This window comes from Haliotis cracherodii, unplaced genomic scaffold, assembly GCF_022045235.1.
Source record: "Haliotis cracherodii isolate W230 unplaced genomic scaffold, xgHalCrac1.p SCAF_14, whole genome shotgun sequence".
Lineage (NCBI taxonomy): Eukaryota > Metazoa > Mollusca > Gastropoda > Lepetellida > Haliotidae > Haliotis > Haliotis cracherodii.
Genome location: NW_027266269.1, coordinates 5,415,055 through 5,559,233, shown reverse-complemented (window position 1 = coordinate 5,559,233; position 144,179 = coordinate 5,415,055). Strand labels below are relative to the sequence as shown.

General features: G+C 41.2%; 9 protein-coding genes across 10 annotated transcripts in view; 8 read left to right on the top strand and 1 right to left on the bottom strand.

Moving 5' to 3' along the window:
* The window catches only part of LOC139461382 (uncharacterized), a 1,224-nt gene extending 567 nt beyond the window's left edge, over window positions 1-657 (bottom strand). Inside the window, exon 1 of the mRNA XM_071242987.1 lies at window positions 1-657. This exon is cut by the window's left edge and continues 567 nt beyond it. Coding sequence (XP_071099088.1) covers window positions 1-657 — 657 coding nt within the window.
* A 91,354-nt stretch (window positions 658-92,011) lies between these two features.
* Window positions 92,012-98,659, top strand: LOC139460474 (BTB and MATH domain-containing protein 36-like). The gene is made up of 2 exons (XM_071241955.1): window positions 92,012-92,118; window positions 98,040-98,659. The coding sequence occupies exons 1-2, from the start codon at window positions 92,084-92,086 to the stop codon at window positions 98,650-98,652; spliced, it is 648 nt and encodes a 215-aa protein (XP_071098056.1). The 5' UTR covers window positions 92,012-92,083; the 3' UTR covers window positions 98,653-98,659.
* A 2,956-nt stretch (window positions 98,660-101,615) lies between these two features.
* On the top strand, window positions 101,616-102,566 carry LOC139461381 (BTB and MATH domain-containing protein 36-like). Its single transcript, XM_071242986.1, has 2 exons — window positions 101,616-101,697; window positions 101,993-102,566. The coding sequence occupies exons 1-2, from the start codon at window positions 101,669-101,671 to the stop codon at window positions 102,564-102,566; spliced, it is 603 nt and encodes a 200-aa protein (XP_071099087.1). The 5' UTR covers window positions 101,616-101,668.
* Window positions 102,567-104,641: 2,075 nt separating this feature from the next.
* LOC139460472 (BTB and MATH domain-containing protein 36-like) lies at window positions 104,642-112,367 on the top strand. Of its 2 annotated transcripts, none has more exons than XM_071241953.1 (2): window positions 104,642-104,761; window positions 111,313-112,367. In XM_071241953.1, the coding sequence occupies exons 1-2, from the start codon at window positions 104,727-104,729 to the stop codon at window positions 111,884-111,886; spliced, it is 609 nt and encodes a 202-aa protein (XP_071098054.1). In that variant the 5' UTR covers window positions 104,642-104,726; the 3' UTR covers window positions 111,887-112,367. The 2 variants fall into 2 exon arrangements, with proteins under 2 accessions (XP_071098054.1, XP_071098055.1); XM_071241954.1 differs by lacking the exon at window positions 104,642-104,761 and adding an exon at window positions 109,898-109,970.
* A 1,437-nt stretch (window positions 112,368-113,804) lies between these two features.
* On the top strand, window positions 113,805-115,877 carry LOC139461380 (BTB and MATH domain-containing protein 36-like). Its single transcript, XM_071242985.1, has 2 exons — window positions 113,805-113,867; window positions 115,313-115,877. Exons 1-2 carry the CDS (start codon window positions 113,833-113,835, stop codon window positions 115,875-115,877), a joined length of 600 nt encoding a protein of 199 aa, XP_071099086.1. The 5' UTR covers window positions 113,805-113,832.
* A 6,588-nt stretch (window positions 115,878-122,465) lies between these two features.
* On the top strand, window positions 122,466-123,740 carry LOC139461378 (BTB and MATH domain-containing protein 36-like). Its single transcript, XM_071242984.1, has 2 exons — window positions 122,466-122,494; window positions 123,170-123,740. Exons 1-2 carry the CDS (start codon window positions 122,466-122,468, stop codon window positions 123,738-123,740), a joined length of 600 nt encoding a protein of 199 aa, XP_071099085.1.
* A 1,878-nt stretch (window positions 123,741-125,618) lies between these two features.
* LOC139461377 (BTB and MATH domain-containing protein 36-like) lies at window positions 125,619-128,983 on the top strand. The gene is made up of 2 exons (XM_071242983.1): window positions 125,619-125,655; window positions 128,410-128,983. The coding sequence occupies exons 1-2, from the start codon at window positions 125,621-125,623 to the stop codon at window positions 128,981-128,983; spliced, it is 609 nt and encodes a 202-aa protein (XP_071099084.1). The 5' UTR covers window positions 125,619-125,620.
* A 1,999-nt stretch (window positions 128,984-130,982) lies between these two features.
* Window positions 130,983-134,421, top strand: LOC139461376 (BTB and MATH domain-containing protein 36-like). Its single transcript, XM_071242982.1, has 2 exons — window positions 130,983-131,093; window positions 133,848-134,421. Exons 1-2 carry the CDS (start codon window positions 131,059-131,061, stop codon window positions 134,419-134,421), a joined length of 609 nt encoding a protein of 202 aa, XP_071099083.1. The 5' UTR covers window positions 130,983-131,058.
* Window positions 134,422-137,985: 3,564 nt separating this feature from the next.
* Window positions 137,986-140,618, top strand: LOC139461375 (BTB and MATH domain-containing protein 38-like). Its single transcript, XM_071242981.1, has 2 exons — window positions 137,986-138,107; window positions 139,991-140,618. The coding sequence occupies exons 1-2, from the start codon at window positions 138,040-138,042 to the stop codon at window positions 140,616-140,618; spliced, it is 696 nt and encodes a 231-aa protein (XP_071099082.1). The 5' UTR covers window positions 137,986-138,039.
* The last annotated feature ends 3,561 nt before the right edge of the window (window positions 140,619-144,179 follow it).

The following is a 144,179-nucleotide window of genomic DNA, read 5'->3' as shown; positions in this document are numbered from 1 at the left end:
CTCATGGTTGGCACTGCAACGATGACATACCACAGAGTTACGACAGGATTTGGAGCCATGACCGAAACGTTGAAACTTGTAGCATCGGAGCGGATTGGGGACATACACATCCACTCCGATGTGGAAGTAACCTGCTTTAATTGACTGGGGAAGGGTTGTACGGGCAAACGTCATGAGATACGTATTTGTATTGGTGATGACACCGTCCTTCTTGAAAGTTAAACGTTTAACTGCAGTAACAGCCTGGTCTGCCAACTCCGTAGCGATTTCGTCTTCAGACATGTCGGACAGACAACGAGCCCTGTCACGAACAATGCCTCGACAAGAATTTAATGTTCTGTGCACAGACACAGCAACCTCAATATTTGCAAATGTAGAGATAGATAAAAGGTTGAGAGATTGCTGTCTCCGAGCACACTCCACCAGAAGCGAACAACTACGGAGACGGGTGACGTTCTTGACCTCACCGCAAATCCCGGACACAGCCTTAGAAACAGCAAAAGGATTCAATTTTATGGGTAAGTTATCAGCAGCCTCAATCACCAGGAATTTAGCCCATGAATCAATATTTGGAGAAAGATTCCCCGTTGAAATTTCAATTTCCTCCAGACGTCTCTTGTTTTCATTACGAGATGAACCAGATTGTGGGAGAGCCATGTTGAAAAGAAAATGATTCAGCACCCCTGTTCCCCACCCGCCATCGAGTGTCAACAAGGACAGTGATATATTGCACCGGATATCCAGGATGCAAACACCAGGGATACAGGGATGTTATACTCCAGCGAATATGACTTGTACAGCTATATTTATCTACCAGATGTAGTGCCAGGCAGGTTCAGTCCATGACAAGAAACTGGAGACATACAGAATACAGAGGTCAACATCACCAGATTGGCCCATGAGCCACCGCCTTCTGGCGTAAGACTCTAGGCAATTAATTCCATCAAAAATGTTAATACATACAAAGTATGCATGGCCAAGACCAAAATATACAGTATAATACAAGACAGTAGTGCATATACAATATTACGCACAGGGCCTGGCATGACCAGCCGATTGATAAGACCGGGCCCATCTTACCACCCGTCTAGGCGAAGTAAGGGTCGAAGTAGTGTGTTGGGCAAAGGAACACAGTTCCAGGAACCAGTGCCCTCAACTCCCGTCCTCCGCCGACACAGGGACGCAACCCACGGCAAACAGGTTGCCCATTTTAGTCGCCTCATACGACCAGCAATGGGAGGCTGTGGAAATATTCTGCCCCGGTTCCACACGGGGGAAGAGCTATTAGCGCTACCCAGCACTCACCACGAGGAGGTTGCTCTTCACGAGTGCCGACAATGCTATGAACAAGCGGGCCTCCGACTTGCAGCACCAAGGATACTCGGATGATATACTCAAGCAGAAAAATCGAAAAATCAATTTATCCACCAGATTGGCCCATGAGCCACCGCCTTCTGGGCATAGGACTCTAGGCAAAATTCATACTTTAAATACAGATATTTGAAATACAAACATGTGAAATGGAATTGAGTCATCAGTTATAATAATCAGGGCCAAACCTCAAGTAAAATAGAATTCTCAAATTAATGTGTGCAAATACAATCATTAATGCACAGGGCTCGGCATGACCAGCCGATTGATAGTGTCGAAGTGGTGTATTAGGCAAAGGAACGCTATTCCTGGAACCAGTGCCCTCAACCACCAGACTCCCGTCCTCCGCCGACACAGGGACGCAACCCACGGCAAACAGGTTGCCCATTTTAGTCGCCTCATACGACCAGCAATGGGAGGCTGTGGAAATATTCTACCCCGGTTCCACACGGGGGAAGAGCTATTAGCGCTACCCAGCACTCACCACGAGGAGATTGCTCTCCACGAGTGCTAGACGCTTTAGTAGATACTGGGGCAGATCTTAGTATAATCGACAAAGAAGTGTTTGATTCGATACACAAGATGAGAATATCAGCTTACCAAACTGACCCCATTTCATTGGTACCGATGATAGGAGTTTCGGGGAAAAATTTAAACGTGGTAGCCAAAGCTAAGATTGAAATAGTCTTGGGTATGTCAAAATTTAACTTGAATGTACAAGTTATTTAAGGTTTAAGAAAAAAGACGATTCTGGGAAATGATTTTCTGACAGGCTTTGAAGCCATGATAGATTTTAATAGAAAGACTCTAGCAATACAAGGAGAAATAGTACTGCTGGAACCCGCCGAGAAGCACGCTCCCAGAAATCAAGAGTACTTAGTTAAAGCTACCAGAACCACCCACATAGCACCTAAGTCAGTGACCCTAATACTCTGTAACATAGGGACAAGAACCGGTCCCAATTGTTTGTTGGTATCCCCCTTAGATAACTCAACTCTCTTCATGAACCAACCAGGACTTATGGCAAGTTCGGTAAATTACTCTAGAGAAGGGGTAATACAAATAGAAGTGATAAATGAGATGCGAAGAGCTTATAGGGTTAAGAAAGGTCAAGTGACGACAATAGCCGAAGGGATATCAGAAGGCAGTGTAAGGACATTAGAAGAACAAATACGGAGAGGGGTGACTACTAGTGTAAGAACGGCAGAAGTAAATCACTTGAGTGGGACATCTACGACAGGCAAAATTGGACACAGGGGATCAGCCCCCCTTTAGGCAAAAACCCTACCGGGTACCTATCAACCAAAGACCAGAACTAGAACAGAAAATTAACGATCTGTTAGATGCAGGTATTATCAGGCCGTCTACGAGCGAATATGCTTCTCCAGTAGTGCTAGTACAACAGCCGCACAAACCACTGAGAGTATGTATAGACATGAGAATGTTGAACCGTCAGTTAAGGCAAAACAGCTACACTCTTCCGCACATGGAAGATGTAATATCAGATTTGGGCGAGGCAAAGTATATTACACTGTGCTAGATTTAAAAAGTGGTTATTTCCAAATAGTACTAGAAGAAGAATCCAAGGGTAAGACCGCGTTCACAACCAGGTATGGACTATATGAGTTTAACAGATTACCTTTCGGCATATCTACAGCACCGTCTATATTTCAAAATTTGATGGACAAAATCATGGCTGGAGCCTTGAACAAATATGTGAAAGTCTTCATTAACGACATTTTGATATATTCAAGGACGTTTGAGGAACATCTTAAACACCTAGAAGACGTGTTTGCTAGACTGAAAGAAGCAGGGTTGAAATTGAAAACCTCAAAATGTGAGTTACTTTAGAAAGAAATTAAATATCTGGGGCATCACATTTCCACGGATGGTATAAAGCCAGATCCCGGAAAGGTAGAAGTACAGCTAAACAACCAAACAATCAAATTTCAAAAACAAACCAAATTCTTAGGACTTATCTTCGATAAACATCTCACCTGGGATGCTCACATCCAAAACCAAACAACTAAATGCAGTAAAGACCTAAACACCCTAAGATGCCTCACTGGCTCAAACTGGGGAGCCTCCAAAGATACCCTCCTCTCACTCTACATATCACTAATTAGATCAAAACTAGACTACGGCTGCGCCATATACAACACCCTAAACAACTCTCTATCTAAAAAACTTGACTCAATACAATATCAGGCTCTCAAACTAATTACACGCACCCAACATGGCACCTCCTACACTTCACTCCAGGCCTTAACAGGAGAAATGCCACTAAGTCTACGCAGGGAACAGCTAAGCTTAAATTTCTGGGCCGCATCCCAATCAAACCCTCTCATCCAAAACCTAATAAACCAAAATATCAGCCCCAAAAACCAAGCTCTAGCTCGTAAACACCCCTTACTTACCCCAATATCTCAAAGAATAACAAACTACCTAAATGAACACCAAATTAAAAATCTTAAACAAAACTGCAAACAATCAAATATCTTCACCCCTAAACTTAAAATACCCAAAATAGACACAACACTAGCTAGCCAAATAAATAAACAAACCGACCCAAACATAGCTAAAACCACCACACTAGCATACATACACGAAAATTGGCCAAATTGGTGTCACATTTACACGGACGGATCTTCAGATCCGACCTCCAAACACACAGGTTTCGGAGTCCATACCACACAACCAACTAAAACTACACAATCCTTCCGACTCCCAAACAACCAATCAATATTCACGGCAGAACTAATGGGCATGGCCTCAGCCCTCCATAGTCAAGAATCCAAAAACCACAATAAAATCCTAATACTTACCGACTCCCTAAGTGGACTGCAAGCCCTCAAAAACAAAAATACCAAAAACCGACCTAAATTAATAAATCTAATACTTAAAAGCTCCAACGACCTAACTAACGCAGGCAAACAAATAACTTTCTTGTGGATACCCGCCCACGTAGGAATATACGGTAATGAAAACGCCGATAAGGCAGCTAAACTATCCCTCAAAATCCCAGAAATAAGCTTAAACTTACCCATCTCAAAATCAGAAATTAAAAGTGTAAATAAGCAAAAAATCACCAAAAAATGGCATAACCTATATCTAAACTCAAATAGCCAAATCAAAAAAGTACTCAGCAAACCACTAACCAAACCAAAAATTCACCATCCATCAAAAAAAATCGACAGAGTAATCACTACACTCCAAACAGGACACACCAACCTAAATAACCACCTAAAAAAAATAAAAAAACATACTACAGGTAACTGCCCACACTGCAAACAACTAGAAACCCCAGAACACGCACTCATCTACTGCACACACTACCTAACACATCGAACCGCATTACAAACCACCCTCAATCTAAACCAGGCTCTCACTCTAGAAGCAATACTAAACCCACAAAATAAACTAGAAAACTTCAAGGCCTTAGGCGTATTCTTAATCAAAACGGAACTAATAAAACGCATCTAAAAACATTATAATCCACCAAATCAAAATTACATAAACACACAAAAATCCACCATACCCAGCTCCCTTAGTTCTCCTCCCTTACCCCATCGGCATCTATTCCAAATCTCAAAATTCCCAAATTCTATATAAGCAACCCCTAAAGCCCCTTCTTGGGTTGCACACACCACTTTCGCCCCTTTCGGAAACACATTAAATGGCCTGGCCGGGCCCGTGTGCGAAATACGCATCAGTCGGAAAGCGCACGTTAAATCTACAAAGTAAGTAAGTAAGTAAGTAAGGTAGAAGTGATTCAAAGGTTGGAACGGCCACAGACGGTGAAACAAATCAGGTCATTCATAGGATGTTTATCATTTTACCGAAAATTTATACCAAACTTTTCGGAGTTAGCTCAACCACTGACGGCCATGACAACGAAACACGCTAAATTTGATTGGACAGAACAAGCGGATACAGCGTTTGAGGAGTTAAAACATAAACTAACAGTAGCTCCCATATTAGCCTACGAGGACCCCACCAGACCATACAAACTGTACACCGATGCATCATTACATGCTGTAGGGGGAATATTAACGCAGGAATTCGAAGAAGGTGAAAAAGTGATACAGTACATATCACATCAGCTTAGCCCGGGACAGCAAAAATGGCCATGCATAGAGAGAGAAGGATACGCAATAATCTATTGTGATTAAACTAAGACATTTCTTGGTGGGGGCAAAGTTTACTATTTTTACGGATCACAAACCGTTGAGGTCATTGTTTACGTCAGAAATGAAAAACCCTCGTATACAGAGATTGGACATTATTCTAGACGAGATGAATTGTGAGATAAAACACTGCTGATGCAGTAGATAAACAAATATATGTGATGGATACGGACAAACCCGACTATGACAGACTTGATTTAGTAGGAACGAAGGATTCTAGCGACGGGGAAGAAGGTAGATCTGAGATAGATGGTAAGTTAGGAATCTCTTATCCTAAGCAGTTGCAGAAAAATGACCCAAGTTTGAGGGAATTGAGGAATAAGATAAGGAGGTGGGTGTTGGATAAGACTACAGAGGACTATGTTTTATTGGAAGGAGTCCTATACCATATAGGCCGACCAATAAAGAACGACAAGAGTCCTACGTTACAGTTGGCAATACCTAGTGAAATGTCTCAAACTATCTTGAACGGTATGCATAACAATGTGTACAGTGGTCACACGGGCATAGACAAGACATATGACAAGATACGAAGTAGGTATTTCTGGTCAACCATGTACAAGAATGTAGTTAATTACGTGGGCAAATGTGATAAGTGCAACGCTAAAAAGCTACGTAGGCAGAAGGTTTTTATGCAAGACATGCCACAACCGGAATATCCCAACCAGATTATTGGCATTGACACCTGGAGATTTTCCGCTGAGTGACAATGGGAACTGGTATATGCTTACTATTATAGATCATTTTAGTGGGTGGCCAGAAGTTATACCTGTTCCGGATAAGAAAGCAGAGACGGTAGCCAGAGTATTGTTGGAAGAAATAATACCAAGACATGCTTGCCCTAAAAGAATTATTTCGGACAGGGGAACTGAATTTTGTAATGAAGTAATTAGCCATCTTACGGGTCAATTAAATATACATCACATAAGAACTTCAGCTTACCATGCAGCATCAAACGGGAAAACCGAAAGGTTTCATAGGTTTCTAAAAGACACCATGAGTAAGTATGTAAATAGAAGGCAGACCGATTGGGATAGATACATCGCCCCAATATTTACGGCATATCGTACATCTGTGAATGAGAGCTCAAAGTTTACAGTGAGTGAGTGAGTTATGATTTTACATCGCATCGGCAATATTGCAGCCATATCGCGATGAGAACAAGTTTATTATTATAAAAATACCTGTCGACAAAGGACAGTAAAACAGTAAGGTAATTATCACAGTGTAGACATAAAACTTACCTGAGCAATATTAAAACAAAGAAGTCTTCAGTGTATTAGTTATTAGAAAGTAAAACCAGGCTATAGACCACTGGTAACCAAAGCTAAACCACCTAACTGGGGATCATGGGGACTTACAGTACTTTTGCTTCCTGCATGATTCCCAGCAGGATTTATGTCATCACTTTGGTCACGTGTGGTTGTATGAAATATTAACCAATATTAAAAATCAAAACACAATCAAGGAATTAAAACACTAGTTGATATTAATTACTTCAATATAGATGGAATTATGTGCCACAGTCAGGGGGACAATAATTTTACACTACTTTAACCCCCTGAGTGGCACCCCCTTCATACATTTCAGTTGACAAGAATATCCAACTATTCTAAAACAATTCAAAATTTATCAAATAATAGTATTTCTTTTAAAAATCCGAGTATTAAATGAGCACTGGTATTATAAAAAAGATCCTTTAAAGACGTTGAATGATAATAATTGTCCCTTATGAGAGAAAAATCAACACAGTCAAGCAAAACATGCTTGACTGTGATTCTCTCATCACAAGGGACACAAAATGGAGGATCCTCACCTTTTAAAAGATACTCGTGTGTACATCGACTGTGTCCAATACGACATCGTTGCAAAACAACTTCGTCATGTCTCGAATGGCAACCCAAGTAGGTATACCCTATTGTTGGTTTTATAGCATAAAGTTTGTTTATACCTACTTGGGTGTTCCACTTCTTTTGCATTAGATCTTTGATGTAGGATCTAATTATTGGCTTGTAATCACTGTAAGGTAAAAGAAGTGGTGTTACTGATTTGTTGAGTGCTGCCTTTGCAGCAGTATCAGCCATAGTGTTACCAGCAATTCCAACATGACTGGGCAGCCAGCAAAATACGATGTCGTATTGGGCAGTGGCGAGGGTATTATTCAATTCTAAAATATTAAGAATCAGCGGATGATCTGAAGAACAATTATGTATGGCCTGAAGGCATGACAAGGAATCAGAAAAGATGATGAACTGTTGAGATGATTGGTTTTGAATGTATTCCAATGCTATAAGAATAGCATTGGCCTCAGCTGTAAAAATAGAGCTAGTACCAGGAATTCTCGAAGACACTCTTTTAGATCCAATGACAGTGGCACTTGAAACTTTGCCACCATCCTTTGAACCATCGGTAAAAATAGAGCGATGAGAATCATATTTGGACCTTAATTGGGCATATTCTTGTTGATATACCAATGGGTTGGTGTCAGATTTCTTTAGGGTAGTTAGAGTGAGGTCTACCTCTGGTTTAACTAGTTGGCAAGGAGGTGTAGACAGTAGCCGGGAAGGTGAGATAATAGAAAGATCAATATTAGCTGCTGTAATATGTGGCTGAATTCTGAACCCCAGAGGAGGAGTGAGTGAGTGAGTTAAATTTTACATCGCATCGGCAATATTTCAGCCATATAGCGATGTGAACTAGGTTGAACAAGTTAGGCATTTATATTATATATTAAAGCTGTCATCGAAGGACAGTAGAACAACTAGCATATCACAGTTTATAAGTAAAACTAGTTTAGAACAATTAAAAGAATAACCTATTATTCAACAATACAGTATAAAAAACGGGCTAGAGATCGCCAGCAACCAAAGTTAGGCCACCTAACTGGGGCCCGTGGGGACTTACAATACTTCTGCTACCTGCACGGCTCCCCAGCAGGATTTACACCATCCCTTCAGCAGCTGGCGATGGTACGCAATTAAGCCATAATTAAAACAAAACAAATATACTACGTTTAAAAACAGTGGTATGAATAAACGTACTTTCAGGACGTGGTCTTACATATCCTCTCAGGGGGACAATAATTTTACACTACTTCAACCCCCTTTGAGGATACAGCCACGAACCATCTATGTTACTCATTAAACACTACCAATATTATAAAAATCAACTATGTACACAATCAAAATTTATCAATAAGTTCTATTTCTTTTAAAAATCCAACAATTAAATGACAACTGATACTATTAAAAAGATCCTTAAGAGATGAAGATTTGAAATAGTTATCCCTTGTGATGGCAAAATCAATACAGTCAAGCAGGACATGCTTGACCGTGATTCTTTCATCACAAGGGATGCAAAACGGAGGATCCTCACCTTTCAATAGATACTCATGTGTATATCTTGAATGGCCAATACGACATCGTCGCATAATGACCTCTTCAAACCTGGACTGACAACCCAAGTAGGTATAACCGATATTTGGTTTTATTGCATGTAATTTATTTATACCCACTTGGGTGTCCCACTTCTTCTGCATTAGATTTCTGATGTAAGAACGGATAACAGGTTTATAGTCACTGTAGGGAAGAAGAAGTGGTGTCACAGATTTGTTGAGTGCTGCTTTAGCTGCAGCATCAGCCATTGTGTTGCCTTTTATGCCCACATGACTGGGCAACCAACAAAAGACGATGTCGTATTGGCCAGTTGAAAGATCATTATAAAGTTCTAAAATGTTTAAAATAATTGGATGATTAGAGGAGACTTTTTTCAGTGCCTGAAGGCAAGACAAAGAATCAGAAAAGATGATAAATTGTTTATATGCAGACTGTCGTTGAATGTATTTTAAGGCTGTAAGAAGAGCATTGGCCTCAGCAGTGAAAATAGAGCTAGTGTCTGGTATTCTAGATGAGAGTGAGTGAGTGAGTTAAATTTTACATCGCATCGGCAATATTTCAGCCATATAGCGATGTGAACTAGGTTGAACAAGTTTGGCATTTATATTATATATTAAAGCTGTCATCGAAGGACAGTAGAACAACTAGCATATCACAGTTTATAAGTAAAACTAGTTTAGAACAATTAAAAGAATAACCTATTATTCAACAATACAGTATAAAAAACGGGCTAGAGATCGCCAGCAACCAAAGTTAGGCCACCTAACTGGGGCCCGTGGGGACTTACAATACTTCTGCTACCTGCACGGCTCCCCAGCAGGATTTACACCATCCCTTCAGCAGCTGGCGATGGTACGCAATTAAGCCATAATTAAAACAAAACAAATATACTACGTTTAAAAACAGTGGTATGAATAAACGTACTTTCAGGACGTGGTCTTACATATCCTCTCAGGGGGACAATAATTTTACACTACTTCAACCCCCTTTGAGGATACAGCCACGAACCATCTATGTTACTCATTAAACACTACCAATATTATAAAAATCAACTATGTACACAATCAAAATTTATCAATAAGTTCTATTTCTTTTAAAAATCCAACAATTAAATGACAACTGATACTATTAAAAAGATCCTTAAGAGATGAAGATTTGAAATAGTTATCCCTTGTGATGGCAAAATCAATACAGTCAAGCAGGACATGCTTGACCGTGATTCTTTCATCACAAGGGATGCAAAACGGAGGATCCTCACCTTTCAATAGATACTCATGTGTATATCTTGAATGGCCAATACGACATCGTCGCATAATGACCTCTTCAAACCTGGACTGACAACCCAAGTAGGTATAACAGATATTTGGTTTTATTGCATGTAATTTATTTATACCCACTTGGGTGTCCCACTTCTTCTGCATTAGATTTCTGATGTAAGAACGGATAACAGGTTTATAGTCACTGTAGGGAAGAAGAAGTGGTGTCACAGATTTGTTGAGTGCTGCTTTAGCTGCAGCATCAGCCATTGTGTTGCCTTTTATGCCCACATGACTGGGCAACCAACAAAAGACGATGTCGTATTGGCCAGTTGAAAGATCATTATAAAGTTCTAAAATGTTTAAAATAATTGGATGATTAGAGGAGACTTTTTTCAGTGCCTGAAGGCAAGACAAAGAATCAGAAAAGATGATAAATTGTTTATATGCAGACTGTCGTTGAATGTATTTTAAGGCTGTAAGAAGAGCATTGGCCTCAGCAGTGAAAATAGAGCTAGTGTCTGGTATTCTAGATGAGATATGTTTTGATCCAACGACAGTGGCACATGCCACCTTGCCACCATCCTTGGATCCATCAGTAAAGATTGAACGGTGGGTGTCATATTTATTTCTTAGTTGTACATATTCCTGTTGATAGATAAGTTGATTGGTGTCAGATTTAATAAAACGGGTTAGAGAAACATCTACTTCTGGCCTCACCAACTGCCAGGGAGGAGTAGACAAGAGACGATATGGTGAGATAATATCAAGATCTATATTTGCAGCAATAATATGTGATTTCATCCGAATTCCAAGTGGTGGAATCAGCTTTGTTTTTTTCTGAAACAGCTCTTCATATAGGGGTTGAAAAACGGAGTCATAAGCAGGATTAGAAGGATTAGAGTGTAATTTAGTGATATATTGAAGAGACAATTTAACACGGCGTTGTTTCAAAGGGAGTTCATCAGCCTCGACATAGAGGCTGTCAACAGGAGAAGTTCTAAAAGCACCAAGACACAGTCTGAGTCCTTGGTGGTGGATTGAATCTAGCTTTTTTAAATTGCTCTTGCAAGCTCCAGCATATACAATGGAGCCATAATCTAATTTAGAACGAATCAATGATCTATAAAGGTGAAGGAGGGTTGTCTGATCCCCTCCCCACTTAGAATGCGAGACGACTTTTAACAGATCTAGGGCCTTCAGGCATTTAGTCTTTAAATATTTAATATGTGGCAAAAACGTCAAATGGTGGTCAAAAATTAATCCCAAAAATTTGGCTTCTTTAACAACCTTAATTGGAGTGCCATCTAAAGTGAGTTCTGGATCTTTATGGAGTTTATATTTCCGACAGAAATGAATACAATTTGTTTTGGTCTGTGAAAACTTAAATCCATTCTCAAGACACCATTTATTAATTTTATTAAGACACAACTGTAACTGTCTTTCAATGGTATGCATATTTTGACCACGACATGAAATATTAAAATCATCCACAAACAATGACCCATCTATTGAGTCAGTTAATACTTTAGATAAACTATTTATTTTGATGCTAAACAAAGTGACAGACAAAATACTGCCCTGTGGAACCCCCTGATCCTGATTATAATGATCAGACAGGGTTGATCCAACACGAACTTGAAATTGTCTGTCAGTTAAAAACTGTGATACAAATTGAGGCAAGCGGCCCCTTAAACCAAAGTCATGTAAATCTTTTAAAATACCATGCTTCCAAGTGGTATCATAAGCTTTTTCAAGATCGAAAAAGATAGATACAGCATGCTGTTTATTTACAAAAGCATTTTTAACAAATGATTCTAAACGAACCAAATGGTCAATTGTACTTCGGTTTTTACGGAAACCACATTGGATGTTACTAATCAGATTATTGGTTTCTAAAAACCAAACTAATCGATTATTTACCATGCGCTCCATGGTTTTACAAACACAGCTAGTTAATGAAATAGGTCGATAATTTGACGGATCGGTATGATCCCTGCCAGGTTTTGGTATGGGTACAACTATCGCATTTCTCCATGAAGGAGGAAAATGTCCAGTTGTCCAAATATGATCAAAAATATTCAGTAGCGTTGTAAGACAAGAATCAGGCAAGTGTTTTAAGAGCTGATAATGAATATCATCAGCACCAGTCGCAGTATCATGAGCTTGCGCTAAAGCAGTGTGTAGTTCATTTAGTGAAAAAACTTCATTATAATCTTCGCCGTTGTCAGAATTAAAATTAACGTTTTTCTTCTCTTGTTGTTGTTGATATTTCTGAAACTTTGGATTATAATTTGACGAAGAAGAATGTTTAGCTAAAGTTTCGCCCAATTTATTGGCAATATCTGATTTGTCCGTCAATAAATTATTGTCATCTTTAAGATGACGAATGCAAGATTTAGAACCCTTGCCTTTGATTCTTTGGATCATGTTCCATACCTTTGACATAGGCGTGCGTGAATTTATTTTAGAAACATAGTTCTTCCAAGACTGACGTTTATTGTGTTTAAATGTTCGTCGAGCCTTGGCAGAATTAATTTTCACAGTGTTTAAATTATGTACAGTAGGATGGCGTCGAAAGTATTTCTCTGCCTTCTTCCTACGCTTCCTAGCTTGTTTGCATTCGTCATTAAACCATGGTTTCCGAATATGTGAGTTCATAGAGGACTTAGGAATAGATTCATCAGCTATGTTCTTCAGTATGTCAGAGAATGATTGAATTGGATCAGTGACATCCATGAAAAGGTTTGGTTTCAAGTTGTCAGTACACATAGTCTGAAATAATGGCCAATTGGCTTTTGAAAAATTCCATCGTGTTGAAGGTGGAGCATCTGTGGGATTTACAGCTGTAATTACCGTCGGAAAATGATCACTGCCACAGAGGTCATCATGGACCGACCATTCAAATTCATTATATATGTTAGAATCTGTGATTGACAGATCTAATGCAGAATACATACCAGTTGCAGGATGTAAATATGTGTTCGAGCCGTCGTTGAATATGCATAGATTATTATTAGAAATAAGATCTTCAAGGATTTTCCCTTTAGTGTTAGTATTTGAACTGCCCCATAGAGGGTTATGACCATTAAGGTCACCCATGATGATACAGGGCTTAGGAAGCTGGTCAAATAAATCCTGAAGATCGGACAGCTGAAGATTCGAAGATGGAGAAATGTATAATGAACAGAGTGTGAAGGTTACGTGTAAGGTAAGACGGACAGCAATAGCTTGAAGATTGCAGTTAAGAGGTACAGGGCTGTGGATAATGCCCTGTCTCACCAAAATTGAAGCACCGCCAGTGGCCTTATCGCCTGGTGGGGAAAAAGAATGATAAGAGTTGTACTGACGCATTTCAAATTTATCAGTATGCTTGAGATAGGTCTCTTGCAAACTAAATGCTGATGGTTTGTAATCTTGTGCTAATAACTGTACTTCATTATAATTATTCCTAAGTCCTCTGCAATTCCACTGAACTAAATTAGGAAATTGGCTCATGGAGGTTCTATGGGGGATCTTTCACGTGCACGTGAGGAAGATGGACACCCGTGTCTGTGTTCTGAAGATGGAGTCACCTCCATCTCCAGAGGGTCAAAGGAGTTATGAATTTCAACCGTCACAGGTACCTCTAAACGAGAGGGGCTCTTTGATGATTGTTTCCGAGCTAGGCGTTTACGTTGTTTTTTTGACATTTCGACATGTACGTCAACATCATCAACGGCTTTAGCAACCTCAGGTTGTGACTGATTCACAGTCTGAGAGGAAGATGTTGCCAAAGTGAGTGAGTGGATGTCAGAATCAGGCTGCATAGTAACTGTTTGTACTGGTTTTTCAGATTTAGTCCAAGTCAAGTCAGTTTGGCATGATATAGAAACTGTTTTTGGTTTGTTGGTTATAGCAGCTGAATACGTCAGAGTAGGAGATGTCTTTGTTGGAGTCTGGCTGAGAATTTTCTTTTTAGCTTCGAGGAAAGAAATATTTGATTCATATTTGAGTTTGAGGATTTTTGTTTGCATCTGCCACTCAGGGCAGGATTTTGAGGAAGACAGATGGTCACCATTGCAATTGGCACATTTTGGATCTAATCTGCAATCAGTGTCCTGATGATCCTCACTACAGCGAGGACAACGGTGAGTGTATCTACAAGATTTGGAACCGTGTCCAAACTTTTGACATGTGTAACATCGGAGTGGAGAGGGGATATACACCTCCACTCCGATATTAAAATACCCAGCCTTAATGGACTGCGGAACAGACGTGCAAGCAAATGTCAAGAGATAAGTGTTGGTGTGGTGGATAATACCATCTATTTTTTTTGTGAATCGTTTGACAGATGTTACTCTTTGGTCCTCTAGCTCAGCTTGAATCTCCTGCTCAGACATGTCGGACAGGCAACGAGCTCTGTCTCGAACAATGCCCCTACATGAGTTTAATGTCCTGTGAGCGGACACAACAACATCAACATTGGCAAAGTTAGTCACAGACAACAGATTTAAAGATTGTTGCCTCCGGTCGCACTCCACAAGGAGGGAGCCAGTCCGAAGACGAGTAACGTTTTTGACTTCCCCACAAATACCAGATACAGCTTTGGAAACCGCAAATGGATTTAGTTTGATTGGTTCATGATCGGAAGACTCAATCACCAGGAATCGAGACCAGGAATCTATATTTTGTGATGTTGTTGGTACATTTTCAATTGAACTGTCACGTTCAAGACGTCTTTTTTTTTCGTTTCGAATCGAACCAGAAAGTTGTAGTGCCATGATGATAGTAATAGTTTTCAGCACCCCTGCTCCCCACCCACCATGGAGTGCCACAACGAGCGATGTTGTATTGCACCGGATCTCCAACATGCAAACATCAGGGATACAGAGGTGGTATACTCCAGTAAGAACAACATGAATAGCTGAATATGTTAACCAAATAAAATGCCAGGCTGGTCCGGCCCACGACAAGAAATTGGAAACATACAGAACTCAGAGGTCGGTAGTACCAGATTGGCCCATGAGCCACCGCCTTCTGGCATGGGACTCTAGGCAGATGTATATAATAGAAATTCCTTTCAGAATGTGCATACCCAACACATCAAGAAATCAAAATATTTCAAAATGTATATGTTTCATACACAGGGCATGGCGTGACCAGCCGATTGATAGAATCGGGCCCATTCTACCACCCGTCTAGGCGAAGTAAGGGTCAAAGTGGTGTGTTGGGCGAAAGGAACACCGGTTCCTGGTTCCTGGTTCCAATGCCCTCAACCACCAGAATCCCGTCCTCCGCCGACACAGGGGCGCAACCCACGGCAAACAGGTTGCCCATTTTAGTCGCCTCATACGACCAGCAATGGGGGGCTGTGGAAATATTCTGCCCCGGTTCCACACGGGGGAAGAGCTATTAGCGTTACCCAGCACTCACCACGAGGAGGTTGCTCTTCACGAGTGCCCCCCAGAGGAGGAACAAGTGTTGGTTTGGAGTGAAATAATTTGGCATACATGGGATTAAACACACACTCATATGCTGGATTCGAAGGGTTTGAGTACAATTTAGTCACATATTGTAACGAAAGTTTGATTCGACGTTGTTTTAGAGATGGCTCATCTGCCTCTACATATAGGCTATCGACTGGTGAAGTTCGAAAGGCTCCAAGACAAAGTCTCAGGCCTTGATGATGTACTGAATCTAATAATTTTAAGTTGCTTTTACAGGCCCCACCATAAATGATAGAGCCATAATCGAGTTTGGAACGGATGAGAGAACGATATAAATGAAGGAGTGTTGTCCGATCCCCTCCCCATTTTGAATGAGAAACAACTTTCAACAAGTCAATTGCCTTCAGACATTTAGTCTTCAGATATTTGATATGTGGTAAAAATGTTAGATGATTATCAAATATAATACCCAAGAACTTGGCTTCCTTAACAACTTTAATAGGAAAACCAGCCAAAAATAGTTCAGGGTCTTTATGCGGCTTATATTTGCGGCAAAAATGGATACAGTTTGTTTTGACTTTGGAGAACTTAAACCCATTCTCTAGACACCATTTCTGTATTTTATTGAGGCATAGTTGTAGCTGTCGCTCAATAGTGTGCATATTTGTACCACGACAAGATATATTAAAATCATCTACGAAAAGTGATCCATCCACTGCATCACTTAAAACCTTGGAAAGACTATTGATTTTAATACTAAATAGAGTAACTGACAAAATACTTCCTTGTGGGACACCCTGCTCCTGATTATAATGGTCAGACAGGGTTGAACCCACTCGGACTTGAAATTGCCTGCCGTCTAAAAACTGTGATATAAAATGTGGTAAGCGGCCTCTCAGACCAAACTCGTGTAAATCTTTTAAAATGCCATGCTTCCAAGTAGTGTCGTAAGCTTTCTCAAGATCGAAAAATACTGACACTGCATGTTGTTTGTGGACAATAGCATTTTTTACAAACGATTCCAATCGTACTAAATGATCAATAGTACTACGATTTTTGCGGAAACCACACTGAATATTTGTTAGTAGATTATTGGTTTCTAAGAACCAGACTAATCTATTATTTACAATTCGCTCCATGGTTTTACAGACACAACTGGTTAAAGATATAGGACGGTAATTTGCAGGATCTGTATGATCCCGACCAGGCTTTGGTATAGGGACTACAATGGCAATATGCCACGAAGGAGGAAAATTCCCCGACGTCCAAATTTGGTCAAAGATAGCCAATAGTGTTTCTAGACATGATATAGGCAAATGTTTCAGGAGCTGATAGTGAATATTATCAGCACCAGCCGCTGTATCGTGAGCTTGCCCTAGGGCTGTATGTAGCTCATGGAAGGAAAACACTTCATTATAGTCTTCCCCGTTATCAGAGTGAAAATTAACATTTTTCTTTTCCTGTTGTTTCTGATATTTTATGAATTCAGGGGCATAATTAGACGATGACGAATGTTTTGCCAATGTTTCACCAAGTTTATTTGCAATGGCTGATTTACCAGTTAATAACTGATCACCTTCCTTAAGATGGTGAACAGTAGACGTTGATCCTTTGCCTTTAATTTTTTGTATCATGTTCCATACTTTGGATATAGTAGTACGGGAATTTATTTTGGAGACGTAGTTCCTCCAAGAACGACGCTTATTTTGTTTATAAGCCCGCCTGGCTTTTGCATTTGTAATTTTTACTTGATCTAAATTATGAACTGTGGGATGTCGGCGGAAGTACTTTTCCGCTTTCTTCCTACACTTTCGTGCCTGTTTACATTCGTAGGTAAACCACGGTTTGCGAATATGAGGATTTGCAGAGGACTTAGGAATTGTTTGATCAGCTATTTCATTGAGCTGATCTGAAAACAATTGAATGGGATCTTCAACATTTTGAAAATGATGAGGGATTAATTTTGCAGTACACAATGTTTCATACAATGACCAATTGGCCTTTGTAAAATTCCACCTGGATGTGGAGGTTTCAGGATTTGGATGTACAGCTTTTAGAATGGTGGGAAAGTGATCGCTTCCGCAGAGGTCATCATGGACCAACCATTCAAACTCATTAAATAGTTCTGAATCTGTGAGAGACAGATCAAGTGCTGAGTATGTTCCAGTGGCAGGATGTAGATAGGTGTTCGAATCATCATTACAGATACACAAATTATTATCAGAAATGAATTCCTCAAGTATTTTCCCCTTATTGTTTGTGGTAACACTTCCCCACAGGGGATTGTGCCCATTCAGATCACCCACGATGATACATGGCTTGGGAAGCTGATCATACAGATTTTGAAGATCAGATAGTTGAAGCAAAGTAGATGGAGGAATATACAAGGAACATAGCGTAAAGACAACGTTCAAAGTTAAACGAACAGCAACAGCTTGAAGATTTGAATTGAGAGCAACAGGGCTGTGAATCACGCCCTGTCTAACCAAGATAGACGACCCCCCAGTTGCTTTGTCACCTGGGGGGGAATATGAATGATGACAGTTATACTGTCTGATATCAAATTGATCTGTACTTTTAAGGTACGTCTCCTGAAGACATAAAGCAGACGGTTTAAAATCCTGTATCAACAATTGAATGTCATTAAAATTGTTTCTAAGTCCTCTGCAATTCCATTGTATCATATTGGACAATTGTGTCATGGAGGCTCAATTGGAGATCTCACACGCGAACGTGAGGACGAATTACTCCTACTGTCCTGTACAGACAGAGTTACCTCCATGTCAAGAGGCTCAAAGGAGTTGTGAAGAGATAGTTCTGGGGGCGAGGCTGCCGGAGATGATTGTTTTCTATTTAATTTCTTTTTTTTCTTTTTGTCAAGTGAGCTGTCAAGTGGTTCAGTGCTTTTGTTCTTTTCTTGGACAACTGTGTCAGGCTGACTAACAGTCAGAGTATCAGTCTGAGTGTCAGACTGAGTAGAAGTCTGGGTTGCGGAACTGGTCTGATTATCAGAAGTTGGTGGACTGATTCCAGCGGTATTAAGGGGCTGATCAGAATGGACCCATGACAGATCCGTTTGGCATGTGATTGATGCAGTGGCAGTAGATATAGTTGCAGAACGTGTAACTGCGGCAGAGTAAGTAAGATGTGATGGAGTAGTGGATTGTTTAGTGAACAGTTTTCTTGCATCTGCAAAAGAAATGTTATTTTCATATTTCATTTTATTGATTTTTGATTCAAGCTGCCAAACAGGACACGACTTAGAAGAAGACAAATGTTGGCCACCACAGTTAGCACAAACAATGTCCTCCTCACAGTCGTTACCCTCATGGCTGCCAGCACAACGATGACATTTGACAGGTTTAGCACATGATTTAGAACCATGGCCAAAAGTTTGACATTTAAAACATCGGAGTGGATTTGGGATATACATATCCACTCCGATATTAACATAACCAGCTTTGATTGATTGCGGTAAGGAAGAACGCGCAAAAGTGAACAGGTAAGTATGCGTATTGGTGACAACTCCATCGTTGATTCTGGTGAAACGTTGGACAAACGTAACACCTTGATCCTCCAGTTCAGACACAATTTCTTGTTCTGACATATCAGACAGGCATCGAGCTCTGTCCCGAACAATTCCCCGACACGAGTTCAGTGTTCTGTGCACGGACACAGCAACATCAATATTGGCAAACTGAGTAATTGATAAAAGGTTCAGAGATTGCTGTCTCCGTGCACACTCCACAAGTAAGGAGCCAGACCGAAGACGGGTTACATTTTTTACTACACCACAAATTCCGGAAACAGCTTTTGAAATAGCAAAAGGGTTTAGTTTTAACGGTTGATGATCAGCAGCCTCGATTACCAAGAAGCGAGCCCAAGAATCATTGTTTTGAAACACATTTTCAGTTAAACTGTCATTTTCGAGTCTTCTCTTTTTTCACGATTTGAGCCAGGGTTTTGTTGCGCCATAATGACAGGAATTTATTCGGCACCCCTGTTCCCCACCCGCCATCGAGTGTCAAAAAGGACGATGCCGAAGAGGAAGCCAGTCTACAACACCAGGGTTACAGAGGTGGTATACTCCAGTAAATACAACACGAAAAGCTACATTTATCTACCAAAAGAAATGCCCAGCTGGTTCGGCCCGTGACAAGAACATTGGAGACATAAAGAATTCGGAGGTTGACATCACCAGATTGGCCCATGAGCCACCGCCTTCTGGCATAGGACTCTAGGCAATAATTACATTGGCATAGTTATGAACATATTTGATCATCATAAATTATTTGACATCATGTTTCTAAATTGACACATATCCATGCACAGGGCATGGCGTGACCAGCCGATTGATAGAATCGGGCCAATTCTACCACCCGTCTAGGCGAAGTAAGGGTCGAAGTGGTGTGTTGGGCAAAAGGAACACCGGTTCCTGGCTCCAATGCCCTCAACCACCAGAATTCCGTCCTCCGCCGACACAGGGGCGCAACCCACGGCAAACAGGTTGCCCACTTTGATCGCCTCTTACGACCAGCAATGGGGTGCTGTGGAAATATTCTACCCCGGTTCCACACGGGGGAAGAGCGATTAGCGTTACCCAGCACTCACCACGAGGAGGTTGCTCTTCACGAGTGCCTCAAAGTTTACACCATACTTCTTGATGTATGGGAGAGACCGGTTATTACCAATGGACACACTGTTAGAACCCAAGCTTAAATACATGGGGGAGGATTATGTTCCCACTATGTTGCAACGACTGAATACAGCCTTTTCAGAAGTAAAGCAGAATATGGGAGAAAGTAGAGCTAAGAACAAAATCCAGTTTGCAAAAAGGGCTAAGAAATGCGAGTTTAAGTTGGTGATGCAGTATACTACTATGACCCAACCACCTTGTTGGGAGTGTCAGCAAAACTAACCTCAAAGTGGAAACCGTACTACAGGATAGTCGAACAGATTTCACCAGTGAATTTTAGAATAAGACACCAGATGACAGGGAAGACAAAATTAGTACACGCAGAAAATATAAGGGAGGCACATCCCGAAAATACTTGGGATGAGGAAAGGGAACAATACCAACCGATACTGAATAAGGTTAAGGTAGGGAAGGCTAGGAAGGAATTACCGGTGAAACTACGAACACAACCCATTAGGAGCGCAAGGTTAAATGTACCTAACACCGGAGGTAGCGGGGACCATACAAAGGGGGGTACAGAACCGCAAGGTTACAGCTCGGGGGAAGAGAGTATGGATACTGACCCCGAGGCAGATTACGACCAACCGGCAGGTGCGAACGATGCACTTGTACGAGGTCAAGGACCTCTTGACCCGAACGAGGCTGACGCTGAGGAAACAAGGGCCATGAATAATGACGGACTTAGTCTAGACAGTGACAGTTGGTACGACACAGAAGACGAGTTACCACTCGTGCATTGGTCAGCCGTTTCCCCTACTGAGGAGACTATAGAACTGGATAGTCCAATGTCATGTAGGGAAGGTCTGAAAAGGAGGGTGGTCTTATCCCCTCAGGTAAGCAAACAGGAAAAAAGGGCCAGAATGGAGCAGAATTATTCAGACAGTGAAACCGAAATAGAGTTCGACGATTCGGAGGACGTTTCAGAAACGGAGAACTCTGGACTAACCAGTAAAGTGATGAGACTGATAGGCCTATGGTAAAGGTCCCAGATGGCAAACTCTCGACTTAATTCAGTAAGTTGAATTGTCGGGGTAGGTACCTGATTTACTTGAACGCAAGTAATCACGGTTCAGGGCGAAGTCAGGAATGTACTGTCACGCCAAGATAAGTAAAACTACTAGTTATGTCTCTGCATACAAGTATAGTATGGCGGGATTAAGTGGGAACTATATATGTATCAGTATATATGAAATGTATTACAGATGTGCTTGCATATATATATACATCGTTATGAATGAATACAAAATTGTTAAAATTGTATGTTACAGATGGTTCTAGGGTATCTCTCAGTGTTAAGCTTTATAGGGATAATTGTATTAATGCAGTCTGTGCAACCAGGGAAAGCCCTTAGCGGGAGTAAAATTTGTACACTTGAACGATGTGTACGCTTCTTATAGTACCTGGCTAATATCTTTCACAGTGGATCTTAGACCCTATGACCGACAATTGAATAAGATTAACGACAATATTCATATTTTTTGGAATACGGTGAATGCATTAGAAATACCAACGAGTAAATACGAGGACGTGACTCAATACATACATCACAGCATTCGGGCTTTGCTACAAAAAGAGAGCCAACAGATATTGGACAAATATAACAAGTTTAGAGTTTTGTATGGAAAACTACAAACTGTTACACGAACGCAGGGCAAACGAAAAAGACAGAAGAGAGCGCTACTGAAAGTAGGCGGATTCCTGTCCCAACTATTCGGTACAGCGAGTCAGGACGAGATGGATAGAGTTAGGCAGAGCATAAATTCTTTAAGAAATAGCCAGGAAAAGGTTATTCATGTATTAGAACGTAGCCTGACTATATTAAACGTCACGAATACAGACATTCAAGTAAACCGAGCAAGTATAAATAGGCTGGGAAATCTCACTGTTACTATGTCTACCAAAATTTATGAACTATACGACAAAATTAGTCTGGGAATGAGGCCGGTGATATCCTATACGGAAACAGTAGGTCAAATTCACGCAATGTTTCATTTGTTAAACAATGCAATTGACTCCCTGGGCGCGACTTTACAAGATATGTTTAATCAAGTGTTAAGATGTACAGATTTCTAGGACATTGAGGACATTGATCCCTGAACATGCCCTACGTAAGGCCTTGTATACCCTGAAACGGAGGTTACCACCTACGCTAAGACTACCTTACGTGGTAAGCAAGGCTACCTTAAAATTGTATTATAAAAACTTCCATACTACGCTTTTACCTGATCGAAATTCTTTCCATGTAATAGTGGCGATACCACTGCTACAAAAGGCACTCGTGAAGAGCAACCTCCTCGTGGTGAGTGCTGGGTAACGCTAATCGCTCTTCCCCCGTGTGGAACCGGGGCAGAATATTTCCACAGCCTCCCATTGCTGGTCGTATGAGGCGACTAAAATGGGCAACCTGTTTGCCGTGGGTTGCGTCCCTGTGTCGGCGGAGGACGGGAGTCTGGTAGTTGAGGGCACTGGTTCCTGGCACTGTGTTCCTTTGCCCAACACACTACTTCGACCCTTACTTCGCCTAGACGGGTGGTAAGATAGGCCCGGTCTTATCAATCGGCTGGTCATGCCAGGCCCTGTGCGTAATATTGTATATGCACATCTGTGTTGTCTTTTAATGTATATTTTGGCCTTGGCCGTCCATAACTTGTGTGTATTCTCAATTTTGGATTGAATAATTTGCCTAGAGTCTTACGCCAGAAGGCGGTGACTCGTGGGCCAATCTGGTACTTTCGACCTCTGAGTTCTGTATGTCTTCAATTTCTTGTCATGGGGTGAGTGAGTGAGTGAGTTAATATTTAAAGTCACATCGGCAATATTGCAGCCATATCGTGACTATCAAGGTTTTATGTTTATAAATGCAATTATACTTATATAAAAACCTGCCAACGAAGGACAGTAAAAAGTACTAGACTTATCACAGAAAAAGATGTTAAAGTTAGTATGGGATCATAAAAAAGAATAACACTTATACTTAATAATAACATGATAAAAAAGGGCTATAGATCGCCAACCCCTGAAGGGAGATCACCATACTGGGGACCATGGGGACTTACGGTACCTTAGCTACCTGCATGGGACCCAGCAGGATTTACAGCATCCCTTCAAGTGGTGGCGATTATTGGCAGAGTTAGCCTAACATCTTAAAATGACACATATTCTACGATTAAAAACACGGTAGTTCTAAATTTACCTTGAAAGAAGTGGAACTTATGTACCCTCTCAGGAGGACAATAATTTTACAGTACTTTAACCCCCCTCGAGGATACAGCCACTAACATTCTCAGTTGCTAATTTATTCTACCGATCATAAAATATTTATATTTCACAAAACACAATCAAAATTTTGCACACAACTCTATTTCTTTTAAAAAACCAATGATTAAACGAGAATCGATACTGCTAAAAAGATCCTTAAGAGATGACGAATTGAAATATTTATCCCTTGTGATGGAAAAATCAATGCAATCAATCAGGACATGCTTGACCGTGATTCTTTCATCACAAGGGATACAAAACGGAGGATCCTCACCTTTTAGTAAATATTCATGAGTATATCTGCTGTGGCCAATACGACATCGTCGCATAATGACCTCTTCAAATCTGGACTGACAACCCAAGTAGGTGTAACCGATATTTGGTTTGATTGCAGGTAATTTATTGATACCTACTTGGGTGTCCCACTTCTTCTGCATTAGATTCCGGATGTAAGATCTAATCATGGGTTTATAATCGGTGTACGGGATCAGAAGTGGTGTCACAGATTTGTTGAGTGCTGCTTTTGCAGCAGCATCGGCCATTGAGTTGCCAACTATTCCAACATGGCTGGGCAACCAACAGAAGACAATGTCGTATTGGCCAGTAGCAAGTTCATTATGTAATTCAATGATGTCAAGTAAAACAGGATGCTTACACGAATTATGTTTGATAGCCTGAAGACAGGACAGAGAGTCTGAAAAAATAATGAATTGCATATGTTTAGATCGTTGAATATATTCAAGAGCTGTTAAAATAGCTTTTGATTCTGCTGTAAATATTGAAGAATTACCTGGCAATCTGGTTGATATAGTTTTGGTTCCAACGATGGTGGCGCTGGCGACAGCGCCACCATCCTTGGATCCATCTGTAAAGATTGATTTGTAAGTATTGTAAGAAGCTCGTAATTGATTATATTCTTGTTGGTACTGAAGTTGATTTGTGTCTGCTTTCTTTAGTTTGGACAGTGACAGGTCCACATGTGGCTGCACCAATTGCCAAGGAGGAGAAGACAGGAGTCGGAAAGGGGATATAGTTTTGAGATCAATATCAGCAGCAGAAAGGAAAGGTTTAATTCTTATTCCCAGAGGGGGAATAAGAGATGATTTCTTATGGTACAGTTCCTCATAAAGGGGATGAAAAACGCAGTTGTAGGCAGGGTTGGACTCATTAGAATATAACTTTGTAATATACTGTAAAGATAGTTTAATGCGGCGGTTTTTAAGTGATGGCTCATCGGCCTCAATATACAAGCTGTTAATTGGAGAAGTACGGAAAGATCCAAGGCAGAGTCTTAGACCTTGATGATGAATAGCATCTAATAGTTTTAGATTGCTTTTGCAGGCTCCACCATAGATGATGGAGCCATAATCCAGCTTAGAACGGATGAGTGAACGATATAAGTGAAGAAGGGTTGACTGGTCCCCTCCCCACTTGGAATTGGAGATAACTTTTAATAGATCTAACGCCTTTAGGCATTTTGCTTTTAGATATTTAATGTGTGGTAGAAAAGTAAGATGGTGATCAAAAATTATCCCTAAGAATTTCGCTTCCTTTACAACTTTAATTGGAGTGCCTGCTGGATGTAAGACTGGATCATTATGTGGTTTATATTTCCGACAGAAATGAATGCAATTTGTTTTTGATTTAGAAAATTTAAAGCCATTACGTTCAGACCAATCATTGATTTTATTAAGACAAAGCTGCAACTGTCTCTCTATCGTGTGCATGTTTTTTCCTCGACAGGATACATTAAAATCATCAACAAACAATGACCCATCAACAGAGTCATTTAAAACCTTAGATAAACTATTTATTTTTATACTAAACAAAGTTACGGATAAAATGCTACCCTGTGGGACACCCTGATCTTGATCATAAACATCAGACAAGGTGGATCCTACACGTACCTGGAAACTTCTATCAGTTAAAAACTGTGATATGAAATTAGGCAAACGGCCTCTCAATCCCATGTCATGAAGGTCTTTTAAAATGCCGTGTTTCCAGGTTGTATCATAGGCTTTTTCTAAATCGAAAAATATTGATACAGTGTGTTGTTTATTGATGATAGCATTTTTAACAAATGTCTCCAATCGAACCAAATGGTCAATAGTACTTCTATTTTTTCGAAAACCACATTGAATATTTGTAATAAGATTATTTGTTTCTAAGTACCAAATTAATCTGTTATTGACCAGTCTTTTCATGGTCTTACACAGACAGCTCGTAAGAGATATTGGCCTATAGTTAGAAGGATCCGTATGATCCCGGCCAGGTTTAGGTATGGGAATGACGACAGCATTCCGCCAAGATGAAGGGAAGTTACCCGTTGTCCAGATATTGTCAAATATATTTAATAGTGTTTCTAAACACGAATCGGGCAAATGTTTGAGAAGTTGATAATGAACATTATCAGGCCCTGTAGCCGTATCATGAGCTTGGTCCAAAGCAGTATGCATTTCATGAAGGGAAAAGATTTCATTGTAATCCTCCCCGTTATTAGAATTAAAATTTATATTAGTTTTTTCCTGGCGTTCTTTAACTTTCTGAAATGTTGGGAGTATAATTAAATGAAGAGGAATGTTTAGCTAAAGTTTCACCTAATTTGTTTGCTATATCAGATTTATTTGTAAGTAAGTGAGTACCCTCCTTAAGATGTTTGACAGTTGCTTTAGAGCCTTTTCCTTTAATTTTATTCACCATATTCCAAACCTTCGACATAGGGGTTCGTGAATTAATTTTTGAAACATAATTCTGCCAAGACTGCCGTTTGTTTTGCTTAAAAGTACGACGAGCTTTAGCATTTGATATTTTAAATTGATTTAAATTGTGGACTGTGGGATGGTGGCGGAAATATTTCTCTGCCTTCTTTCGAGCTTTTCTAGCATGTTTACAAGTTGTGGTAAACCATGGTTTACGGATATGTGGAGTTGTAGAAGACTTCGGAATACAACCATCAGCAATCTCGATTAATTGATCTGAAAACACTTGAATAGGATCAGCGGCACAGTTCAATAATTCAGGCTTAAGGTTATCTCTACATAATGATTCAAAGATAGACCAGTTTGCCTTCGTGAAATTCCATCTAGATGAAGGCGGAACATCTGATGGATTGACAGTTGAAAGAATAGTGGGAAAATGGTCACTGCCACAGAGGTCATCATGGACCGACCATTCAAATTCATTTAGTAAGTTTGAGTCAGTAAGGGATAAATCGAGTGAAGAATATGTTCCAGTTCCAGGATGGAGATAAGTATGTGAATCATCATTAAATATACATAAATCATTAGTGGAGATGAAATCCTCAAGTATTCTCCCCTTAGCATTTGTGTTATTACCACCCCAAAGAGGATTGTGGCCATTCAAGTCACCTGTGATTATACAGGGCTTGGGGGGCTGATCATAGAGTGCCTGAAGATCTGACTGCTGAAGAGAGGAGGAAGGAGGAATGTAAAGAGAACATAAAGTGAAGGCAAAATGTAAGGTTAGCCTGACTGCAATGGCCTGTAGAGGTGTATCAAGTGTGACAGGGCTGTGAAAAACATCCTGCCTCACAACTATTGAAGATCCTCCAGTGGCCCTCTCACCCGGAGGTGAGAAATGATGGTATGAACTGTACTGTCTTAAGTCAAATGAATCTGTGGTTTTGAGATAAGTTTCTTGTAAACATAAAGCTGATGGTCTAAAATCTTGAATTAAAAGCTGTAAGTCATTAAAATTATGCCGAAGTCCTCTACAATTCCACTGTAATATATTTGAAGAACTCATGGAGGTTCAATGGGAGATCTTGGAGAATTTCCATTCCGCTCGACAAGCGGCGGAGTGACTTCCATCTGCAGAGGATCAAAGGAATTATGAACCTCAACAGGGGTTGTCAAAGATGAGTGAGTGAGTGAGTTAATATTTAACGTCACATGTCAAAGATGATGACAGCTCAACACGTTTGAGTGCCCTCGATTCTTTTTTTCTCAATAACTTTTTTTCTTTATTGGTTAATTTTACTGAAGTTTTCTTTGCTTCATGCTGTGGCTCAATTTGCGGTAGTTCGGAATCAGACTCAGGCAGAGGATGGGAGTGTACTTCAGTCTGTGTTTCAGAGGTAGAGGTGGTCATGTCAGGAATAGAAAAGAGAAGTGTCTGCTTGTCATTTACCCAGCATATTGCTGTCTGACATGAAGTGTCTACCTTATGGTTAGAGAAGGAAGCTGCAGCAGAATAGGTTTTTGTGGAAGTTGTTGAGCAACAAGTTTCTTTGCAGCAGTAAAAGAGATTCCATTTGTGTATTTGATTTTATTTATCTTTGTTTCTCTATCAAATGCTGGACATTCTTTGGATGAAGACTGATGCTCACCGTTGCAATTTGCACACTTGATTGCATTTGTGCAATCAGTGCTGTCATGTCTGGCACTGCAACGGGAGCAGACTTTAGACTTAGTGCAGTTTTTTGCTCCATGTCCAAATTGTTGGCAGTTGAAGCAACGGAGAGGAGTCGGCACATAAATATCTACTCCAAGGTTGAAGTAACCAGCTTTGATTGAATTTGGGATTTTAGAGAGAGCAAATGTGAAAAGATAAGTGTTAAGTGCAATTATTGTGTCATTATCTTTTCTGGTAAAGCGTTTAACAGAAGTGACCCCTTGGGATTTAAGTTCTGCCACAATTTCCTCCTCTGTCATGTCAGACAGGCATTTGGCACGGTCTCGGACAATGCCTCTGCATGAATTCAGAGATCTGTGCTCAGAGACAATGATTTCAGTAGTCGCAAAATGGTGTGCATTGAGCAGATTGATGGATTGTTGTTGTCTAGTACACTCCACGAGCAAAGTGAGTGAGTTAATATTTAAAGTCACATCGGCAATATTTCAGCCATATAGTGACTATAACAAATTAGACAATATATCAATTTAGAATATAAACCTGTCGACAAAGGACAGTAAAAGTACTAGATTATCACAGATGTAGGTTTAAAACTAGTAAATGATCATAAAACTTCACAATTCATATAATTCAATACATTACAATACAACGTAAAAGTGGGCTATAGATCACCAGCAACCAAAAGGTAGGTCACCATACCGGGGACCATGGGGACTTACAGTACCTTTGCTACCTGCAAGGACCCCGGCAGGATTTACACCATCCCTTCAGTTACTGGTGATTATGGACAAGTTTAGCCAAAATTAAAACTAACAAATATTCTACGATTAAAAACCTGGTATATATAAATTACTTTGAATGAAGAGGGTTTACGCACCCTCTCAGGGGGACAATAATTTTACGCTACTTCAACCCCCATCAAGGGTACAACCACTAACAATCTCAGTTAAGAACTATATACTACCAATTTATGAAATATATAACTGTAGACATCAAAATTTATTAATTAATTCAATTTCCTTTAAAAATCCAAGAATTAAATGAGAGCTTAGGTTAAAAAGATCCTTGAGTGATGAAACTTTGAAATAGTTATCCCTTGTGATGGAAAAATCAACACAGTCAAGCAGGACATGCTTGACTGTGATTCTTTCATCACAAGGGATGCAGAATGGAGGATCTTCACCTTTTAAAATATACTCCTGAGTGTAACGTGAGTGACCAATACGACACCGTCTTAAAATGACCTCTTCAAATCTGGACTGACAGCCCAAGTAGGTGTAACCAATATTAGGTTTAATTTCATGTAATTTATTGATACCTACCTGGGCGTCCCACTTCTGCTGCATTAAATCTCGGATGTAAGATCTAATCATGGGTTTGAAATCAGTGTACGGGATCAGAAGTGGTGTCACAGATTTGTTGAGTGCTGCTTTTGCATCAGCATCAGCCATTGTGTTACCAGTGATACCAACATGGCTTGGTAACCAACAAAAGACGATGTCATATTGGCCAGTCGCAAGATCATTAAATAACTCAAGGATGTTGATTAAAAGTGGATGTTTGCATGATATATTTTTAATCGCCTGAAGGCACGATAGAGAATCTGAAAAAATAATGAATTGTTTATGTTTAGATTGGCTTTTGATATATTGTAGTGCGGTAAAAATGGCGTTTGCTTCTGCTGTAAAGATAGAACTGTTATCTGGTAATCGCGAAGATATTGTCATGGATCCAATGACAGTGGCACTAGCAACAGCACCACCATCCTTGGAACCATCAGTAAATATAGATTTATAAGTGTTATAAGTTGTTCTTAATTGATTGTATTCTTGTTGATAAATTAATGGGTTAGTATCTGATTTCTTTAAGTTGGTTAATGTGAGGTCAACCTCTGGCCTTACCATTTCCCAAGGAGGTGATGAAAACAGTTGAAAGGGAGCAATATCATGCAATTTAATATTAGAAGCAAACATGGCAGACTGGATTCTTATTCCGAGTGGTGGAACGAGAGATGATTTTTTATTGTAAAGATCTTGGTAGAGAGGATTAAAGACGCAATTAAAAGCTGGATTTGACTGATTTGAATATAATTTAGTGACGTATTGTAAAGATAATTTCAGACGGCGATGTTTAAGAGAAGGTTCATCCGCTTCTACATACAGACTGTGAATTGGAGACGTTCAAAAAGCTCCAAGGCAAAGCCTCAGGCCCTGATGATGGATAGTATCTAGTTTTTTTAAGTTACTTTCGCAGGCTCCACCATAGACGATGGAGCCGTAATCAAGTTTTGAACGGATCAGGGACCTGTACAAGTGCAATAGTGTTGTCTGATCCCCTCCCCACTTTGAATTAGAAACGACTTTCAACAAATCAAGTGCCTTCAGGCATTTAGCTTTAAGGTATTTAATGTGTGGTAAAAAAGTTAAATGGCTATCGAAAATAAGTCCCAAGAACTTGGCCTCCTTCACAACTTTGATAGGGGTGCCATTTAGAAATAGTTCAGGGTCCTTATGCGGTTTATATTTTCTGCAGAAATGTATACAATTAGTTTTTGATTTGGAAAATTTAAACCCGTTTTCTAGACACCACTTGTTAATTTTATTTAGACATAATTGTAATTGCCTTTCAATTGTGTGCATATTTTTACCACGACAAGATAGATTAAAATCATCCACAAAAAGTGATCCATCAACTGAATCATTTAAAACTTTTGAAAAACTGTTAATTTTGATACTGAATAAAGTGACAGACAAAATACTGCCTTGTGGGACACCCTGATCGTGATTATAATGATCAGACAGGGTTGTACCCACTCGGACTTGAAATTGCCTGTCTGTTAAAAACTGGGATATAAAATGAGGCAAACGGCCTCTTAATCCAAATTCATGAAGATCTTTTAAAATACCATGTTTCCATGTTGTATCGTAAGCTTTTTCTAAATCGAAAAAGATCGATACAGCATGTTGTCTATTTACAATGGAATTTTTAACGAATGATTCTAAACGCACTAAGTGATCGATAGTACTTCTGTTCTTCCGGAAACCACATTGTATATTGGTAAGAAGATTATTCGTTTCCAAGTACCACACTAATCGATTATTTACCATGCGTTCCATAGTTTTACAAACGCAGCTAGTGAGAGATATAGGTCGGTAATTTGATGGATCAGAATGATCCCGCCCAGGTTTGGGAATGGGGATAACAATGGCATTATGCCATGAAGCTGGAAACATTCCAGATGTCCAAATATCATCGAATATATTTAACATAGTTTCAAGGCATGATTCGGGCAAATGTTTCAGCAGCTGATAATAAATATTATCAGCGCCTGCTGCTGTATCATGAGCTTGCCCTAAGGCAGTATATAGCTCATGTAGTGAAAATACCTCATTATAATCTTCACCATTATCAGATGTAAAATTAACTTTTTTCTTTTCCTGTTGGAGCTGATATTTTTGAAATTCAGGAGCGTAATTAGATGAAGAAGAATGATGAGATAAAGTTTCCCCAATGCTATTGGCAATAGCAGATTTATCAGTTAACAAAGTATCGCCATCCTTCAGATGGTTAACTGTAGAATTTGATCCCTTGCCTTTGATCTTTTTGATCATGTTCCATACCTTGGACATAGGGGTACGAGAGTTAATTTTTGAGACATAAGTCTGCCAGTATTGACGTTTTTTTTGCTTAAATAGACGTCTTGCCTTGGCATTTGAAATTTTAACAGTATTTAAATTATGGACAGTGGGATGTTTACGGAAGTACTTCTCCGCCTTCTTACGACATTTCCTAGCTTGTTTGCAATTAGCATCAAACCATGGTTTACGAACACGTGGGTTCACAGAGGACTTAGGTATTGATTCATTAGCAATTTCATTCAGTTGATCTGAAAACAACTGAATCGGGTCAGTAACATTCTGAAAAGACGTAGGTTTTAATTTATCTTTGCATAAAGATTGAAATAAAAGCCAATCAGCCTTCAAAAAATTCCATCGAGGTGAAGGTGGATCATCAGCGGGATTAATGGGCTTAAGCACCGTGGGGAAATGGTCACTCCCACATAGGTCATCATGGACGGACCATGAGAATTCATTTAACAAAACTGAATCCGTCAAAGACAGATCTAAAGATGAATAGGTACCAGTAGCAGGGTGTAAGTAAGTGTCGGAGTCGTCATTAAAAATGCAAAGATCGTTGTCAGAAACAAAATCCTCGATCACTTTTCCCTTTTGATTAAAGGTTGAACTTCCCCATAGAGGATAATGCCCGTTTAGATCACCCATGATGACACAGGGCTTTGGGAGCTGGTCGTATAGTTTTTGTAGATCATTACGCTGAAGATTTGAAGAAGGAGGAATGTATATGGAGCAAAGTGTGAAGGCAATATGCAGTGTAATTCTAACTGCAACTGCCTGCAGAGTCGAGTCAAGCGGAACAGGACTGTGAACAACGCCCTGCCGCACTAAAATAGAAGCACCTCCAGTAGCTTTATCTCCCGGAGGAGAGAAGTAATGATATGAACTATACTGCTTTAAATCAAACTTATCTGTATTTTTAAGGTACGTCTCTTGTAAACAAATTGCTGATGTATTCAAATCACTTGTTAATAACTGCAGTTCATTAAAATTATGCCTAAGTCCTCTGCAATTCCATTGCATTATATTAGACAATTGAGTCATGGTGGCTCAATTGGAGATCGCTCGCGTGAATGTGAGGAGGAACTACTCCCCCGCCTGTCCTGTGAGGACACAGTAACCTCCATGTCCAGAGGCCCAAAGGAGTTCTGTAAAGGAACCTCTGAAGGTGAAGGGACAATAGGTGTCTGTTTTCTACTCAATTTCTTTTTCCCTTTTTTTGACTGATTTACTGGTTCTGTCTTAGACGTTTGAGAATGTTTCTCAGGCTGAATCTCAGTCTGAGAACCTGAACTAGATTGAGTGGCAGGAAGAGGTCGATGGATTTGAACAGTAGCAACAGGGTCTACTGACTTGACCCATGTCAAGTCAGTCTGGCACGAAATAGAGGATGTTGCTACAGAGCGGGAGACTGCAGCAGAGTATGAAATGGTAGATGGTGTCGTGGTCTGATCTTTAAATAGTTTTTTGGCATCCAGGTAGGATATGTTTCTTTCACATTTGAGTTTCATTATTTTAGATTCCATTTGCCACACAGGACAAGATTTTGAGGAAGCAACATGTGGGCCAGAACAGTTTGCACACTTTAAATCATGATCACAGTCAGAGCTCTCATGGCTGTCTCCACAGCGATGACAAATCACAGAGTTACGACATGATTTGGAACCGTGACCGAAATTTTGGCACTTGTAGCATCGGAGCGGATTGGGGACATACACATCCACTCCGATGTGGAAATAACCTGCTTTAATTGACTGGGAAAGAGATGTACGGGCAAACGTCATGAGATAAGTATTTGTGTTTGTGATGACACCATCTTTCTTTATCGTAAAACGTCTGGTCTTCCAACTCCGTAACGATTTCTTCTTCAGACATGTCGGACAGACAACGAGCCCTGTCACGAACAATGCCTCGACAAGAATTTAATGTTCTGTGCACAGACACAGCAACCTCAATATTGGCAAATGTAGAGATAGATAAAAGATTGAGAGATTGCTGTCTCTGTGCACACTCCACAAGAAGCGAACCACTACGGAGACGGGTGACGTTCTTGACCTCACCGCAAATCCCGGACACAGCCTTAGAAACAGCAAAAGGATTCAGTTTGATGGGTAAGTTATCAGTAGCCTCAATCACCAGGAATTTAGCCCAGGAATCAATTTTTTGAGAACGATTTCCAGCTGATATTTCAATTTCCTCAAGACGTCTCTTTTTTTCATTACGAGATGAACCAGATTGTGGGAGAGCCATGTTGAAAAGAAAATGATTCAGCACCCCTGTTCCCCACCCGCCATCGAGTGTCAACAAGGACGGTGTTATATTGCACCGGATATCCAGGATGCAAACACCAGGGATACAGGGATGTTATACTCCAGCAAATATGACTTGAATAGCTATATTTATCTACCAGATATAGTGCCAGGCAGGTTCAGTCCATGACAAGAAACTGGAGACATACAGAATAGAGAGGTCAACATCACCAGATTGGCCCATGAGCCACCGCCTTCTGGCGTAAGACTCTAGGCAATTTATTCCATCCAAAATTGTTAGTTCATACAAGTTATGCATGGCCAAGATCAAAATATACATTAAATACAACACAGGCGTGCATATACAATATTACGCACAGGGCCTGGCATGACCAGCCGATTGATAAGACCGGGCCCATCTTACCACCCGTCTAGGCGAAGTAAGGGTCGAAGTAGTGTGTTGGGCAAAGGAACACTGTTCCTGGAACCAGTGCCCTCAACTACCAGACTCCCGTCCTCCGCCGACACAGGGACGCAACCCACGGCAAACGGGCTGCCCACTTTGGTCGCCTCTTACGACCAGCAATGGGGTGCTGTGGAAATATTCTACCCCGGTTCCACACGGGGGAAGAGCTATTAGCGCTACCCAGCACTCACCACGAGGAGGTTGCTCTTCACGAGTGCCTCCACGAGCAAAGAGTGAGTGAGTTAAATTTTACATCGCATCGGCAATATTTCAGCCATATAGCGATGTGAACTAGGTTGAACAAGTTAGGCATTTATATTATATATTAAAGCTGTCATCGAAGGACAGTAGAACAACTAGCATATCACAGTTTATAAGTAAAACTAGTTTAGAACAATTAAAAGAATAACCTATTATTCAACAATAGAGTATAAAAAACGGGCTAGAGATCGCCAGCAACCAAAGTTAGGCCACCTAACTGGGGCCACGAGCAAAGAACCACTACGGAGACTTCGCCACAAATTCCCTCCACAGCTTTTGAAACAACAAAGGGGTTAATTTTAAGCGGCCTGCCATCAACTCCGTCCACGACCAGAAATCGCGGCCATGAATCTGGATTCTGTCTAGTACTTTCATCATCAGATGAAGAGTGAGTGAGTGAGTGAGGTACTGCTTTACGTCACATTGGCAATATTTCAGCCATATCGTGACGAGAAATTAGACATGAAATATACAAATATTCATCAGATGAAGAAATATTTTCTGTTTCTACATGTCTTCTTTTGTTTTTCGAACGAGAACCAGAGTTTTGAGGGGTAGACATGGTTAAAGAAAGGTGATTCGACACCCCTGCTCCTTACCCGCCATCGAGTGTCAACAAGGACGATGTTGTAGTGGAAACCAACTAGAATCATCAAGGTTACAAGGGTGCTATACTCAAGCAAAAAAGACGCAGGTAGCTATTTCTGTCAAACAGAATAAAGGTCAGGCTGGTTCGGCCCTAGACAGTTATCTGAAGACAAACAGAACCCGGAGGTCTAAAAAGCCAGATTGGCCCATGAGCCACCGCCTTCTGGCATAGGACCCAAGGCAAAAAAATCTTTTTACACAATAAAGGTCATCAAACGTCCTGATCAGTACTTGTGTTATATGATAAATACAAAATTATTAAGTATTTCATGCACAGGGCATGGCGTGACCAGCCGATTGATAGAATCGGGCCAATTCTACCACCCGTCTAGGTGAAGTTAGGGTCGAAGTGGTGTGTTGGGCAAATGGAACACCGGTTCCTGGCTCCAGTGCCCTCAACCACCAGAATCCCGTCCTCCACCGACACAGGGGCGCAACCCACGGCAAACAGGTTGCCCACTTTGGTCGCCTTTTACGACCAGCAATGGGGTGCTGTGGAAATATTCTACCCCGGTTCCTCACGGGGGAAGAGCTATTAGCGTTACCCACGAGGAGGTTGCTCTTCACGAGTGCCTCTTGTCATGGGCCGGACCACCCTGGCATTTTATTTGTTAGACAAATGCAGCTATTCATGTTGTTCTTACTGGAGTATAACACCTCTGTATCTCTGATGTTTGCATGTTGGAGATCCGGTGCAGGAAAACATCGCTCTTTGTAGCACTCCATGGTGGGTGGGGAGCAGGGGTGCTGAATAAATTACTTTCATCATGGCTCACAATCATTCTGGTTCAAACCGCACTGACAAGAAGAGACGTCTGGAAGCTGAGATTTTCTCATCTGACGACGATGCTTCTATTTCACAAACTTCAAATTCTTGGGCTCGGTTTATCGTAGTGGAATCACATAATCAACTACCTTTGAAAATCAATCCCTTTGTAATATCTAAAGCCATTGAAGGTATCTGTGGTGAGGTGAAGAATGTTTCACGGCTCCGGAGCGGCTCTCTTTTGGTGGAGTGTGCACGGAGACAGCAGGCTATTAATCTTTTAAAATGTACTAGCTTTGCTAACACAGAAGTTGTTGTTTCTGAACACAGAACGTTGAATTCGAGTCGGGGGATCATCCGCGACAGAGCTCGTTGCCTGGCAGAAATGTCAGAAGATGACATTTTGGAAGAACTTAAATCACAGAATGTCACATCAGTGAAACGTTTCAATAGAAAAGATGGTGAAAATATCGTTCCAACCAATACATATTTGTTCTCCTTTTCTCTTCCAACAATTCCACAATCTATTAAGGCAGGCTATTTTAACATCGGAGTGGATGTGTATGTCCCCAATCCGCTCCGATGTTACAAATGTCAGAAGTTTGGGCACGGCTCCAAATCATGTGATCGTCCAACTGTTTGCCACCGTTGTGGTGGAAATCATGATGGTACAGGCTGTACAGCAGACCTGAAATGTACAAATTGTAAGGGTGAACATGTAGCATCATCTAAATCCTGCCCTTTTTGGACACGTGAAAAAGACATTTTGACAATCAAATGTCAAAACAACATCAGTTACTTTGATGCCAAAAAACTCTTTGATAGCCGGACACCTTCATCCAAACAATCTTATGCTGCTGCTGCTGCTGCTGCTGCTGTCTCTCGCCCTTCAACCAGTAGATCTATAGAATGTCAGACGGACTTGACGTGGACCCATTCTGAACACCCGCTGCCTCTGACTACATCATGTGACAGTCAAACAACTCATTCTGTCAGCCCAGGTGAAATGTCTCCAGATTCTATCATTGTGACTCAGGTTGTGGCCCCATCTACACCCACTCCTGATATACCAGCTACCATCAACTGAATTGGCAAAAAAACAAAAGAAAAAACAAAACAGAAAAATCACAACTAAGATCCCCACTCTCACTGACACATCTATAGATGTTCATAATTTCTTTGAGCCTCTTGAGATGGATGTCACCCCATCTTCACACCACAACAGTGGTGACTCCTCTTCACGTTTACGTGAACGATCTCCGGTGGAACCACCATGAATCATTCGAATCTAATTCAATGGAATTGCCGAGGACTTCGGCACATTTTTATTGAACTGCAATTATTATCAACGGATATTTGTCCATCAGCAATTTCTTTACAAGAAACGTACCTTAAAACAACCGACAAATTTGATTTAAGGCAGTTTAGTTCGTATCATTCCTTCTCTCCTCCGCGAGATAAAGCTACTAGAGGAGCTTCAATTTTGGTGAATGAAATTGCTGATGAATCAATACCTAAGACCTCGATCAACCCACGTATTCGTAAACCGTGGTTTGATGACACTTGCAAACACGCTACGAAATGTCGTAAGAAGGCGGAGAAATACTTCCGTAAACATCCTACTGTCCATAACTTGAACATCGTCAAAATTTCAAATGCTAAGGCGAGGCGTCTATTCAAACAAAATAAACGTCAATCCTGGCAGAATTATGTCTCAAAAATTAACTCTCGTACCCCTATGTCCAAGGTATGGAACATGATCAAAAAGATCAAAGGCAAGGGATCAAATTCTACAGTTAACCATCTGAAGGATGGCGATACTTTGTTAACTGATAAATCTGCCATTGCCAATAGCATTGGGGAAACTTTATCTCATCATTCTTCTTCATCTAATTACGTTCCCGAATTTCAAAAATATCAGCTCCAACAGGAAAAGAAAAAAGTAAATTTTACATCTGATAATGGTGAAGATTACAATGAGGTATTTTCACTACATGAGCTATATACTGCCTTAGGGCAATCTCATGATACAGCAGCAGGCGCTGATAATATTCATTATCAGCTACTGAAACACTTGCCCGAATCATGCCTTGAAACTTTGTTGACTATATTCGATGACATTTGGACATCTGGGACTTTTCCACCTTCATGGCATAATGCCATTGTTATACCAATACCCAAACCTGGGCGGGATCATTCTGATCCTTCAAATTACCGACCTATCTCTCTAACTAGCTGTGTTTGTAAAACGATGGAACGCATGGTAAATAATCGATTAGTGTGGTACTTGGAAACAAATAATCTTCTTACCAATATACAATGCGGTTTCCGGAAAAACAGAAGTACTATCGATCATTTAGTGCGTTTAGAATCGTTTATTAAAAATTCCATTGTAAATAGACAACATGCTGTATCGATCTTTTTCGATTTAGAAAAAGCTTACGATACAACATGGAAACATGGTATTTTAAAAGATCTTCATGATTTTGGATTAAGAGGCCGTTTGCCTCATTTTATATCACAGTTTTTAACAGACAGGCAATTTCAAGTCCGAGTGGGTACAAGCCTGTCTGATCATTATAATCATTGATAGCCAGTTAACTTTCCTCCCACATATAAAATACCTAAAAGCTAAATGCCTGAAGGCACTCGATATCTTGAAAGTTGTTTCCAATTCAAAGTGGGGAGGGGATCAAACAACCCTCTTACACTTATACAGGTCACTGATCCGTTCAAAACTTGATTATGGCTCCATCGTCTATGGTGGAGCCTGCAAAAGTAATTTACAAAAACTAGATACGATACATCATCAGGGTCTGAGGCTTTGTCTTGGAACCTTCAGAACGTCTCCCATTCACAGTCTCTATATAGAAGCAGACGAGCCTTCTCTTAAACAACGACGACTAAAATTATCTCTACAATACATCACTAAATTATATTCTAATCCGTCAAATCCAGCTTTTGAATGTATGTTCCATCCTCTCTACGAAGATCTTTACAATAAGAAATCAGCACTCAATCCACCACTCGGAATTAGAATAAAATCTGCAATATCAGCTTCAAATATTAAACTCCAAGATATAGCTCCAACTCAACTTTTCTCATCTCCTCCTTGGCAAATGGTAAAGCCAGAGGTACACCTGACATTAACCAAACTTAAGAAATCAGATACTAACCAATTGATATACCAACAAGAATACCATCAACTTAGAAACAATTATGACACTTATAAATCTATATTTACCGATGGATCCAAGGATGGTGGCACAGTTGCTAGTGCCACTGTCATTGGATCCAGAACAATCTCTTCACGTTTACCTGATAACAGTTCAATATTCACTGCAGAAGCAATCGCCATTTTTACAGCACTTAAATATATCAGTAATCAATCTAAACATAAACAATTCATACTGTTTTCAGATTCTCTTTCATGCCTTCAGGCAATTAAAAATATGTCTTCAAAACATTCACTTTTAATCCAAATTCTTGAGTTATTTAATGATCTTGCTACTGGCCAATATGACATCGTCTTTTGTTGGTTACCAAGCCATGTTGGTATCAAAGGTAACACAATGGCCGATGCTGCTGCTAAGGCAGCGCTCAACAAATCTGTGACACCACTTCTGATCCCATACACTGATTTTAAACCCATGATTCGATCTTACATCCGAGATCTTATGCAACAGAAGTGGGACGCCCAAGTAGGTATCAATAAATTACATGAGATTAAACCAAATATCGGATATACCCTCTTGGGATGTCAGTCCAGATTTGATGAGGTCATTATGCGACGATGTTGTATTGGCCACAGCAGATATACTCATGAATATTTACTTAAAGGTGAGGATCCTCCGTTTTGTGTCCCTTGTGATGAAAGAATCACAGTCAAGCATGTCCTGCTTGACTGTGTTGATTTTTCCATCACAAGGGATAAATATTTCAATGTAAAAACAATTAAGGACCTTTTTAATGATGTTAATTCTCGTTTAATATTATGTTTTTTAAAGGAAATAGAACTTGTTCATAAATTTTGATGTACTAACTGTATTGTTTTAAAAATTGGTAGTGCGAAATTCATAACTTACATTGTTAGTGGCTGTACCCTTGAGGGGGGTTGAAGTAGCGTAAAATTATTGTCCCCCTAAGAGGGTATGTAAGTCCCATATCATTCGAAGTTGTTTCTGCACACTAGGCTTTTAAACGTAGTATCTTCGTTATTTTAATCTAAGGCTTAACTGGTACACTGTCGCCAGTGACTGAAGGGATGATATAAATCCTGCCGGGGTCCATGTAGGAAGCAAAAGTACTGTAAGTCCCCATGGTCCCCAGTATGGTGATCTCCCTTCAGTTGCTGACGATTTCTAGCCCATTTTTATATTGTGGTGTTCATTAATGCTTCCTGCTTTTTACTATTCTCAACTAGTTTTAAATCAAGTCTGTGATATTCTAGTTATTCTACTGTCCTTCGTTGACAGCTTTTTATTCAGTTTAAATATATGTATCATAAATGTATCATAAATGTATCATAAATGTATCATAAATGTATCATAAATGTATCATAAATGTATCATAAATGTAACTTCTCGTCACGATATGGCTGAAATATTGCCCATGTGACGTTAAATACTAACTCACTCACTCACTCACTGCTACAAATTTCAGCGTACTTTGAGTTATACAAAATGGTAATGGTACCTACTCCCAATGTAGTCGGAAATACAACCTATACCTTCCAAACCGAGACTGATTTTTTGGCGATATCACCTGATAAAGGAAAATACACACTATTAGACAAAGCTGAAGTTTCATCCTGTGCGAAACAAGATATAGCGTATTGTCCCCGGATTGCGGCTACTCATGTTACCACGATGGTTCCAGTGTGTATAACCTTGCTGTTTTTACAAAAATCAGATAAGATAAAGGAAAATTGTGAAATCAAAATTAAACCTCCGTCAGACACTCCTATTATTAAATCATTAGCGAAAGGCAAATGGTTAGTATATACTAAGGAAAGATTAGATATTGAATTAGCTTGTCTTCCTCCAAACTCCGATTTACCCACTACTATTTCAGTAGAGGCAGGGGCAAGTGTGATATCTATACCCATCCGATGCGCTGCACACTCGACTCATTTTAGCTTACCAGTTTATTCGAGGCCTGAGTCGCAATATAAAATTAGACCTAGTTTCCATAAGGAACTAAGTCTGGAAATGTATACGACGCCATCGTCAAAATCCACTGCTAAAGTAGTAACGACCACTAAGGGACCTACACAGTTTAAGATTCCACCGATAGAACCAGTTGATAACATTGATGAATTACTGGATGAGCTGGATAGTGCAGACGAAGATATCGATTTTAATAATTGTGTTCAGTCTAATCCATCAAGTACCTTAACCATTTCGTATGCCATTACTGGCGTATGTGTAGTGCTTCTAGTTATACTTATACTCATTATTATATATTTAAGGAGTAAGTGTAGAAGTAGGGAAAATGCTAGCAGACAAAGTGATCATGATCGTGTAGAACTGAGAGAGAGAAACCCTAGAACCCACCGAACAGCCCAGGCAGAGTTGCTTCCTATGACCGTAACAACCACCAACACACGATCCCAAGAAGTTTCTCCTAGACCAGCTCCTCGACTAGCATGTCAGAAGAGAAAACATTCACCGGTTTATCTGGAGAAGATAAGCGAAGAACGAACATCCCGCGATGAGAACTCTGATGAGGAGAACATGCATCTTACATCGGCACCCCTTAATGTACGCAGACAGAAACCAAATCAAGGAACAGGTTCATTCCGATTGGTGCAGTAAGAACTTCCAACTAAATGGCGGGAATTACGAGGGAATGGTGTGTTGCAAGTGGATAAAGGCATGTAACTAGCGGCTACGGTGTGATAAATAATTGTGCAGCCAATAGTGAACGTGTGGCTGGATTATTCGCGGATGAAAATAAAAGAAGGGATTGTGTATTCTCGTGTGAATATGCCGAGAAATCCCTAAGAGACTATTCAGCAATGCAAACCAAGAACTGTAAACTATTAACGTACCAAAAGAGACAAGTTGTGCTAATGGACTATGGGTATATGCAAGAAAATGTAATTGTAAATACATTTTCTTACCCTAAGAAAGGGAGGATTGTAACCAGGAGTTGCACACCCGGTTATAATTATCTATAAATAAGTAAAATAAATGCAGGTATATTGGTGTACATGAATTATATATTACTATGAAATTGTTAACTTCACTATGAGATGAAATGATGCGAAGGAATTAGTATGTACCAACTACGTGGTTTGTTAATATACTCACATTGTATACCTATATGTACGAGGAGCGCAGGTGGCGGCCAATTATATTTAATTAATTGGTTTTCCATTGAGAATGACAGGGTACACAGTACAGGGATCTCAGAGTCATGTAGAGAGTTAAGGTTGTCACGAGTCAGCAAAGATGATTAAGAGGTATTAGTGGATAGCATTAAACTATACGAATTGTACAAGGGAGGGAACCAGTTCTACTCTTGTAATTGGATAAAATGGGGTGGAAAATCATGATTCGGGGAGAACGGTTTGTGGGACGCAAGTAGATAGGTCAGAGGTCACTGCGCTCCTAAGTAATTCAGATTGCTCCCAGCACGTTTGTGCGGTATCTGTTTTACATTATCCAAACCAGTTTGAATAAAACTTATCGCATCTTGAAACAAGTCGTTGTGTTCCTGCTGTGGTGACTCCCGATTGCGAAGATCAAGAAAAAGGACCCAGGTTACAAGCTAGACAGATCACGAGCCGAAATACGAAAATCTAAATTAAGGCTATCTTGGTAGGGAAGCATGAGTTTAAAATGTATAATTAAGGGAATATAGAATGAATGCCCACTTCCTACCTTGGGAGGTAGCTGACTACTCTGAAACCAGCTGAAACCGAACTACTCTGAGAAAGCCCACGTGTCCGAGTGGGCGACCACCGTACCCTATCAAAGGCACCCCAACGGGAATCGAACATGGGTTGTAATGGTGACATGCGAGCGCACAACCGACTGCGTTACCCAGAGACCCCTTAATAGGGTGCTTGGGTTGAATATTTCCACATTAGTTTTTTCATGTTTTTTACTTGTATCTTTTTTGTTTATTTCTTTTGATACAGACTAGTTGAAATATTTAACAAAGCTTCTAGTATGCAAATCTGATAGATCTACTAGCTGTTATAATGATCACTGGAAATATTTTCTTCTTTTCATATTTTTCAGGTCCAAGGTTGAAATGTTGGGGTGGACTCAGTACGGCAAACTGACCAAACGGCCAAATTGGGGTCAGGGGGGCGTTTGTCAGAAAGAGATATGTGGATTCTGGAGAAGTTCTCCTTCCTCTCAAGAAACATCTACAGGATACCCAGTCAGGCTGGAGTTGATGTAGTGAGTGAGTTAAGATTTATAGTCACATCGGCAATATTTCAGCCATATCGTGACTAAATCAAGTTGGACAGTAATCATACATAAATATAGACATTAAAATCTGTCGACAAAGGACAGTAAAAACACTAGACCATCACAGATGTAGATTGTAAAACTAGCATAACATAATCAAATTTGTAACAAACCATAACAATACACAATAAAAATGGGCTATAGATCACCAATAGCCATGGAGTTGATGTAAGTTATCTTAATGCGTTTCTTATTATACCCCCAGATACAAAGTATTTGGGGACTGTATAGTGCGGCGTCACCTTCTGTGATATTTCTAGTGTTTTTTTCCCTTGGGTTGGGGTTTTCAAAATTCTAAATTTTAAGGTGTGTGGGGATTGGTTGGGGTGGATTTGGGTAGGGAGGGATGTGGAGGTGAATTAACTTATTTCTTTGGAAAAAATATGAGGGTAGCAAATTTCACAAATGTTCGTTCCGTTTGTAACAGCAATTGTGTTGTACTAAACATTTATCAGAGAATATTGATTTTTTTCTATGTGTATTTAATACTAGTTTCCCCCATACATTCTATATTGTAAATTTCAAGACGTTCTATTGGCATGCGCGCCTTACCATATATATTTCTTAAAAGAGGGGTTAAATTAAAAAATTTGCGATGCCAATTGCAAATTTAAAATTTAAACTTCAAATTGAATGAGTTTGGAATAAAAACAATCACAAATTTTGTTCTCTTTCTTCTGCTTCCAGCTTATGTCCAAAATCCGGGAGAAACACCCAGAGCGGATGCAGAACTCCCAGGACAGTGACGAGGAGGAAGAATTTGGAGAGGACAAGCTTCCGGCCTCAACACCCACCATGTCCTCCGCTAGTGGGGAGACGGACACATCAGCCGCCACCACCAAGAGGAAAAGGAAGCCCAGCAGAGAGGACTCCACTGCCTTTCTCCAGCGCTTGGACGAACACATTCAGCAGTCTAGTCAGAAGCAGGAGAAGCTGTTCAAGCACATGTCAATGCCCACAGACCCTAGAGCAGCAGAGCGGCACCAGTGGGCACAGTGGTTTGGTGCTGCAATTCGGGATATTAACGACTCTCAGTGGTCTGTGTTCCAGACGGAGTCTCTACGCTTGGTTAACACCTTCAAGGGGCTCTCCAAACGTAGTGCAACAGGAGCGTGTGGATTACGAGGCAGCCAGACATCTCCAGACTCTTAGCTACTCCTCCAGTCCGGGAGGATATTTACCGATATGCAGGAACAGTACCAGGTATATCAGCCTCCTCCTCATGGCATGTTTCCTCCCCCGTTTGCTGCCCAGGGCAGGTCGCCTGCAGCGCCAATGTCAGAGACAGCAACATCGACAACGCTAGCAAAAGCCTCCCAGTTGAGTGTCACTTCTGCTGTCTTGGACACTGCTGACGCTGCGTACGGCAAGCCGTTTTCACATTTATTAAAGAATTACAGATATCTTCAATTGTTTTAGAGATATCGGTATTTTATTTAAAGATATCAATAATGTTTTTAAGATATCAAAAAACAATTACAGATATCTTAAATTCATTTCTGATATCCATAATACAATTACTGATGTCTTAAAATGTTACGGAGATATCAACAAATTAGTTTGTGATATCTCTAAATGTATTTAAGATATCATTAAACAATTACCATCCTACAGTACCTAAATATATTAGAAATAAATTCAAGATATCTTAAATTCAATTCAAGATATCTTGAAATAAGTTATACATATCCACAAATGCATTACAGATATCTTTAATTCAATTAGAGATATCTTTGTCTCAACAGCACGCCAAGCAATTCGCGGAGGAGTTGAGCCGGATACTGACAATGACAGCAGTGACCAATTTCAAAACATGGTCTCAGTAGTGAGAAGAAATTTTTCAAGATCAGGCACAAGTATAGGCGGTAAGTCATAATATTAACGATGGGAAGAGACGACATATTATTTAAACACAATACAAACTTATTTGCAAGTGCTCTGGTCACTTTATAGTAATTAAGCGGCAAACAGAAAACGCATATTCGTGTTAGCTGGACAGTAGAGATATAGTCCTAGTATCCAAGGGTAAACTTGCTGAACGTTTTGTTTCAATATTCTTGGACTTTGTAAGTCTAGAGCAATGTCGAATATGGAAGCATAAGATTACCCCCTGGATGCCAGAGGGACATATATGTCCATCCTCTACAACCCTCAGTTTGAAGTCGAATAAAATTAAAAATACATCACCTTACACAGATATACTTCACAGTTTTGGATAGGGTGGAGAAATTCCTGTTCTGTGATATAATCCACTGGCATTTAAGGCCAAGCAAAAGTACTGAAAATGACCTCTGAATATTAGGTACATCGTAAATGTCGCTATTTTTTACACATTACTAAATCACCACTCACGGCATGTTTTGAAATCTAAATTTAGGATATTTACTCGGAGATATGAATGTCAAAAATAGCATATTAGTGATCATGGGTATCTCGGGGGGTTAGAGTTAGTACCAGAACACATTATCTTGTAAAATATTAAAATTGACTTTATGACTTTCAAAACATTGTATGACCATATATAATCCTACGCCAATATATCTACGTACTACATGGTATATTTTAAAAGATATTCAACAAGACATAAACATCTCATCACCTAACTCTGTTCTCGTGTTGCACCAGGATGTTCTATACGAAAATACTACGTGCTGGTATACACAACATTAAAGTTTTCACTCAATTCAGAAAAAATGTATCGAGAATTGACACATTCTAGCACTCTGACTCCTTTAATTGGAGGGCTGTAACAACTGATTAGCATTTGAGATGTGATTAGAGATAAGCGCTCCCCCGGACCAGATGATGTTAACTGATGCTGGCCTTCTATGGCCCAGGATGATTATATCTGGTCTATGGGCTATATTCCAGTCAGCTTATATTAGTGGTCACTACTTGGTCCTGGCGTCGAAGATAAACCCCACCACACAAACGTCTTACAACTGAAATATCATAATCCCAATTATTTTCATCAACATAAATACGTTTAAGGTAAGTAAAACTGTAAATTTAATTAAATCATATGTTATTTTACTAATTTTTGAAACTTGATCTCTTATAATTGTTATAACGTTACGACGCAACAACACGTCTGATGATTTATATAACCGTTTTTTTATAAGCCATTATCAAATCAGTAATCGTTACTTTTAGTGCGTTCTTGGTTGTTTTCAGATAATCACAAGGAAAAAAATGGTTAATTTTGCTATTAAATAGTGTGTAAATGACATGGATGATACTAGTGTTTTTAACATAAACATCTTTCATAAACACAAGTAAAGTTTACGTAAGAGTAAATATATGATACATGTAGTGTAAATGTACATGTAAACTGAGTGAGTGAGTGAGTGAGTTAAGATTTAAAGTCACATCGGCAATATTTCAGCCATATAGTGACTAAATCAAGTTATACAGTAATAATACATTCACATAGATATTAAAATCTGTCAACAAAGGACAGTAAAAGTACTAGTCTATCACAGATACAGATTTAAAACTAGCATGTTATCATAAAAATGTGACTACTCTGAACAATACATTATAAAAATGGGCTAGAGATCACCAGCAACCAAACTTAGGACACCATACTAGGGACCATGGGGACTTACGGTACATCTGCTTCCTACATGGGACCCCAGCAGGATTTACACCGTCCCTTTGGCTACTGGTGAGAGTTAGACAGTTGAAGCCAAAATATTTAAAAATAACAAGCATACTACGATTAAAATCCAGGAAAATGAAACATACTTTGAAGGAAGTGGGACTTACGCACCCTCTCAGGAGGACAATCATTTTACGATACTTCAACCCCCTTTGAAGGTACAGCCACAAACAGTCACAGTTATCGAATCATTCTACCAAATTAAAACCACTTATTTTTACAATTCATACAATCAAAATTTATCTATTAACTCAATTTCTCTTAAAAAAACAAGAATTAAATGAGTACTGACATTATTAAAAAGATCCTTTAACGAAGATGAATGATAATATTTATCCCTTGTGAGAGAGAAATCGACACAATCAAGCAAAACATGCTTGACGGTGATTCTCTCATCACAAGGGATACACAATGGAGGATCTTCAGCTTTTAACAAATATTCGTGCGTATAACGAGAATGGCCAATACGACATCGTCGCAGAATGACCTCTTCAAATCTGGACTGACAACCCAAGTAAGTGTAACCGATGGTTTGTTTTATTGCATGTAGCTTATTTACACCTACTTGGGTGTCCCACTTCTTTTGCATAAGGTCCCTGATGTAACATCTAATAACAGGTTTAATATCACTGTATGGAATAAGAAGTGGCGTCACAGATTTGTTGAGTGCTGCCTTTGCAGCAGCATCAGCCATTGTGTTACCCACAATGCCGACATGGCTGGGCAACCAACAGAAGACAATGTCGTATTGGCCAGTGGCAAGGTCATTGTACATTTCTAATATATCCAAGATGTATGGATGACCCGAAGACACGTTTTTAATCGCCTGAAGACAAGACAGTGAATCAGAAAATATTATAAATGGTTTGTGGATGGACTGCTGTTGAATGTATTCCAGTGAGTGAGTGAGTGAGTTAAAATTTTAAGTCACATCGGCAGTATTTCAGCCATATCGTGACTATCAATAGTTAAAGGTAATACATATTTTGAAACGGATGTAAAAACCTGTCAACGAGGGACAGTAAAACAACTAGACTTATCACAGCAATAAATTTAAAACTAGTATATAATCATAAAATCAATAGCACTATACATATACATTACATTATAAAAACGGGCTATAGATCGCCAGCAACTGAAGGTAGATCACCATGCTAGGGTCCATGGGGACTTACAGTACTTTTGCTACCTGCATGGGCTCCAGCCGGATTTACATCATCACTTCAGCTGTTGGCGATTATTAACAAGTTTAGCCAAAGTTAAACGAACATATATACTACGAATAAAAACGTGGCTGAAATAAATATACTTTGAAAGACGTGGACTTACATTCCCTCTCAGGGGGACAATAATTTTACACTACTTTAACCCCCTTCGAGGATATAGCCACTAACAATCTCAGTTATTGATTTATTTAACCAATTATAAAAGGAATGTATTTAATTACAATAGATAATAATCAAAATTTATGAATTAATTCAATTTCCTTTAAAAATTCAAGAATAAAATGAGTACTTACCTGTGTAAAAAGGTCCTTCATAGTTGAAACTTTGAAATACTGATCCCTTGTGATGGAAAAATCAACACAATCAAGCAGGATATGCTTGACGGTGATTCTTTCATCACAAGGGATACAAAATGGAGGATCCTCACCTTTCAATAAAAATTCATTTGTATACCTGCTATGGCCAATACGACATCGTCGTATTATGACCTCCTCAAATCTGGACTGACAACCCAAGTAGGTGTAACCAATATTTGGTTGAATTGCATGTAATTTATTTATACCGACTTGGGTGTCCCACTTCTTTTGCATTAGATCAGTGATGTAAGATCTAATTAGGGGTTTATAATCAGTGTATGGTAGAAGAAGTGGTGTCACAGATTTGGTGAGTGCTGCTTTTGCAGCAGCATCGGCCATTGTATTACCAATGATACCAACATGGCTTGGCAACCAACAAAAGATGATGTCGTACTGGCCAGTAGCAAGATCATTTTGTAGTTCAATGATTTCACGTAAAAGTGGATGATGACAAGATATATTCTTAATTGCCTGAAGACAGGAAAGTGAATCAGAGAAGATAATGAACCGTTTATGTTTAGATTGGGTATTTATATATTTAAGAGCAGTTAATATTGCCTGCGATTCTGCTGTAAAAATAGAACTGTCATTCGGTAATCTAGATGATATGGTTCTGGATCCAATGACAGTGGCGCTGGCAACAGCGGCACCATCCTTGGATCCATCTGTAAATATGGATTTGTAAGTATTATATGTGTTCCGTAATTCATTATATTGTTGTTGATAAATTAGTTGATTTGTGTCAGATTTCTTCAGTTTAGTTAAAGTTAGATCCACCTCAGGATGTACTAACTGCCATGGTGGAGAAGAGAAAAGCTGAGTGGGGCCTATATTACCAAGGTTTATTTTAGCAGCAGAAATATCTGCTTGTAGTCGTATTCCTAGTGGTGGAATAAGAGAAGATTTAGTTTTGAATAGATTACCGTAAAGGGGATTAAAAACACATTCATATGCTGGATTTGAGTTATTGGAACGTAATTTAGTGATATATTGGAGAGCTAATTTAATGCGACGGTGTTTTAGGGAAGGCTCGTTAGCTTCCACATACAAACTATGAACAGGCGAAGTTCTGAAGGCTCCAAGGCAAAGCCTAAGGCCCTGATGATGAATGGTATCAAGTAATTTTAAATTGCTCTTACAAGCCCCGCCATATATGATGGAGCCATAATCAAGTTTAGAGCGAATAAGTGTTCGATATAGGTGGAGGAGGGTTTTTTGATCCCCACCCCACTTAGAATTTGAGACAACTTTTAATAAATCTAGGGCCTTCAAACATTTATTCTTTAAGTATTTAATGTGGGGCAAAAAGGTCAAATGATGATCGAAAATTAGACCTAAGAATTTGGCTTCCTTTACAACTTTAATGGGAGTGTTATCTAAAATTAATTCTGGGTCTCTATGGGGTTTATATTTTCTACAAAAATGTATGCAGTTGGTTTTAGATTTTGAAAATTTAAAACCATTTTCGAGACACCATTTCTGGATTTTATTTAAACATAGCTGTAGTTGCCTTTCAATAGTATGCATGTTTTTGCCACGACAAGAAATATTAAAATCATCCACGAAGAGCGATCCATCAATCGAATCATTTAAAACTTTAGACAAACTATTTATCTTTATACTAAACAATGTGACAGACAAGATGCTTCCTTGTGGGACACCCTGATCCTGATTATAATGATCAGACAGGGTAGAACCCACGCGGACCTGAAATTGCCTGTCAGTTAAAAATTGTGATATAAATTGAGGCAAACGCCCTCGTAATCCAAAATCATGTAAATCTTTTAAAATACCATGTTTCCATGTAGTGTCATATGCTTTTTCTAGATCGAAAAAGATAGACACTGCATGTTGTTTATTTATTATGGCATTTTTAACAAATGATTCTAAGCGAACCAAATGGTCGATGGTACTTCTGTTTTTCCGGAAACCACATTGTATATTAGTAATAAGATGATTGGATTCCAGGTACCAAACTAGTCGATTGTTTATCATGCGTTCCATGGTTTTGCAAACGCAGCTTGTCAATGATATTGGTCGGTAATTTGATGGGTCAGTATGATCTCGACCGGGTTTTGGTATCGGGACAACTATGGCATCACGCCATGAAGGAGGAAAGTTCCCTGAGGTCCAAATTTCATCAAAAATATTCAACAGTGTTTGTAAAGATGAGTCAGGTAAGTGCTTCAGGAGTTGATAATGTATGTTATCAACTCCTGTAGCAGTATCATGAGCTTGTCCAAGGGCAGTGTGGAGTTCATGAATAGAGAATAGTTCATTATAATCTTCCCCATTATGTGAATTAAAATTAATAGGTTTCTTTTCTTGTTGTTTTTGATACTTTTGGAATTGCGGTACATAGTTAGATGAGGAAGAGTGTTTAGCCAAAGTTTCACCAAGTTTATTAGCAATATCTGATTTATGAGTTAGGAGTTGGTCACCATTTTTAAGATGGTGAATACTAGATTTAGTGCCCTTGCCTTTGATCCTTTGGATCATGTTCCATACCTTGGACATGGGCGTTCGTGAATTTATTTTTGACACATAATGTCGCCAAGATTGGCGTTTACTTTGTTTAAACTGACGCCTAGCTTTAGCGTTTAAAATTTTAAATTTATTAAGATTATGGACCATAGGATGACGTCGGAAATAATGCTCCGCCTTTTTCCTCGCCTTCCTAGCTCGCTTGCAGTCATCGGTAAACCATGGTTTACGTATGTGTGGATTTCCAGAGGACTTTGGAACACATTCTTCAGCTATTTTATTCAGTTCATCAGAAAAACATTGGATAGGGTCAGGAACGTCAATAAAGTGATCAGGTGTTAATTTTTCACTACAGATATGGTCATATAGAGGCCAGTTAGCTTTGGTAAAGTTCCATCTAGAGGACGGAGGAACATCAGATGGGGTAATAGGGTTTAATATGGTTGGAAAGTGGTCACTTCCACAGAGGTCATCGTGGACGGACCACTCAAATGCATTTAGCAAATTGGAATCTGTAACAGACAAATCCAGAGAAGAGTATGTGCCTGTACCAGGATGGAGATATGTTTTTGAATTATCATTAAAAAGTATAAAGCATAAAGTATTGTTAGAAATGAAATCTTCTAGGATCTTGCCTTTACCGTTGGTATGATCACTACCCCAAAGTGGATTATGTCCGTTCATATCGCCCATTATAATACAGGGCTTAGGAAGCTGGTCATATAAAGCTTGAAGATCGGTTTGCTGAATAGATGCAGATGGAGGAATGTAAAGAGAGCACAAAGTAAAAACAATGTGCATGGTGATACGAACTGCGATAGCTTGTAGAGGGGTATTAAGAGGAACAGGGCTATGAATTACACCCTGCCTCACCAGGATTGAAGAGCCTCCAGTTGCTTTAGCACCTGGAGGTGAAAAGAAATGATAAGAATCGTATTGTCTAATGTTCAGCTGATCTGTAGTTTTAAAGTAAGTTTCCTGCAAACAAAAGGCTGATGGTTTCAAATCTTGTATTAATAGCTGTAAATCATTAAAATTGTTCCTTAGGCCTCTGCAATTCCACTGTATAACAGGGTTAGAACTGGTCATGGTGGTTCTACTGGGGATCTTGACCGGGAGGGAGGTCTATTCCCATGGCCTGATTGAGATGGAGTTACCTCCATCGCCAAAGGTTCAAATTGATTTTGAACCGTCACAGTCATGGACTGAGAAGAAGGCATCTCCAGATGGTGGAGGGCTCTGGCCGTTTTTTTCAGTTTCTTTTTCTCCTTATTCGTCAAATGTAGGTCTCCAATTGTTGATGGTTCTATTGATTCTTTTGAAGGTTGTGGTGATTGTACGACCACAGTCTGCGAAGCTGAGGTTGCTCTTAAGTTATCATCTGGAGACGTTTGAGGTGTGATATCTAGTATGATCTGCTGATCACTAACCCATGAGATGTTTGTTTGGCATCCGGTAGATGCTGAAGCAACTTTGACAATCGGAGTGGAAGTTACTGCTGCTGAGTATGATTTAGTAGAAGTATTTGGGGATTGAGACTGAACTACTTTTTTAGCTTCCTGGAAAGAGACATTGTTAGTGTGTTTTATTTTTAGAATTTTTGATTGAAGGATGAAGTGAGGACACAGTTTGGATGAGGCCAAGTGGTCTCCATCGCAATTTGCGCATTTAATGGCATGTTTGCACTCAGTATTTTCATGTGAGCCACTGCAGCGGACACATACGGAGCTGAGGGTGCAGGTCTTGGCACCATGTCCGAATTTCTGACACCTGTAACATCGGAGTGGATTTGGGACATAAACCTCCACTCCGATATTAAAGTATCCAGCTTTGATATGTTCAGGAATTTTAGAAAGTGAAAAAGTAAACAGATAAGTGTTAGTTTTGATAACAGTGTCATTTTGTTTTCTTGTGTATCGCTTGACAGCTGAAACACCTTGTTTTGCCAGTTCTGTTACAATTTCATCTTCACTCATGTCGGACAGACATCGGGCTCTGTCTCTGACGATGCCCCGACATGAGTTCAAAGTTCTGTGTGCGGAGACAGCAACCTCCACATTTGCAAATTTGTTGAGTGATAATAAGTTTAGAGATTGCTGTCTCCGCATACACTCCACAAGTATGGAGCCATTACGGAGGCGGGTAACATTCTTGACTTCACCACAACAGCCATTGATTGCCTTTGAAATGGCAAACGGGTTTAATTTTATGGGTTGATGATCAGATGACTCAATGACAATAAATCGAGCCCAGGAATCCAATGTGATATCTATTTCCTCATCTGATGTGCTAGCATCTAAGTGTTTTCTCTTTGAACCAGAGTGTTTGTGAGACATAGTGAGAGATAATGGTTCTGCACCCCTGCTCCCCACCCACCACCGAGTGTCAACAAGGACGGTGTCTTATTGCATTGGATTTCCAAAATGCAAACACCAGGGCTACAGGGGTGTGATACTCCAGCAAATATGACATGAATAGCTATATTTGTCTACTAAATTTATTGCAAAGCTGGTTCTGCGAATAACAATAATTTAGAGACATACAGAATTCAGCGGTCAACATTACCAGATTGGCCCATGAGCCACCGCCTTCTGGCGTAAGACTCTAGGCAATTTATTCCATTCAAAATAGTTATTTCATACAAATTATGCATGGCCAAGGCCAAAATAGACATCGAAATACAACACATGTGTGCATATACAATATTACGCACAGGGCCTGGCATGACCAGCCGATTGATAAGACCGGGCCCATCTTACCACCCGTCTAGGCGAAGTAAGGGTCGAAGTAGTGTGTTGAGCAAAGGAACACAGTTCCAGGAACCAGTGCCCTCAACTACCAGACTCCCGTCCTCCGCCGACACAGGGACGCAACCCACGGCAAACAGGTTGCCCATTTTAGTCGCCTCATACGACCAGCAATGGGAGGCTGTGGAAATATTCTGCCCCGGTTCCACACGGGGGAAGAGCTATTAGCGCTACCCAGCACTCACCACGAGGAGGTTGCTCTTCACGAGTGCCTGAATGTATTCCAAAGCTGTGAGTATTGCCTTAGATTCGGCTGTGAATATAGAGCTATTGTCGGGTAATCTGGAAGAGATAGTTTTTGATCCAATGACAGTGGCACTAGACACATTGCCACCGTCCTTGGATCCGTCAGTGAAAATAGAACGGTGAGAATCATAATTGATCCTCAACTGTAGGTAATCCTGTTGATAGTGTAAGTCATTTGTGTCTGATTTTTTTGTTATTAGCAAGCGTTAGATCCACTGTCGGTCGAACCAATTGCCATGGAGGAGATGATAAAAGTCTGTGTGGGGATACGGTATCAAGTTCTATCCTGGCAGCAGTAATATGGGATTTCATCCGAATCCCAAGAGGTGGAATATGTTTGGGTTTCTTCTGAAACAGTTCTTCATATTGTGGATGAAAAACTGTATCATAAGCAGGATTTGATAGATTTGAACGCAGTTTTGCAATATACTGAAGAGACAATTTGATACGTCGTTGGTGAAGAGAAGGCTCATCAGCTTCGACATAAAGGCTATCAATAGGAGATGTCCTGAAGGCACCAAGACAGAGTCTCAGGCCTTGATGGTGGACTGTATCTAATTTTTCTAGATTACTCTTACAGGCTCCACCATATACAATCGAGCCATAATCTAATTTGGAGCGAATAAGAGATCTGTATAAGTGGAGGAGGGTTGTCTGATCCCCTCCCCACTTAGAATTTGATACGACTTTCAGTAGATCTAAGGCCTTCAGGCATTTATTCTTCAGATACTTAATATGAGGCAAATAGGTCAAATGATGGTCAAAAAACAAGTCCCAAAAATTTGGCCTCCTCAACAACCCTGATTGGAGTATAGTCAAGAAACAATTCAGGATCTTTATGAGGTTTATAACTTCGACAAAAATGAATACAATTTGTTTTGGATTTTGAAAATTTGAAACCATTTTTTACACACCAATTCTGAATTTTATTTAAGCAAAGCTGCAATTGTCTTTCAATAGTGCGCATATTTTTGCCACGACACGAAATGTTAAAATCGTCAACAAATAATGACCCATCAATCGAGTCATTTAATACAGTTGCTAAACTGTTAATCTTAATACTAAACAAAGTGACAGACAATATACTGCCCTGTGGGACACCCTGATCCTGATTATAATGATCAGACAGGGTAGAGCCCACGCGGACTTGAAATTGCCTGTCAGTTAAAGTGAGTGAGTGAGTGAGTGAGTTAAGATTTATAGTCACATCGGCAATATTTCAGCCATATCGTGACTAAATCAAGTTGGACAGTAATAATACATAAATATAGACATTAAAATCTGTCGACAAAGGACAGTAAAAACACTAGATTATCACAGATGTAGATTGTAAAACTAGCATAACAGAATAAAATTTGTAACAATTCATAACAATACACAATAAAAATGGGCTATAGATCACCAATAGCCAAAGGTAGGTCACCATACTAGGTACCATGGGGACTTACGATACTTCTGCTACCTACATGGTAACCCAGCAGGATTTACACCACCGCTCTGGCTACTGGTGATTGTCAGCAAGTTTAAGCCAAATCAGTTAAAAACAACAAGAATTCTACGATTAAAAACATGAAAAATACTTTGAATGAAATAGGACTTATGTACCCTCTCAGGGGGACAATTATTTTACGCTACTTCAACCCCCTTTGAAGGTACAGCCACTAACAATCACAGTTATATAATCATTTTACCAAATTAAAAGCACATACTTTATACAATACATATCAAAATTTATCAATCAATTCTATTTCTTTTAAAAAAGCAATAATTAAATGAGAACTTACCTTAAAAAGATCCTTCATAGATGAAACCTTGAAATAATTGTCCCTTGTGATGGAAAAATCAACACAGTCAAGCAGGACATGCTTGACTGTGATTCTTTCATCACAAGGGATACAGAATGGAGGATCCTCACCTTTTAACAAATATTCATGAGTATAACGAGAATGGCCAATACGACATCGTCTTAATACGACTTCTTCAAATCTGGACTGACAGCCCAAGTAGGTATAACCAATATCTGCTTTAATTGCATGTAATTTATTTATACCCACTTGGGTGTCCCACTTCTTCTGCATTAGGTCATTGATATAGGATCTAATAACAGGTTTATAGTCACTGTATGGTAGAAGAAGTGGTGTCACAGATTTGTTGAGAGCTGCCTTTGCTGCAGCATCAGCCATAGTGTTACCCGTGATTCCAACATGACTGGGCAACCAGCAAAAGACGATGTCGTATTGGCCAGTAGCAAGGTCATTATACAATTCTAAAATATCTAAAATGAATGGATGATGCGAAGAGCTAGATTTGACTGCCTGTAGACACGATAATGAATCAGAAAAGATGATGAACCGTTTACAACTGTACTGTTTTGGGATATATTCTAAAGCAGTTAATATTGCCTTGGCTTCAGCAGTGAAAATGGAGCTATGGTCTGGTAAGCGAGATGAGACGGTTTTGGATCCAATGACAGCAGCACTGGAGACTGTGCTGCCGTCTTTGGATCCATCTGTAAAAATAGAACGGTGGGATTCGTATTTAGCTCTAACTTGTAAATATTCTTGCTGATATACTAATTGATTTGTGTCTTGTTTTTTAAATTGTGTGAGAGTCAAGTCCACCTCCGGTCTGATAAGTTGCCAAGGAGGGGAAGACAGAAGCCTGAAAGGAGAAATATTATCTAAATCAATATGTGCAGCTGTAATGTGGGGTTTAATCCGAATGCCTAGTGGTGGGACCAGCTTAGGCTTACTATGAAAAAGGTCTTCGTAATGGGGTTGAAATATACAGTTATATGCAGGGTTTGACGGGTTAGAGCGTAATTTTGCAATATATTGAAGCGATAATTTGATACGCCGCTGCTTTAACGATGGTTCATCAGCTTCTACATATAAGCTTTCTACAGGAGACGTTCGAAAGGCGCCAAGACATAGTCTTAGGCCCTGATGGTGAATAGAATCTAATTTTTGTAAATTGCTCTTACAGGCTCCACCATAAACGATGGAGCCATAATCTAATTTAGAGCGGATTAGAGACCTATACAAGTGTAGGAGAGTTGATTGATAACCTCCCCACTTCGTGTTGGCAACAACTTTCAACAAATCCAGAGCCTTCAGGCATTTAGTTTTAAGATAGTTAATATGCGGTTTAAAAGTTAAATGGTGATCGAAAATGAGACCCAGGAACTTGGCCTCCTTTACAACCTTGATAGGAGTGCCATGTAAAAATAGTTCAGGATCTTTGTGGTGCTTGTATTTTCTACAAAAATGAATACAATTGGTCTTAGCTTTTGAAAACCTAAAACCATTTTCAAGACACCATTTTTCGATTTTGTTGAGACATAGCTGTAACTGTCTCTCGATGGTACGCATATTTTTACCACGACATGAAATATTAAAATCGTCCACAAAAAGTGAACCATCAATGGAATCATTTAAAACCTTTGACAGACTATCAATCTTTATGCTAAACAGAGTTACAGACAAAATACTGCCTTGTGGGACACCCTGATCCTGATTATAATGGTCAGACAGGGTGGAACCCACACGAACCTGAAATTGTCGGTCTGTTAAAAATTGGGATATAAATTGAGGCAAACGGCCTCTTAACCCCAAATTATGTAGATCTTTTAAAATACCATGCTTCCAAGTGGTATCATACGCTTTTTCTAAATCAAAAAAGATTGATACTGCATGCTGATTATTTACAATTGCATTTTTGACAAAGGATTCTAAACGTACCAGATGGTCAATGGTACTTATATTCTGACGGAAACCACATTGTATGTTACTTATAAGATTATTAGTTTCCAAGTACCAAACCAGTCGATTATTTACCATTCGCTCCATGGTTTTGCACACACAGCTAGTTAGTGATATTGGTCTATAATTAGATGCATCACTATGGTCCCTACCAGGTTTAGGTATGGGGACAACTATAGCATTACGCCAAGAAGTAGGAAAATTTCCTGACATCCATATCTGATCAAATATGTCAAGAAGCGTCTCTAAACATGAATTAGGTAAATGCTTCAGGAGTTGATAATGAATATTATCATTTCCCGTTGCAGTGTCGTGCGCTTGACCAAGTGCAGTATTTAGCTCGTGGAGCGAAAATACCTCATTATAATCTTCTCCATTTTGAGAAGTAAAATCAATCCTCTTCTTTTCCTGTTGTTTCTGATAAGTTTGAAACTTGGGATCATAATTTGTTGATGAAGAGTGTTTGGCCAGCGTCTCGCCCAATTTATTAGCAATGTCCACTTTATCTGTTAATAAATGGTCACCTTCCTTGAGATGGTGGACAGTCGATTTTGAGCCTTTACCTTTAATTTTTGCAATCATGTTCCACACCTTGGATATCGGCGTGCGAGAATTTATTTTAGAGACATAATTCCTCCAAGACTTACGCTTATTCTGTTTGAAGGTACGGCGGGCCTTGGCATTTGTGATTTTAACATGATCCAAATTAGGTACAGTTGGAGTGAGTGAGTGAGTGAGTTTAATTAAAGTCACGTCGGCAATATTTCAGCCATAATGTGACTTGTACAGTTGGATGTCGGCGGAAATATTTCTCCGCTTTTTTCCGACACTTTCTAGCCTGTTTGCATTCTAAATCAAACCATGGTTTTCGAATGTGTGGATTTGCAGAGGACCTAGGAATAGTTATCACAGCAATTTCATTCAACTTATCAGAGAACAACTGAATAGGGTCGGTAACAGTTCTGAACATATCCGGTGTCAATCTATCGGTACAGAGTTCCTGAAAAGAAGGCCAGTTTGCCTTGGTAAAATTCCACCTAGATGTAGGTGGAACATCAGTTGGATTATTCACTGTTAATATTGAGGGAAAATGGTCGCTGCCACACAAGTCATCATGGACCGACCACGTAAATTCGTTTAATAGATTTGAATCTGTTAGTGACAGATCTAAAGCAGAATAGGTTCCAGTAGCGGGATGTAAATAAGTATTTGATCCATCATTGTAAATGCATAAATTGTTATCAGAAATAAAATCTTCAAGTACTCTTCCTTTTTGATTAACGTTAACACTTCCCCATAATGGGTTATGGCCGTTTAAATCACCCACAATCATGCAAGGCTTAGGGAGTTGATCGTATAAGGATTGAAGATCCGATCTCTGAAGCACAGAGGAAGGAGAAATATACAAAGAACACAGGGTAAATGTAATGTGCAAAGTCAAGCGCACTGCAACAGCCTGAAGATTGGTATGAAGTGAAACAGGGCTGTGGATCACTCCCTGCTTCACCAAAACAGTAGATCCTCCAGTAGCTTTAGCACCTGTTGGAGAAAAGGAGTGATACGAACTGTACCGACGCAAATCAAAGTTGTCAGTCTCTTTGAGATATGTCTCCTGGAGACATATTGCTGATGGCGTAAAATCTTGAATTAATAAATGTAATTCATTAAAATTGGTCCTGAGACCTCTGCAATTCCACTGAATCAAATTGAGGGAGCCACTCATGGAGGCTCAACTGGGGATCTTGGTCGTGTGGAATGGTCACTCCCATGTACAGGGTGTGAAGGAGTGACGTCCATATCAAGTGGATCAAACGGATTATGAACCGTTACAGTAGGATCTAAAGGTTGGGGCACCTCCAAATGCTGGAGAGTCCTGGCCTGTTTTTTTAACTGTTTCTTTTTCTTTTTCTTTTGGTTAACTGTCTCAACTTCTTGCTCAGATGTTGGTTCAGAGGTTGGGTCAGATGGACCTTGTGTTGGCATTTCTGTCTGAGACGCAGATGAACTGGTCTGTGAAGGTGGTGGCATAGGTGTATCACCAAGTGTGACCCGTTGATCAGTCACCCAAGATATGTCTGTTTGACAGGAAATGGATTTTGTCGTTACCTTGGGAACGGGAACAGAAGAAAGTGCAGCAGAATATGAGACAGTAGGATTTTGACTAGGATTGGGAAGGAATTTTTTTGCTTCAGAAAAAGAGATATTGTTTGTGTGTTTAATTTTGAGGAGTGTTGACTGATATTCAAATTTTGGGCAGGACTTCGACGATGCCAAATGTGGTCCATCACAGTTGGCACACTTGATGTCATTGGTGCACTCAGGGTTCTCATGAGCCCCACTGCAACGAAGGCATACAATATTGCGGGTGCAGGTGTTGGCACCATGGCCAAACTGTTGGCACTTAAAACATCTGAGTGGGTTAGGGATATATACCTCAACACCGATGTTAAAGTAGCCAGCTTTTATTGATGTTGGAATAGCAGAAAGTCTAAAGGTGAACAGATATGTATTTGTTTTGATGACATTGTTGTCCTGTTTTCTCGTGAAACGTTTCACGGAGGTAACTCCTTGATGTGTCAATGCTGCTGCAATTTCGTCTTCTGTCATGTCAGACAGACACTTCGCTCGGTCTCGAACAATTCCTCTGCAGGAGTTCAGAGATTTGTGCACTGAAACAACAACCTGGGTGTTAACAAACTGCTGGAGACCCAGCAGATTGACAGATTGCTGTCTCCGTGCACACTCGACAAGAAGTGAACCATTTCTGAGACGAGTTACATTTTTTACCTCTCCACAGACACTCTGAATGCCCTTGGAGACAGCAAAAGGATTAAGTTTGAGAGGATTTCCATCAGAAGAAGATATGACTATAAACCTTGGCCAAGAATTAGCAACATCCTGAGAGACATCTTCATCAGATGACAAAGAGTCCACATGACGACGTTTATTGGTTTTCAATGAACCAGAATTTGGGTTTTGTGACATGGTGTGAGAATAAAATTCAGCACCCCTGATCCCCACCCACCATGGAGTGTCAATAAAAAACGATGCCGCAGAGGAAGCCAGTCTACAACATCAGGGCTACAGGGGTGTTATACTCCAGCAAATACAACACGAATAGCTAAATTTGTCTACCAAAAGAAATGCCCAGCTGGTTCGGCCCATGACAGAACAATGGAGACATATAGAATTCGGAGGTTGACATCACCAGATTGGCCCATGAGCCACCGCCTTCTGGCATAGGACTCTAGGCAAGAATGAGAATTGCATAATTGGGATAACATAATTCATCATAGAAAATGGAGTATTATGATGTATCAAACGTGACAGTTTGCCATGCTCAGGGCATGACGTGACCAGCCGATTGATAGAACCGGGCCCATTCTACCACCCGTCTAGGTGAAGTAAGGGTCGAAGTGGTGTGTTGGGCAAAAGGAACACCGGTTCCTGGCTCCATTGCCCTCAACCACCAGAATCCCGTCCTCCACCGACACAGGGGCGCAACCCACGGCAAACAGGTTGCCCAATTCGGTCGCCTTTTACGACCAGCAATGGGGTGCTGTGGACAAATTCTACCCCGAGTCCACACGGGGGAAGAGCTATTAGCGCTACCCAGCACTCACCACGAGGAGGTTGCTCTTCACGAGTGCCCTGTCAGTTAAAAACTTTGATACAAATTGAGGCAAACGGCCTCTCAAACCAAAGTCATGTAAATCAGTCAAAATACCATGTTTCCATGTGGTATCATATGCCTTTTCCAAGTCAAAAAAGATTGATACCGCGTGTTGTTTATTTACAATGGCATTTTTTATAAACGAATCCAAACGTACTAAATGGTCGATGGTACTTCTGTTTTTTCGGAAACCACATTGAATGTTAGTGATTAAATTGTTGGTTTCCAAGTACCAGACTAATCTATTGTTGACCATACGTTCCATGGTTTTACAGACACAGCTAGTTAATGATATCGGTCGATAATTTGAAGGATCTGAATGATCCCGGCCAGGCTTTGGCATAGGTATGACAATGGCATTATGCCAAGAAGATGGAAAATTCCCTGAAGTCCATATTTCATCAAAGATACAAAGCAGAACTTCTAAACATGATTCAGGCAAGTGTTTTAGAAGTTTATAATGGATGTTATCAGCACCCGTTGCAGTATCATGGGCCTGTCCAAGTGCAGTATTTAGCTCATGAATTGAAAATATTTCGTTATAATCTTCACCATTGTCAGAACTAAAATTAATACTTTTCTTTTCTTGTTGTTGTTTGTATTTTTGAAATTTAGGTACGTAATTAGATGATGAAGAGTGTTTGGCCAAAGTTTCGCCCAGTTTATTTGCAATGTCAGTCTTATCAGTCAGTAATCTATCTTCATCTTCAAGATGATGAACAGCAGACTTTGAACCTTTACCTTTGATTTTTTGTATCATGTTCCACACCTTTGAAATCGGAGTTCGAGAATTGATTTTTGATACATATCTTCTCCACGATTGGCGTTTTGTTTGTTTAAATGTACGCCGTGCCTTGGCGTTTGTTATTTTAACATTATTAAGATTATGTACCGTAGGATGTCGACGGAAATACTTTTCCGCCTTCTTCCTAATTTTTCTGGCCTTTTTACAATCTGTATCAAACCATGGTTTACGAATGTGGGGTATTACAGAGGACTTAGGAATAGCTTCGTCAGCAATTTCATTCAGTTTATCAGAGAACACCTGAATCGGATCAGGGACATTTATTAAAATGTCAGTTGTCAACATTTCCTCACATAATGATTTATATAAAGGCCAATTTGCCTTTGAAAAATTCCATCTCGTTGAAGGTGGCTCATCAGCTGGGTTGTTGGCAGTAAGAAGAGAAGGGAAATGGTCACTCCCACACATGTCATCGTGGACTGACCATGTAAATTCGGATAACATATTTGAATCTGAGATTGAAAGATCCAAAACAGAATAAGTACCACTAGCAGGATGTAAGTAAGTTTTTGTGCTATCATTAAATATACAAAGATTATTATCAGTGATAAAATCTTCAATGACTTTTCCCTTTGAATTTGTGCTATCACTTCCCCATAGAGGATTATGACCATTCAGGTCGCCCATGATGATACAGGGTTTCGGGAGCTGGTCATATAACGATTGTAGGTGAGATCGCTGAAGTGCTGAAGAGGGTGGAATATACAATGAGCACAAAGTAACAACAACGTGCAGTGTCAGTCGAACTGCAACAGCCTGTAAATTGACATTCAGAGGAACAGGATTGTGGATCACATCCTGCCTCACCAGAATAGAACATCCCCCAGTAGCCTTAACATTGGGAGGAGAAAATGAATGATGGGAAATGTATTGACGCATGTCAAACTTATCTGTTGGCTTGAGATATGTCTCTTGCAGACAGAACGCCGACGGCTGAAAGTCCTGTACTAATAATTGCAATTCATTAAAATTGGTCCTAAGTCCTCTGCAATTCCATTGTATAAGTTTAGGATCTCTGTTCATGGAGGTTCAACTGGGGAACGTGGACGTGTGGAGGGGCCATTCCCATGGTCTGGGAAGGAAGGAGAGACCTCCATGGTCAATGGTTCAAAATGATTTTGAACCGGAACAGTCGTTACAGAAGAGGAGGGCACAGCCAGATGCTGAAGTGCCTTCGTCTTTTTCTTCAACTTTCTTTTCTCTGTTTTTGTGAGATGTACATCACCTTGGGCTATATCTTGTGATGGTTCAGGTGTTGAGTCATCAGTTTGGCAGGCGGAAGAAATTTGGAAAGTTGGAGATACTTCCTCCAATAATCTTTGTGTGTCAGATATCCATGATATGTCAGTTTGACATGATATAGAAGTTGTTGTTGGTCTCGGAACAGAAACTGGAGCAGGAGAAGACATTGCAGCTGAATATGTAAGAGATGGATTTGGGTTTGATTGAACAGGAACTAATTTTTTGGCTTCAAAATAAGAAATATTTTGAGTGCATTTGAGTTTCATAATTTTTGCTTCATATTCAAATGTTGGACAAGATTTTGACGATGTTAGATGTTCACCGTTGCAGTTAGCACACTTGATGTCATTTGTGCAATTATTGCTCTCATGAGCTTCACCGCAACGGGAACATTTTGTTTTTCCATGGCAAGATTTTGCACCGTGTCCAAATTTTTGGCATTTAAAACAACGGAGTGGATTTGGTACATAGACCTCCACTCCGATGTTGCAATATCCAGCTTTAACAGACTTGGGAAGAGTTGTCAGTCCGAAGGTAAACAGGTAAGTATTAGTGTTTATGATTTCAGAACCTTGTTTCCTAGTGAACCGTTTTACAACGGTGACACCTTGAGATTTCACCTCGTCTGCAATTTCTTCTTCTGACATGTCAGAAAGACAGCGGGACCAGTCTCTGACGATGCCTCTACACGAGTTCAGTGTCTTGTGCACTGAGACAACAACCTGGGTGTTTACAAACTGCTGTAGACCCAGCAGATTGACAGATTGCTGTCTCCTTACACATTCCACTAATAGTGAACCACCTCTCAGTCGAGTAACATTTTTAACGTCTCCGCAGACACCTTGGATGCCCTTGGAGACGGCAAATGGATTCAGTTTCAATGGGCTTCCATCCGCAGCTTCAATAACCAAGAATTTTGGCAAGGAATCAGACACAAATTGAGAAACTTCTTCCTCTGATGAAGAAGAGAGATGTCTTCTTTTATTTGCTTTTACAGAACCAGAGTGTAATGTGTTAGCCATGGTAGGGTGATGCGTTTCAGCAACCCTGCTCCCCACCCGCCACCGAGTGTCAACAAGGACGATGTTGCAGTGGAAACCAGACTGAAACATCAGGGCTACAGGGGTGGTATACTCCAGAAACACAGACTTGTATAGCAAGGAGATCTGAAAGAAGAAACGCCAGGCTGGTTCGACCTTCATCATTTTTCTTGAGAAACCCAGAATACAGAGGTCCATATCACCAGATTGGCCAATGAGCCACCGCCTTCTGGCATAAGACTCTAGGCAAACGTTTACATCATAATTTGGGATGTCATACACGTAACACATGACCAAGACCAAATAATACATTAATATCAATCACATTTGTGCAAACACAATATTATGCACAGGGCCTGGCATGACCAGCCGATTGATAAGACCGGGCCCATCTTACCACCCGTCTAGGCGAAGTAAGGGTCGAAGTAGTGTGTTGGGCAAAGGAACACTGTTCCTGGAACCAGTGCCCTCAACTACCAGACTCCCGTCCTCCGCCGACACAGGGGCACAACCCACGGCAAACAGGTTGCCCAATTTGGTCGCCTTCTACGACCAGCAATGGGGTGCTGTGGAAATATTCTACCCCGGTTCCACACGGGGGAAGAGCTATTAGCGCTACCCAGCACTCACCACGAGGAGGTTGCTCTTCACGAGTGCCGTATAACACGAGGAGCGCAGGTGGCGGCCAATTATATTTCATTAATTGGTTTTCTAACAAGAATGACAGGGTGCAGAGTACGTAAATCTCTGATTCGAGTGAGTGAGTGAGTGAGTGAGTTAAATTTTACATCGCATCGGCAATATTTCAGCCATATAGCGATGTGAACTAGGTATTATATTTGAAATATCTGTCAAAAAAGGAGAGTAAAATAGTAAGGTATATCACAGTTTTTTAATAAAACAAACTAGATCATAATTTCCTGTAAAAACATATAGCAATAAGAGATTAAGTCCTATCAATTAAAACAAGGCTATAGACCACTAATAACCAAAGTTAGACCATCGGAGTCAAGTAGAGAGTTAAGGTTGTCCAAAACTGCCAAGGTGATTTAAGAGAAATTATTACATAAGATTAACTATACGAAATGTACAAGGAGGGAACCGGTCCAACCCCCGTAGTTGTAAGTTAGCAAATATATCAAGGACTTAATAGATGGGATTAACCTGAGAGTACGAGGTCAAAACCTCGGATAAGTCACTACAAAGCTGTTTAACCACTCAGTCTTCAAAATAATAAATAGTTTTAAAGCATGAGAACCAGAACGGACTCACGTGGTGGTCAACCTCCATATCGTGACGAAAAATCATACATTTTTAATACATATTGTTATAAGGTTAAAAATGCATCTCAAAAACATTAAAAAATGATAACAAATAAAACCATTATAGTTGCAATGAGGAGTTGCAATAGATATAGTTTGTGACAGAACTTTTAGTTTGAAAGGAATCAATAGATAAAAGACACTTCACATTTATCACAAGTGTATTCTGGACATTTCATAATTATTATTGGATTGGTTCATGGCTATCGTCCATAAGTTAATAAATCAAATAGAGAGTTTCCAAGGTATATTTCATTTGGAGCTTCCGGATGCGTGTCACAAAATCAATAGAGAGATGAGTAATATGGCACGTAGGCTTCTGTAGTTTTCCGATTACGACACACATGAGTTCATGGTCAGATCTAAATTTTAACAAATCAAAAAGAGTTATTGTGACATGTGACAAGGACAGGCCAGGCCCGGCTCGAACACTTTAAAATGATACCTTCAACATAAGAAAGAGGAGAGCACAGTTAGCAATCGATCGAGTCGAATCCCGATCGTTCTAAGTTTCCCCAGTTAGTGACAAGTCTGGCGGGTCTGATCCTGTCCTGTATTGATAGATGGGCTGAGAGTAAGTAAAACAATGTGAGTATAAAACTGGTGTTGCGTTTCTTTATTATGCGTGTGTGAATGCTGATAGAGATAACTTGGAGTAAGTGTCATGAGACCCATCATTCCTTGAGGGAGCCGAGCCGCGGCGGACAAGGCGAGTGGCAATGTCTTGGCGTAATTGACCACGAGGACAAGGAACGGCAATACATTTAGTAACTGTATTAGGGTCGCTATGGACGCCTGAAAGCAGTTACGGCATGGTGGAGATGCGGGGTATTCCTTACTTATTATTTACTGTTTGATTGTCACAATTCGCAAATTAAACCCTGACGCATTATGTATATATTTCAGGAAAAACTTATGTAAGTTGGCTAATGGCGTTTCCTTTAAAATGATTCCTTCCTTATCGGTGAGACGTTGTTTTTCCACTTTTGTCTTCACATTGTACAGGGTGCCCTTGTGCTATTTGGCTCATTCCCTTGTAAATTTTTTAATGTTTTATTGTTGAGACATAGTTAAGCTCCTTCATTGAGATTTTTGCTATTCATCCTCTTGCTACTTTCTCAGTCAGTTAAACTTTTGATTATGGATGCCCTTAACAATAATGCTTGTTTCCAATGGTTAGCTTATGATAGCTTCCTGGTAGTTGACCCAACAGTGGTGGACACCATACGAGGCCATTCGGCTCCTATAGCTGAAGGTCCGCGCACCTGCACGAGCATTAGCTGTCCAATATTTTTCCGCGCGCTACCATTTTGGAGGGTGGTTTTGTACTTGGCAGGTTTATACCCTGCCTAATTGAACTTTGAAAAATGGACGATGCGGCGTTGGAACAGGTGACGATATTGGCGGAGTATTTCCGATCACAATACCTGTTACTTGCCTGTGCACAGACAGCATTATCCAGACCAGCCCCATTTCGCACCATGGATAATGCGGGCCAGCCATATCTTGCCAATTCATCTCACAGCGTCTGTCCATTTTTTTTACTTTCTGGAGATAGAGTATTGACTGCCGTTGTGTCGAATTGTGCGCCATACGCCTATTTCATCCACTTTTAATGACCCGTTAGTGGCCCCTGTGGTATCCCAGACACTGAGCAGATGCCGCTGTGTGTCTACTGCAAGACTCCAGTTACTTTTGAACTCGGGTTGGCTGTTGTCAAGGAAAAGGACCCAGGTTACACTGTACAGATCGCCCCGTTGCCATGTTGCTTTGCAACAATCCATAGATCGTGCTCTCCGTTTTAGGTCGTTACCTAGACTCCCGCTAAACATCCCCGAGGTCTTTTGTCCGGCTTGCGGTGCCCCTTACATGAAAGGGCGACTTGCCCTTCAGGAGACGATAGAGCGTAGCTTCCTCTGCTGGAAGACTGTCTTCGACGCCATCAAATTTCACGACGGTCTTCTAGTGCTCCGTCACTTAACATACAGCGTTTACAAGAAGAGAGGCGTTCCTCTCCTCCGCTAGTTTCCTCACGCCGCCTATCATCAAGCCGCATCGACTCGCCCAGCATTGGGTCGTCATCTTTTGATCCCGACATGACTCGGTTAGAAATAGCGTGGTCGGATGTCGAGTAAGGTTAACTTAACAGTTACTTCGACCTCACTACTTTTCATCTATACGTTTTTCTCTTCTGTCCGTCTCACCTTCATCTATATTTACCTTCCTCTTATAAGTGTACGACGACAGTGTTTATAGGAACCATATGGCGACAGTGTTTTAATGTTATCAAGTAGGATTGTTAGTGATTAATGAGACTTAGTTAATGTTGGTAACGGCTAAGCATCATAACGACATATAGTCTCCGATTATCTTGCTAGTGCAAGGATACATTTATACGCATGCGTTTTCATGGTTATCAAATAATTGCTTCATGCAAACGTAATTCTAGGTCTTTGAGTGTCTATTATCTGTGTCTCAATGTGTGCTCTCAGTCCATCTCTTGATAATGTTATATGTTGTTCGTTTTGGTGTTGATAACTACAAAGCATTTGCGGAATGTTGTTGGTTAGAATTTTATGATAGTTAGTCCGACTGTACTGTTCAAGCAGTCCATGGGTTTTGCGATTTGTTCGTGCTTATAAATGTCTTTTTATGATTATATTTGTCTACGCAAGTGAACCTGTAACAAATAATCCAGAAATTCGATTCCTCCCGTTATCATCCTTATATGTACATATGCATATGCCAGATGACTATTATTGTTTATATAGTCTTATTTTTATAGGCAGAAGTCTGAGCTGCAGCTGTCACATTTTTATAGTTGGTATGGTATTATTCACTTGTTGTTCGTGAGTTACCAGTATTTTTAAGTGTTGTAGATGATGGCCGTACCCCATTCTATAGGGCGGAGAGTCAAGCACAAATACAGACCGCAAGCCACAGAGGGTTATCCATATCTGTCAGCAACCCAGCCGTCTACATCTACAGGTGCTCACTGCCAGCGCATACACGCTGTGACTCTATCGGCATACAACATCTTTAGACAGCGACCGGTCAACGCTCAAGCAGTGTCAAGAACAGTCGACCTCTCTCTTTGCCACCCTAGCCAAGGACCTAACTGTGTGCATAGGCTGTGTGTTTTCAAGGATTCAGGAACGTTGGACAGCGTTCCACCAATTGATTTTTCAAAACAAGAAAGAAGCCAGTGAATTCGATTGGGACCAGTGACAAATGAACTTTCGTGAATGGTGGTGCCATATTGTGGCCATGTGCAGTGACATTTGACATTTATGCATTGCTATTGATTAATTCTACATTGTATGTGAATGATATTTCGTGATATTTATGCTCTGTGGTTATCCGAAGTAACATGGGATCTTTTCTCTTATTCTTTAGCATGTAGATACATTTTGACTGTTCGAGTATTCCGGATCTTTCTAAAATTTTGAAATTGGTTACAATCTAATATGTGGAATGATCGATCCTGTTTTACTTCTATTGTGTTTATTGTGATTATATTTTACATCTCAGACCTGAAATCATACTTATGTCTTCCGAGCTGTGGACAGCTCTTGTCCACAGGCTGAGGATGTTATAAGGTTAAAAATGCATCTCAAAAACATTAGAAAATGATAACAAATAAAACCATTATAGTTGCAATGAGGAGTTGCATTAGATATAGTTTGTGACAGAACTTTTAGTTTGAAAGGAATCAATAGATAAAAGACACTTCACATTTATCACAAGTGTATTCTGGACATTTTAATAATTATCATTGGATTGGTTCATGGCTATCGTCCGTTAGTTAATAAATCAAATAGAGAGTTCCAAGGTATATTTCATTTGGAGCTTCCTGATGTGTGTCACAAAATCAATAGAGAGATGAGCAATATGGCACGTAGGCTTCTGTAGTTTTCCGATTACGACACACATGAGTTCATGGTCAGATCTTAATTTTAACGAATCAAAAAGAGGTATTGTGACATGTGACAAGGACAGGCCAGGCTCGACACTATAAAATGATACCTTCAACATAAGAAAGAGGAGAGCACGGTTTGCAATCGATCGAGTCGAATCCCGATCGTTCTAAGTTTCCCCAGTTAGTGACAAGTCTGGCGGGTCTGATCCTGTCCTGTATTGATAGATGGGCTGAGAGTAAGTAAAACAACGTGAGTATAAAACTGGTGTTGCGTTTCTTTATTATGCGTGTGTGAATGCTGATAGAGATAACTTGGAGTAAGTGTCATGAGACCCATCATTCCTTGAGGGAGCCGAGCCGCGGCGGACAAGGCGAGTGGCAATGTCTTGGCGTAATTGACCACGAGGACAAGGAACGGCAATACATTTAGTAACTGTATTAGGGTCGCTATGGACGCCTGAAAGCAGTTACGGCATGGTGGAGATGCGGGGTATTCCTTACTTATTATTTACTGTTTGATTGTCACAATTCGCAAATTAAACCCTGACGCATTATGTATATATTTCAGGAAAAACTTATGTAAGTTGGCTAATGGCGTTTCCTTTAAAATGATTCCTTCCTTATCGGTGAGACGTTGTTTTTCCACTTTTGTCTTCACATTGTACAGGGTGCCCTTGTGCTATTTGGCTCATTCCCTTGTAAATTTTTTAATGTTTTATTGTTGAGACATAGTTAAGCTCCTTCATTGAGATTTTTGCTATTCATCCTCTTGCTACTTTCTCAGTCAGTTAAACTTTTGATTATGGATGCCCTTAACAATAATGCTTGTTTCCAATGGTTAGCTTATGATAGCTTCCTGGTAGTTGACCCAACAGTGGTGGACACCATACGAGGCCATTCGGCTCCTATAGCTGAAGGTCCGCGCACCTGCACGAGCATTGGCTGTCCAATATTTTTCCGCGCGCTACCAATTTGGAGGGTGGTTTTGTACTTGGCAGGTTTATACCCTGCCTAATTGAACTTTGAAAAATGGACTATGCGGCGTTGGAACAGGTGACGATATTGGCGGAGTATTTCCGATCACAATACCTGTTACTTGCCTGTGCACAGACAGCATTATCCAGACCAGCCCCATTTCGCACCATGGATAATGCGGGCCAGCCATATCTTGCCAATTCATCTCACAGCGTCTGTCCATTTTTTTTACTTTCTGGAGATAGAGTATTGACTGCCGTTGTGTCGAATTGTGCGCCATACGCCTATTTCATCCACTTTTAATGACCCGTTAGTGGCCCCTGTGGTATCCCAGACACTGAGCAGATGCCGCTGTGTGTCTACTGCAAGACTCCAGTTACTTTTGAACTCGGGTTGGCTGTTGTCAAGGAAAAGGACCCAGGTTACACTGTACAGATCGCCCCGTTGCCATGTTGCTTTGCAACAATCCATAGATCGTGCTCTCCGTTTTAGGTCGTTACCTAGACTCCCGCTAAACATCCCCGAGGTCTTTTGTCCGGCTTGCGGTGCCCCTTACATGAAAGGGCGACTTGCCCTTCAGGAGACGATAGAGCGTAGCTTCCTCTGCTGGAAGACTGTCTTCGACGCCATCAAATTTCACGACGGTCTTCTAGTGCTCCGTCACTTAACATACAGCGTTTACAAGAAGAGAGGCGTTCCTCTCCTCCGCTAGTTTCCTCACGCCGCCTATCATCAAGCCGCATCGACTCGCCCAGCATTGGGTCGTCATCTTTTGATCCCGACATGACTCGGTTAGAAATAGCGTGGTCGGATGTCGAGTAAGGTTAACTTAACAGTTACTTCGACCTCACTACTTTTCATCTATACGTTTTTCTCTTCTGTCCGTCTCACCTTCATCTATATTTACCTTCCTCTTATAAGTGTACGACGACAGTGTTTATAGGAACCATATGGCGACAGTGTTTTAATGTTATCAAGTAGGATTGTTAGTGATTAATGAGACTTAGTTAATGTTGGTAACGGCTAAGCATCATAACGACATATAGTCTCCGATTATCTTGCTAGTGCAAGGATACATTTATACGCATGCGTTTTCATGGTTATCAAATAATTGCTTCATGCAAACGTAATTCTAGGTCTTTGAGTGTCTATTATCTGTGTCTCAATGTGTGCTCTCAGTCCATCTCTTGATAATGTTATATGTTGTTCGTTTTGGTGTTGATAACTACAAAGCATTTGCGGAATGTTGTTGGTTAGAATTTTATGATAGTTAGTCCGACTGTACTGTTCAAGCAGTCCATGGGTTTTGCGATTTGTTCGTGCTTATAAATGTCTTTTTATGATTATATTTGTCTACGCAAGTGAACCTGTAACAAATAATCCAGAAATTCGATTCCTCCCGTTATCATCCTTATATGTACATATGCATATGCCAGATGACTATTATTGTTTATATAGTCTTATTTTTATAGGCAGAAGTCTGAGCTGCAGCTGTCACATTTTTATAGTTGGTATGGTATTATTCACTTGTTGTTCGTGAGTTACCAGTATTTTTAAGTGTTGTAGATGATGGCCGTAGCCCATTCTATAGGGCGGAGAGTCAAGCACAAATACAGACCGCAAGCCACAGAGGGTTATCCATATCTGTCAGCAACCCAGCCGTCTACATCTACAGGTGCTCACTGCCAGCGCATACACGCTGTGACTCTATCGGCATACAACATCTTTAGACAGCGACCGGTCAACGCTCAAGCAGTGTCAAGAACAGTCGACCTCTCTCTTTGCCACCCTAGCCAAGGACCTAACTGTGTGCATAGGCTGTGTGTTTTCAAGGATTCAGGAACGTTGGACAGCGTTCCACCAATTGATTTTTCAAAACAAGAAAGGAGCCAGTGAATTCGATTGGGACCAGTGACAAATGAACTTTCGTGAATGGTGGTGCCATATTGTGGCCATGTGCAGTGACATTTGACATTTATGCATTGCTATTGATTAATTCTACATTGTATGTGAATGATATTTCGTGATATTTATGCTCTGTGGTTATCCGAAGTAACATGGGATCTTTTCTCTTATTCTTTAGCATGTAGATACATTTTGACTGTTCGAGTATTCCGGATCTTTCTAAAATTTTGAAATTGGTTACAATCTAATATGTGGAATGATCGATCCTGTTTTACTTCTATTGTGTTTATTGTGATTATATTTTACATCTCAGACCTGAAATCATACTTATGTCTTCCGAGCTGTGGACAGCTCTTGTCCACAGGCTGAGGATGTTATAAGGTTAAAAATGCATCTCAAAAACATTAGAAAATGATAACAAATAAAACCATTATAGTTGCAATGAGGAGTTGCATTAGATATAGTTTGTGACAGAACTTTTAGTTTGAAAGGAATCAATAGATAAAAGACACTTCACATTTATCACAAGTGTATTCTGGACATTTTAATAATTATCATTGGATTGGTCCATGGCTATCGTCCGTTAGTTAATAAATCAAATAGAGAGTTCCAAGGTATATTTCATTTGGAGCTTCCTGATGTGTGTCACAAAATCAATAGAGAGATGAGCAATATGGCACGTAGGCTTCTGTAGTTTTCCGATTACGACACACATGAGTTCATGGTCAGATCTTAATTTTAACGAATCAAAAAGAGGTATTGTGACATGTGACAAGGACAGGCCAGGCTCGACACTATAAAATGATACCTTCAACATAAGAAAGAGGAGAGCACGGTTTGCAATCGATCGAGTCGAATCCCGATCGTTCTAAGTTTCCCCAGTTAGTGACAAGTCTGGCGGGTCTGATCCTGTCCTGTATTGATAGATGGGCTGAGAGTAAGTAAAACAATGTGAGTATAAAACTGGTGTTGCGTTTCTTTATTATGCGTGTGTGAATGCTGATAGAGATAACTTGGAGTAAGTGTCATGAGACCCATCATTCCTTGAGGGAGCCGAGCCGCGGCGGACAAGGCGAGTGGCAATGTCTTGGCGTAATTGACCACGAGGACAAGGAACGGCAATACATTTAGTAACTGTATTAGGGTCGCTATGGACGCCTGAAAGCAGTTACGGCATGGTGGAGATGCGGGGTATTCCTTACTTATTATTTACTGTTTGATTGTCACAATTCGCAAATTAAACCCTGACGCATTATGTATATATTTCAGGAAAAACTTATGTAAGTTGGCTAATGGCGTTTCCTTTAAAATGATTCCTTCCTTATCGGTGAGACGTTGTTTTTCCACTTTTGTCTTCACATTGTACAGGGTGCCCTTGTGCTATTTGGCTCATTCCCTTGTAAATTTTTTAATGTTTTATTGTTGAGACATAGTTAAGCTCCTTCATTGAGATTTTTGCTATTCATCCTCTTGCTACTTTCTCAGTCAGTTAAACTTTTGATTATGGATGCCCTTAACAATAATGCTTGTTTCCAATGGTTAGCTTATGATAGCTTCCTGGTAGTTGACCCAACAGTGGTGGACACCATACGAGGCCATTCGGCTCCTATAGCTGAAGGTCCGCGCACCTGCACGAGCATTGGCTGTCCAATATTTTTCCGCGCGCTACCAATTTGGAGGGTGGTTTTGTACTTGGCAGGTTTATACCCTGCCTAATTGAACTTTGAAAAATGGACTATGCGGCGTTGGAACAGGTGACGATATTGGCGGAGTATTTCCGATCACAATACCTGTTACTTGCCTGTGCACAGACAGCATTATCCAGACCAGCCCCATTTCGCACCATGGATAATGCGGGCCAGCCATATCTTGCCAATTCATCTCACAGCGTCTGTCCATTTTTTTTACTTTCTGGAGATAGAGTATTGACTGCCGTTGTGTCGAATTGTGCGCCATACGCCTATTTCATCCACTTTTAATGACCCGTTAGTGGCCCCTGTGGTATCCCAGACACTGAGCAGATGCCGCTGTGTGTCTACTGCAAGACTCCAGTTACTTTTGAACTCGGGTTGGCTGTTGTCAAGGAAAAGGACCCAGGTTACACTGTACAGATCGCCCCGTTGCCATGTTGCTTTGCAACAATCCATAGATCGTGCTCTCCGTTTTAGGTCGTTACCTAGACTCCCGCTAAACATCCCCGAGGTCTTTTGTCCGGCTTGCGGTGCCCCTTACATGAAAGGGCGACTTGCCCTTCAGGAGACGATAGAGCGTAGCTTCCTCTGCTGGAAGACTGTCTTCGACGCCATCAAATTTCACGACGGTCTTCTAGTGCTCCGTCACTTAACATACAGCGTTTACAAGAAGAGAGGCGTTCCTCTCCTCCGCTAGTTTCCTCACGCCGCCTATCATCAAGCCGCATCGACTCGCCCAGCATTGGGTCGTCATCTTTTGATCCCGACATGACTCGGTTAGAAATAGCGTGGTCGGATGTCGAGTAAGGTTAACTTAACAGTTACTTCGACCTCACTACTTTTCATCTATACGTTTTTCTCTTCTGTCCGTCTCACCTTCATCTATATTTACCTTCCTCTTATAAGTGTACGACGACAGTGTTTATAGGAACCATATGGCGACAGTGTTTTAATGTTATCAAGTAGGATTGTTAGTGATTAATGAGACTTAGTTAATGTTGGTAACGGCTAAGCATCATAACGACATATAGTCTCCGATTATCTTGCTAGTGCAAGGATACATTTATACGCATGCGTTTTCATGGTTATCAAATAATTGCTTCATGCAAACGTAATTCTAGGTCTTTGAGTGTCTATTATCTGTGTCTCAATGTGTGCTCTCAGTCCATCTCTTGATAATGTTATATGTTGTTCGTTTTGGTGTTGATAACTACAAAGCATTTGCGGAATGTTGTTGGTTAGAATTTTATGATAGTTAGTCCGACTGTACTGTTCAAGCAGTCCATGGGTTTTGCGATTTGTTCGTGCTTATAAATGTCTTTTTATGATTATATTTGTCTACGCAAGTGAACCTGTAACAAATAATCCAGAAATTCGATTCCTCCCGTTATCATCCTTATATGTACATATGCATATGCCAGATGACTATTATTGTTTATATAGTCTTATTTTTATAGGCAGAAGTCTGAGCTGCAGCTGTCACATTTTTATAGTTGGTATGGTATTATTCACTTGTTGTTCGTGAGTTACCAGTATTTTTAAGTGTTGTAGATGATGGCCGTAGCCCATTCTATAGGGCGGAGAGTCAAGCACAAATACAGACCGCAAGCCACAGAGGGTTATCCATATCTGTCAGCAACCCAGCCGTCTACATCTACAGGTGCTCACTGCCAGCGCATACACGCTGTGACTCTATCGGCATACAACATCTTTAGACAGCGACCGGTCAACGCTCAAGCAGTGTCAAGAACAGTCGACCTCTCTCTTTGCCACCCTAGCCAAGGACCTAACTGTGTGCATAGGCTGTGTGTTTTCAAGGATTCAGGAACGTTGGACAGCGTTCCACCAATTGATTTTTCAAAACAAGAAAGGAGCCAGTGAATTCGATTGGGACCAGTGACAAATGAACTTTCGTGAATGGTGGTGCCATATTGTGGCCATGTGCAGTGACATTTGACATTTATGCATTGCTATTGATTAATTCTACATTGTATGTGAATGATATTTCGTGATATTTATGCTCTGTGGTTATCCGAAGTAACATGGGATCTTTTCTCTTATTCTTTAGCATGTAGATACATTTTGACTGTTCGAGTATTCCGGATCTTTCTAAAATTTTGAAATTGGTTACAATCTAATATGTGGAATGATCGATCCTGTTTTACTTCTATTGTGTTTATTGTGATTATATTTTACATCTCAGACCTGAAATCATACTTATGTCTTCCGAGCTGTGGACAGCTCTTGTCCACAGGCTGAGGATGTTATAAGGTTAAAAATGCATCTCAAAAACATTAGAAAATGATAACAAATAAAACCATTATAGTTGCAATGAGGAGTTGCATTAGATATAGTTTGTGACAGAACTTTTAGTTTGAAAGGAATCAATAGATAAAAGACACTTCACATTTATCACAAGTGTATTCTGGACATTTTAATAATTATCATTGGATTGGTCCATGGCTATCGTCCGTTAGTTAATAAATCAAATAGAGAGTTCCAAGGTATATTTCATTTGGAGCTTCCTGATGTGTGTCACAAAATCAATAGAGAGATGAGCAATATGGCACGTAGGCTTCTGTAGTTTTCCGATTACGACACACATGAGTTCATGGTCAGATCTTAATTTTAACGAATCAAAAAGAGGTATTGTGACATGTGACAAGGACAGGCCAGGCTCGACACTATAAAATGATACCTTCAACATAAGAAAGAGGAGAGCACGGTTTGCAATCGATCGAGTCGAATCCCGATCGTTCTAAGTTTCCCCAGTTAGTGACAAGTCTGGCGGGTCTGATCCTGTCCTGTATTGATAGATGGGCTGAGAGTAAGTAAAACAATGTGAGTATAAAACTGGTGTTGCGTTTCTTTATTATGCGTGTGTGAATGCTGATAGAGATAACTTGGAGTAAGTGTCATGAGACCCATCATTCCTTGACGGAGCCGAGCCGCGGCGGACAAGGCGAGTGGCAATGTCTTGGCGTAATTGACCACGAGGACAAGGAACGGCAATACATTTAGTAACTGTATTAGGGTCGCTATGGACGCCTGAAAGCAGTTACGGCATGGTGGAGATGCGGGGTATTCCTTACTTATTATTTACTGTTTGATTGTCACAATTCGCAAATTAAACCCTGACGCATTCTATATATATTTCAGGAAAAACTTATGTAAGTTGGCTAATGGCGTTTCCTTTAAAATGATTCCTTCCTTATCGGTGAGACGTTGTTTTTCCACTTTTGTCTTCACATTGTACAGGGTGCCCTTGTGCTATTTGGCTCATTCCCTTGTAAATTTTTTAATGTTTTATTGTTGAGACATAGTTAGGCTCCGTCGTTGAGATTTTTGCTATTCATCCTCTTGCTACTTTCTCAGTCAGTGAAACTTTTGATTATGGATGCCCTTAACAATAATGCTTGTTTCCAATGGTTAGCTTATGATAGCTTCCTAGTAGTTGACCCAACACTGGTGGACACCATACGAGGCCATTCGGCTCGTATAGCTGAAGGTCTGCGCACCTGCACGACCATTAGCTGTCCAATATTTTTCCGCGCGCTACCATTTTGGAGGGTGGTTTTGTACTTGGCAGGTTTATTACCCTCCCTAATTGAACTTGGAAAAATGGACGATGCGGCGTTGGAACAGGTGACGATATTGGCGGAGTATTTCTGATCACACTACCTGTTACTTGCCTGTGCACAGACAGCATTATCCAGACCAGCCCCATTTCGCACCATGGATAATGCAGGCCAGCCATATCTTGCCAATACATCTCACAGCGTCTGTCCATTTTTTTCACTTTCTGGAGATCGAGTATTGACTGCCGTCGTGTCGAATTGTGCGCCATACGCCTATTTCATCCACTTTTAATGACCCGTTAGTGGCCCCTGTGAATTCGATTGGGACCAGTGACAAATGAACTTTCGTGAATGGCGGTGCCATATTGTGGCCATGTGCAGTGACATTTGACATTTAAGCATCGCTATTGATTAATTCTACATTGTATGTGAATGATATTTCGTGATATTTATGCTTTGTGGTTATCCGAAGTAACATAGGATCATTTCTCTTATTCTTTAGCATGTAGATACAGTATATATATATAATAAGATAAATGCAAGTATAATTGTGTACATGAATTATATATTAATATGAGATTGTTAAATTCACTATGATAAGGAATTAATATGTACCAACTACGTGGTTTGTTAATGTACTCACGTTTTATAATTATATGTACGAGGAGCTCAGGTGGCGGCCAACTATATTTAATTAATTGGTCTTCCATTGAGAATGACAGGGTACAGAGTACAGGGATCTCAGAGTCATGTAAAGAGTTAAGGTTGTCACGAGTCAGCCAAGATGATTAAGAGGTATTAGTGGGAAGCATTAAACTATACGAATTGTACAACGGAGGGAACCAGTTCTACTCTTGTAATTGGAAGCTAGATCATATATTAAAGACTTAATAGATAGGATAAACCTGAAGGTACGAGGTCAGAACCTCGGATATGTCACAAAGAAGCTGGGTACTACTCAATCTTCATAACAGACTCACGTGTTGGTCAAACCTCGTGACGTCATAGTAATTTATCATTAGAAAAGTGTAAGGATAAAATGGGGTGGGAAATCATGATTCGGGGAGAACGGTTTGCGGGACCCAAGTAGCTAGGTCAGAGGTCACTGCGCTCCTAAGTAATTCAGATTGCTGCCAGTACGTTTGTGCGGTATCTGTTTTACATTCTCCAAACCTAGTTTAAATAAAACTCATCGTATCTTGAGAACAAGTCGTTGTGTTCCTGCTGTGGTGAATCCTGATTGCGAAGATCAAGAAAAAGGATCCAGGTTACAAGCTAGACAGATCACGAGCCGAAATTTTATGGTGCCGTGACCCGGATCTTGAAAAACAAATCTCCAATCAGGAACGCACAGAAACAGAAATACAGAAGGGAATCTCTCAAGGTAAGTTTTGCCCTGAATGACGCAAATTGCTGCTAGTATATAGGGTAAAGATATAGTTACGAATAATTAAGTTAGGAAAAGATACAGACGTAAGAAAAACTAAAGGAAGGTAGTTGATGGAAGTGGAACGAACTCCGAACTCAGGAATCCTACGTCAGAAGCTAATAAAATACATCGATTTGCAGCACAGGTCGGAATAGTGTGCAGATTTAGTGCGGAATTGATAGAAAACGATCTAAGGGAGTGGGTACACTTGTCCCCGGTACTGCGGAATTGGATAGGGAGACAAAAAATCGAGGGTACGGAGAAAGAAGACAATTCTCCGGACCACATAATAGCAGTGTATATAACCTTTTTAGGAAAAAAGAAAGCAAAAGAAAACGCAGAAAAAGAGCAACGGAGATTAGCAAATATTCAATGACAGAGGGAGAGGTATTTAGCGGGTTTAAGGAGAAAGTAAGAGGAGATTGAGGACAAGATAGAAACTTTAGATTAGGAAATCTGGGACATGAAACATAAGTTAGAGTAGGATAATATAATGAACGCCCATTCCCTACAGTGGGACGCAGCAGTAGAAATAGCTAGAGTTAGCCCGGTTAGCGCAGCAACAATAGAAAGAAATTTAGGGGAATTAGTAGGAAGGTCCCGACTACTACAGGCTTGGATAGTGTGCCAGAAAATTTGTGGCACGGAGCGCCAAGATAATTCTCCCGCCCTGATTATCTCGGTATATCATTTTCTAATACAAAGGAGAAGGGTAGAAGGAGTACTGGCTAGGGAAAGATACAGACGAGAGGTAATGAGAAGAGCAAGAAATAAAAGATTACCTCGAGGATAGGATAAAGTGTACATGAAAATAAAATGGTAAATTAAGCTAGTGAGGATTTAAAATAAGTAAACAAAAATTAGGAAGGCAGAGGGAGATGAAAGGATACCTGATCTCCCAGCAGATTTAGTAGCTACCCATCTAACCAGGGTAGAGAAAGCTATCCAGGCTCAGGGATTGCCACAGCAAGTACGAAACTTTTCGTGGGAGGGGTATAAACGGTTTACTGACTGGATAAAGGGAGTAGAAAAGGCCTGCATTTCAGTTAGCGCTCCCGACCAGGTTAAATGCACCTTAGCCATACAGACCGCAGTAGGGCCAGCCGCAGATTTCCTAGTAAGGAAAGTTAAGGAAAACCCTAATATCCCCTGGGAAGAATTTAAGACGGCGTTAAAAGAAAGGTTTAGTGACTTGAGTGATGTGCAATACGCACAACAGAAACTCAAGAAACTGAAACAAGCCTCGGGGGAAGTAGTACAGAGCTATGCCGACAGACTCATGTCTTTGGCTGATGAATGCTATAGTGCGGCAGAACAGAATTCCCCCATAATCCAAGGAATATTGGTGGATATATTTGTAGATGGTCTCCGAGAAGACCATGTGGCAAGGAGATTAATTAGGGAGCGACCGACAGATCTAAGGGATGCTATGAGGAAGGCTTCCTATGAACAGCAGGCTTCCAGGACATACAATTTAAGGCGACATAGGGAGGAAACCCCTATGGAAGTGGATTCCGCAGGTAAGGACCACAAATATGAAGCCCTACGAAGGCAGACAGAGGCTCTGGCTCATCAGACAGAGGTACTGGCTCAGAGTATGGAGCGTATGATGTCGCTGAATGTGGCCCAGTCTAAATCTAGACGACAGGCGGAGAATTCACATCCAGCTGACAGGCAGACGATGGGCCAGTCCAAGAGAGAGCCCAGTGGGCCCAGAGGGAGGGTTGCAGGTGGCTCAACTTGGCGACCCGATTCAGGACGACCCGGTAATATAACCATTGGTACCGGGGGTATATGGACCAACCGGGATATGAATGGACGGATCGCCCATATGTAACTACTGCGGGGTAGTGGGACACACTCAGAGGAGGGGTAGAACAAGACTTTACAACAGACAGAATCAGGAAAACCAGTAAACCATGTAGACGATGACCGTAGTCACACAGGGAATAAGGACACGGTTAACGAAATGACGGGAGACGTGCTAGGAGGTTTGACCACTGAGGTATTGATAGGGTGGGCACGTTTAGAAGCTCTAATTGACACCGGGGCAGATATTAGTATAGTCAACAAGTAGGTATTTTTGGTCAAGTATGTATAAGGATGTAGTAAACTATGTGGGAAGATGTGATAAGTGCAACGCTAAAATGCTATGTAGGCAGAAGGTTTTCATGCAATATATGCCACAACCAGAGTACCCCTTTCCGATTATTGGTATTGACATATGCGGAGATTTCCCACTGAGTGATCAGGGAAATAGATATATGCTCACTATTATAGATCATTTTAGCGGGTGGCCAATTCCAGATAAGAAAGCCGAGACGGTGGCCAGGGTATTGTTAAAAGAAATAATACCCAGACATGAATGTCCTAAGAGGATTATTTCTGACTGGGGAACTGAATTCTGTTTTTGAAATAATTAGCCAACTTACAGGTCAATTTAACATTAGCCACATCAGGACCTCGGCTTATCATGCAGCATCGAACGGGAAGACAAAGGTTTCATCGATTTCTGAAGGACACAATGAGCAAGTATATCAATAGACGACAGACATATTGGGATAGGTATATCCCAATATTGATGGCGTATCGCACTTCAGTGAAGGACAGGCTTGCTTTGGGTCTACAAGACACACCTATCGGAAATACAAGAGCCATATGGTGTGGATGGAAACGCAGGACAGGCTTGCTTTGGGTCTACAAGACACACCTATTGGAATACAAGAGCCATGTGATATGGATGGAAAGGTAAGACAAGTTTACTTTGGGTCTACAAGACACACCTATTGGAAATACAAAAGCCATATGGTATGGATGGAAAGGTAAGTGAGTGAGTTAAAGTTTAACGTCACATGGAAAGGTAAGACAGGCTTGCTTTGGGTCTACAAGACACACCTATTGGAAATACAAGAGCCATATGGTATGAATGGAAAGGTAAGGTCTACAAGACACACCTATTGGAAATACAAGAGCCATATGGAATGGATGGAAAGGGAGGGTCTACAAGACACACCTATTGGAAATTCAAGAGCCATATGGTATGGATGGAAAGCTAAGACAGGCTTGCTTTGGGTCTACAAGACACACCTATTGGAAATACAAGAGCCATGTGATATGGATCGAAAGGTAAGACAAGCTTACTTTGGGTCTACAAGACACACCTATTGGAAATACAAGAGCCATATGGTGTAGGGTCTACAAGACACACCTATTGGAAATACAAGAGCCATATGGTATGGATGGAAAGGTAAGTGAGTGAGTGTGTTAAAGCTTAACGTCACATGGAAAGAAGGTAAGACAGGCTTGCTTGGGGATATAATGACAGACCAAACCAGGGAAACTGGTAAACCCTGTTGACCATAACCGTAGTCTTGCAGGGAGTAAAGACACGGTTAACTAAGTAAAAAGAATTACAATTTCAATTTGCACAGAACTCATGTGCATCGGGTTGCCATGGCCGTTGCTGTGATGCGTTTGAGCGATTGGTTTTATTGTCATCTGATTTGTTTTTTAGCGTTGCTCTCCTCTGCCAATTTCCCCACACCGCATCGACACACCAAGCAGTTGATACTCGTCGTTAGATCCCGACAGGCGGAGGTGTTTTAAGGTAAAAATGCATCCGAATTTTTATATATATATATATATATATATATACCAAAGTCAACCATTAAATTGATCCTAGCCTTAAAAACAAGCATGAAAACAATAGGGCGATGACAGTGACACGATATTTCGGGACAGCTTCGGTGGAGTTGTAGCCAATTTATCAATAGATGTCCTTTATTGGTCAGAACGTTCCGGTAATTTGCACGAGCTCATGGTCTGATATTGTTTGTAGCCAATTAAAATGATCTATTAGGACATGTGACAAAATTTACACCGTCAACATTAGGAGACGAGAATGCAGTTTCCCCATTTAGTGACATGGCTGGTCTGACCCTGTCGTGTATTGATAGATGGACCGAGTAAGTCAAACTAATATGAGTACAATGCTTGTGTTGCGTTTCTTAATTGTGCGAATCTAATGCTGATTGAGAGAATTCAGAGTAAGCGTCGTTAGACCAATCACTCCGTGACTGAGCTGAGCCGAGGCTGACAAGGTGAACTGCAAAGTCGTGGCTTAACTGACCACGGCAACATTGAACAACATCACTTTTAGGTGACTGTAGTGGGTTCCCCTTGACGCCTCAACAAGCAGTGACGATATTATTCACGTCGTTGGACCAATCACTCCGTGACTGAGCTGAGCCGAGGCTGACACGGTGAACTGCAAAGTCGTGGCTCAACTGACCACGACAAGAAGGAACAATGCGTTCAGGTGACTGTGGTAAGGACCCCCTTGACGCCTCAACAAGCAGTGACGATATTATTCACGTCGTTGGACAAATCACTCGGTGACTGAGCTGAGCCGAGGCCGACAAGGTGAACTGCAAAGTCGTGGCTCAACTGACCACGACAAGAAGGAACAATGCGTTCAGGTGACTGTGGTAGGGACCCCCTTGACGCCTCAACAAGCAGTGACGATATTATTCACGTCGTTGGGCCAATCACTCCGTGACTGAGCTGAGCCGAGGCCGACAAGGTGAACTGCAAAGTCGTGGCTTAACTGACCACGGCAACATTGAACAACATCACTTTTAGGTGACTGTAGTGGGTTCCCCTTGACGCCTCAACAAGCAGTGACGATATTATTCACGTCGTTGGACCAATCACTCCGTGACTGAGCTGAGCCGAGGCCGACAAGGTGAACTGCAAAGTCGTGGCTCAACTGACCACGACAAGAAGGAACAATGCGTTCAGGTGACTGTGGTAGGGACCCCCTTGACGCCTCAACAAGCAGTGACGATATTATTCACGTCGTTGGGCCAATCACTCCGTGACTGAGCTGAGCCGAGGCCGACAAGGTGAACTGCAAAGTCGTGGCTCAACTGACCACGACAAGAAGGAACAATGCGTTCAGGTGACTGTGGTAGGGACCCCCTTGACGCCTCAACAAGCAGTGACGATATTATTCACGTCGTTGGGCCAATCACTCCGTGACTGAGCTGAGCCGAGGCCGACAAGGTGAACTGCAAAGTCGTGGCTCAACTGACCACGACAAGAAGGAACAATGCGTTTAGGTGACTGTGGTAGGGACCCCCTTGACGCCCGACAGCAGTGACGACATTATTAGCGTCGTTAGACCCATCACTCCGTGACTGAGCCGAGGCCGACAAGGCGAACTGCCAAGTCGTGGCTTAACTGATCACGACAAGAAGGAACAATGCGTTTAGGTGACTGTGGTAGGGACCCCCTTGACGCCCAACAGCAGTGATGACATTAACTCGGAAATAGCCACTGAGTGAGGCAGACATAGTTTCTGGCGTGCCAAAGGAACGCAACTCTGCACAGCGAATGGCAGCGCCTTTTACGCCTGGGCCACACGTGCCCCCGAGTGAGTTAACGGGCTTCACACATACTACCCATGTTAGAAATCGAACCCGGGCTTTCAACATAACAAGGGACACTTTAACCACTGGGCTATCCGACCACTCCAGATAATGGGGAGCTACAGTGCTCAGTCGAATCGTATCTAGGTATAGAGAACCTCGAACAGCCGTGCGCGTTGCACATTAGGTCTCAAAAATCACCTGGGAATTCGAAGCCGCTTGAGGGGAGGGTCCTTTACAACCCTGAAGCTAGCTACAACCCTGACCCATGAAGGGACATCAACGGGATGCAACTGAACAGACATCGCACGAGCGTAGAATAGCTATGAACACTGAGAGCTGCGATGTGTGTGTCAGTCTGGACAATCACGCCACCCTGTGCTGTCGGTGAACTACACATTCGTCGGAAATCTCAATCTAAATTTTCCTGGTCCGACATGTAATCCAACCTTAACCAAATCGTATGTGATTCTGCCCTTCTGAGACACACTTGACGTCTGTGTGGCGTGCCCGCATAGGTATGTATGCTTTGAAATAATATATGTCGCAAGAGTACATAGCGTCCTTATAGCGCGTCTACTTTTCCGCGAAGCAGGAACGTTTGCGCGATACAGTCCAGGAACATGTTTCTAAATGGCAACAGAACAAATCCATGTTGTTTTCCTCGTGATAGTTATCGTGTCTTAATTGTCAACATTCGTGACCAACTCGTGTTATTCCGGGACAAGCCGAATAGCGACTCGTGCCCCTCTCGTGGCCATTTTTGCGACCGGGTTCCGTCTTAGCGCAAACGGGCATACCTAAAACAACATTGTCAACTCGTTGCGTAATGGTTCACGCATTTTCCCCATATATTATTTATATTTTAGATGCAATTTAAAGCACATCGGGACGTGCAGAATTATACAGTATGATTGAATACATTAAACTGTGTCTTTGGTATATTTTTAGATGCAAGACATATGTAAAATCAAAAATTATTTCTGAGGGATTATTTGACGAAGAACTTGAAATCATACGCGCATTCTGATTGGTTTGTCGTATTTTCGCACATAACATTCATCGATAGGGGGACGAGTCTTCTTGCAGGTTACGGAAAGGGGCGAGTGTTGACGAATGAATTGTCAATACAAATAGAGATATTCTTGTGCGTTAAGCAACAGGAATACCAAGAGCTTAGTCAGTGTTTTATATGTATATATTTGGGTACAGATCTCCGGGGAACAATAAAACAACAATCTCATAGTTGACCTTAAAATTACATTTGATTGTGTTAACAGGATAGTTACGATAGTGAGTGGGTGAGTGAGTGAGTGAGTTGTGTTTAATGCCACTTTTAACAGTATTCCAGTTGTATCACGGCGTGTCAGCTTAATGTGGGAGGAAAGCCCAAAGTGATGTATATATATACAAATATATGTACATATATATCACCGAAGTGGTAAACGTCTGAGACCTGCATCACTTCGGGCTTTCCTCCCACATTAAGCTGACACGCCGTGATATAACTGTAATACTGTTAAAAGTGGCGTTAAACACAACTCACTCACTCACTCACTCTAGCGTATATGTACATGGTCACATGACCAAGAACAAGTGTGAATGAGTGAGTATACGATGTATGATGCACGTGGTATGATAAAAATTCCAGACGACGAATAAAACATAAAAATATACACAATAAAACAAATAAAAACATGAATCAAATGAACAGTCCGGAAACGGATTTTTTTGTGTTGTCTTAAAGGTTGTTCCGCGAAGTAAGTTGCGTTTTGGCGATCGAATACAAGTGGCTCTGTTCTGATACTTGGGTTGCGAGGAGTGAAACAATTTGGAGACAACATCTGATAGTATTATGACGAGGACAAATTGACACAATTTGAAGAAAACAACATTTGCTAGAATTATAGCGAGGTTTCGGCATTGATCATTTTACCGTTCTCAATTTCGACTGAATGGCGAGAACAACAATATTGATCGTGATTGGTCGCGTTATAGCGAGGCATTTGACGTCAAAGCTGTCGACTTGACACACAGACTTAACTTGTCAACATTGTTGGGGTCCCATTAGGGACTGGTCATTAATTATGATGAGGGATGGGCACTCATTTATTATGATGAGGGATGGGGATTGTTCTCAGGACGGAGTTGCTTAAGTAAGTGTCAGGCCAAGAAAAGTCGAGCCGAGCCGAGCCAGCGGATAATTTTCAAAATGAATTGCAGAATATTGAAAAGAAACGTGCGTATCTGGACAAATATACCTCAAGTGTCCACAAATGTAGAGTTACCACCCACCAGGAATTTAAAGTACTGTCGGAAAGGCTAGAAAACGTTTTTTTGCCTAATAAAAAAGGATATGATGTTTGACAGACTGTTATTGAAATATCGAGTAACTACCGATCGACCTACCTGTGGTTTGACGTATTTCAGCCACAAGGAGTCCTATCGACAAGTTTACAGGAGACAAATTCGAACGAAAACATGAAGTTCACATTTATTCCAAGTCCAATGATGGCAGTCTGAAACGGACTATAGAAATATGCGCACGTGACTCCGTTATAATGATAATAATGTAGTCTTCATAAAACATCTAATCCACATACAAAAAACATTTTGAAAAAAATCTAGATGTACATCTTCTAAAATGACAAAATGACGCTGCGGGTTTTTTGGCTCCCTGATGCATGTTACATTACACTTGCATAGCCATAACCATGGCACACGGATTGGAGTCTGTACTAGGAAATGTATACAAGTTGTTTACACTTTAGAGAGATAGAGGGAAACCATTTATCAATTTAGATAGGGTGAATTACCGAACTGCCCAAGCTATGGGGTTTTCAATTCATACCATCAAGTCTACGGCACGATAAATAAAACAAAACAGGTGTAGGGATGGTCTCAAAAACAAAACTGGGACGTAAAAGAATAGTAGAAAGCTTTGATACAGGGTGATATGGCGTATAGTGAACAATCTTTATGAGCAGAAGGTAACCCTGACTTGTAGTAGAATTTTGGAGGAATTAAAAATGCAATTAATGTTATCGGGACTGCACTAACCATTACTCTCCAAGTGATGGGATTTCGATACACTGCGGGTGGCGATGACCGAGCACTTTTCAGGAGAAAATATTCCCTATTCATATTAGTCTATGAGGTCACATTATCTCCGAACCATTCTGAACTATCACAGTCAGGGCGTCCAGATAATTTACCTTGATGAATCATTCCACTGACTACATGTGGCTATCGGCAGATGGAAAAAAAGCACCCATGGTACCATCAGGTAAAGGTAATCGTATCATTGTTTTGCACACTGGATGTGTGATAGGCGAAAAAAACCTGGTGATTTTCATTGTAGGAGGTGATGTGTTCGTAGACTGGTTGGAACTTCAGCTATTGCCCATTTTAACCAACGCCAGTGTTATTGTCATGGATAACGCCAGTTTATATAACGTCCGGGAATCAGATACTGTCGCCCAAACCATGAGTTTGTTTGTTTGTTTGTTGTTTAACGCCCCACTCGGCAATATTGCAGCTATATGACGGCGGTCTGTAAATAATCGAGTCAGGACCAGACAATCCAGTGATTGACATCATGAGCATCGATCCACTCGATTGGGATCGATGACATTCATCAACCAAGTCAGCGAGCCTGACCACCTGATCCCGTTAGTCGCCTTTTACGACAAGCATAGTCACCTTTTACGGCAAGCATGGGTTGCTGAAGACCTATTCTACCCCGGAATCTTCACGGGTGCCAAACCATGAGTAGTCTGAAGGCGACCATACATTGTCGACTTCAGACCATATGAAACGAAAGTTTAACTCATGGAGAAAATTCGGCTGAATAAAAAACCAGTAAAGTACAAGTCATATGTGCTGGCGGCACAACACGGTTACGTTGTCTTCCGTACGGTAGTCAGACATTGTGAGCTCAACCCTGTTGTGCCCATCTTGGCTTAGTGTTAAGGGTTCGCGGCAAGAGTGAGTGAGTGAGTTAAAGCTTTACGTCACATCGGCAATATTTCAGCCATATCGTGACGAGTTCGCGGCAAGACAAAACACAATTCAAAAGTACAGATGCATATACGTCATCAGCGGAGATGAATGCTAAATCAAGAAACCATCTGTAGAACAACAAATACTTCTGGATTCCAAAACCGCAACCTTCCAATACGCATCCCGTTTCATAGCCCTTAACTATTCCATCATGTTTCTATGCAAATATAATGCATTACATAGCCTAAATTGCCATCCATCAACGCATATCAATTAAGTACAATAACAGCAATATTTTGAGACCACCCCGACTCGGTGACATTTGCACCTGGGAGAATGCAGGGGCCGATGTGAGGTCCTCGGGACAGGTGTTAGGTAATTACCTCAGGTTATAGGCCATTTCATACATGCATGACAACACACGAATATTTTCTAAGTTTATCATCATTTTACCTGTAAAAGTACATTTTAAAGGGTAATCACAATGTCGGTTAGGAAAGCTGGCTAGATTAGGTCAAACCGCATTATTTTGATTTACCGTATTAGACGTAATAAGCCCAGGGCGCTCTCAAAATTATAAATCGGGGGCTCTTATTAGAATATTATTTTGGTGGAAAAAACAGAGTTGAAAGTAAATTTCGTGGTTCATGCTGACAGCCTGAAATGTTTATTTACGACAGATATATATTTCCAGAATTTAATTGCCCGTAATTAAGGGTGCATATAACACACGAGTGCGTATTATACGCGAATAAATAAGTCTTGTGTACATTGGTCAATCGGAAGGGGTGCTAACTGGGATTGTTTACTAGCCAATATGTTAGAAATTATCGCCGTGGGGGCTTATTAGAGCGGGGTGCTTATTACGTCGAATACGGTATGCTCTTTTTATAGTCCTATCACTCGTATTTATTACACGAAGACAGAAAAGCAGTTTTCAAGCATTTCCGACAGTACTTTAGTTTGAATCAAAACGTATATTTAACAAGTTAATAAAGTGATAACTATGACCGCACACCAAGAGTCCTCGAAGAAAAGTCAGTGCTTTCTTTTACGTCTGTAAGTAAGAAGGTTTTTCTCGGACCTTCAGCGTGTGATGTCCTGGGCAGGACGCGGCAATATTTTGATTACATTTCTTTCATACTTAACATGTTTTTTCTCGTTCATGTAAAACCAACACGGGATGTTTTTGTTTCTGGAAATGGATATTCGTGAATGTCAAAGGGACTGTTAAAGCAATCCCGTAGCCGTGATATTTCTGAATCATTGCTAAAAGCGGCGTAAAACCTCACGCACGCACGCACGCACGCACGCACGCACGCACGCACTCAGCAGTCGTCTAAGGTGCCTCGATTCGCTGTGTAGAGTTGCGTTCCTTGGGCACGCCAGAACCTTATGACTGTGGGATCGAATCCCCGATTATGTTTCTAGGTTTGTCAGCACCATACCCATGATCGTGCGTTTCACCGAAGTGGTAAACGTCTGAGACCTGCGTCAATTCGGCCTTTCCTCCCACATTAATCTGACACGCCGTGATACAACTGGAATACTGTTAAGAGCGGCGTTAAACCCAGCTCACTCACTCGCTGTATTGCAGTGTCTCTAGGGCATACAGGTTGATGGGTTGACCTAAGCGTTGTCTTCCCTCCTCACGGGCGGGAATGGCTGACCCTGTCGTCTAATGCGTTATGCTAAAAGCGCAAGGAAATATCTTCATGGGTTCGAATCCCATTGTACCCATGTCGGGAATCGAACCCGGGTTTTCGGCTAACCGACCGTCCCTGGTAATATAAAAAGGCTCATATTTATTATGGTTCACGAAAATAATATAAACTAAATCATATTCCGCATTTATATCGCCAAACATTTTAGAGTTAACCGAAAGCATTACCGCAGTAAATGGGGTTTTACAAAATTGTGGACAGTTTATCCCAGTTCTGGTCGTATCCAAGTTCACTCTCCTACCCAGAGTTCCATGCGACCAGCATATTGTGTATGTTTTTCATCTGTTTCATTTTTGACAAGTCTACACATCTAGATAAACATATGTCGTATCAACCAGTGTTTTTAATCCAACTCATTGATGAGTATTTTTTAATATCGGCTAGCATTGTGCACAACCACCAGTGGCTAAAGTGATGACGTAAATCCTGCTGGGGTATCATGCAGGAAGCCGAGGTACTGTAAGTCCCCATGATCCCCAGCGAGGTGGCCTAGCTTTGGTTACTGGTGGCTTATAGCCCGTGTTTTAAAACTGTATATATAATATTGTTATGCTCAAATATGTTTCATGAATTGTTTCTAAATATAGTATGCTCGAATGTGATTTACAACTTGTTTTTAAACAAAACTTTGCATCAACGACTAAATTGTAAATATATTAACTTGGTCTCGTCGCTATAAGGCTGAGATAATGCCGATGCGACGTTAAATTATAACTCACTCACTCACTCGTAGAATGGCTAACTTTCATTGAGAAAATATCCTAAATAGTGAAAAAACCCTTTCCTTAAGCATATCTATATAATTATGCAAAACAATATGTAAAGCGCCCCATCCGCCCATACTTGCATTAGTCGGTTCTAGTCTGATTTCTGAATAGGGCGCGTTTGTTTACAAACAAGAGAAAAAAGTCCGGTCACGTGATATGCAAATTAGCCTGTTCCAGAGGTGTTATGTTAAGTCACCACTGCGCCGGAGTGTGATCCACTGAAATAGTGGAAATTGGGGACTGTTTAACTGTGTAGCGTTCAAAGCATATATGTAGCTTGATAGCTTGAATACACTCCATGAATGAATGCCGCCACGTCACAATAAGATGCGTGAAAAAGGCTCGTGAGTTACCTCCCTTACCGCCAGTGAGTCCAAGCTCCTATCCAGCGCGTGACACCTTCGTTGCACTCCCGGTAACATAGAGAGCTCCGCGAACGGGCTATCGCTGTGAGGAGCTTGCAGTGAGTCAGCATTCATTGAAAACGAAAATACAAACAGGACAGACCTGGGCCACAGCCATTTCCTGGTGTACGTTCTTCGTTTAACAAGTAACAGTCGACGATGGCCAGCGATACTTCCTCCGTTGCAATTGAAAGGTACATATTTGTGTTGTTAGGTACACATTTAGGATAAAGTTTAACTGACATTTTTATGACAATTTCTGATGATGCATTTATTACTAAGGGGATCAGACGAATCTGAGAGGTCACCCAAACAAGTGACAGTGTCATGACGCTTGATACACATATTTGGGGGGAGGTCACCCTAAACAAGTGACAGTGTCATGACGCTTGATACACATATTTGGGGGGAGGTCACCCTAAACAAGTGACAGTGTCATGAAGCTTGATTCACATATTTGGGGGGAGGTCACCCTAAACAAGTGACAGTGTCATGACGCTTGATACACATATTTGGGGGGAGATCACCCTAAACAAGTGACAGTGTCATGACGCTTGATACACATATTTGGGGGGAGGTCACCCTAAACAATTGACAGTGTCATGACGCTTGATACACATATTTGGGGGGAGGTAACCCAAACAAATGACAGTGTCATGAAGCTTGATACACATATTTGGGGGGAGGTCACCCAAACAAATGACAGTGTCATGACGCTTGATACACATATTTGGGGGGAGGTCACCCAAACAAATGACAGTGTCATGAAGCTTGATACACATATTTGGGGGGAGGTCACCCTAAACAAGTGACAGTGTCATGACGCTTGATACACATATTTGGGGGGAGGTCACCCTAAACAACTGAGCGTGTCATGAACCTTGATACACATATTTGGGGGGAGGTCACCCTAAACAAGTGACAGTGTCATGACGCTTGATACACATATTTGGGGGGAGGTCACCCAAACAAATGACAGTGTCATGAAGCTTGATACACATATTTGGGGGGAGGTCACCCAAACAAATGACAGTGTCATGACGCTTGATACACATATTTGGGGGGAGGTCACCCTAAACAAGTGACAGTGTCATGAAGCTTGATACACATATTTAGGGGGAGGTCACCCTAAACAAGTGACAGTGTCATGACGCTTGATACACATATTTGGGGGAAGGTCACCCTAAACAAGTGACAGTGTCATGACGCTTGATACACATATTTGGGGGGAGGTCACCCTAAACAAGTGACAGTGTCATGAAGCTTGATACACATATTTGGGGGGAGGTCACCCAAACAAATGACAGTGTCATGAAGCTTGATACACATATTTGGGGGGAGGTCACCCAAACAAATGACAGTGTCATGACGCTTGATACACATATTTGGGGGGAGGTCACCCTAAACAAGTGACAGTGTCATGAAGCTTGATACACATATTTTGGGGGGAGGTCACCCTAAACAAGTGACAGTGTCATGACGCTTGATACACATATTTGGGGGGAGGTCACCCTAAACAAGTGACAGTGTCATGAAGCTTGATTCACATATTTGGGGGGATGTCACCCTAAACAAGTGACAGTGTCGTGACGCTTGATACACATATTTGAGGGGAGGTCACGCTAAACAAGTGACAGTGTCATGACGCTTGATACACATATTTGGGGGGAGGTCACCCTAAACAAGTGGCAGTGTCATGACGCTTGATACACATATTTGGGGGGAGGTCACCCTAAACAAGTGACAGTGTCATGACGCTTGATACACATATTTGGGGGGAGGTCACCCTAAACAAGTGACAGTGTCATGACGCTTGATACACATATTTGAGGGGAGGTCACCCTAAACAAGTGACAGTGTCATGACGCTTGATACACATATTTGGGGGGAGGTCACCCAAACAAATGACAGTGTCATGAAGCTTGATACACATATTTTGGGGGGAGGTCACCCTTAACAAGTGACAGTGTCATGAAGCTTGATACACATATTTGAGGGGAGGTCATTCAAACAAATCTCAGTGTCATGAAGCTTGATACGCATATTTGGGGGGAGGTCACCCTAAACAAGTGACAGTGTCATGAAGCTTGATTCACATATTTGGGGGGAGGTCACCCTAAACAAGTGACAGTGTCATGAAGCTTGATACACATATTAGGGGGGAGGTCATCCTAAACAAGTGACAGTGTCATGACGCTTGATACACATATTTGGGGGGAGGTCACCCAAACAAATGACAGTGTCATGAAGCTTGATACACATATTTGGGGGGAGGTCACCCAAACAAGTGACTGTCATGAAGCTTGATTCACATATTTTGGGGGAGGTCACCCTAAACAAGTGACAGTGTCATGATGCTTGATACACATATTTGGGGGGAGGTCACCCTAAACAAGTGACAGTGTCATCACGCTTGATACACATATTTGAGGGGAGGTCACCCTAAACAAGTGACAGTGTCATCACGCTTGATACACATATTTGGGGGGAGGTCACCCTAAACAAGTGACAGTGTCATGAAGCTTGATACACATATTTGGGGGGAGGTCACCCTAAACAAGTGACAGTGTCATGAAGCTTGATTCACATATTTGGGGGGAGGTCACCCAAACAAGTGACAGTGTCTTGACGCTTGATACACATATTTGGGGGGAGGTCACCCAAACAAGTGACTGTGTCATGACGCTTGATACACATATTTGGGGGGAGGTCACCCTAAACAAGTGACAGTGTCATGACGCTCGATACACATATTTGGGGGAAGGTCACCCTAAACAAATGACAGTGTCATGACGCTTGATACACATATTTGGGGGGAGGTCACCCTAAACAAGTGACAGTGTCATGACGCTTGATACACATATTTAGGGGGAGGTCACCCTAAACAAGTGACAGTGTCATGACGCTTGATACACATATTTGGGGGGAGGTCACCCTAAACAAGTGACAGTGTCATGAAGCTTGATTCACATATTTGGGGGGAGGTCACCCTAAACAAGTGACAGTGTCATGAAGCTTGATACACATATTTGGGGGGAGGTCACCCTAAACAAGTGACAGTGTCATGAAGCTTGATACACATATTTGGGGGAAGGTCACCCTAAACAAATGACAGTGTCATGATGCTTGATTCACATATTTGGGGGGAGGTCACCCTAAACAACTGAGTGTGTCATGAACCTTGATACACATATTTGGGGGAAGGTCACCCTAAACAAATGACAGTGTCATGACGCTTGATACACATATTTGGGGGAAGGTCACCCTAAACAAATGACAGTGTCATGACGCTTGATACACATATTTAGGGGAAGGTCACCCTAAACAAATGACAGTGTCATGAAGCTTGAGGGAGGATCATGAAGAAATGGTGATTTTGTATTATGTATTTTCAGGCAGGGACATGAACCACGTGCAAGGATACATGTTTATGCATATTGAAAGAAATAGAAATTGCATTATTTCAAGTAGTTGGGTCAACTGAAATACTGAAAGTATTGACGAAAATTATTATCTATTCATAACATGGTTACAGTCATGAGTACGTACATGGAGAATATTCGTGCATGTCATCATATCAAAATTACGTGGATCGATGCTCATGATGTCAATCACTGGTTTGACTGGTCCAGACTCGATTATTTTCCGACCACCGTCAAACAACAAACAAAAACATATATAGAGTGTATGTTATTATGTACCCTTTTGTAATCTTTTTGTGTTTTAATGGTTACACAAAGTGTACGACCTGTGAAGATCCGGGGTAGACTAGGTCTTCAGCAACCCATGCTTGCAGTTAAAGGCGACGATGCTTGTCGTAAGAGGCGACTAACGGGATCGGGTGGTCAGGCTCACTGACTTGGTTGATGCATGTCATCGTATCCAAATTGCACGGACCGATTATTTACAGACCGCCGTCATATAGCTGGAAAATTGCTGAGTGTGACGTAAAACAACCAACCAACGACGGTGAAGCAGGTAGGGGAAGGGTTGTTAAGGATCATTACATGATCTTTTCAAGCTGTATTTCAACCTATGACATATATATTTAGCTGATAGCAACATGTCATGCGTTCGACTATCAATGTCGGGGATAATGTAATCTGATCGTTGCGGTCATAATCCTGAACAGGGACGTGGCAGCTATGTACACCCATGTCTACTGTACGCATATCGTCTTGCATCTTCCCGAGGCAAGAGGGGTTGGGGGGGGGGGGGGGGGGGGGGGGGGGGGGCGGGTCGCCTAGTCGTCTAAGGCGCCGCGATTCGCTGTGCAGAGTTGCATCCCTTGGGCACGCCAGAAACCTATGATTGTGGGTTCGAATCCCGGTTCGCCCCGATTATGTTTCTAGGTTTGTCAGCACCATACCCGTGCTCGTGGGTTTCAACGAAGTGGTAAACGTCTGAGACCTGCAACACTTCGGGCTTTCCTCCCACATTAAGCTGACACGCCGTGATTTTACTGGAATACTGTTAAAAAGCGGCGTTAAAAACCCAACTCACTCACTCACTCCCGGGGCAAGGGAGTTAACTGACTATGAAAGTCCAGTTTCCACCCTTGCCGAACTAGGCTGGTATTATGGAGTTACGTTTTGGCTGGACTAACGAGTCTATGCATAGTCCAATCAAAATCGCGCACCGAAATCGAAGTCCGGTTCGTAAACTGTCATGCAGAGTTCGGTCGATTGCAGGATTTGCAAAGCATGTGCACCGCCATCTCGTTGTCAACAGATATTATCCAAATCTTTTCAAGTTTTCAATCAAGATGCTCACGTGATTTTGTTTGAAACAAATGCAAGTGATACGAGAGGTGGAATCTGATTGGTCCATAGAATAGGCACAGAAGGGACATAACTCGTAACAGCCACTGGTGGCGCTACAATCGAGCCCAGGAATTCCAGCCTAGTTCGGCAAGGGTGGAAGCTCGACTTTTAAAGTCAGTTAACTCTCTTGCCTCGGGAAGATGATCGTCTTGTGACTGTAAACTTGCAAATAAGGTTCTCCTCAGAATATATCCTGTTTTGCTCACTCCTAAAGACATCATTCTTAAACCTTCATGTTGTATACATAGCACAATGATCAAGTCAAGTAGGAGAATATCTAATGTCCCGGTAAAAACACTACTTGTAGTGCTAGAATCCTACGTTCGTGGACTGGAATCCTGGTAATGTTTTTTCTTGGTTTTTCAGCACCATATCTGTGTTGTTGGGTTTCAGCTGAAGTTTTACGAAATTGTGGACTGTTTAACTATATAGCTTGCAATGATATATATGCATGGGAACTGGCAGAAGCTACTCATTACCGTATTCGACGTAATAAGCGCCCAGGGCGCTCTCAAAATTATATATAGGGGGCTCTTATTAGAATATTATTTTGGTGGAAAAAACAGAGTTGAAAGATAAATTTCGTGGTTAATGATGACAGCCTGAAATGTTTATATACGACAGATATATATTTCCAGAATTTAATTGCCCATAATTAAGGGTGCATATAACACACGAGAGTGTATTATACGCGAATAAATAAGTCTTGTGTACATTGATCAATCGGAAGGGGTGCTGATTGTGATTGTTCTCTAGCCAATATGTTAGCAATTATCGCCGGGGGGGCTTATTAGAGCGGGGCGCTTATTACGTCGAATACGGTATTTAAACTTGAATACACTCCATGAATGAATGGTGTCACGTATTTATTTCAACCATTAGAGGCGTGAAACAGGCTCATGAGTTACCTCCCTTACCGCCAGTTTGTAAGCATTAACCATATTTGGTGTTGTGGGGTTTCAACAAAGTGGTAAATTCTAAGACTTGTATAATTTCGCTATACGTCACATAATACGTTATGATATAGCTGGGGCGGTCGGGTAGCCTAGTGGTTAAAGCGTTAGGTCGTCACGCCGAAGACCTGGGTTCGATTTCCGACATGGGTACAATGTGTGAAGCCCATTTCTAGTGTCCCAGGCCGTGATATTGCTGGAATATTGTTAAAAGCGGCGTAAAACCATACTCACTCACTCCCTCACTCACTCATGATATAACTGTGAAAAGCAAAGTAAAATCCAAATCTCCAACTCAATGTTTGACTAATTTTCTGCCGTTGTGTTCTTTTCTGGCAGGAACACATCTGTGTTTGACGAACCTTCCGACAAGTCTGACGTTGTTCTGGTTGCAGAGGGCAGACATCTCCACGTCAACAAAACGATCCTAGCATCGGCGTCGAATGTCTTTGACAAAATGTTTAATGGGGACTTTAAAGAAAAGCAAGGGGGTGAAATTCTTCTTCCAGAAAAGTCGTATGATGACATTGTGGATCTGCTTCTCTGTATTTACCCATCAGAACTCCGACCTGTTACTGAGGACACGGTGGACAGACTGCTGGAACTGGCTGACGAGTACCAAATGGATGGCTTGAAACGTTGCTGTGAGGAGTTTCTTCTTGACCGCTGTGATCGCTATAAACTGAAAGTAGAGGCGTATCGCATATCCAGGGATGACATAGTACACTTCTTATATCTGGCTGATAAGTATGGATTGGACAACTTGTTGGAGAAAACAACAGACATAGCGTCACAATATGCCATGAATAAAACAAAACAATATGAATTTTATGTAGCAGCCCATGTAGACTATGTGAATATTTCATCTGCGGCTTTGAAAAAACTATTCGAGAAGCGTTTACAGTTCATTGAGGAAGTGTTTAAGTCATCCCATCAACACATATGCAAATAGATTCAGACTTGTTACACAGTGGCTCAATGTAAATATGCTACTCAGTCATTGAAAGGGATAGTGAGATATTTCACTACATGTACATACACAGACAGACATATTTCCCAGTTACAAGCCCAGCAGTAGACACAGACTTTATACTTTCAGTCATGTTAAAACAGGAGGATCAAACTGCTAAACTGATCCTCTACCACATGGCGTAGTTTCTTTAGAAGATGGGCGGTAGGTAGCCTAGTGGTTAAAGCGTTCGGTCGTCACGCCGAAGACCCGGGTTCGATTCCCGATGTGTGAAGCCCATTTCTGGTGTTCCCCGCCGTGATATTGCTGGAATATTGCTAAAAGCGGCGTAAAACCATACTCACTCACTTCATTAGAAGACTATGCCCCATGATACGTTGTTCATTTCCATGTCGTTAGTGTCACGTGTGAAATTAAGACATTGTCGTTTTTAGTGTTATCAGTAACTGGTACATGGACATGCACATTTTTAACACTTTTTAAAAATGTATTGTTGATAAGTGTTTTATGTCGTCTGCTGTTTATAGATGTGTCTGTTTCAGTAAATCATGAATCTGTTACGTCTTTCTCTATTCCTTGATAATAAAGAAAAAGTAAAAAGATGTCATTTCTTCCAGGAGAGCATTTTATTGTATATCCGCATATGTATTTTTCTGACAATACCCGCCCAAACAACAATCTGCAAGTACTTGACTTCTGTGTGTAGTTCCCCCAATTGGGCTGTAATTAGAGTCTATACGAATAACCAAAACAGTATTGCTTTCAGCAGTGTTCAATAAAAAAACATATGTTACTGAATGAGATGTTAGCATCGGTTTTACAGTCCAATGCATTATTTTTATATTCAGCCTACTTGTGTCCTACATATCAATGCTCATGTTGTCTATCACTGGATTGGACCGCCTCCGTGGTCTAATGGTAGAGCGTCCGCCCGGAGAGTGGAACGTCAGGGGTTCGATCCCCAGCCGCGTCATACCAAAAGACGTTAAAAGATGGTATTTGTTGTTACCCTGTCTGGCGCTCGACATTAAGGGGCTAAAACAAGGACTGGTCGGCTCGGAGTCAGTATACTGTGTCTGAGTGGGGTATTCATGTTAAACTGCGGCATGGTATCTCAGTGAGCTAGCACTATAAATCGGCATCAGTCCGGACTAGTACAATCAGCCACACAAACACACACACACGTACATGCACGTCGCTATATAAGTGCAATAATCTTGGACGCGACGTTAAACCCCATTTCACCTCACCTCACCTATCACTGGAATCGATTATTCACAAACAGCCGTCATATTGCTGAGAGGGGCATTAAACAACAAACAACGGGAACTACTTCAAACATGACAGAAAACTCTTCTTAATGTAGGTGTTACAGCAACCCTGTTGCCTGTTTTCCTGTTGAAACAATATTGCACCTCTTTATTTTGACATATCCTTTTGAAAGACATGTATATTTGGTAAGCAATTCAACTCAAGTTATCTTTTATTTGCAATTTAATAAAGAAAACGGACAAGACGAAAGTGGTTTTCGGTTTTATAGAATTTCTACAACGAATGTCTCGCACATATTCAGTTAACACTGGAACCGTGAAGATCCGGGATAGAATAGGTCTCCACTCTCCAGCAGTTTGGAAGCAGGAGAGTCTGTCCAAGATGTTGCCCGTCATCACAACGTTAACATAACCACAATTTACCGTCTCCTGCATCGATACAATGCTACACCACAGATGACCTTCCTCGGAGCGGTCGTCCTAGGGTCACAACATCTCGACAGACCCGTGAAGATCCGGGGTGGAATAGGTCTTCAGCAACCAATGCATATCGTAAAAAGGTGACTATGCTTGTCGTAAAAGGCGACTAACGGGATCGGGTGGTCAGGCGCGCTGACTGTGTTGATACATGTCATCGATTCCAATTGCGTGGTCAGGCTCCCTGAATATTGCAGAGTGCGGCGTTAAATAACAAACAAACAAACAAAACAAACGGTTTACAGTGGCAATGCTGTCTATTCCTTCCCTGGACGGACAGTCATAACAGATAGTACACACGTTATGTGTATTCATCACAATAACATTATGAAGGAATTTCATATCTACCATGTCAAGAGATGTATAGATTACTTTTAAACATAAACCAACAATTTAGTATGACTATTTTAATATTTAAGCCCCGTGGGGGTTTTGAAACAACCTCTGCTAGGTGTGAGAGGCGTCTTGGATGGTCACACTTGTCAACATGACCCGTGAAGATTTTGGGGTAAATAGGTTTTCTGCAACCCATGCTTGCCGTAAAAGGTGACTATGCTTGTCGTAAAAGGCGACTAACGGGATCGGGTGGTCAGGCTCGCTGACTTGGTTGATGCATGTCATCGATCCCAATTGCGTGGATCGATGCTCATGATATCAATCACTGGATTGTCTGGTCCAAACTTGATTATTTACAGACCGCCGTCATAAAGCTGGAATATTGCTGAGTGCGGCGTTAAACAACAAACCAACCAACCAAAAGCTTTTATGCGTGCCATCGTACCCTGAAGGTATGAATGGTTTCATGCAATGTCAGCTGCTGGTTATTTGGTCAAGTCTCAATTATGTACGAGCAGTCGTCATGTCGGTGACGCTGATTTTAGTACGGCGTTAAACAAATATACTCGCTTTTACAATAATACGTAATAGACAGTGGCGGTATATACATCGCTACGATTTCGCGGTTGTATCGGCGCGGACAGGCGAGGAATACCTCCTATGGCAACAAACATTGGCTTAAGCCCCAAGTGGCCACATTCACATTATTCACATTATGCGTTCATTTGTAATCAATAGCGCATCCTATAAATAAACGAGTTGTTGAATGGAAACGCGAGAACCTGGCATGCGAGTTACCGCCCATTACTGTTTGTCTATTGTTGAAATCGAAACTAAAAACACTAGCGGGTATGCTTTCCGATCACGATCTCGTTTCTTGTCCGTGTGGTAGCCAATTCTACTGCAAGCTGAAAATGGCCACTCATGTATCCCTGAAGAGAAGGTGAGTACCCGAGACTCAAGTGTATACGTCCGCGTGAGACCCGTGAAGATCCAGGATAGAATAGGTTTTCAGCAATCAAAAAGGCGACTATGCTTGTCGTAAGAGGCAACTAACGGGACTGGGTGGTCAATCTCGCTGACTTGGTTGATGCATGTCATCGATCCTAATTGCGTGGATCGATGCTCATGATGTAAATCACTGGATTGTCTGGTCCAGACTCGATTATTTACAGACTGGAATATTGCTGAGTGCGGCGTTAAACATGCGTCATCTGATAATTTCGTATTCGTTGCAGGCCATCAGTCTTTGATAAACCCACAGCTAAATCTGATGTTGCGATTGTGGTGGAGGGAAGACGTCTCTACGTCAATAAACTGATTCTGTCAATGGCGTCAGATGACTTTGACTGCATGCTTAATGGCTACTTCAAAGAACAGCAGCAGGCTGAAATTCCACTTCCAGGCAAATCTCGCGATGACATTGTGGACATGCTGCTATGTATTTACCCATCAGAACTCAGGCCTGTCACCAGGGAAACTGTGGACAAACTGCTAGAACTGGCTGACGAGTACCAGATTGTTGGCCTGAAGAGGAGGTGTGAGGAGTTTCTATTGCCATTATGTAAAACGTCTATATATGAACATGTACATGACTGTAACGACACAGTGCACTTCTTATACCTGGCCGATAAGTATGAATTGGAAACTTTGTTAGAGATAGCAACAGACACGTTATCTAACGTTTCAATAAATCAGATTAGATATGGCTTCTCAATAGCGAACCATGAAGACTATACGAAACTTTCATTGAGAAGCCTTGCTAAGCTACTTCGTAAGCGAATAGATTGCCTTGAAAAAATAAAACACTAAAATGGGATATTGAGCTGATTTTCACTGTAGGCATGTGGGCAATACATCCTCGGACTTCAGTATAACGAGTAACGCCTTAACAACACGGCTATCCCAACGCCCATCCTTTTTTTCTCTGATAAGTGTGAGAAGATAAAAAATAATATGATTGTGATTTATGAGGATTCACAGTGCCACTGTTTCCTGTTAGATGAACCGAAGTGAGAATAGGTCCCCTGCTATCTGATCTTGAGTGACAATAGGTACATCTTCTATGGATTTTTTTCCAGGGATTTGTTATACCCAAATGACATTTGACGTTTTTGTTTTCCATCATGTTGTGTTGCCGTTATTGACAAAGTGTGTGTATTTATATTTATGTCCTCACACTGTTTAGACGATTTGTATGCGATCTTATGCTAAAATAAATATTCCCTTTATTTGAAAACGTGTTTGATAATACTTTTACGTCCTCTTCATGAATAACACTGTGGCTAGAGCCGATACGTGTGTGTCATCAAGCACTGGTCAGCTCGCACTGGGAGAGATCAACTGGCACTGTGAGAGATGGTTAGTGTGTCATCAACCACTAGTCAGCTCGCTCTGGGCGAGGTCAACTGGCGCTGTGAGAGCAGATTGACGTGTGTCATCAACCACTGGTCGATTCGCATTGGGGTAGGTCAACTGGCACTGTGAGAGCTTGTAAGTGTATCATCAAGCACTAGTCAGCTCGCACTGGGAGAGGTCAACTGGCACTGTGAGAGCTTGTTAGTGTGTCATCAAGCACTGGTCAGCTCGTACTGGGAGAGGTCAACTGGCGCTGTGAGAGCAGATTGACGTGTGTCATCAACCACTGGTCAGCTCGCATTGGGAGAGGTCAACTGGCACTGTGAGAGCTGGTTAGTGTGTCATCAAGCACTGGTCAGCTCGCATTGGGAGAGGTCAACTGGCGCTGTGAGATGAGGTTAGTGTGTCATCAACAACTGGTCAGCTCGCATTGGGAGAGGTCAACTGGCACTGTGAGAGATGGTTAGTGTGTCATCAAGCACTGGTCAGCTCGCATTGGGAGAGGTCAACTGGCACTGTGAGAGATGGTTAGTGTGTGTCATCAAGCACTGGTCAGCTCGCATTGGGAGAGGTCAACTGGCACTGTGGCAAGTGCGTGAATCGATCCTCGTGACATTAATCACTGGATTGTCTGGTCCAGGCTTGATTATGACCGCCGTCATATAGCTGGAATATTGCTGAGTGCGGCGTTAAACAACAAGCGAACCAACTAACCAACCCAAATTCCAAATAATTCAGGACACGTGGAAGTGTTGTGAAAATTCTGTCTCACTCCCAAATTCCAAATAAACCAGGACTCGTAGAAGTGCCAGGTAAATTCTGTCTCACTCCCAAATACCAAATAAACCAGGAAACTTGGAAGTGCCAGATAAATTCTGTCTCACTCCCAAATTCCAAATAAACCAGGACTCGTGGAAGTGCCAGGTAAATTCTGTCTCACTCCCAAATACCAGGCCCTCGAAAATTCGGGGTAGAATAGGTCTTCAGCAACCCATACTTGCCGTAAAAGGCGACTACGCTTGTCGTAAGAGGCGATTAACGGGATCGGGTGGTCGGGCTCGCAAACTTGGTTGATGCATGGCATTATCCCAAGTACGTGGATTGATGCTCATGATGTCAATCACTGGATTAAAGACCGCCGTCATATAGCTGGAATATTGCCGAGTGCGGCGTTAAACAACAAACCAGCCAACAAACCAACCCAAATACCAAATACATCAGGACACGAGGAAGTACCAGGTAAATTCTGTCTCACTCACAAATACCAAATAAATAAATCAGTATACCTAAAGTCCAAATAAATCAGGGGACACATAATTGTCAAGTAAATTCTGTCACACGGAAAAAGAAATCAGGACACGTTTTAACGACGTCAGGTTCGAACCCACACGACCCTAACCATCCGACCCATTACAGCTTAAGTATTGATATTTCAATCTCAATTTGTAAGAAAGAAGAACCAAGCGAGTTACCTCCCTTAGGTCTACTTCTCAGAAGTGTCAAATCGAGAGTGAAACAAGGGTTTTGCTCATCAAGTTACCGTGTTAGCTGTGGCCTCGTCACCTGACAATTATTATCATCATACAATCACGGTGCAGTAACTACCTGGTGACAATGGCTACTCCTAAACATCCCAAGAATGAAATAAGGTAACAATCAGTATATTTGAAACTGGAAATTGTAAATCGGGAAACTCGAATCAATATCTGCGTAGAATGTTATGTGTGTGCTTGCTTTTGCTTCAATTCCCGCATGTTTTTCAAGACTGACATAACATAAACCACTGAGCGTCACTGGCATGGAAATGATATAACCCGACAGGCCGACACCCCTCTGTTAAAGGGGCACTGATCTAACGCAATTCCCCGGACTGGTTATTTGTTATTGTTTTTTTCCCCGTGAGTACCCGGATGATACGCAACGCAACTGAGCGTGACCACAGACTGGGCTACCGTCTGCAAGGACAGCTAAATAAACTTGGAGGCTGGAGGCAATATTTGTTTTACTCATTTTTGCATAAACACTGATTGGTTAACTGATTGGTTAACTGTAAAGATTTCGACAAAGGGCGCATGTTAATTAATTTCTTCAGCCTAAACAAACAGACAAAAAGAACGACGGAGCTCATCGGATGTCGTCATTTCGAAATACCCCAGATGGTTATAGTTTAATACTAAAAAAAGTACCCATGCAGTGATAGCATTTTCGGATTTCCGATTGCGTCGATAATACGATTACTACTCCACTGTTGTCATCCACGTTTTCTCGCATAACCCTACACTTGTGTATTTGTCGTCATTCACTTGATGCTCAGTTAATGAATTTATTACAGGTACAATTAGTGGTAGCACCACTTAGATTACCAGACAAAGGTCCCCATTTAGCATTTATTGTGTCTGGGGTAATTATTCAATCTAAATCCAGGTTTAAAGTGAGATGAAATGTGTGTTATGTTATATGCACGTGGCAGCCCAGCAACAGATGAATGATCAGTTGATTTACTTTTTTTTGTAAATCAACGGATCGTTCCTAGTCATCAAAGGATTAACAGAAAATACGTTGATTGATAAATCACTGTTATCTTGCACAGTGGATATATCAAAAGTGAGTGTTTACATGTCTAGGTTTACTAAAACAAAGGGAAAACACTCACATCATGGCGTGAAGTGCCGATGTAAAAACAACTTACTTTGTTCAAAGGGTTAACCGATAATACGTTGATTGATTGATTATTGTTATCAATCACTCAATGGATTTTTTAGGAACCGTGGACATTATGAAAATAGTTGTCACGTGGGCTTTCTCAGCCGACCTTTGAGACTTGACACCTATGTGAAACACCTGAAACAATCCAAGTGATCAGTTTAGAAACGAACACGGGTTATAATATCCCGAAACGATATATATCTTTTAAAATATTTGATTGTTACTGAGACACGTGACATCGAATAAGTTTCTTTGTACAGCTGCAGACGAGTGGGATGTTGTTCCTTTGTGTGGATATTCACGGATACATTCCTCGAACACGGAAGCTGCTTAAAATTTATACACATAAATTTGGTAGGTTGTAATTATGGTATTTGCATTTTGTTTTCCTTCATTTGAACCGATTCGTTCTTGTTTCTCTACGTCTTGGTTGGGAAATTCTTCAATGCGCGATAGACGTTGTTGTCACAGGTCTTTTCCTTTGTAAGCGTGTATATCTTACCGTCAATTTGTAAAATGTGATTCTCTCAGGCAATTTATAAAATGTGTAAATATTTCAGTCATTTTGACTAAAATATCTGTCCATGTTGATTAAGACGATCAAAAGGGCCTACAAACATTACAGATTATTATGTAGGATTAGAAGCCAAACAACATAGAAATGTACTTTTCAACGTAACATTTTCAGTCTCTTGGTGATGACATTAAACCTCAAAATGTTGGAATTCGTTATCATAATAATACAGATGGAAATGTTTTTCAGTCTCTTTGTAAAATAACTGAATATTTAGACGTTTAATAAATTTGTTACACATTTTGACAGTAAAAAAATATACACACTATAAAAAAAGCAATGCTCAGGTGAAATATTTACTTTGTGTTGCAAGTCGAAATAGTGTAAACAAAAATCGCAAAATTACCACGCAAGTGACTTATCAAAACTTCGTCACCATTACAGATGCTACTCACAAAGATACCTACATTTCCTTATTATCTCGAAAACTGTATTTCATTTTGTTGATCAATGTGACCATACGCCCTTATTACTACCCATAAAAGTGACTAATGCGCTTACGAATGGCGCAGCAGAGGTCGCGAACTAGTCTAGATTTCTGCTATACATCTGGGTACTCACTGGGAAAAAACAATTACAAAGGCAACAACCAGTCCCGGGGAATTGCGTTAGATCAGTGCCCCTTTAACTTACCGGTACCGCAGACATTTGCAACTTACCATCCTGGTAACCACGTAAACAATATAACATATTATCCGGGGCTAGAGTTACTTCCCTTACGACCAGCGACAATCAAATGAAATGACGTTTCTTTGCATTACAAAGCAAATGATAATTTCATAATACAAGTATTTCATATAATGGATTTTTATTTTTATATGACGATTTCTTTAAATACACAATGTAAGTAGTACATTAATCATATTTACATTATCATAAGTGTGTTTAGTCACAGATCATACAGATCATAATTCATGTTTACACGGCATAACATAATATAAAAAAATAAATGTAGTCATGATCAATACTCAAATCTAAAGCAGAAGACAAATATAATCCGCTCCAGTGTAACCATGGTTACATCTACATCTACATCTTAAATCTACTCTACTGTATAAACACCGCCTCCTACCTGTATAAATACTTGTCAGCCATACTCTGTACTAGTTTGATGACAGTGTTAGAACCTACACCGAAACGTCGTTCCTGATTGCAATAAAAAAGTTGTTCATCCATATACCTTCTCCTTACTTTGCACTGTAGTGAGTGAGTTTGATTTTACACCGCTTTTAGCAATATTCCAGCAATATCACGGCCGGGGACACCAGAAATGGGCTTCACACATTGTACCCATGTCGGGAATCGAACCCGGATCTTCGGCGTGATGAGCCAATGCTTTAACCACTAGGCTACCCGACCGCCCCACTTTGTACTGTAGGAAATACGAGATGATTGGGATTGATGACATGCATCAACCAAGTCAGCGAGCCTGACAACCGGATCCTGTTAGTCGCCTTTTACGACAAGCATAGTCACCTTTTACGACAAGCATAGGTTGTTGAAGACCTATTCTACCCCTGAATCTTCACGGGTCTCCCCCGATTGGGCTGTAATCAGAGTATATACGCATAACCAAAACATTATTGCTTTCAGCAGTGTTCAATAAAAAAAACCATATGTTACTAAATGAGATGTTAGTATCTGTTTTGGGGCGGTCGGGTAACCCATTTCTGGTGTCCCCCGCCGTGATATTGCTGGAATACTGCTAAAAGTGGCGTAAAACCAAACTCACTCACTAGTATCTGTTTTAAAGTCCAATGCTTTATTTTTATATTCATCCTACTTCTGTCCTACATATCAATGCTCATGTTGTCTATCACTGGATTGTCTGGTCCAGACTCGATTATTCACAAACAGCTGTCATATTACTGAGAGGGGCATTAAACAACAAACAACGGGAACTACTTCAAACATGACAGAAAACTCTTATTAATGTACAGTGTGTGAAGCCCATTTCTGGTGTCCCCCAGCCGTGATATTGCTGGAACATTGCTAAAAGCGGCGTAAAACCATACTCACTCACTCTTATTAATGTAGGCGATACAGCAACCCTGTTGCCTGTTTTCCTGTTGAAACAATATTGCACCTCTTTATTTTGACATATCCTTTTGAAAGAAATGTATATTTGGTAAGCAATTCAACTCAGCTTATCTTCTATTAACAATTTAATAAAGAAAACGGACAAGACGAGGGTGGTTTTCGGTTTTATAGAATTTCTACAATGAATGTTTCGCACATATTCAGTTAACTGTGGTACCATGAAGATCCGGGATAGAATAGGTCTCCACTCTCCAGCAACCCATGCTTGCTGTAAAAGGCGACTATGCTTGTCGTAAGAGGCGACTGACGGGATTGGGTGGTCAGGCTCGCTGAATATTGCTGAGTGTGGCGTTAAACAACAAACAAACAAACAAACAAAACAAACGGTTTACAGTGGCAATGCTGTCTATTCCTTCCTTGGACGGACAGTCATAGGAGATAGTACACACGTTATGTGTATTCATCACAATAACATTATGAAGGAATTTTAAACATAAATCAATAATTTAGTATGACCATTTTAATATTTAAGCATGCTGAGTGCGGCGTTAAACAACAAAACAACCTTTTATGCGTGCCATCGTACCCTGAAGGCGGGAATCGTTTCTTGAAATGTCAATTGCTTGTTTACCTGGTCAAGTCTCAATTATGTACAAGCAGTCATGTCACACTCAACACTCAAATATACTCGCCTTTACAATAATACGTAATAGACAGTGGCGGTATATACATCGCCACGATTTCGCGGTTGAATCGACGCGGACAGACGAGGAATACCTCCTATGGCAACAGACCAGCAAACATTTCACTTAAGCGCGAAGTGGCAACATTCAGACACCAATAGTCGTTTTATGCGTTCATGTGTAATCAATAGTGCATCCTATAAATAAACGAGTTGTTGACTGGAAACGCGAGAACCTGACATGCGAGTTAACGCCCATTACTGTTTGTCTATTGTTGAAATCGAAACTGAAAACACTAGCGGGTGTGCTTTCCGATCAAGATCTCGTTTCTTGTCCGTGTGATAGCCAATTCTACTGCAAGCTGAAAATGGCCACTCCTGTATCCCCAAAGAGAAGGTGAGTACCTGAGACGGGGAACGGGAAACAGGGACCCAGAGCCCATACTCCAGTGTATAGGTCCGCGTGACTTTGATAAATGTCATCGATCCCAACTGCGTGGATCGATGATCATTATGTAAATCACTGGATTGTCAGGTCAAGACTTGATTATTTAAGGACCGCCGTCATAAAGCTGGACTATTGCTGAGTGCGGCGTTAAACAACAAACCAACCAACCAACGTCCGCGTGACCTTACTGACTGACATTTCAACCAAAATGAAGTTGTCTGAATACCAACAAACTGGTAGTTGTGTGTTGTATGAATGAAGTCACGGATAAGTTACCTTTTTCCCTCATATGTTTTTTTTACCATATGTGACTACTGGGCTTTCCGATCAAGATCTCGTTTCTTGTCCGTGTGATAGCCAATTCTACTGCAAGCTGAAAATGGCCACTCGTGTATCCCCAAAGAGAAGGTGAGTACCTGAGACGGGGAACGGGGAACAGGGACCCAGAGCCCATACTCCAGTGTATACGTCCGCGTGAGACCCGTGGATATCTGGGATAGAATAGGTCTTTAGCAACCAAAAAGGCGACTATGCTTGTCGTAAGAGGCAACTAACGGGATCGTGTGGTCAGTCTCGCTGACTTGGTTGATAAATGTCATCGATCCCAATTGCGTTGATCGATGATTTGAGACCGATAATAGGATAACATTTGTCTGAAAGCCTACAAAAATCTAGAGTTGTGGTGTAATTATTTCGGAAAAATTCAGATTTAGTCGCATTTCTGGAGTTAAAATCAGAAATTTCGCGACCGCCCCATATTTGGCAAACAAAATGTTAACATATCTCCTTTTTATACAACTCGGTAACCAATGACTTTCATTGCGAACTAGTGGCCGTTCTTAGCATTGTACACATGTTGGAATCGAGCGCTGATGCCATATTATAACAGCATTTCTATATCAATCTTCTCCTTACTTTGCACTGTAGTGAGTGAGTTTGATTTTACGCGACTTTTAGCAATATTCCAGCAATATCACGGCCGGGGTACACCAGAAACGGGCTTCACACATTGTACCCATGTCGGGAATCGAACCCGGGTCTTCGGCGTGACAAGCGAATGCTTTAACCACTGGGCTACCCGACCGCCCCACTTTGCACTGTAGGAAACACGAGATGACATCATATATAATATCCCTTACCATAGTGGTTCTGTGATGCGCTGTGTTTTAGTAGATTACTCGGACTTACCTTCCTTAAGACCTCTGAAGATCCGGGATGAGAAGGTCTTCAGTAACCCATGCTTGCTGTAAATGGCGACTAAGTTTGTAGTAAGAGGCGACAGACGGGATCGGGTGGTCAGGCTCGCTGACATGGTTGATGCATGTCATCATACCCTAATTGCGTGGATCGGTGCGTATAATGTCAATCACTGGATTGTCTGGTCCAGACTCGATTATTTACAGACCGCCGTCACATAGCTGGAACATTGCCGATCGCGGAGTTAAATGATAAAACGAACAAACAAACAAACAAAAACCTTCCTTAACTTATAATTTGTCCAACATGGTAGCCATTACACGAACTTTGAAAGATAAATAGGGAATTCAGCACACACTCTCGTTAGATACCATTTTTACGAAACGAGTTGACTTTCTATGGTATCTGACCGAGCGAAATGTAATGACGTAACTTACGTTGTTATGACAATGTCAAGATATGAAACACAAGTGTAATGACGGGGAAAGTATTGTAACGATCTTGTTTTGTCTGATGTAAAGTGACCCATTGACTTGATCTTCTATGCTGGCAGGTCATCTGTGTTTGACGAACCCTCTGACAAGACTGATGTCGCTCTGGTTGTAGAAGGGAGACGTCTTCACGTCATCAAAGGGGCACTTTCAGCAGCATCGGATGTTTTTCACAGGATGTTTAATGGAGATTTTAAAGAAAAGCAGGAAAGTGAAGTCCCTCTACCGGGAAAAACATATGATGACATTGTGGACTTGCTTCTCTGTATTTACCCATCAGAACTCGGGCCTGTCACCAAGGTAACGGTGGACAGACTGCTGGAACTGGCTGACGAGTACCAGATGGATGGCTTGAAGCGGAAGTGTGAGGAGTTTCTGTTAACACTCTGTCGTGACGAATCTACTTTACAAGGAGAGGTTCTTCACGCTTTATATCTGGCAGATAAGCACAGCATGCCTAAACTCCTGAATGCTGCAATACAAATTGCGAAATCGTTCAGATTGAGAAACCCAGATGGTTATGCGTTTGACATTTATCTTGAGGAGGAACAGGACTTTGTGAATCTTGGGAATGAAACCAAGTTTAAGCTGATGGCTGAAATGATTGACTGCTTTCAATCAGTGTTGTCGGTCTAACAAGTTCAGTTCCTTAAGTGCATTTTGATTCTTAGCAGAAATGATCGATTTTGTTATATTTGTTTTAGGGGTGGGTTTTGGATGTTTCAAGTGTATCACAATATGTCACAGTGCACAAGGACGTATTGTGATACGTATCACAATGTTTTGTATGATTCAAAATTGTGAATTCGGAAGCAATTTGCAACATCAATCAGGAATAGAAGTTTATAAATGGAACAAAACAAGATGCTGGGACATTCAATAATTACGCAAGGATGAACGCTCCGGGATAATGATGACTTGGTGCTACATCATGCCATAGAAGAACTCCAGAATGTGAACTTGCATTTTGGAATTACGGAAACATAATGCAGATACATGTATTTGGCAAGTTAATACCATTAAACACATGATAAAAATCGCTATTTGAAATCATCTGATATTGTGATACGCATCATGCAAAGAATGAACCTCAATTTACCGATATACCGGTAAAACTGCCCACTCTTATCTTTTTTTGCTGATTCTGAATAAAACTTAAAGTCTGTAGTTGCAGAACTGTGAAATTTCATTAAATTTTTAAAAATCTGATTTTTTTACTCCGATGAGTGAGTGAGTGAGTGAGTGAGTTTGGTTTTACGCCGCTTTTAGCAATATTCCAGCAATATCACGGCGGGGGACACCAGAAATGGGCTTAACACATTGTACCAATGTCGGGAATCGAACCCGGGTCTTCGGCGTGACGAGCGAACGCTTTAACCACTAAGCTATCCGACCGCCCTTACTCCGATGATGATGAACATGATGATGATGATGATGATGATGACGATGACGATGTACAGGGATGTAAATTACATCATTTATTATATGTACATTATTGACAAGCGACAGGAGATGGAATTTGATCATCTTTTCGCGAACACCTGGTATCATCACAATTTGATAGTGATTCATAAACACATTCATGCTCATTTTGTAGTTAATAAATGATCTTTTAATATTGGTAGAATAAATTGGATAACTAAGATTGTCAGTGGCTGTACCTCGAAGGGGGTTGAAGTAGTGTAAAAGGATTGTCCCCCGGAGATGGTACGTAAGTCCACGTCATTCACAGTATATTTATTACTACCACGTTTTTAATCGCAGAATATATGTTCTTTTAATTCGGCTAAATTGACAATAATCGCCAACCAATGAAGGGATGGTGTAAATCCTGCTGGGGTCCATGCAGGTAGCAAAAGTACTGTAAGTCCCCATGGACCCTAGCGTGGTGATCAACCTTCAGTTGTTGGCGATTTATTTTATCAAGGTGGTTAAAACGACATGTACAATAAGTTGTCAACTGTCACTGAGGAAGGAGCGCGTGCACATTCCTTATTTCTAATAGACCTATGGCGGAAGTTATCCGGTATTCTAGCAGTGAAATTTTTTGCCTTTATTCACTACTGGAAATAATATTACAACCTGAAAGGACGTTCTGTTCATTCTGAAGTGAGCCCTGAACAGGGGGTCCCTGTATCGAGGCACGGTAGCCTCTACATAGTCCTCTATGCGTACTGTGCCAAGTGGGGCTTGGATCCCTCTTCTGTCTTGTGATAAAACACCGAGAGCAGTGTGGGCATAATCTAAATAAGTGGCATCCATAGCCTCCGCCGGCCTTGATAATTCCTCTAACGCCAAACGAGTAGAGCAGTCCCGACACCCGGCGACGCCATTTTGAATGCTGTGCCGCGAGAGCGAGTTCGCGCCTTCCGTTCAGGAAGGCCTTATAGTGTCTCGCTGTTCGCTCGCGCGAGCGCCCGCCCTCCTGAACACGTCTCGGGTGGAGAGCTCCGCGAACGGGTATCGCTGTGAGGAGCTTGCAGTGAGTCAGCATTCGTTAAAAACGAAAATACAAACAGGACAGACCTGGGGCACAGCCATTTCCTGGTGTACGTTCTTCGTTTAACAAGCAACAGTCGACAATGGCCCTCGTAATTATCTCCGCTGCAATAAAAAGGTACATCATTCTGTTGTTAGGATAAAGTTTAACTGACATTTTTCTGACAATTTCAGATCCACTTATTATTTCGGGAGGATCATGAAGATACCCAATATCATGGCGGGGGACACCAGAAATGGGCTGCACACATTGTACCCATGTCGGGAATCGAACCCGGGTCTTTGGTGTGATGAGCCAATGCTTTAACCACTAGGCTACCCGACTGCCCCACTTTGCACAGTAGGAAATACGAGATGACATCAAATATAATATCCCTTACCTTAGTGGTTCTGTGATGCGCTGTGTTTCAGTAGATTACTCGGACTTACCTTCCTTAAGTCCCGTGAATATCCGGGGTAGAATAGGTCTTCAACAACCCATGCGTGCTGTAAATAGCAACTATGTTTGTCATTGGAGGCGACTAACGGGATCGGGTGGTCAGGCTTGCTGACTTGGTTGATGCATGTCATCATACCCCATTTGCCTCGGCCCGCCTCAGTGGTCTAGTGGTAGAGTGAGTAAGCGAGTTAAAATTTTACATCGCATCGGCAATATTGCAGCCATTTTGCGATGAAAACAAGTTTATTATGATTAAATACCCGTCGATCTAGTGGAAGAGCATCCGCCCAGGGTGCGGAAGGTCCGGGGTTCGATCCCCGACTGCGTCATACCAAAAGACGTTAAAAGATGGTACTTGTTGTTACCCTGTCTGGCGCTCGACATTAAGGGGCTAAAACAAGGACTGGTCGGCTCGAAGTCAGTATACTGTGTCTGAGTGGGGTATTCATGTACTGCGGCATGGTATCTCAGTGAGCTAGCGCTATAAATCGGCATCAGTCCGAACTAGTACAGGTAGTCACACAAACAGACACACGTACATGCACGTCGCTATATAAGTGCAATAATCTTGGAACGACGTTAAACCCAATTTCACCTCACCTCACCTCACCTCACCATTTGCGTCGATCGATGCTCATGATGTCAATCACTTGATTCTGGTCCAGGGGCCCGTTCCACAAAGTGATCTTAGCGTTACGACTGTCATAAGCTTATGTTAAAGTATGGAACTTACAATCAACTTAGAGCTGAGATCGCTTTGTGGAACGGGGCCCAGACTCGATCATTTACAGACCGCCGTCATATAGCTGGAACATTGCTGAGTGGGGCGTTATACAACAAACAAACAAAAACCTTCCTTAACTTATAATTTTTCCAAAATGGTAGCCATTACACTAACTTTGAAAGATAAATAGTGAACTCAGCACACATTCTCGTTAGATACCATTTTTACGAAACGAGTGGACTTTCTATGGTTTCTGACCGAGCGAAATGTATTGATGTAACTTACGTTGTTATGATAATGTCAAGAAATGAAACACAAGTGTAAAGACGAGTATGTATTGTAACGATCTTGTTTTGTCTGATGTTACGTGACCCATGGATTTGATCTTCTATGCTGGCAGGTCATCTGTGTTTGACGAACCCTCTGACAAGACTGATGTCGCTCTGGTTGTAGAAGGGAGACGTCTTCACGTCAACAAAGGGGCACTTTCAGTAGCATCGGATGTTTTTCACAGGATGTTTAATGGAGATTTTAAAGAAAAGCAGGAAAGTGAAGTCCCTCTACCGGGAAAAACATATGATGACATTGTGGACTTGCTTCTCTGTATTTACCCATCAGAACTCCGGCCTGTCACCAAGGCAACGGTGGACAGACTGCTGGAACTGGCTGACGAGTACCAGATTGATGTCTTGAAGCGGAAGTGTGAGGGGTTTCTGTTAACACGCTGTGTTGACAAATATATTTCACAAAGAGAGGTTCTTCACGCTTTATATCTTGCAGATAAGCACAGCTTGCCTGATCTCCTGCATGGTGCAATACAAATTGTGAAATACTACCAATTTAGATGTCCAGCGTATAACCCGAAGAATACCATGTATCTGGAGAACAAACAGGACTTTGTGAATCTTAGGAATGAAACCAAGATCAAGCTGATGGCTGAAATGATTTACCACTTTCAAAAGTGATATGCACGGCATTGACTCCACCTGAACACCATAACAATACTTGCCCCCTCTCTACGTGTTTTAAACTAATGTTAAACTTCATTGTTAAAAAACAAAAATCACCTGAACACCATAACAATACTTGCCCTCTCTCTACGTGTTTTAAACTAATTTTTTAACTTCATTGTTAAAAAACAAAAATCACCTGAACACCATAACAATACTTGCCCCCTCTCTACGTGTTTTAAACTAATGTTAAACTTCATTGTTAAAAAACAAAAATCACCTGAACACCATAACAATACTTGCCCCCTCTCTACGTGTTTTAAACTAATGTTTAACTTCATTGTTAAAAAACAAAAATCACCTGAACACCATAACAATACTTGCCCCCTCTCTACGTGTTTTAAACTAATGTTTAACTTCATTGTTAAAAAACAAAAATCACCTGAACACCATAACAATACGGAGACATGTAGTTTTTGTTCAAATAGTATAGAATCTGTTTCCCATGCACTGGCAGACTGTAGCAAAGTGAAACCCATATGGCAAAAACTGGAAGAGTGGCTATCAGATGAGATTCAAGTTAAGCTCACATTAACAAGAAAAAACATTCTGCTTGGATTTCATCAGCAACACAACGATCCTATAAATGTAATTATCTTACTTTGTAAATTCGTAATTTTTAAATATAGATATAAAAAAAAAGGTACCGAACTTCCAGTTTTTAAAAAAAGAGATTTACAAATATTACATGCTTACAAAATACACAGCTCTCATAAGTAATAGTATCGATAAATTCTACAAATTTTGGTCATCTTGTCATCTTTTGTTTCCCACACAATAATTCTGTTCTCAACTTTTGTTTACTGCCTATGTATTACATTGTATAACCCATGTGTAAAAATGCAACAGAAATAAAAAGTTATAATAAAAAAAATAACAATACTTGCCCCCTCTCTACGTGTTTTCAACTTATGTTTAACTTCATTATTGAGTAGGTGTGAGGGTACCATTGCACTCACAGCTGAAAGGATTCTCGTTGTAGAACATCTGTGATCTATAAATATATTCGTTGTAGCTCTGGCATGTTCAAATAAGTCAAATAAATCAAACAATATTTGATTCCTTAGCACAAATGTTCGATTTTGTTATATTTGTTTTAGGGAAGGGTATTGGATGTTTCATGTGTATCACAATATTTTACAATGCAGAAGGACGTATTGCGATACGTATCACAATGTTTTGTATGATTCAAAATTGTGAATTCAGAAGCAATTTGAAACATCAATCAGGAATAGAAGTTTATAAATGGAACAAAACAAGATGCTGGGACATTCAATAATTACGCAAGGATGCACGCTCCGGGATAGTGATGACTTGGTGCTACATCATGCCACAGAAGAACTCCAGAATGTGAACTTGCATTTTGGAATTACGGAAACATAATGCAGATACATGTATTTGGCAACTTAATAACATTAAACAGATGATAAAAATCGCTATTTGTAATCATCTGATATTGTGATACGCATCATGCAAAGAATGAACCTCAATTTACCGATATACCGGTAAAACCGGCCACTCTTATCTGTTTTGCTGATTCTGAATAAAATTTAAAGTCTGTAGTTGCAGAACTGTGAAATTTCATAATTTTTTTAAAAATCTGATTTTTTTACTCCGATGATGATGAACATGATGATGATGATGATGATGATGATGACGATGTTCGGGGATGTAAATTACATCATTTATTATATGTACATTATTGACAAGCGAGGGGTGATAGAATTTGATCATCTTTTCGCGAACACCTGGTATCATCACAATTTGATAGTGATTCATAAACACATTCATGCTCATTATGTAGTTAATAAATGATCTTTTAATATTGGTAGAATAAATTGGATAACTAAGATTGTCAGTGGCTGTACCTCGAAGGGGGTTGAAGTAGTGTAAAAGGATTGTCCCCCGGAGATGGTACGTAAGTCCACGTCATTCACAGTATATTTATTACTACCACGTTTTTAATCGCAGAATATATGTTCTTTTAATTCGGCTAAATTGACAATAATCGCCAACCACTGAAGGGATGGTGTAAATCCTGCTGGGGTCCATGCAGGTAGCAAAAGTACTGTAAGTCCCCATGGATCCTAGCGTGGTGATCTACCTTCAGTTGTTGGCGATCTATAGCCTGTTTTTATATTGTGTTGCAAAATGATAGTATATTTTTACATGCTCTCTAACTAGTTTTATGTAAATCTGTGATATTCTAGTTATTATACTGCCCTTCGTCGGCAGAATTTTATACAGTTTAAAATATATTGTAAATGTCAAATTTTGTTTCGTCACGATATGGCTGAAATATTGCCGATATGACGTTAAACTTTAATTCACTCACTCACCATTATACAGTCGGAACGTACAATCGACTGTTTCTGGCAGTAATTTCTCATGAATATGGAAAGAATTTTGACGCTTTTATTATGATAGGTGCAGGTGAGGTGAGGTGAAATTGGGGTTAGCTTTGCGTCCAAGATTATTGCACTTATATAGCGACGTGCATGTACGTGTGTGTGTTTGTGTGGCTGCTTGTACTAGTCTGGACTGATGCCGATTTACAGTGCTAGCAGACTGAGATACCTTTTTCGCAGTTTAACATGAATACCCCACTCAGACACAGTATACTGACTCTGAGCCGACCAGTCCTTGTTTAAGCCCCTTTATGCCGAGCGCCAGACAGGGTAACAACAAGTACCATCCTTTAACGTCTTTTGGTATGGCGGGGATCGAACCCCGGACCTTCCGCTCACCGGGCGGACGCTCTACCACCAGACCACGGAGGCGGTCGACGATAGACAGACGAACGCAAAGTGTGGGGGGATAAATGGTAATTATAGTAATGGGAGAAACGACGTGAAGCATTCACTGGCCAAAAAGCTCGTAGCACTTTCGGGGCGGTCGGGTAGCCTAATGGTTAAAGCGTTAGCTCGTCACGCCGAAAACCCGGGGTACGATTCCCGACATGGGTACAATGTGTGAAGCCAATTTCTGGTGTCCCCCGCCGTGATATTGCTGGAATATTGGTAAAAGCGGCGTGAAACCATACTCACTCACTCGTAGTACTTTTGGAAAAGGTGTTTTAATCAGTTTCTCGAAATGGTCCAAGGATGGTGCCAGTTTGATTTCTAGCGGGAGTTTCTTCCAGAATTATAACTGGCCAAAGAGTTCGGTTTCCTCCTGGGAACAGTTAGTTGATGTCTGCTTATTTTGTTTATTTGTTTGTTGTTTAACGCCGCACTCAGCAAAATTCCAGCTATATGACGGCAGTCTGTAAATAATCGAGTCTGGCCCAGACAATCCAGTGATTAATATCATGAGCATCAATCAACGCAATTGGGATTGATGACATGCATCAACCAAGTCAGCGAGCCTGACCACCCGATCCCGTTAGTCGCCTTTTACGACAAGCATAGTCACCTTTTACGGCAAGCATGGGTTGTTGAAGACCTATTCTACCCCGGAATCTTCACGGGTCTCCCCCAATTGGGCTGTAATCAGAGTATATACGCATAACCAACACATTATTGCTTTCAGCAGTGTTCAATAAGAAAAACCATATGTTACTAAATGAGATGTTAGTATCTGTTTTGGGGCGGTCGGGTGGCCTAGTGGTTAAAGCGTTCGCTCGTCACGCCGAAGATCCGGGTTCGAATCCCGACATGGTTACAATGTGTGAAGCCCATTTCTGGTGTTCCCCGGCGAGATATTGCTGGAATACTGCTAAAAGCGGCGTAAAACCAAACTCACTCACTCACTCACTCACTCACTAGTATCTGTTTTAAAGTCCAATGCTTTAAATTTATATTCAGCCTACTTCTGTCCTACATATCAATGCTCATGTTGTCTATCACTGGATTGTCTGGTCCAGACTCGATTATTCACAAACAGCCGTCATATTGCCGAGAGGGGCATTAAACAACAAACATGACAGAAAACCCTGTTGCCTGTTTTCCTGTTGAAACAATATTGCACCTCTTTATTTTGACATATCCTTTTGAAAGAAATGTATATTTGGTAAGCAATTCAACTCAACTTATCTTTTATTAACAATTTAATCAAGAAAACGGACAAGACGAGGGTGGTTTTCGGTTTTATAGAATTTCTACAATGAATGTTTCGCACATATTCAGTTAACTGTGGTACCATGAAGATCCGGGATAGAATAGGTCTCCACTCTCCAGCAACCCATGCTTGCCGTAAAAGGCGACTATGCTTGTCGTAAGAGGCGACTGACGGGATCGGGTGGTCAGGCTCGCTGAATATTGCAGAGTGCGGCGTTAAACAACAAACAAACAAACAAAACAAACGGTTTACAGTCGCAATGCTGTCTATTCCTTCCATGGACGGACAGTCATAACAGATAGTACACACGTTATGTGTATTCATAACAATAACATTATGAAGGAATTTTAAACATAAATCAATAATTTAGTATGACCATTTTAATATTTAAGCCCCGTGGGGTTTTTGAAACAACCTCTGCTAGGTGTGAGAGGCGTTTTGGATGGTCACACGATTCCGGGGTAAAATAGGTCTTCAGCAACCCAAGCTTGCCGTAAAATCAACCAACCAAAAGCTTTTATGCGTGCCATCATACCCTGAAGGCGTGAATGGTTTCATGCAATGCCAATGTCAATTGCTGGTTAACCTGGTCAAGTCTCAATCAGTCGTCATGTTGGTTACGCTGGTTTTAGTACAACAACACACAGGTATACTCGCTTTTACAATCCTACATAATAGACAGTGGGGTTATATATACTGAACCAAATTAAAAACTTCACTATCCTAAACTTTTAACATTTTGACCAGTTATCACTGTGGGCCCTTATTGTGTATTTAAACAGTAATGGCCACGTATTGTCTTCAGATAACACTCGTTTTAAGTGCAGGTGATCAAAATCATGTGCACAGCACTATAGTGGCAAAAGTGGTTTTTCACGTGCAACTGGTCACGTGGCCATAATACCGCACGTGTTTTCAGCCATACGTGTTAGCAGTCATTAACAATAAAAGAAAAACACAAGAAAACAAAAGTCTTTACGGCCATTTGTCATGCCACGCCTTTCAAATGTGCAACGTGAACGTGCCATCGGCATGTTGCAGACGGGAACGTCCGTAGCTGAAGTCGCAAGGACGATGGGTTGTAGTCGACGGACTGTTTATGATTTACAGACGCGTCTACAGCAAACGGATACCACTGTTGATCGCCCTCGGCCAGGTCGACCACGTGTGACGTCACATGCAGATGATCGTCAGATTGTCTTACGTCACCTCCGTAACCGATTTTTGACGGCTACATCAACCAGAAATGAACTGTTTAGGGGTAAACTGAGTGCGCAAACTGTTAGAAACCGCCTGAGAACTGCTCACCTTCAAGCACGACGGCCATACTGCGGGCCGATTCTGACTCAATTACTCAGACGTCAACGTCAATTGTGGGCACAGCGACACTTACGATGGACTCAGAGGAATTGGAATCAAGTCGTCATCAGTGATGAATCCCGATTTAATCTTCGGTTTGCTGATGGTAGGGCGAGGGTGTGGAGGCGCCGTCATGAACGTTACGCCCAGTGTTGTGTACAGGAAGTTGACAGATTTCGAGGCGGAAGTGTCATGGTGTGGTGTGCTTCCTGTGGCAATGCACGTTCCAGGCTGGCACCAGAACTTCTGCCTTTTATGGCAGCACATGGACCCGGTTTGATCTTCCAACACGACAATGCCAGATCCCACACAGCAATTTTGACAAGAAATTTCCTTCAGAATGCGGGAGTCAACGTCATGGACTGGCCGTCAAGGTCTCCCGACCTCAATCCTATCGAACACGTCTGGGATGCTCTTGGCAGAAGTCTGCGCACTCTCGAGAACCAATCACAGAATTTGCAAGATCTTGGCACCATTTTGCAGCAACAATGGCGTCGTCTACCCAAATCATGTGTTCACAAGCATCACAAGGTCCATGCGGACGCGTTGTGTGGCAGTTGTCAACGCACATTGTGGCCATACACCCAAGTGAACTTGTGTGCCATCAGATTCTCGTGCTTGGGACTTATGATTTAAACTGTTGATGTTATATCCGAATACCGTAGGTGCTTGGAACAAATTATGGTTACCACCGTTAATTAACATCCTTCTTTGGACATTAATGATTAAAAATTACCTTCTCTGATACATTTGTCCGTTTTATATCATATATGGGATTACTTTTAAAAATGTGAAGTTTTTAATTTGACTCAGTATACATCGCTACGATTTTGCGGTTAGTGTCGGCGCGGACAGACGAGGCAACAAACCAACAAACATTTGACTTAAGCGCGAAGTGGACACATTCACACACCAACAGTCGTTTTATGCGTTCATGTGTAACCAATAATACATGCTATACATAAACTAGTTGTTAGATGGAAACCTGAGAACCTGGCATGCGAGTTACCTCCCATTACTATTTGTCTATTGTTGAAATCGAAACTAAAAACACAAGCGGGTGTGCTTTCCGATCAAGATCTCGTTTCTTGTCAGTGTGATAGCCAATTCTACTGCAAGTTGAAAATGGCCAACCGTGTATTCCTGAAGAGAAGGTGAGTACCTGAGACGGGGTATGGGGAACAGGGACCCACAGCCCATACTCCAGTGTATAGGTCCGCGTGTGACCCGTGAAGATCTGGGATAGAATTAGGTCTTCAACATGCATCAACCAAGCCAGCGAGTCTGACTCACCATCACTGACTAATGTTACTGAGCTTAAACCTCGACCCAGTTCATGTAAATGTCGTGCGTCAAAGCCTGTTCATGTGTAATCAACAGTACATCCTATAAATAAACTAGTCGAATGGAAAACTGAGAACCTAACATGCGAGTTACTGCCCATTACTGTTTGTCTATTGTTGAAATCTAAACTGAAAACACTAGCGGGTTTGCTTTCCGATAAAGATCTCGTTTCTTGTCCGTGTGGTAGACAATTCTACTGCAAGCTGAAAATGGCCACACATGTATTCCTGAAGAGAAGGTGAGTACCTGAGACGGGTAATGGGGAACAGGGACCCACAGCCCATACTCCAGTGTATAGGTCCGCGTGAGACCCGTGAAGATCCTGGATAGACTATGTCTTCAGCAGCCAATGCTTGTCGTAAGAGGCGATTAACGGGATGCGTGGATCGATGCTTATGATCTTAATCACTGGATTGTCTGGTCCATTATCGATTATTAATGGGTGACAGTCATGACGTCATCTGATAATTTCTTATTCGTTGCAGGCCATCAGTCTTTGATAAACCCACAGCTAAATCTGATGTTGCGATTGTGGTGGAGGGAAGCCATCTCTACGTCAATAAAGCGATTCTGTCAACTGCGTCAGATGTCTTTGACCGCATGCTTAATGGCGACTTTAAAGAACAGCAGCAGACTGAAATTCCACTTCCAGGCAAATCTCGCGATGACATTGTGGACATGCTGCTATGTATTTACCCATCAGACCTCAGGCCTATCTCCATGGAAACTGTGGACAAATTGCTGGAACTGGCTGACGAGTACCAGATTGTTGGCCTGAAGAGAAGGTGTGAGGAGTTTCTGTTGTCATTATGTAAAATTGATAGGTTGTATGGTGTAGAAAAATATAAGGACATGGTGCACTTCTTATACCTGGCTGATAAGTATGAATTGGAAACTTTGTTAGAGATAGCAACAGAAAAGTTATCTGACGCTTCAATTAATCACCGTGGACTACATGGCTACCCAATAGCTGAGCATGAATACTATACAAAACTTTCATCGAGAAGCCTTGCTAAGCTACTTCGTAAGCGAGTAGATTACCTTGAAAGAAAGTAAAAAAGGAAAAGGAGATATTGAGTTGATTTTCAGCGGACCCATGGCGGGGGACCAGAAATGACCTGCACTGTAGGCATGTGGGCAATACATCCTCGGACTTCAGTGTAACGAGCAACACGGCTACCCCAACGCCCATCCTTTTTTCTCTGATATGTATGAGAAGATAAAAAAATAATATGAGAGTAATTTATGAGGATTCACAGTGCGACTGTTTCCTGTTAGATGAACCGGAGTGAGAATAGGTCACCTGCTATCTGATCTTGAGTGACAATTGGTACATCTTATATGGACTTTTTTCCAGGGATTTGTTATACCCAAATGACATGTGACTTTTTTGTTTTCCATCAACATACCTGTGTTGTGTTGCCGTTATTGACAAAGTGTGTGTATTTATAGACGACGTAAGATTACAAAAGCTGTGTAGATTTAGAATTCTGAACATTTCTGATATGTCCTCACACTGTTTAGACGATTTGTATGCGATCTTTTGCTAAAATAAATATTCCCTTTATTTGAAAACGTGTTTGATAATAGTTTTACGTCCTCTTCATGAATAACAGATGAGTGCCAGTTAGTTGTTCTGTGATGAGGTTACTATGTCAACTGGTACTGTGGCTAGAGCCGATAAGTGTGTGTCATCAAGCACTGGTCAGCTCGCATTGGGAGAGGTCAACTGGCACTGTGAGAGATGGTTGTGTGTCATCAAGCACTGGTCAGCTCGCTCTGGGAGAGGTCAACTGGCACTGTGAGAGATGGTTAGTGTGTCATCAAGCACTGGTCAGCTCGCATTGGGAGAGGTCAACTGGCACTGTGAGAGCAGGTTAGTGTGTCATCAAGCACTGGTCGGCTCGCATTGGGAGAGGTCAACTGGCACTGTGAGAGCTGGTTAGTATCTCATCAAGCACTAGTCAGCACCCACTGGGAGAGGTCAACTGGCACTGTGAGAGATGGTTAGTGTGTCATCAAGCACTGGTCAGCTCGCATTGGGAGAGGTCAACTGGCACTGTGGCAAGTGCGTTGATCGATGCTCATGACATTAATCACTGGATTGTCTGGTCCAGGCTTGATTATTCACAGACCGCCGTCATATAGCTGGAATATTGCCGAGTGCGGCGTTAAACAACAAGCGAACCAACAAACAAACCCAAATACCAAATAAATCAGGACACGTGGAAAGTGCTTGGTAAATTCTGTCTCACTCCCAAATACCAGGCCCTCAAAAATTCGGGGTAGAATAGGTCTTCAGCAACCCATGCTTGCCGTAAAAGGCGACTACGCTTGTCGTAAGAGGCGACTAACGGGATCAGAAGGTCAGGCTCGCGAACTTGGTTGATGCATGGCATCAATCCAAAGTAAGTGGATGGATGCTCATGATGTCAATCACTGGATCACAGACCGCCGTCATATGGCTGGAATATTGCCGAGTGCGGCGTTAAACAACAAACCAGCCAACAAACCAACCCAAATACCAAATACATCAGGACACGAGGAATTGCCAGGTAAATTCTGTCTCACTCACAAATACCAAATAAATAAATCAGTATACCTAAAGTCCAAATAAATCAGGAGACATATAATTGTCAAGTAAATTCTGTCACACGCCAAAAATAATCAGGACACGTTTTAACGACGTCAGGTTCGAACCCACACGCAATTGACCCTAGCCATCCGACCCATTACAGCTGAGGTATTGATATTTCAATCTCAATTTGTAAGAAAGAAAAACGAAGCCAGTTACCTCCCTTAGGTCTACTTCTCAGAAGTGTCAAATCGAAAGTGAAACAAGGGTTTTGCTCATCGAGTTACCCTGTTAGCTGTGGCCTCGTCACCTGACAATTATTATCATCATACAATCACGGTGCAGTAACTTCCTGGTGACAATGGCTACTCCTAAACATCCCAAGAATGAAATAAGGTAACAATCAATATATTTGAAACTGGAAATTGTAAATCGGGAAACTCGAATCAATATCTGCGTAGAATGTAATGTGTGTGCTTGCTTTTGCTTGCAATTCCCGCATGTTTTTCAAGACTGACATAACATAAACCACTGAGCGTCACTGGCATGGAAATGATATAACCCGACAGAACGACACCCCTCTGTTAAAGGGGCACTGATCTAACGCAATTCCCCAGTTATTTGTTATTGGGTTTTTTTTCCCTTGAGTACCCGGATGATACGCAACGCAACTGAGCGTGACCAGAGACTTGGCTACCGTGTGCAAGGACAGCTTAATAAACTTGGAGCCTGGAGGCAATATTTGTTTTACTCATTTTTGCATAAACACTGATTGGTTAACTGTGATCTATAAAGATTTCGACAAAGGGCACATGTTAATTAATTTCTTCAGCCGAAACAAACAGACAAAAAGAACGACGGAGCTCATCGGATATCGTCATTCGGAAAAAAACCAGATGGTTATAGTTTAATACTAAAAAAAAGTACTCATGCATTGAAAGCATTTTCGGATTTCCGATTGCGTCGATAATACGATTACTACTCCCTTGTTGTCATCCACGTTTTCTCGTATAACCCTACACTTGTGTATTTGTCGTCATTCATTTAATTTATTACAGGTACAATTAGTGGTAGCACCACTTAGATTACCAGACAAAGGTTCCCATTTGGCATTTATTGTGTCTGGGGTAATTATTCAATCTAAATCCAGGTTTGAAGTGAGATGAAATGTGTGTTATTTAATATGCACGTGGCAGCCCAGCAACAGATGAATGATCAGTTGATTTACTTTTTTTGTAAATCAACGGATCGTTCCTAGTCATCAAAGGATTAACAGAAAATACGTTGATTGATTAATCACTGTTACCTTGCACAGTGGATATGTCAAAAGTGAGTGTTTACATATCAAGGTTTACTAAAACAAAGGGAATACACTCATATCATGGCGTGAAGTGCCGATGTAAAAACAACATACTTTGTTCAAAGGGTTAACTGATAATACGTTGATTGATTGATCATTGTTATCAATCACTCAATGGATTTTTTAGGAACCGTGGACGTTATGAAAATAGTTGTCACGTGGGCTTTCTCAGCTGACCTTTGAGACTTGACACCTATGTGAAACACCTGAAACAATCCAAGTGATCAGTTCAGAAACGAACACGGGTTATAATATCCCGAAACGATATATATCTTTAAAAATATGTGATGGTTACAGAGACACGTGACATCGAATAAGTTTCTTTGTACAGCTGCAGACGAGTGGGATATTGTTCCTTGGTGTGGATATTCACGGATACATTCCTCGAACAAGGAAGCTGCTTAAAATTTATACACATATATTTGGTAGGTTGTAATTATGGTATTTGCATTTTGTTTTCCTTCATTTGAACCGATTGGTTCTTATTTCTCTACGTCTTGGTTGGGAAATTCTTCAATGCGCGATAGACGTTGTTTTCACAGGTCTTTTCCTTTGTAAGCGTGTATATATTACCCTCAATTTGTAAAATGTGATTCTCTCAGGGTATTTATAAAATGTGTAAATATTTCAGTCATTTTGACTAAAATATCTGTCCAGATTAATTAAGACGATCAAAAGGGCCTACAAACATTACAGATTATTATGTAGGATTAGAAGCCAAACAACATAGAAATGTACTTTTCAACATAACATTTTCAGTCTCTTGGTGATGACATTAAACATTAAAATGTTTGGAATTTGTTATCATAATAATACAGATGGAAATGTTTTTCAGTCACTTTGTTAAATAACTGAATATTTAGGCGTTTAATAAATTTGAAAATGTTACACATTTTACAGTAAAAAATATACACACTATCAAAAAGCAATGCTCAGGTGAAATATTTACTTTGTGTTGCAAGTCAAAATAGTGTAAACGAAAATCGCAAAATTACCAAGCAAGTGACTTATCAAAACTTCGTGACCATTACCGATGCTACCCACAAAGATACCTACATTTCCTTATTATCTCGAAAACTGTATTTCATTTTGTTGATCAATGTGACCATACGCCCTTATTACTACCCATACAAGTGACTAATGCGCTAACGAATGACGCAGCAGAGGTCGCGAACTAGTCTAGATTTCTGCTATACATCCGGGTACTGGCGGGGGGAAAAACAATAACAAAAGCAACAACCAGCCCCGGGGAATTGCGTTAGATCAGTGCCCTTTAAGCACGAAGTGGCCACATTCACACATCAATAGTCGTTTTATACTTTCATGTGTAATCAATAGTGCATCCTATAAATAAACGAGTTGTTGAGTGGAAACGCGAGAACCTGGCATGCGAGTTACGGCCCATCACTGTTTGTCTATTGTTGAAATCGAAACTAAAAGCACTAGCGGGTGTGCTTTCCGATCAAGATCTCCTTTCTTGTCCGTGTGGAAGCCAATTCTACTGCAAGTTGAAAATGGCCACTCATGTATCCCCAAAGAGAAGGTGAGTACCCGAGCCCATACTCCAGTGTATAGGTCCGACTTGGTTGATAAATGTCATCGATCCCAATTGCGTGGATCGATGATCATGATGTAAATCACTGGATTGTCAGGTCCAGACTTGATTATTTACAGACTGCCGTCATATAGCTGGACTAAAACCAGCGTTAAAGCCAGAGAATAACCAGCCTGGATTAGTGGGTGTAAATAAACAGTCATGACGTCATCTGATAATTTCGTATTCGTTGCAGGCCATCAGTCTTTGATAAACCCACAGCTAAATCTGATGTTGCGATTGTGGTGGAGGGAAGACGTCTCTACGTCAATAAAGCGATTCTGTCAACGGCGTCAGATGTCTTTGACCGCATGCTTAATGGCGACTTTAAAGAACAGCAGCAGGCTGAAATTCCACTTCCAGGCAAATCTCGTGATGACATTGTGGACATGCTGCTATGTATTTACCCATCAGAACTCAGGCCTGTCACCAGGGTAACGGTGGACAAACTGCTGGAACTGGCTGACGAGTACCAGATTGTTGGCCTGAAGAGGAGGTGTGAGGAGTTTCTATTGCCATTATGTAAAACATCTGTATATCCATATGTACATGACTATAACGACACAGTGCACTTCTTATACCTGGCCGATAAGTATGAATTGAAAACTTTGTTAGAGATAGCAACAGACACGTTATCTAACGTTTCAATTAATCAGATAGGACGTAGCTTCTCAATAGCGAACCATGAAGACTATACGAAACTTTTATCGAGAAGCCTTGCTAAGCTACTTCGTAAGCGAGTAGATTTCCTTGAAAAAATAAAAAAATAAAATGGGATATTGAGCTGATTTTCACTGTAGGCATGTGGCAATACATCCTCGGACTTCAGTATAACGAGCAACGCCTTAACAACACCCATCCTTTTTTCTCTGATATGTGTGAGAAGATAAAAAATAATATGACTGTGATTTATGAGGATTCACAGTGCCACTGTTTCCTGTTAGATGAACCGAAATGAGAATAGGTCCCCTGCTATCTGATCTTGAGTGACAATAGGTACATCTTATATGAATTTTTTTCCAGGGATTTGTTATACCCAAATGACATGTGACTTTTTTGTTTTCCATCAATATACCTGTGTTGTGTTGCCGTTATTGACAAAGTGTGTGTATTTATAGACGACGTAACAATTCTGAACATTTCTGATATGTCCTCACACTGTTTAGACGATTTGTATGCGATCTTATGCTAAAATAAATATTCCCTTTATTTGAAAACGTGTTTGATAATACTTTTACGTCCTCTTCATGAATAACAGATGAGTGCCAGTTAGTTGTCCTGTGATGAGGTTACATTGTCAACTGGCACTGTGGCTAGAGCCGATAAGTGTGTGTCATCAAGCACTGGTCAGCTCGCACAGGGAGAGGTCAATTGGCACTGTGAGAGCTTGTAAGTGTGTCATCAAGCACTGGTCAGCTCGCATTGGTAGAGGTCAACTGGCACTGTGAGAGCTTGTAAGTGTATCATCAAGCACTGGTCAGCTCGCACTGGGAGAGGTCAACTGGCACTGTGAGAGATGGTTAGTGTGTCATCAAGCACTGGTCAGCTCGTACTGGGCGAGGTCAACTGGCGCTGTGAGAGCAGATTGACTTGTGTCATCAAGCACTGGTCAGCTCGCATTGGGGAGGTCAACTGGCACAGTGAGAGCTGGTTGGTGTGTCATCAAGCACTGGTCAGCTCGCACTGGGAGAGGTCAACTGGCGCTGTGAGAGATGATTAGTGTGTCATCAAGCACTGGTCAGCTCGCATTGGGAGAGGTCAACTGGCACTGTGAGAGATGGTTAGTGTGTGTCATCAAGCACTGGTCAGCTCGCATTGGGAGAGGTCATGTTGCACTGTGGCAAGTGCGTGGCTCGATGCTTGTGACATTAATTACTGGATTGTCTGGTCCAGGCTTGATTATGACCGCCGTCATATAGCTGGAATATTGCTGAGTGCGGCGTTAAACAACAAGCGAACCAACTAACCAACCCAAATACCAAATAATTCAGTACACGTGGAAGTGTTGGGTAAATTCTGTCTCACTCCCAAATTCCAAATAAACCAGGACTCGTGGAAGTGCCAGGTAAATTATGTCTCACTCCCAAATACCAAATAAACCAGGAAATTTGGAAGTGCCAGATAAATTCTGTCTCACGCCCAAATTCCAAATAAACCAGGACTCGTGGAAGTGCCAGGTAAATTATGTCTCACTCCCAAATACCAGGCCCGTGAAAATTTGGGGTAGAATAGGTCTTCAGCAACCCATGCTTGCCGTAAAAGGCGACTACGCTTGTCGTAAGAGTTGACTAACGGGGTCGGGTGGTCAGGCTCGCGAACTTGGTTGATGCATGGCATCAATCCAAAGCACGTGGATGGATGCTCATGATGTCAATCACTGGATCACAGACCGCCGTCATATAGCTGGAATATTGCCGAGTGCGGCGTTAAACAACAAACCAGCCATCAAACCAACCCAAATACCAAATACATCAGGACACGAGGAATTGCCAGGTAAATTCTGTCTCACTCACAAATACCAAATAAATAAATCAGTATACCTAAAGTCCAAATAAATCAGGAGACACATAATTGTCAAGTAAATTCTGTCACACGCCAAAACAAATCAGGACACGTTTTAACGACCCACACGACGCTAACCATCCGACCCATTACAACTTAAGTATTGATATTTCAATCTCAATTTAAAACGAAGCGAGTTACCTCCCTTAGGTCTACTTCTCAGAATTGTCAAAGCAAAAGTGAAACAAGGGTTGTGCTAATCGAGTTACCCTGTTCGCTGTGGTCTCGTCACCTGACAATTATTATCATCATACAATCACGGTGCAGTAACTACCTGGTGACAATGGCTACTCCTAAACATCCCAAGAATGAAATAAGGTAACAATCAGTATATTTGAAACTGGAAATTGTAAATCGGGAAACTCGAATCAATATCTGCGTAGAATGTAATGTGTGTGCCTGCTTTTGCTTGCAATTCCCGCATGTTTTACAAGACTGACATAACATAAACCACTGAGCGTCACTGGCATGGAAATGATATAACCCGACAGGCCGACAACCCTCTGTTAAAGGGGCACTGATCTAACGCAATTCCCCAGTTATTTGTTATTGGGTTTTTTTTCCCTTGAGTACCCGGATGATACGCAACGCAACTGAGCGTGACCACAGACTGGGCTACCGTCTGCAAGGACAGCTAAATAAACTTGGAGGCTGGAGGCAATATTTGTTTTACTCATTTTTGCATAAACACTGATTGGTTAACTGTGATCTATAAAGATTTCGACAAAGTGCGCATGTTAATTTATTTCTCCAGCCTAAACAAACAGACAAAAAGAACGACGGAGCTCATCGGATGTCGTCATTTGGAAATACCCCAGATAGTTATAGTTTAATAATAAAAACAGTACCCATGCATTGAAAGCATTTCGGATTTCCGATTGCGTCAATAATACGATTACTACTCCCTTGTTGTCATCCACGTTTTCAGGTATAACCCTACACTTGTGTATTTGTCGTCATTCACTTGATGCTCAGTTAATGAATTTATTACAGGTACAATTAGTGGTAGCACCACTTATATTACCAGACCAAGGTTCCCATTTGGCATTTATTGTGTCTGGGGTAATTATTCAATCTAAATCCAGGTTTGAAGTGAGATGAAATGTGTGTTATGTAATATGCACGTGGCAGCCCAGCACGAGATGAATAATCTGTTGATTTACTTTTTTTCGTTCCTAGTCATCAAAGGATTAACAGAAAATACGTTGATTGATTAATCACTGTTACCTTGCACAGTGGATATGTCAAAAGTGAGTGTTTACATGTCTAGGTTTACTAAAACAAAGGGAATACACTCATATCATGGCGTGAAGTGCCGATGTAAAAACAACATACTTTGTTCAAAGGGTTAACTGATAATACGTTGATTGATTGATCATTGTTATCAATCACTCAATGGATTTTTTAGGAACCGTGGACGTTATGAAAATAGTTGTCACGTGGGCTTTCTCAGCCGACCTTTGAGACTTGACACCTATGTGAAACACCTGAAACAATCCAAGTGATCAGTTCAGAAACGAACACGGGTTATAATATCCCGAAACGATATATATCTTTTAAAAATATTTGATGGTTACAGAGACACGTGACATCGAATAAGTTTCTTTGTACAGCTGCAGACGAGTGGGATATTGTTCCTTTGTGTGGATATTCACAGATACATTCCTCGAACACGGAAGCTGCTTAAAATTTATACACATAAATTTGGTAGGTTGTAATTATGGTATTTGCATTTTGTTTTCCTTCATTTGAACCGATTGGTTCTTGTTTCTCTACGTCTTGGTTGGGAAATTCTTCAATGAGCGATAAACGTTGTTTTCACAGGTCTTTTCCTTTGTAAGCGTGTATATATTACCCTCAATTTGTAAAATGTGATTCTCTCAGGCAATTTATAAAATGTGTAAATATTTCAGTCATTTTGACTAAAATATCTGTCCAGATTAATTAAGACGATCAAAAGGGCCTACAAACATTACAGATTATTATGTAGGATTAGAAGCCAAACAACATAGAAATGTACTTTTCAACGTAACATATTCAGTCTCTTGGTGATGACATTAAACATTAAAATGTTTGGAATTTGTTATCATAATAATACAGATGGAACTGTTTTTCAGTCACTTTGTTAAATAACTGAATATTTAGGCGTTTAATAAATTTGAAAATGTTACACATTTTACAGTAAAAAATATACACACTATCAAAAAGCAATGCTCAGGTGAAATATTTACTTTGTGTTGCAAGTCAAAATAGTGTAAACGAAAATCGCAAAATTACCAAGCAAGTGACTTATCAAAACTTCGTGACCATTACCGATGCTACCCACAAAGGTACCTACATTTCCTTATTATCTCGAAAACTGTATTTCATTTTGTTGATCAATGTGACCATACGCCCTTATTACTACCCATACAAGTGACTAATGCGCTAACGAATGACGCAGCAGAGGTCGCGAACTAGTCTAGATTTCTGCTATACATCCGGGTACTGGCGGGGGGAAAAACAATAACAAAAGCAACAACCAGCCCCGGGGAATTGCGTTAGATCAGTGCCCTTTAAGCGCGAAGTGGCCACATTCACACACCAATAGTCGTTTTATACTTTCATGTGTAATCAATAGTGCATCCTATAAATAAACGAGTTGTTGAATGGAAACGCGAGAACCTGGCATGCGAGTTACCGCCTATTAATGTTTGTCTATTGTTGAAATCGAAACTAAAAGCACTAGCGGGTGTGCTTTCCGATCAAGATCTCCTTTCTTGTCCGTGTGGAAGCCAATTCTACTGCAAGCTGAAAATGGCCACTCATGTATCCCCAAAGAGAAGGTGAGTACCCGAGCCCATACTCCAGTGTATAGGTCCGACTTGGTTGATAAATGTCATCGATCCCAATTGCGTGGATCGATGATCATGATGTAAATCACTGGATTGTCAGGTCCAGACTTGATTATTTACAGACTGCCGTCATATAGCTGGACTAAAACCAGCGTCAAAGCCAGAGAATAACCAGCCTGGATTAGTGGGTGTAAATAAACAGTCATGACGTCATCTGATAATTTCGTATTCGTTGCAGGCCATCAGTCTTTGATAAACCCACAGCTAAATCTGATGTTGCGATTGTGGTGGAGGGAAGACGTCTCTACGTCAATAAAGCGATTCTGTCAACGGCGTCAGATGTCTTTGACCGCATGCTTAATGGCGACTTTAAAGAACAGCAGCAGGCTGAAATTCCACTTCCAGGCAAATCTCGTGATGACATTGTGGACATGCTGCTATGTATTTACCCATCAGAACTCAGGCCTGTCACCAGGGAAACTGTGGACAAACTGCTGGAACTGGCTGACGAGTACCAGATTGTTGGCCTGAAGAGGAGGTGTGAGGAGTTTCTATTGCCACTATGTAAAACGTCTATATATGAACATGTACATGACTGTAACGACACAGTGCACTTCTTATACCTGGCCGATAAGTATGAATTGGAAACTTTGTTAGAGATAGCAACAGACACGTTATCTAACGTTTCAATAAATCAGATTAGATATGGCTTCTCAATAGCGAACCATGAAGACTATACGAAACTTTCATCGAGAGGCCTTGCTAAACTTCTTCGTAAGCGAGTAGATTACCTAGAAAAAAGAAAACACTAAAATGGGATATTGAGTTGATTTTCAGCGGACCCATGGCGGGGGACCAGAAATGGCCTGCACTGTAGGCATGTGGGCAGTACATCCTCGGACTTCAGTATAACGAGCAACGCCTTAACAAAACGGCCCCTCCTTTTTTCTCTGATATGTGTGAGAAGATAAAAAATATTATGATTGTGATTTATGAGGATTCAGAGTGCCACTGTTTCCTGTCAGATGAACCGAAGTGAGAATAGGTCCCCTGCTATCTGATCTTGAGTGATAATTGGTACATCTTATATGGACTTTTTTCCAGGGATTTGTTATACCCAAATGACATGTGACTTTTTTGTTTTCCATCAACATACCTGTGTTGTGTTGCCGTTATTGACAAAGTGTGTGTATTTATAGACGACGTAAGATTACAAAAGCTGTGTAGATTTAGAATTCTGAACATTTCTGATATGTCCTCACACTGTTTAGACGATTTGTATGCGATCTTTTGCTAAAATAAATATTCCCTTTATTTGAAAACGTGTTTGATAATAGTTTTACGTCCTCTTCATGCATAACAGATGAGTGCTGAAGAACTTTCAGAGACTTCAGTCGTTTTTCAAAGAGGTTCCGTTCAGTGCCAGTTAGTTGTTCTGTGATAAGGTTACTATGTCAACTGGTACTGTGGCTAGGGCCGATAAGTGTGTGTCATCAAGCACTGGTCAGTTCGCATTTGGACAGGTCAACTGGCACTGTGGTGAGAGCAGATTTGTGTGTGTCATCAACCACTGGTCAGCTCGCATTTGGAGAGGTCAATTGGCACTGTAACAGCTGGTTAGGGTGTCATCAACCACTGGTCAGCTCGCACTGGGAGAGGTCAACTGGCTCCGTGAGAGATGGTTAGTGTGTCATCAAGCACTGGTCAGCTCGCATTGGGAGAGGTCTTATATGGACTTTTTTCCAGGGATTTGTTATACCCAAATGACATGTGACTTTTTTGTTTTCCATCAACATACCTGTGTTGTGTTGCCGTTATTGACAAAGTGTGTGTATTTAAAAACAACGTAAGATTACAAAAGCTGTGTAGATTTAGAATTCTGAACATTTCTGATATGTCCTCAAACTGTTTAGACGATTTGTATGCGGTCTTTTGCTAAAATAAATATTCCCTTTATTTGAAAACGTGTTTGATAATAGTTTTACGCCCTCTTCATGAATAACAGATGAGTGCCAGTTAGTTGTTCATGTGTGTGTCATCAAGCACTGGTCAGTTCGCATAGGGAGAGGTCAACTGGCGCTGTGAGAGCAGGTTAGTGTGTCATCAACCACTGGTCAGCTCGCATTGGGAGAGGTCAACTGGCACTGTGAGAGATGGTTAGTGTGTCATCAAGCACTGGTCAGCTTGCACGGGGAGAGGTCAACTGGCACTGTGAGAGATGGTTAGTGTGTCATCAAGCACTGGTCAGCTCGCACTGGGAGAGGTCAACTGGCACTGTGAGAGATGGTTTGTGTGTCATCAAGCACTGGTCAGCTCACACTGGGAGAGGTCAACTGGCACTGTGAGAGCAGGTTAGTGTGTCATCAAGCACTGGTCAACACACCTTGGGAGAGGTCAACTGACACTTTGAGAATATGTTAGTGTGTCATCAAGCACTGGGAGAGGACAACTGGCGCTGTGAGAGCAGGTTAGTGTGTCATCAACCACTGGTCAGCTCGCATTGGGAGAGGTCAACTGGCACTGTGAGAGATGGTTAGTGTTTCATCAACCACTGGTCAGCTCGCATTGGGAGAGGTCAACTGGCACTGTGAGAGATGGTTAGTGTGTCATCAAGCACTGGTCAGCTCGCATTGGGAGAGGTCAACTGGCACTGTGAGAGATAGTTAGTGTGTCATCAAGCACTGGTCAGCTCGCACTGGGAGAGGTCAACTGGCACTGTGAGAGATGGTTAGTGTGTCATCAAGCACTGGTCAGCTCGCACTGGGAGAGGTCAACTGGCACTGTGAGAGCTGGTTGGTGCGTCATCAAGCACTGGTCAGCTCACATTGGGCGAGGTCAACTGGCACTGTGAGAGTAGGTTAGTGTGTCATCAAGCACTGGTCAACACACCTTGGGAGAGGTCAACTGGCACTGTGAGAATAGGTTAGTGTGTCATCAACCACTGGGAGAGGTCAACTGGCGCTGTGAGAGCAGGTTAGTGTGTCATCAAGCACTGGTCAGCTCGCATTGGGAGAGGTCAACTGGCACTGTGAGAGATGGTTAGTGTGTCATCAAGCACTGGTCAGCTCGCACTGGGAGAGGTCAACTGGCACTGTGAGAGATGGTTTGTGTGTCATCAAGCACTGGTCAGCTTGCACTGGGAGAGGTCAACTGGCACTGTGAGAGATGGTTAGTGTGTCATCAAGCACTGGTCAGCTCGCACTGGGAGAGGTCAACTGGCACTGTGAGAGATAGTTTGTGTGTCATCAAGCACTGGTCAGCTCGCACTGGGAGAGGTCAACTGGCACTCTAAAAGCTGGTTAGTGTGTCATCAAGCACTGGTCAGCTCGCACTGGGAGAGGTCAACTGGCACTCTAAAAGCTGGTTAGTGTGTCATCAAGCACTGGTCAGCTCGCACTGGGAGAGGTCAACTGGCACTGTGAGAGCTGGTTAGTATCTCATCAAGCACTGGTCAGCTCGCATTGGGAGAGGTCAACTGGCACTGTGGCAAGTGCGTTGATCGATGCTCATGACATTAATCACTGGATTGTCTGGTCTAGGCTTGATTATTTACAGACCGCCGTCATATAGCTGGAATATTGCTGAGTGCGGCGTTAAACAACAAGCGAACCAACAAACCAACCCAAATACCAAATAAATCAGGACACGTGGAAGTGCTTGGTAAATTCTGTCTCACTCCCTAATACCAAATAAATCAGTAAAATTGGGAGTGCTTGGTAAATTCTGTCTCACTCCCAAATACCAAATAAATCAGGATACGTGGAAGTGCAAGGTAAATTCTGTCTCAACCCCAAATACCAGGCCCTCGAAAATTCGGGGTAGAATAGGTCTTCAGCAACCCATACTTGCCGTAAAAGGCGACTACGCTTGTCGTAAGAGGCGACTGACGGGATCGGGTGGTCAGGCTCGCGAACTTGGTTGATGCATGGCATCAATCCCAAGTACGTGGATCGATGCTCATGATGTCAATCACTGGATTACAGACCGCCGTCATATAGCTGGAATATTGCTGAGTGCGGCGTTAAACAACAAACCAGCCAACAAACCAACCCAAATACCAAATACATCAGGACACGAGGAAGTACCAGGTAAATTCTGTCTCACTCACAAATAACAAATAAATAAATCAGTATACCTAAAGTCCAAATAAATCAGGAGACATATAATTGTCAAGTAAATTCTGTCACACGGAAAAAGAAATCAGGACACGTTTTAACGACGTCAGGCTCGAACCCACACGACCCTAACCATCCGACCCATTACAGCTTAAGTATTGATATTTCAATCTCAATTTGTAAGAAAGAAGAACCAAGCGAGTTACCTCCCTTAGGTCTACTTCTCAGAATTGTCAAATCGAAAGTGAAACAAGGGTTTTGCTCATCGAGTTACCGTGTTCGCTGTGGCCTCGTCACCTGACAATTATTATCATCATGCAATCACGGTGCAGTAACTACCTGGTAACAATGGCTACTCCTAAACATGCCAAGGATGAAATAAGGTAACAATCAGTATATTAGAAACTTGAAATTGTAAATCGGGAAACTCGAAACAATATCTGCCTAGAATGTAATGTGTGTGCTTGCTTTTGCTTCAATTCCCGCATATTTGACAAGACTGACATAACATAAACCACTGAGCGTCACTGGCATGGTAATGATATACCCCGACAGGCTGACACCCCTCTGTTAACTCCCGGTACCGCAGACATTCGCAACTGGCCATCCTGGTAACCACGAAAACAATATTACATATTATCCGGGGCTAGAGTTACTTCCCTTACCCAAGATTTTCCCGACTACGACCAGCGACAATCCAATAAAAGGACGTTTCTTTGCTTTACAAAGCAAATGATAATTTCATAATACAAGTATTTCATATGATGGATTTTTATTTTTATATGACGATTTCTTTAAATACACAATGTAAGTAGTACCTTAATCATATTTACATTATCATAAGTGTGTTTAGTCACAGATCATACAGATCATAATTCATGTTTACACGTCATAACATAATATAAAAAAATAAATGTAGTCATGATCAATACTCAAATCTAAAGAAGACAAATATAATCCGCTCCAGTGTAACCATGGTAACTGCACCTTAAATCTACTCTACTGTATAAACACCGCCTCCTACCTGTATAAATACTTGTCAGCCATACTCTGTACCAGTTTAATGACAATTTTAGAACCTACACTGAAACATCGTTCCTGATTGCAATAAAGAAGTTGTTCATCCATATATCTTCTCCTTACTTTGTACTGTAGTGAGTGAGTTTGATTTTACGCCGCTTTTAGCAATATTCCAGCAATATCACGGTGGGGTACACCAGAAATGGGCTTCACACATTGTACCCATGTCGGGAATCGAACCCGGATTTTTGGCGTGATGAGCCAATGCTTTAACCACTAGGCTACCCGACCGCCCCACTTTGCACTGTAGGAAATACGAGATGACATCAAATATGATATCCCTTACCTTAGTGGTTCTGTGATGCGCTGTGTTTCAGTAGATTACTCGGACTTACCTTCCTTAAGGCCCGTGAAGATTCGGGATGAGAAGGTCTTCAGCAACCCATGCTTGCTGTAAATGGCGACAATGTTTGGCAACAGACGGGATCGGGTGGTTAGGCTCGCTGACATGGTTGATGCATGTCATCATACCCTAATTGCGTGGATTGGTGCTCATGATGTCAATCACTGGATTGACTGGTCCAGATTGGATTATTTACAGACCGCCGTCATATAGCTGGAACATTGCCGATCGCGGAGTTGAACAATAAACGAACAAACAAACAAACAAACAAACACAAAATTTCCTTAACTTATACTGTGTCCAAAATGGTAGCCATTACACTAACTTTGAAAGTGAGTGAGTGAGTTGGGTTTAACGCCGCTTTTAACATTATTCCAGTTATATCACGGCGTGTCAGCTTAATGTGGGAGGAAAGCCCGAAGTGATGCAGGTCTCAGACGTTTACCACTTCGGTGAAACCCACGAGCACGGGTATGGTGCTGACAAACCTAGAAACATAATCGGGGTGAACCGGGATTCGAACCCACAATCATAGGTTTCTGGCGTGTCAAAGGGACGCAACTCTGCACAGCGAATGGCGGCGCCTTAGACGACTGGGCCAACCGTGCCCCCCTAACTTTGAAAGATAAATAGTGAATTCAGCACACATTCTCGTTAGATACCATTTTTACGAAACGAGTGGACTTTCTATGGTATCTGACCGACAGAAATGTAATGACGTAACGTACGTTGTTATGACAATGTCAAGATATGAAACACAAGTGTAATGACGGGTATGTATTGTAACGATCTAGTTTTGTCTGATGTAAAGTGACCCATTGACTTGATCTTCTATTCTGGCAGGACATCTGTGTTTGACGAACCCTCTGACAAGACTGATGTCGCTCTGGTTGTAGAAGGGAGACGTCTTCACGTCATCAAAGGGGCACTTTCAGCAGCATCGGATGTTTTTCACAGGATGTTTAATGGAGATTTTAAAGAAAAGCAGGAAAGTGAAGTCCCTCTACCGGGAAAAACATATGATGACATTGTGGACTTGCTTCTCTGTATTTACCCATCAGAACTCAGGCCTGTCACCCAGGTAACGGTGGACAGACTGCTGGAACTGGCTGACGAATACCAGATTACTGTCTTGAAGCGGAAGTGTGAGGACTTTCTGTTAACACTCTGTGGTGACAAATCTGCTTTTCAAATAGAGGTTCTTCACGCTTTATATCTGGCAGATAAGCACAGCATGCCTACACTGAATGCTGCTATACAAATTGTGAAATTGTTCAGATTTAGAACACAAAATAATGCGCGGTATTCCTTGCATCTGGAGAAGGACTTTGTGAATCTTGGGAATGAAACCAAGTTTAAGCTGATGACGGAAATGATTGACTACTTTCAAATGTGTTGTAGTTATGACAAGTTCAGTTCCTTACGTGAACCCATTTCGGATTTTGATGATGTATATTTATTAAATGGGTGATCTCTTAACGGGCAAGTAATAAATATAAATATATGCGTAGTAGCTCTGACATGTTTAGTCCCTCAAAGTCAAATAAATCAAACAATATTTGATTCTTAGCAGAAATGATTGATTTTGTTATATTTGTTTTAGGGATGGGTTTTGGATGTTTCATGTGTATCACAATATTTTACAATGCACAAGGACGTATTGCGATACGTATCACAATGTTTTGTATGATTCAAAATTGTGAATTCAGAATGGAACAAAACAAGATGCTGGGACAATAAATAATTACGCAAGGATGCATGCTCCGGGATAGTGATGACTTTGTGCTACATCAATGCCACAGAAGAACTCCAGAATGATAACTTGCATTTTGGAATTACGGAAACATAATGCAGATACATGTATTTGGCAAGTTAATAACATTAAACACATGATAAAAATCACTATTTAAAATCATCTGATATTGTGATACGCATCCTGCAAAGAATGAACCTCAATTTACCGATATACCGGTAAAACGGCCCACTCTTATCTGTTTTGCTGATTCTGAATAAAATTTAGAGTCTGTAGTTGCAGAACTGTGAAATCTCATTAAATTTTTTAAAATCTGATTTTTTTACTCCGATGATGAGGATGATGATGATGATGACGATGACGATGTCACGTAAATTACATCATTTATTATATGTACATTATTAACAAGCGACAGGAGATAGAATTTGATCATCTTTTTGCGAACACCTGGTATCATCACAATTTGATAGTGATTCAAAAACACATTCATGCTCATTTTGTAGTTAATAAATGATCTTTTAATATTGGATAACTAAGATTGTCAGTTGCTGTACCTCGAAGGGGGTTGAAGTAGTGTAAAAGGATTGTCCCCCGGAGATGGTATGTAAGTCCACGTCATTCACAGTATATTTATTACTACCACGTTTTTAATCGCAGAATATATGTTATTTTAATTCGGCTAAATTGACAATAATCGCCAACCACTGAAGGGATGGTGTAAATTCTGCTAGGGTCCATGCAGGTAGCAAAAGTACTGTAAGTCCCCATGGATCCTAGCGTGGTGATCTACCTTCAGTTGTTGGCGATCTATAGCCTGTTTTTATATTGTGTTGTAAAATGATAGTATGTTTTTACATGCTCTCTAACTAGTTTTATGTAAATCTGTGATATTCTAGTTATTATACTCCCCTTCGTCGGCAGAATTGTATACAGTTTAAAATATATAAAAATAATAATTCATATGTCAAATTTTGTTTCGTCACGATATGGCTGAAATATTGTCGATGTGACGTTAAACTTTAACTCACTCACTCACCATTATACAGTCGGAACTGTTCCTGGCAGTAATTTCTCATGCCTATGGAAAGATTTGTGACGCTTTTATTATGATAGGTATAGGTGAGGTGAGGTGAGATTGGGTTTAACGTCGCGTCCAAGATTATTGCACTTATATAGCGACGTGCATGTACGTGTGTGTGTGTGTTTGTGGCTGCTTGTACCAGTCCGGACTGATGCCGATTTATAGTGCTAGCTCACTGAGATACCATGCCTCAGTTTAACATGAATACCCGACTCAGACACAGTATACTGACTCCGAGCCGACCAGTCCTTGTTTTAGCCCCTTTATGCCGAGCGCCAGACAGGGTAACAACAAGTACCATCTTTTAACGTCTTTTGGTATGACGCGGTCGGGGATCGAACCCCAGACCTTCCGCTCTCCGGGCGGAAGCTCTACAGTTAGACCATGGAGGCGGTCGACGATAGACAGACGAACGCAAAGTGTGAGGGGATAAATGATAATTATAGTAATGGGAGAAACGACGTGAAGCATTCACTGGCCAAAAACCTCGTAGCAATTTCGGGGCGGTCGGGTAGCCTAATGGTTAAAGCGTTAGCTCGTCACGCCGAAAACCCGGGTTCGATTCCCAACATGGGTACAATGTGTGAAGCCCATTTCTGGTGTCCCCCGCAATGATATTGCTGGAATATTGGTAAAAGCGGCGTGAAACCATACTCACTCACTTACTCGTAGTACTTTCGGAAAAGGTGTTTTAATCAGTTTCTCGAAATGGTGCCAGTTTGTTTTCCAGGGGGAGTTCATTCCAGAGAACTTCTGCGCGTAAGCTGAAAGATATCTGGCCTAAAGAGTTCGGTTTCCTCCTTGGGACAGTTAGTATAGATGTTTGCTTGTTTGTTTGTTTGTTTGTTTGTTTATTGTTTAACGCCGCACCCAGCAGTATTCCAGCGTTATGACAGCGGTCTGTAAATAATCGAGTCTGGACCAGACAATCCAGTGATATCATGAGCATCAATCCACGCAATTGGGATTGATGACATGCATCAACCAAGTCAGCGAGCCTGACCACCCAATCCTGTTAGTCGCCTTTTACGACAAGCATGGGTTGCTGAAGACCTATTCTACCCCGGAATCTTCACGGGTCAGTAGATGTTTGTCAGCAGATTGTAAGGCTCTCGGTGGAGAGTGCTTGCTTGTGAGTTCCGTCGGGTAATCTGGGCACATATTGGGGTAACACTGAACCGCAAGAGTTAAGATCCAATGTTCAGTTTCGATATGATACCTTTCTGTGTGAAGATCTGACGACACATCCACTAGGGCTGGGACGGGTAACTCGGGTACTCGGGTCGGGTGGGTCCTGAGTAGGACCTGGATACCCACAGGACAACCCGGACCCGTGGTTAGTCACGTGATATATTGTTTAATGACAAAATTTATCTAAAACTCTATGGTTACACTATAAGTCACTAATGTTCCCATTCCTTCTGACTTTTATATGTTTGAATAAAGATAAAACTTCATGCAGTAAACCTCAGTGTGTGCATGACACGTGTATCCAAATACGGTCAAATATTTCCAAATCAGACAGTTTGTACCTATCTCTAAATATCTACAGCGGGTACCCGGGTAGGGTCGGGTAATAGGGTGGTGGGTACCCGGGTAGTACATTTGGACTCGTCCCAGCCCTAACATCCACAGGTCACTTCTGGTGAACCATGAGTGACCTTTGACCGCCAAATCAAAATGAAGGATGCGTGGTTTCTTGAGCCAATCAGATGTCAGTTTTCGAATACAGCTCAGATTTATTTCATTTATTAACAAAAGGAAACCAACACAGAACACAAATTGTATATCCCTTCCATGGATCTCCCGTTCGGGTGTAGAGTTGGGTGTTTGGTGGCGCTCGGAAACGACATGGTGTGTAAAATGTCCACAGCAGTAATAGCGGTAATAGCGCGGTCTTATTTATTACATTCAATACCCTCCTGGGAGTTATGTACAAGCAGTCTGGTCAAGAGTGAGTGAGTGAGTGTGGTTTTCCGCCGCTTTTAGCAATATTCCAGCAATATCACGGCGGGCTGATGAAGAGCAAGCGATGTGGACAGATTCAGTATGTATTACACTACTACCTGTGACAATTTCACAATTATCTGTGACAATTACAGAATCACTTGTGACAATGACACAATCACTTGTGACGATCACAGCATGAGTGGGGTATTCATGTTAAACTGTGGCATGGTATCTCAGACAGCTAGCAC

Bases quoted from the DNA above. Each gene is read 5' to 3' on its own strand.
- LOC139460474 (XM_071241955.1), top strand. From the start codon at position 92,084: ATGGCCAGCGATACTTCCTCCGTTGCAATTGAAAG. The intron at 92,119-98,039 runs GTACATATTTGT...CTTTTCTGGCAG, and splicing joins TCCTCCGTTGCAATTGAAAG to GAACACATCTGTGTTTGACG.
- LOC139461381 (XM_071242986.1), top strand. From the start codon at position 101,669: ATGGCCACTCATGTATCCCTGAAGAGAAG. The intron at 101,698-101,992 runs GTGAGTACCCGA...TATTCGTTGCAG, and splicing joins CATGTATCCCTGAAGAGAAG to GCCATCAGTCTTTGATAAAC.
- LOC139460472 (XM_071241953.1), top strand. From the start codon at position 104,727: ATGGCTACTCCTAAACATCCCAAGAATGAAATAAG. The intron at 104,762-111,312 runs GTAACAATCAGT...CTATGCTGGCAG, and splicing joins CATCCCAAGAATGAAATAAG to GTCATCTGTGTTTGACGAAC.
- LOC139461380 (XM_071242985.1), top strand. From the start codon at position 113,833: ATGGCCCTCGTAATTATCTCCGCTGCAATAAAAAG. The intron at 113,868-115,312 runs GTACATCATTCT...CTATGCTGGCAG, and splicing joins ATCTCCGCTGCAATAAAAAG to GTCATCTGTGTTTGACGAAC.
- LOC139461378 (XM_071242984.1), top strand. From the start codon at position 122,466: ATGGCCAACCGTGTATTCCTGAAGAGAAG. The intron at 122,495-123,169 runs GTGAGTACCTGA...TATTCGTTGCAG, and splicing joins CGTGTATTCCTGAAGAGAAG to GCCATCAGTCTTTGATAAAC.
- LOC139461377 (XM_071242983.1), top strand. From the start codon at position 125,621: ATGGCTACTCCTAAACATCCCAAGAATGAAATAAG. The intron at 125,656-128,409 runs GTAACAATCAAT...TATTCGTTGCAG, and splicing joins CATCCCAAGAATGAAATAAG to GCCATCAGTCTTTGATAAAC.
- LOC139461376 (XM_071242982.1), top strand. From the start codon at position 131,059: ATGGCTACTCCTAAACATCCCAAGAATGAAATAAG. The intron at 131,094-133,847 runs GTAACAATCAGT...TATTCGTTGCAG, and splicing joins CATCCCAAGAATGAAATAAG to GCCATCAGTCTTTGATAAAC.
- LOC139461375 (XM_071242981.1), top strand. From the start codon at position 138,040: ATGCAATCACGGTGCAGTAACTACCTGGTAACAATGGCTACTCCTAAA. The intron at 138,108-139,990 runs GTAACAATCAGT...CTATTCTGGCAG, and splicing joins CATGCCAAGGATGAAATAAG to GACATCTGTGTTTGACGAAC.